The sequence below is a fragment of the Pristis pectinata genome, chromosome 22, assembly GCF_009764475.1.
Source record: "Pristis pectinata isolate sPriPec2 chromosome 22, sPriPec2.1.pri, whole genome shotgun sequence".
Lineage (NCBI taxonomy): Eukaryota > Metazoa > Chordata > Chondrichthyes > Rhinopristiformes > Pristidae > Pristis > Pristis pectinata.
This window is the reverse complement of record NC_067426.1, coordinates 20,861,840-20,976,883: the sequence shown is the minus strand read 5'-3', so window position 1 is coordinate 20,976,883 and position 115,044 is coordinate 20,861,840. Positions and strand designations below refer to the sequence as shown.

At 37.9% G+C, this 115,044-nt stretch overlaps 1 protein-coding gene across 3 annotated transcripts; it reads right to left on the bottom strand.

The window, feature by feature from the left end:
- Positions 1 to 11,038: 11,038 nt before the first annotated feature.
- Positions 11,039 to 109,692, bottom strand: LOC127581650 (protein argonaute-3). Of its 3 annotated transcripts, none has more exons than XM_052036220.1 (20): positions 109,258 to 109,692; positions 65,899 to 66,070; positions 60,881 to 61,001; positions 58,453 to 58,667; positions 50,711 to 50,847; positions 37,834 to 37,968; positions 33,585 to 33,672; positions 29,074 to 29,221; positions 27,409 to 27,528; positions 26,499 to 26,621; positions 24,551 to 24,580; positions 23,593 to 23,726; positions 23,257 to 23,441; positions 21,248 to 21,407; positions 19,610 to 19,700; positions 18,737 to 18,931; positions 17,998 to 18,132; positions 17,734 to 17,835; positions 14,979 to 15,178; positions 11,039 to 14,113 (listed from the first exon to the last, which is right to left on the bottom strand). In XM_052036220.1, the coding sequence occupies exons 1-20, from the start codon at positions 109,274 to 109,276 to the stop codon at positions 14,005 to 14,007; spliced, it is 2,619 nt and encodes an 872-aa protein (XP_051892180.1). In that variant the 5' UTR covers positions 109,277 to 109,692; the 3' UTR covers positions 11,039 to 14,004. The 3 variants fall into 3 exon arrangements, with proteins under 3 accessions (XP_051892180.1, XP_051892179.1, XP_051892181.1); XM_052036219.1 differs by having other exon boundaries at positions 33,585 to 33,688; positions 37,835 to 37,968; positions 109,258 to 109,672; XM_052036221.1 differs by lacking the exon at positions 109,258 to 109,692 and having other exon boundaries at positions 33,585 to 33,688; positions 37,835 to 37,968; positions 65,940 to 66,036.
- Positions 109,693 to 115,044: the final 5,352 nt, after the last annotated feature.

Genomic DNA, 115,044 nt, shown 5'->3' with positions numbered 1-115,044 from the left:
TACAATTTCTTCAGGTCCCCGAGTGTTTTTATGACTGGATTTTTCAGTACAAAATGAGTAAATTCTACTACTAAATCACAGGTAAAATATTGTGGGTGAGGCAGCCTCAATGCACCCTAGTCAGGCATTTCTTTACTTGTTGTTATTCCTGTGCTTGTTTCAATGGGCAACACAAAATTACAGCAAACAATTAGGAAGACAAATTAGGAAGCGCTTTGTTTTTTTAAATTGCTGTGGGGTGGTGTACAAAAAATCTTGACTGTACTGTCTTTAGTGAAATCCAATTGTAAAATTGTGCAAAGTTTTGGTTTCTTTACCTTGACTTAACTAGATTGATTCTGGGGATGAGGTTGTCACTTAAGAGATTAATAGGCCCACATTCAATGGACTTTGAAAGAACAGGAGAGGATTTCATTGAAGTATGAATGATTCTGAAAGTGGCTGATAAAATAGACCAAGAGGCGGTTTTCTCCAGCTGAAGATCTGGAACCAACAAAGCCTCAGGACAAGGCACGAGCCAGATGATGATGAGGGAGATGCCGAGAGGGATGTGCATTTTCAATCGTGGTATATATTCAAGGGTCAGATTGAATTTTCTTCGTATTCAATGGTGCATCAAAGGATATGGACAGGAAAGTGGTCTCAAGGCACAAAATCAGTATGGATCTTATTGAATGTCACAGGAGGTACAGTGGGTCATAAAACCTACTCCTTTTTGTTTTTAGAATCTGAACAATTTCATTGGAATTGGCAATCATATGTGAAGGTGAATTGGGCATTTCTGCCACAAATATCAAGTCCAGAATATATTTGCTGGAAATGTAATCTCCATGCATGCCTAGAAGGATAAATCAGTCAAGGTTTATGCACTGCAGTTGAGATAATGAGAATGGTCATTCCAGTTGTCTTTTTCAAAAATGTAACTGAAATAAAAATAAAACATTTTGCACAAAAGCATACCCTTTTTCTCCCAAGGAATTTGACAAAAAGAACACTGTAATCTGTTATAAAGTTACGATTAAAGTCAATGTTGGTCTATAAGTATAGCTGCTATTTATTTTTGAGTTTTGAATTTCAAGCACCCATTGCAGAGGTTAGCTAAAAGCTCCAGATACTTCGCCACAAGAGATCAGGTAGGTAAGTGAATCCACTTAAAATAGTAACTATTAGGGGGTCTAACCCGCAACAATCTACCCTAACATCCTAACTCCTGCACACTGAGCCAGTGATAAATCATCCAATGATTCATCTTCAAGCCTAATATTAAATGTTTGATGGTACAATTCCCTGAGTTACTGATAAGCAGGGTTAGAGCAAATAATGATCATTCTTCGGGAGGGCTGTCATCCTCTTCCTAACATGGCAGAAGAGTGTTGGCATTTTCAGAATTGGAATGAAGAGTGGGTACATAACAGGCATGTTGCATGTAGGGTTTCTGAACCACTATCCCCCTCTGCCCCACCAAACCTCTGAGTTGAGGAGAGTGGTGACGGGGGAGGGGGGGCACAGGTGGGGTGGAAGTATCCTGTATCAGCTGTCAGATATCATTAAAGCCATTGAAGAGGTTAACATTCTTATTGGCACAGCTTATGAATAGTATGGGTAATGTGGCAAGTGCGTGAGTCAATGATTTAATATTGCCAGTGACACTGTTTCCAGTTCCTGAGCATAGACCTACTGTACCATGCAGTGTGCATTCCACCTCATGCCCATTTTCAGATAATTGAAACTCATTCACTATGTTTTCTCAAACTGCACATCTTAAGGCCAAATCTCTTGCAGCTCCACTTCAAGTGAGTCCACTTCATAATTCCATGTCCTGGTTTCCTACATAATCATATACTGCTCATTAAAACGCTAGGGTTGCTTCTCTGAAATTTATCACTCTGGTTCTTCTACTTTACAGCCCTTCTCTTTTCTCATGGTGTTCTATTGTTTACATCTGCCTCACCATTCCTCACTCCAAGCTTTTACTTCCATTTTCTCTTTGCAAGTCTTCCTTACGTTTATTTTTGTACCCAAGGGATAAACTGAATATCTTTGACAAAATTCTTCTGTAATTTTAAACAGGGAAGAAAGTAGGCTGGGATTCCATATCTAGTGATCTTCTTGAACAGGTTTTTGGAGAAGAATTAGACTACAATATACTGTATTATCAGCATGTTATTTAACATGACAATACTGGTTGTAGTCAAACACCTACTGGAAGGCTACTGAAGTCTGTATGACATGTCAATAGGTCAGCTTTCTCAGGAGCTTACTGGAAAAAGAACAGGCAAGAGTTTGGCTCTGAATATTAACAATTTTTTAAAAAAAACAACAGCCACGTGCACTTTAGTTGCTTGTATTTTTTTTCTTCTTCCGAGTGGTACCCAGCTGGTCTTTCCACTTCCATTACAGCAAATATTTGTTGCATCTCTCTCTTCTGTGGCATGGTGTAACTGATGATTCAACCACTGCAGACCTACAGCACTCTCATCTCATTTCTGTACAATGTCTTGTTCATTTAGCATTTTTGTCTTTGCAGAGCCCCATTAGTTTCCTTTTTCTTGATTTATTGATTTCAGATGGAGACGCAAGAGACTGCAGATACTGGAATCTGGAGCAAAAAACAAACTGCTGGAATAACTCAGTAGGTCAAGCAGCATCTGTGGAGGGAAAGTGATGGTCAACATTTTGGTTCAGGACCCTGCAATCAGGACAGTCTCCACCCAAATGTCAACCATCTCTTGGCTTCCACGGATGCTGCTTGACCCACTGAGTTCCCATAGCAGTTTGGGTTTTGCTATTGATTTCAAATTCCTTATTCTAATCCACAAAACTCTCCATACAGTACTGCTGGATCACAACCAACCACATGCTTCCAGTAATGGTTGATTACATTTACTCTAAAACTGGTGGCAGAATCTTAAATCATCTTCAATCAATCTTCAAACATAAAAATTTTATGTTTGGCACTTAAAAACTAAATATCTTTTAGCCCAGCAGTCTCATCTGGATTCATCTCAGGGATTGGAAACAGATGTCACTCTCTAACCTACTGCATCAGCTCAGAGCTGTTAGTATTCAATGAAAATCCACAATGAAATTTGTATGTACAAATTTAAAGAGTAGAATTAAACAGGTACAACTACAAGAAAAATTAGACTCGCCTGAAACTTAATGTAATTGAAATAAATTTTTATTGAGAGGACAGTAACACTGAACAAAAAGTTACAAAAAATTACAATAGATTTAGTCAAGGAACCTATAGGATTTTGGTATCGAATCTTTTTTTTTGCTATACGGTTGATTTGATTTTCAATACATAATTAAGACTGGGAAACATCCCACTGGGTGGCAGTGTGGGACAAATCACAAGATGTTGTCAGGATGACAATGTCTAACTGCTTGTTGAGAAATCCTTATGGATTCCCTATTACTGGCTTGTAAGCGCAAGCTCTCAGGGGAAAGATGCACTGAAAAGCAAATGTTTCTAGTAACAATGGAGCATTCTTGCAGCAAAAATAACTATAACAATCACAAGTTCTCTTTTGGGGACATTCCAAAAATATTTTGAGCATAGAAATGTACAATGGTAATGTCTTTTATCAAATTTTTAAAAGAAGAAAATTTTTCTTCTTAAATACATGGACAAAGCAAAGCACAGATGATTCCTTGTGTGCAGTTTGAAAAATTTACTGTCCTGTATAATTTTGGGATCATTGATTTTTTCAGTTGAGAAAAAAAGGAACAAATAAAATTCCTTTCCATTTCATGAGACAGGGCCAAAATGGTTCAAAATATTTTCAGAAATTTCACCTGGCAGTCATTCAGAAATGCCTAGTACAGGAAAACATCTGTACATAATCACATGAACAATTTCCTTTGCATATGTATTAATGGGAATTTTAATTGAATATTTAATGTGGCAGGAAAATTCAATTTACCTGAATGTAAATGGTGGGAAATACCTTGAAAGCCAAAATTATTTCAGCGCTGAAAATGATAGCCATCATTTTTTTTTAAGGGCAATCAAAATGTCTGCCCAGGTACACAAAACTTTGGATCAGACTGTCCACAGACAACAAAATCCAACAAGTCAAATGGCAAATACATGTACATTATAACAAAGAATCAAGTTCATTTTTTTTGTTACAAGAATGGACTGAGAGTAAGATATTCTTACAAATCGTGAACACATTTACAAAAATAACTTAATAAACATTAACCCTCTTGAGAACTGCAATAATAATTCTGCATCATTATCAAAATACAATCCATCTTATTCAAAGAATACTTGGAATATGTGTTCTGTGGCTCTATGCATTTCTCAGTCATAATGTGCATCACATTGGCAGATGTCAAAAGTTGGTTTGAAGGCATTAAATATTGATGTATATTTGGAAGACTAAAGTATATTCAGTTATATTTGGGTTAATTTATTTTAAAACCAAAATGGTAAGTTTAAATTACTCAATAACCCTACTGGAGTGTGAAAAGCTATTGAAGTTCAACAATCACAAAAATGTAACTGCTACAACTTCAACAAGTATGTACTTTGATTCACCAACATCACAATGGAGTTCCAGGGATGATGGTTGCCCAACAAAGATCATGGATAACAAAACTGCATACAAAAATAAAAGTCCATTTATTACTCAAGAAGGTTAATGCAGAAGTTATTTCCAGGAAAGTCAGCTTTGAAGAGTCAAATATATTCCCCAGTCTAATACAAAAACTGATTACAAAGTATACACAGCAGGAAACTGAAGGAATGCAGTTTATCCCACAAATAAATATCCAGTAATTCTGCAGTTTCATACGTATTAATGGGCTGATCTCCTCACCCTTCCTCAGAGAACTGTTTCAGGTGACATTAGCAGCCAGATTATAACATGCATGTTGAGTGAGTGGCGAATCATGTAATTGATGGAAATCTATCACAAAATCTTTTTATTCCATAGGCAGAAAATAAACTATTACATTTATAAAATGATGTTTTTCATGATGTGCAAACCTGCATCAATACAGTTAAGATGCATTGTAATTCACTGACATCATATAAGTGCACTGATACTGCACACTGTTCTCAGAGGGGCATGACAGGAATGACTTGCCACTCCGACATGGTGAATTTTCAAGCTTGGCCAGTCAGTCAGGGAAACACTCACTCAATGTCAGGCACTTCTCCAGGGAAAAATTGGCTGCCAAGTCACCAACCACACCTGGTTTTGAAACATCCAAACCAAGGGTAACCAGACACCCAGAAATAGGTCCACTTGTCTTTTTTTTTTGGCTAAAAGACGTGTGGGGCAAGGAACCATAGAAATGGAAATTTCATTTCACACAAAAACTGTTACATTGTCAGAGACGCGATCATGATCCAATGGCAGTAAAATAAATTATCCAATTGATTAAATTAACATTTGTGTTTGATTAAAAAAAACATTGTTATTTGATTCTCTCCCATAAACCTCAGCATGGCTTTCTCAGTTCCCAGAGTACAACATTCGACTCATCACTGACCAACCACAATGCTGTCAATATCAGGTAAAGGGGAAAAAACCTCAGTCTTAGTTACGTGCACCAAAGTTGAATTTTTACAAATGTAAAAGGTCAAATTTCACTATAGTTAGTTATAAAAATTAGAAAAATTGCAATGCGGCATGAAGCACATCTGAGGTCACTTTGGAGATTTATGGATTGGAATTTGGCCACTTGACCAGGAGAGTGTAAGGAATAAACAGCATAATGGATTAAGATGAAAAATATCTGTTGCCTTCATTATGTGACTTGCACTGGGTTCTAGGACTGCTTGTATAGATTGTATTACAGTTAAAACTAGATTTGGTGGCTGGAAAATACTAAAGACATTTTTATGACACAATCATACTTATTGGAATTCATTAACAAATGTATGTGTAGTTAAATATTGAAGCTCTAAAGAACTAAAGCTTTTTTTCTATTCTTAAGATTTTATCTTTCATAAGATCTGTTCATGAGATCTTATAACCCTTTACTGAAGGCCAGTGATTCAACGTCAATGACCTCAACAGCACTAATAAAAATACAACATCCAAAAATAACGCAGATAACACACGATTTCAAATCCTCACTCATCTGCTCTGAAGAAAGGCATCAAGCAATAGCAAAGAATCTCTCTCTAAACATAGTTGCAATACTAATGCATGTTACCTTGCAGTATGCTAATAATAAGTTAATTCTTAGAAATAACCACAAAATAAAGGCTCATCTTTTCCATTATAAACCCAATTTTGATAACTGCTATTAAGACAATTTTTGAACATTTTTAAAGTGTATTGTCAAGCATGTGCAGCAAATATAATGTAACCAAAGCAGTATTTTCCTTTTGCAGCATACGAAGGTTACTGAGGTGCAGTGTTTTTATTTTAATTCCAAGCTTCCTTATAACAGAACGCTCACCATACACAACTAACAAATCTACTTGTTTTCATCTTTTAAACAGCCTTCTCAGTTAGGAAGGAAACTGTGCAAGAATTCTCCTTGAGGTTGACACAAATGCTGCTTAGTGCTGGGCTAACAGGAGGCACACTTCTTTGAGATGACAAACAGATCATTACTTTTTCTCCTCCTCAGGATATGACACTCCTTTAACAAAAATTAAATGCAAGTAAAGCTGGTGGAAAGTTTCATTTAGCACTAGAACTCAACACCCCCAACCACTGGGTTGTTATCACAAAATGATTAAAATACAAATCAAATAAATTCTTCTTTGTTAAATCTCAATTAAAATCATTTTACTCAATTTAATACAAGCAACATACAATGGACAAATTCTTATGGCTGGCTCTATTTTGATTCACTTTTCTACATTTCGTTAACCCATCTCCATAACTTACATTTCCACAAATTCAACATCACCACCTCCACTAGTACTTAGATAGGAAGCTGGCCAAACACAAGCTACTTACAATTCTGATGGGAAATGTTACAATAATTGATTAACTGCTCTGTCCAAAAATTTCTTTAATAATGAACAGTTTAGGAATAATGTCAAGGCATTGGAGAATACCCAGACTAGGGTTAGCAGAGTGCTATCAGGGATAGGATGTCTGCAATGTGATGAGATCAGAAAAAAAATGCAATTACTCCTTAACAGTAGGGAAAGATAAGGACAGATTTAGTGGAGTTTTCAAAACTGAGCATTTTTGATAGAGCAAATTGGGAAAGGTGGTTTTGTCTGTTGTCATTTGATAACCAGAGGCTATAAATTTACAATAATTTACAAGAAAACAGGAAAAGAAATTAAAAGAATTACACCTTGCCCTCTTCCCTTACACATACAGGGGAATAAAGGGGTAGTGGAAGCAAATTACATTAACTATCAAAAGGCCACCAGATGGGTAATCAAAGAAGGGTACAAAGTATGGAGCATAGGTCGAAACTAGATTGGTTTTTCTAAGAGATAGCACGGACATGGGACAAATATTTCCCTTCTGTGTTTTATGATTTTTCATTTCAATGTAGTGTATTGTAACTTGGTAATGTTGATTCTTTGCTTTTGTTGATTCCTACACTTAACACCATTTTTTTAAAAAAAGGATTAATCCATCAAATTGTTGGAAATCTAAAAGTACCCATATCTGTTAATAGAAAATATATTTAAAAAAAAACTTCAAATGTAATTTCAACTACACACCAAAACATTGTGGGATAAAGGCAGCCAGACAGAGCAAGAAATTGGTTTATAACATTGTGTTTTCAACTTTAATTTGATAAGTCACATCACATTATGTTAATTTAATAGGGAGCAGGGAAATTAAGTTATTACTTCAGTTTCCTTGGAATAAAATAAAAACTGCCATATCTTTTATGAGGAATGATTAACAAACAATCCAATTAGAACAAACTGTAATAAATTAAAATATGTACTGCAAATAAACACCATTTTATTTTACCCTTTCTTTGTAAGAGTACTGAACTTATTGTATCTTGGTCAAATGACCTTTATTCATGTGAGGTCCTAGAGCAAGGAAGTGATCGAAAGCCAGAAGCAGTAACCCCTACCCAATTTTCTCCTCTTCTACTGACCTACATAGAAGCCAATTGTAGAACTCCTTTAATGATTCAATTGAGATCACCTGATGGACAGATAATCAAAAGGATTTTGCTTTTCTGGATGGCTCAGCTGCTCAGTGTGCTTTTGGAGGAATTAAGATATTGATTCAATAAAACACCATCAGATAATAGCATCTGATACAGTATCAGGTGATACTAATATATCAGACTCAGAAACAGATACGGTCAACTTGTTTAATGAATAGTAAATTCCAAAACATTCTAGTTTTGTATGTACTATGTCCAAACAGGTTACTTTTCTAGTTCATTGGCTTACTAAGATCTGTTCATTTGAATTAGAATCAGTGTGCCAAAATAACATGTAAACTTCAGTAAATTCCTTTCCTGAATATCTGGCTCCACTGGTGAGCACATTTAAGAATGTATTAAAAGGGTTCTTTTGTGTTATTATACAAAATTATAAATGGTTCCTTTGTTTTAAAATAATAGATTTTATCAATCCACCTCCACAAATATAACATTCATAAAATGTCAGGGGAACCATGTCTCTACATTTACATGTAAGTACGTGTTCACTACTTCACAAACTGTAATTGTGTCCCCCAGGAGTTCCATCCGATTATTGAAATTAACATGATCTCTAACTTGGAAATATGATAGAGGCCTAATACCAGGAGCAACACAATGTAGTTGGCCATCTAGAAAACAAAACTTTTACTAAAGCAACAGGTGAATTACAAAAATAACATACCGCATTCTACAAACCAATTAAACTTCATAACATTGATTAGGCCTGTATCACTCATTCATCTTTCAGACCTGAAATTTGGGGTAGGGAGTCAGAGGGAAATATGGTATAAATCAACTTTTTCCATTTAAATCTTTACAAACAGGAACCATTCTCAACCTTGGAGACAATTTTGAAACAATGTGATCAATTTACAATAATCATAGCTCCTATTCTGTGTCTTTTTCTGATTAGGTTGCGTATTGAGAGTGTTCTTCAAAGCTTTTCAAATTATAGTCCCCATCTTGGTCCTGACTGAGAAGAAACTGCCATTAAACGCATCAGCTACAGGATACTGTCAATAGTCTTGGCATTATATAAAACTTTCAGCCACAATGAACAAAAAAAAAGATTCTACAGCACCAGCTTCTGTAAAGGCACTTTCTAAGGACTGTCCTTCAAAATATTAATTAAAATGGATCAGCGCAAATGCTGAAACCACCTCTTTCCTATAGCAAAAGACCAGCACAAATATCAAATTTGTACCATTAGAGTTGGTGCTTGTACCAAAAGATTAATGGTACAAGTACTGGACTCATAGCACAGGTGTTCAGTACAATCAGTTCCAGCATTTACTACAGATGTAGTGGTACAGATATTGCATCTAGTGGTACCAGACCAGTACTGAGATATTCCAGTACACTAAAACAATAAAATACTACGCTAGCAAAAGCCCCCATATTACTACAATTATTATCAGTGAGAGGTACCTAGATGCAGCATGCATTATTAACTGGCCAGAACCTACACAAGATTGACATGATTCTAACGTGGTGGTACTGATTTACATTTGAAACAATGCTACTTTTTTTGTTGCATCATCCAATACAAGTTGCTGTACATCAGTACTAAAACTGAATCAGTAGTTAGGGTTCAGAAAGTAACAAAAAGGGTTTGGAAAGAGCTGGCCTGATTCAATTTTTATACTGGTCAATTACTACATTCTTCCCTTCACTCTTGTAAATAGGAATCGTGAGCATAACTTCAATTCCTAGTGCAGTTATTGTCTGACACTGATTAACAAATAGCAGCTATCGGTCTCACTGCCCTCCCAACGCTGGTACATTATGAAGTACGTCTGCAAATGCAGTCGGCACTTTATGCAGGCATTTACAAACTGAGCTGATGGGTATGGTACAGGGACACTCGCCCCTCCTCACAGAAAATCTCTATTTTTCGGATTAATATTTCAGAAATACCTGACTAATAAATATGCAGTACAAGGAAGCATTCAGTTTAAATGCTATGTTGTAAATTTGCAAGAGCAGCATTACATGTACATTATTATTGTACATTGTCCAAAGTAAACAGTGGTGTTTTGAAATGTAATCCAGACTTGGCATTGGCTCAATTAAATTAGGTTAACTATTGAGATCAATTGGAACGTAACAAAGGCACCAAGTACCATACTGGTCTTGGTTTGGCATGACTGCAGAACTCTCCTCCCTCTCAAATATAATTCATGGGAAGCTGGCAAGTTAATTTGAAAAGTGTTGTACAACTGTAAGATTAATCCTATTTGAGTGAATTGGGAGAGTAATGCTAAAGGGAGCATTATAGGCAAAACATTAAATTATCTGGAGTTAAAATTGAGCATCTTAAATCCATTACAGTGGGCAAAAAGAGGCATTAGAATACCAGTCTGCAAGATTGTGAGTTGTCTCAAACTTAGTCTATTCACTCTTCCATGATAGTTAATAGTTGAAAGTGGAATTGATCATCCATTGAAGGAACCAAAAGTCCTCTGTGGTCTGATGCTAAAAGCTTGAAAACTTTAAACTATAATTTTGTCTACCACCAACTTGAATAGTAAATGGAAGGGAGGTGAAGAGTTGTAATCACCAGCTACATTATAAGAAGAGGATAATATGGTGATTTCATTTTTTGTGAATTTCTTCAGTAGAGTTTGGTAAATTACCTGTTGATGCACATCTATTTCCAATGGAACCTCCAGATTATAGAGTAAGATTTGCAGGTTTTTGTGTTTGCTCTCTATTTTAGCTGAGAAATGGCATTCATTCTGTTGGAACAAGTACTCACAAATTTACGATGTATTTTTCATTTTAAACTCAGCTCCCCTTGTGGAGAATTACTTATCAATAAAACAAGAAACGATTATCTCCATGTAAAAAGATCCATTCTAGAGTTTACATAACTAACCTGCATTTGGTGAATATTTCTTCCCCCCCTCCCCCCCATGTTCCAGCACATGCCTATTTTGTCCATCAAAGCACTTTTTGATGAAGAATGCATTGAAAGATTTAATTTAGCCAAGTTGCATCTGGAGACATGTCCATGCAATGGTTTTTACAGCAGAGTAAAATAATAGCTGGAACTGTCCCCTAAAATCACTGCTTCATGAAGATAGATTCATTAATATTTTGTAAGAATATTAGTAATATCAGCCAAGGAATTCCGAAGAAAAAAAGAGTCCTGAAAAACAGCCCACCAAAGGATTCTGATTTAAAAAGAACTAAGTGGAGATTCTCTGAATTACTTCTGATTGACTAAAATTATTTGACGCTTGAAATTATTCTCAATAATGCTGTAGTAGTTTTAGTTTACTCATTCTCAAAGCAAAATTTCTTGAGCAACATAAACTAACCAGTCACTTGTGGAGTTCACTGTCAAAAATCAATAACATCCAATTATAAAACTAACAATAAAAGTGTCAGAGGTATTTTGATATTTTTAAGATGTTCTAACAATCATGTACAACTAGAGCTGCAACCGATCTCCACAAAACAGACACAATTTAAAGAAACTGATTTCTTTCAATTAGCAGCATTTAAAAACTAGATTTAAAAACTATTGGAATGAATCTATTTAAAGCTCATTAACTTCCTCTCAAGCAAAGCACTTTTGTTTCATTGGAAACAGTCAATCCTTTTTTGGTATTGTAAACTAAGAACTGAAGAGTAACAGATATCAAAAGTACCAATCTATCACAAAAGGCAACAATAAATTTGTAGGAATGGTATAATTTGCACTATTTTCTTAAAATCAACTAAGTGAAATGGGATCACAGCAAGGATGTGTTTCTTACGCAGATGCATCATAAATCAGTAAATGACCAAGGTTCAGAGTAACTCTATTTTACTGCTGTGTTCTTGAACACAAGGAACTCAGTGGAAAATTATGATTAACTGCAACTGGAAAATACATGCACACTAAAAATATACATGTTTCTAAAAGGCACAAAATGAACGGGTAATGAACAACTCTTTCATACAAAGAATAGCTAAATAAATGCATACTATTCAGACTTTAATGTCCAGAATGAAAGATTGATTTTTAAGTGATGTTAATTGTTATTTGCCTTTATAAATTAACAAATCCATCTGAAGTCTTTTAATTGAACTCAGATTGATTTAATCAGATTGGTGTGCTACACCATGGACGGAAAGAAATCGTTATAAAGTTGGTAGACTTTAAGCTTTCAATACTGTGAACATGCCTGAAGAATCAATTTGGACTCCTACATTTCATTGTAAAGCAGGAATATCCTTTGAAAACTAGTATATCATACAAAGAGTATTACCCCCTCCCACATTTAAGAGATGAAGTGGAATAAATTGAAAAAAAAATTAGTTTGCTTTATGATCAACACATTGAACAAGGGCCCAGCTTTTGTGAAAGGGAAGGAAAATTCTGCAGTGTCTTTTGTTTCCATAAAGTTCTAGTCTTTTTTTCTAAAAATAGGTATTTTCATGTGGAGGAGAGGCGATTTTGTAGGGCTGGGACAGAGGCAATGCCCATCCATCAAGAAGGCTGCAGCATTTTGTATATTGCAGATCGAGCCAGTGCAATGACAACCGTTAGATAAAATATGCAGTTCATGAGATTTTACAAAGTGCAAACAACGTCATGAGATTTGTATCAATGACACATCGAGCTGTTTTATGAAAAATTTCCAAATAAAAAAAAACTGGTATACCTTAAAATGGAATGACTGAAATAAAACAGAAATATTTGAAAAAAATTCACATTTCAGTGATTAGATGTGTAAATTAAATAAATCAATGTCCCAATAAAGTAATATTAAAACATCCCAGCCCTACTATTTTTTTTTGCATTCAACTTTTTCTTATTAAAACTGATAAGGTTCTGAAGTGCGGAGGTGTCCACTCTCCCACGATTATAGTGGTACAACTGCTGCTCCAGAACAGCGTAGGACACGGGCTTTCTTACCAACCGCTTATTGCACTAACGGTAGCAATGTTCTGTCAGTATACAACACGGTTACATTCCAGAACTAAATAGAATTGATGCTACTATATTTTAATGTAAATCCATATTAAATTAAGCATTATTTTTTCTAATAAATATAGAATGCTAAAACAAAAAAAAACATCACATTTAGTTGTGAGCTAGCAAGTAAACAGTAACAAAAAAGCAGAAATTTCTACATTAAACAGAGGCCCCAATTCTTGGAATTTTCAAAAGATCCTCTCACACCATCTATAATAAGGATTATCCAAGCACTGGATATTATCTTCTATTACGTATATAAAATTCCACTGCTCTGTTTATGGAGCTTACCATAACTAATAGCTAGGTTCAACAGTCAGTTGACTTAATTGACAATTTAACCAGTAAGCAGAATTTGAACAGTGGCATGGTGGAGGTGGACTTCTTCGATCTTATGAAGCATTGGTAGTTATTCCCTAGAATATATTTTCAAGCACGTCTTCACCTCCCTCTCCAACCTCCCCACCCTCCTAAGTTGAAGACTCCAAGCAAATGACTGGACTTCTGAACTAATTAGTGACTTGCTTTGAGATCCAAGGTTTGTCGAACTGTTTTTTCTTTGTCCCATTTTCATGTTGCTTGATAAAGATGAGTTTTGTGCTGCCAAACACTGAGGTAAAGGCAAAAAGGAAATTATATTGAAAAAAAAAGGAAAGACACAGACATGAGGTCTGACGGAGCACACGCACGCGCGTGCACACGCCACACACACGCGCATACACACACACGGAGCAGTTGGCTGGTTTCATATTGCATAATAGTGCTATGATCTTCGTAGGTAAACAATCTCTTTTCGTCAGTTTATGAAACTATTGTCCCCGCACAGTGAAAGTTACAGTATGGCTGGAGACATGCCCGTAAACTGACCCCACTGGAATTGCAGGCTGTGATCTTCGGTTCCTTCTGGAGAGAATTTCCCAAACTTAAGCGAAGTACATAGTGCGCAAGGTGTCCTGGTGAATCTGCACAGCCTTGGCAAGAGCCTGAGGGTCACGTCCATTACTCTGACCAGAAATGTGACTGCCTTCAGCACTGTTAACAGTTGGAGAAAGATAATCAGAACTGAACAAACCCCAATACAAGCTGTGACTTTATATCTAACAAAGTAATAATACATTATTACACACATGAAAAAAGCCTCAAAACCCATTTTTTTTGTGAATATACGTCACATTGTGAAGAGGAAAACCTAGGTGTTGTTGACACAGTATCCATTACCACTGCAGCAAATATCCAAGGTGAAAGATTCAACTTCCCCATAAAATTGTGTTTGATTTATCCAGATAGAGAAATGTACCAACCCTACTTCATTTGATTCAAGTTTTAGTATCTTTACTTTTGAACTCTGTACAAATACTGAAAAATCTTCAGATAAATCCATTCCTTGTGCAGTTTAAAATAGGTTCAGGATTTTGACGGTATGGACGGCACAGTAGCGTAGCGGTTAGCGCGACGCTATTACAGCGCCAGCGATCGGGGTTCGATTCCCGTCGCTGTCTGTAAGGAGTTTGTACGTTCTCCCTTGTCTGCGTGGGTTTCCTCCGGGTGCTCCGGTTTCCTCCCACATTCTAAAAAAAGACGTACGGGTAGGTTAATATGGGTTTAAAATGGGCAGCACGGACTCATTGGGCCGGAAGGGCCTGTTATCACGCTGTAAATAAAATTTAAAATTTAAAAATTGGCAATTTCTCCCCCACCCTCCCCAAGATGTTGCTTGACCTGCTGCACATCTCCAACAGATTGCTTGTTGCTCATAATTGTGATACCTGCCAAAGCACTTTTAGTAATATCTATTGTTTTTTTTAAAATCAATCCTATTGAAGAAAATCTCCAATCACATACAACAGTGTTTATCAGCAGAGTACACATCAAACAATCAGAATAAGTTGTGCCTTACCTGTCATGCTCTTTGTCCACCAAGTGGTACCTTGCTCTAAATGCCACCAAATGTGCATAATAGGCTGGTGCTGGGATAGATACAGAGCGCGTGCAGCGCACATAAGTGTGACATAGCTGATAGGTAAGGAGCTGAAGCTCATCTGCAGAGAAGCAGTTGTCATCCCACAGAACATGATAGTGAGAAGGGCGACTCGTACCCTGAAAGAGAAATAACATTGGCAGAACGTTTTAATTAGATCCTCTGCAAAAATTATTCTTATTTGACAGGCTTCTTTAACGTGACCTATATATTGTACCGATAAACTTTAGAAGGGGTTACACAAACACTGAAAGGCAAACTCTTGTATAGAGTTGGGTGCACGTGTTTTCAAATGGGGAAGTTAATAAAACTGAAAAAAAAAATTGATGGGCTCCTCTCTTTTTATAATATACAAATCTATGCAAATAAATGAATCATGTAATTGTTAATGCACACTAGATAACCATATGGTCCACCAAAACCATACTGGTTTCCTTTTCCCCCCAATTCAGTTAGACCCATTCTCTAGTTCTTTTGCCACAACTCTGAAATATCTTGTCCTTCATGTTCTTATCCAATTCCTTTTTGAAAGCAGCAATCAAATCTACTTCCCACCATCCATTTTCCGGCAGTGAATGCCAACTTACAACAATTTATTCTGCGATAAAGAATTTTCTTAAGTTGTCTTTGGTTCTTTTGCCAATCAAGCCAAGTTTCTTGTGTCTCTTGACCTTCTACCAATGGAAACAATTTCTTCAACTCATTGTCCAGATGACTTTAACACTATCAAATACTTCTCAACCTCTTCTGCTCTAAGGAAAACAATCCCAGTCCATTGACCTAACCAAACCCCTTCACACCAGGGCCATTCTAGTAAATCTTTTCTGATCCCCAAAGACTTCAAATCCTTCCAAATGTGCAGTGCACAGAATTAGACACAATACTCGAGATGCCACTAAACTGGTGTTCTATCAGTTCAACAAATTGATTAGGTTATAATTAAAATAACTTCCAGTTTTGAATGCCCAAATGTATGAAGTCAGTCAAGTATATATAAAAATTGTTACAAGAGGAAAGTTTTAGTTTTGAGGTGAGAGTGGAGAAATTAGAGGACTCTTCACTAGAACAGAAAACAATAAAAGATTTGAAAGGTGCATTAAATGTGTAAAATTAAGAATTCCTATCAGTGACGTAGGGAAAAATTGTGTGTCTGATCAATAACTAGGAGGTAACTTTAAAATGTCAAACAAGATGTTAGGACAAGATACAGTGAAAGGAGAATCTGTGATACCTGCTAAAAATATGACATTTGAGAATTTTATTTTTTTTAAAGAAGCGTATGGAAAAAGGATTAGGGGCAACATTAAATAGATATCTTTTATGGAAATCAAATGGCTCCTTGCAAAGTTTTACCCTGATGTTTTCAAACTTTGCAGCAGAGATTAGGACATTGACATTCCTTTCTTATAATACCTTGAAGTCAGTCAGACAAGGCACTGCACAGAGTTATGGAATGAAAACATCTCAAACAAACAATGAATTATTCTTGAAATGCGCAGGCTTTTTTTTCCTTTTGTTTTTTTTTAAAAACACACAAGATCCTACAAACAGCAATGAAAGGAACCACTAATTATGTCACCAAAGACTCTTACAAATTTCTATTGATGTATGGTGCAGAGCATTCTGACTGGTTGCATCACAGCCTGGGCTGGAGACTCCAATGTGCAGGATCACAACAGGCTGCAGAGTTTGTAGATTCAGCCAGCTCTATCATGGGCACAACCCTCTCCACAATTGATGACATCTTCAAGAGGTGGTGCCTCAAGGTGGCAGTATCCATCACTAAGGACCCTCACCATCCAGGACAGGCCTTCTTTTCATTACTACCATCGGGGGGAACAGGAGCCTGAAGATCCACACTCAATGATTCAAAAACAGCTTCTTTCCCTCTATCATCAGATTTCTGAACGATCTACGAACACTACCTTGTTATTCCTTTTTTTTGCACTATTGATTTACTTTTGTAATTTATAGTAACTTTATGACTTTGCACTGTACTGCTGCCACAAAACAACTAATTTCATGTCATGCAAGTCAGTGATAATAAAGTTAGGATTCAAACCCCTTTCAGAAGCCCTAACTTAAAATCTAGACTAATTATTCAGTGCTTCATGAGAAGGTGCCTCTTTCAGATGCTAGCAAAATGCACCATGCCCCTTCTGGAGAGTAGAACCATTCTCAAGCCCTGGCAAGTATTTATCACTAACAGATTACGGGGTTAACATCCAATTGCTTTCACACAACTATATTTCAATTTGTTGTTGATAACCCAAACATGGTGAAAAGTATGAAGCCTATTTCTGAACTCCAATGACATCCAAATCAAATTCTACGAGTTAAATCTTATGATGTCGTTAGACATCGATCATTTGTCCTTGAATGCTTTGCAAATTGCCCCAGAAGGCTTTTTGTTTTGAAGACCTTGTATGCAAAATGAAAGCCATGGGTGCTTACTCAAAAGAAAAAGGTTTATCTTGCAGCAACTATCATTTGTGACACATAGCAGAATGTGTCCCATCACCCACTCAGTTCTCCAGTTTTCTATCCTTCCCTCTTAATTGAATGCAATTAGTAAATATTGGAACCAAGAAAAGCACATCTACATACTTGCTTCAGGAAGTATCCTCAAGATCCCCAAGAATAAAAGATTTGAGTTCAAGCTTGTATTCCATACCTGTATCCCAGCATGGCTGCAGAGATAAAAATCAAACTCGTATGGGTGGGTGATATCTGTATCTACAGTAGTTCCTGCTGGAATATTTCCACTTCTCCCAACCTTTGAAACAGATAAACACATCTCAGTACTCAAACTCACATAGACCGTACAAGTTCATTTAAGGCTCTCCTTATGGAAAACCTGTTGGATTTAGTGTTCATTTAACATCTTCAGTTCACATCACAATATTTCCCAAACCAAGCAGATATGACAAGTTCTTACCCTTTCATTCTTATCAGCGCAGAATAATCGTGTATGATGGCGCTTCTGTACCACGATATATGTAATACCAGGTTGATAGTCCTTCTCCAGGCTGATGCACGCTTCTCGAATCGCCAAAAGCTCACAATACAATACCTACAGCAATGGAATACAGAAAAGGCAATGGAAATACAATTCGCAAGAAACACCCTACTAAATCTAGTTTCTACAACAAGATCAAGAATGTTGCTACTTTCAAGTTGAATACCATGAGTAAAAAAGAATTGCACAATTAGCCCTGAAATAAAAATAATGGAGATACTCAAGAGCATTTGTGGAAACAGAAACAGTGAATATTTCAAGTCAGACTTTTCATAAGAATTGAGGGAAGTAAGAAATCAAACAACTTTCAAGTTGCAGAGAGGTACAGGGAGATAGATAGAATAATGGGAATCACCACGATAGGGTGCAGACCAAAAGAAAATAAATGACACAAGAGGTAGTGGTGAAGGTTTGTTAATCACAAGTGACCTGCCTGGAGATGCAAGTAGGAGACAAATGAAAAAAGGTTAAACGAGAAAAAATATGGTTTTATTTCACATTTTTTTTATGCCTTTTGATTTGTCCTGAATTGGTTCTAATTAAGTTTGAAAACAAAGTATTTTCACCATACTGACTAATGTAATTTCAAGTTTTCATTCACTCAGTTTTAAATACAGGATGCAACTGATTAAATTAGTTGTCTTAAAACAATACTGACCTGACGAAACTGCCCTTCAGAAACCCCGTCTCGATAAAATATAATTCGTGTGGGCTTAAAACGTGTTGATTTGTAAAACTGGATGAGAAGTTCTCGAACCATTGATGCCAAATCTTGAATGATCTCCTGTCGAGGTCTCTGAACACGCACAGTGGCACAGTAACGACTAGGATGGGCATCCATACTGCCTACAACCTAGAAAGAGGTCACACAATTAAACATGAATTGATTAAGACAATGACATTTATGAACAGCAACTGAAAAATGAGAGTTCCATTAATTGTACTTCATATGACAGTAATGGAGACACTGGTGCTAAACAGGTCAGAAACTTGTGCTTTTACACCAAACAAAACTTTTGTTAAGAACTGATTTGAACACTTCATCAAGATTATAGCTGTAATACAATTCCATATAAGCAGCACCAAAGAGAAATGAGGACAACTGTTCCCTTGGATACCCGGACATATATTTTAGATCTAGGTACAGTCAATGCTTCTGCCTGGTTTTGAGTATTTAAAAAGCCTAGTGCTGGATGTGATTCTTCATCCACACGTGTGACCACACATATAGATCTCCATTTGGTAGATGAATTGAGTGGTCCTGCTGAACGATGTAAATGCATAATAACGTGCTTATAACTGACCCATTCTTCTGGAATACCTCCCCTCCACAAGATCTGAGCCAAGTTATCTTAATGTTCACACGTTCCTTTGGAAAATTGATGTGGCAAGTGAGAAAATGCAAGGATGCCCCATCCAGCAAGCACAAATTTCAAGAGTACATAAAATACAAAGCAAGCAACTATATACTGAACTACTTTTCCCCACATGAACAATATTCTTGCCAAAATGTGTTTGTATGAATACGTACAGCAGCAATTGAGGGCTTCTTGCCATCTCCAGCAGGTGGGTGTGTGACATCAGCTCCCAGGAAAATCACAGGTTGCTGGAACACGGATGGTCTATAAATGTGAAATGAAGAGTGAACACAATTGTGATTGTATTTTGTTTCTGAAAAATTTACGTACATCAACAAAACAGTATGATCAGAATATAAATAAGTACTTGCAAATTAAAGCATTTTTAACTAACATGATTATACTAAATCAACCATTCATGTTTACCACAAACTTATTTCCATCTCTGTAATAATGCTCGATTCACCCAGCCTTTTAACTGTATTGAGGGATTGAATTTCTGGCTTTTATTTTTGGTTCATTTCAGGAGTGCTTATCCTCAATTTTTATTAACATTCAGCAGAACCAGTTAATTATGATTGGTAAAAATTTCAGTTTTGGTTTCACATTACTCACCACGATTGCAATGTGTAGCAAATCATCTTCAAAAACCACTTGCAAAACTGTTGCAAGTATAGCAAAATTCTCATTGCAGGGGGCTCTTTTGTGAAAGAGGTTACTGAAGGTTTATCTGCTTGATTCAACGTGTTCCCCAATTACATCATTGCCCAAACAAATTCCTGAGTAATGTTCACTTCCTTGTGGCTTGTTTCAATTTCAATTAGTTCCTACCAATGACATCTAGAGGTGGAGACTGCAATTTTCATAATATTATCTTGGATGTATTGTATTTGTACTCTGAATTCTGGCAGGTAGTTTTGCTGGTAACCACAGAAATATAACTGAAGTATTTGTGATAGTTCATGATTTCCCAATGATTATGATAGTTCAACATTTCCCTTAATTCTTTGCCAAGATTTCACTTTCCCTCAAGTAATCATGCACACCTTTTGTTTTGTGCCCAATTTTCACCTTTTTTTTTGAACTCTTGTTTTACTGGCTATGTTCAGACAACTGACCAGCAAGTCCCACACACATATTGTAGATTATACGTTCATTCGGAAAGTCACATACAGCATTCTGAAGGCCAAAGGAAAATTCTGCATGGTTTATTTATTTCCAGCATATAATTCAATTGATGAATGCGCCCCCCTCCCACAAACACCCCAATTAATGCTTTAAGGCTTTTGGGATATTTTGTGTTCTTTCTTGGTCATTTAAAACTGAAAAGTTCAAATTCCAACTATATTTCATGCAAGGAGTCAAAATAATCTGCATTTGAAACACATTCATAGTTGAAAGGATCATGACTGAGCCCAAATCCATTCTCGCCAGTTTTCATCAGAGACCACAGCACAGAGTCCAAGAGTAGAACACCAGGTATTTGTTTTGCACCTCAGTTCAAACTGCTAAGACCGATGGTTACTCCATTAACTCCAGCAAAATAAGTTTTCCAACACATCCATGAGATGACAAAACGTAATTTCTATGGTGCAGGGAACTTGAATGGCATGCAACGTTAAGACTCAAACCATAAATATTTGCTCATTAAGTCAATGCCCTCATCTTGACTGCCAGCAAATAAGCTAACTTCACAAAAGGCGAGAAATAATTGACAAATATATTCTTCTGCCAGCAAACCAAGATTAGCAAAGCATTATAAATTTAATCAATGTAAGGCTTACTTTAACATAATAAAGAAACATCCTTACCGTTGATGTGGTACCAGAATGTTGTTGATTCCACCTAATTTCACATTTATCTTCAGGCAAAGGTTTGATAATGTCTGTGGAGATGTTTTAACAACATTCTTCACCTGAACACACTGAGTGGCCATTCCTAGGAGAGTATCCCCCACACGCTTCACTTCAGCTGAAAGAAAGGCCAATACATCAGAAACTTTGTCTTGGTTTTTATTCTTTAACTTTTTTCAGGTCTTAGCAAGTCATTGTTCATCCTCCAAATGTGTGCACTCAGATTTTCAATTAACCACAAAGCTTAGTGCCTACTCCTAACTGGTCTTCTGGAGGATTAGAACCAGTAACGTGACAGGAAGGTCATGAGCTTCACCTGTAGCTCATCAAGATCCTGAATATGGCAGTATTAGCGCTCTATTATTGAGCAATGCCCCTTCATAAACAACTTTGTAATCATTCACTTAGATAAGCACACATTCTGGTACATCATACATTTTTAAATTTTTTTTTTAAAGACAGTATGCAAGCAGCACCCATTAGTAATTTGTTTTAGCAAAATTAAAATAAATAGCCAAGAAACAATGCGTTTTCAAAATGAAACACAAATGTAATAATACCAATATTTCATTTTTGCCTGGTGCATTCTTCCAATCGCACTGAGTTCTCATGGGCGTGTTCAGTTTCATTCAAATGCATTAGTAATACTGAGTTTCAACCCAGCTGAACATGTGCCCCAGAAGGCATCACTTAAACTAATATACAAAATAAAGCTGATGAAAGTTCGTTCCCATTTTATCATCTTTAAATAAAGCCAAGGAAATGAGGTCTCAAATATTTAAATTTAGATAAATTGATTACAGAAATCACCAAAAGTATATCATCAACCAAATACCAGATTTATACAAAACTATGCTGTATTATATATACACTGAATTACCATATAGGAATCCTACATAGTTTTGCAACTATTAAATCGTATTTTTATCACAGTTCATGAATAGAAAGTAAAGCTGCTCATTATAACACACTGATGTACCATAATCTAAAATACCAATAAAAAAAAGCTCAGTGCAACATACACTCCAAAAAAAAAGCTTGATTATCTTATCAGATGGAGTAAGTTGCTATTTAAATATATGTTTCAACACACAAAGGAGCTGGAGGAACTCAACGGGTCAGGCTGAAACATCAACTGTCCTTTTCCCTCCATAGATGTTGTCTGACCCACTGAGTTCCTCCAGCAACTTTGTGTTGCTCCAGATTTCCAACATCTGCAGTCTCGTGTCTCCATTTAAATAGGTTTTCCTTAATACTGTAGATTTATTACTGGTTGTCAAAAGAGCTGCTTAAATCAATGTATCTGTATATTTAATAGACATGCCTTTAGCAATTAAGAAAATTCATACTTAAAGGGGAAAGAGGATATAGGGGTAAACCACACTGTTAAGTACTTTCGCCAATTTCTTCATTAGTGTCAAAAAAAATTCTGATTGTGGACACCCACCCTCTCTGGTTTCCAATAACAAGTCAGTGATTGGTTTTCTTTTTGCAGCCCTTAAATCACATTAGACCAGAAAATGCAGTGATTGGAACAGATCTATGAGAATTTTAATAAAATTGGTAGAAAGAGGGGGTTTTAAGAGCACAGATATCTGAAGTGGACCTCCATAAAGGTGGTTTTTTCTTAAATATAATTAATTTAAATTACTTACTTGTATCTTTAAAAATCTACGGCATCCATATGTAACATTGACAATGAGGCAATGATAACATACTGCAGTTGGTTACAGAATTCGTGGGATAGAGGGAGCTAAAATAGCCCATGGTCACAGTGCCTGATAACTATACATTGTCCTCTACAGAAAATGTACATGCAGAATTTGAGTGAGAATACTAAAATACTCAGTTAGGTTCAAAATACTACAGGGGAATTGGTGTCCACAGAACAGAGTACCAGGAAACAATCAAAATGTTCAAATTGGAATAGTTAGATGTACTGCCAAATCTCAAAAATATTTTATTACCATAGACAGGAGTTTTCCCAGGTAAAATGACAATAACAAGCTGGAGTCCTGAATATGTATTCTTCAGGTGCCTGAACATTGGCTCCACACTATCAGCTCCTTGTGCATATTTACAAAAACATGGCTGGCCCTGAATTGGCATTCCTGCATCTTTAGATATCTTCCTCAGCTGGTCAGTGAAACTCCTTAAAAAAAAGACAAATTAATTAATATGACATTTTAGTTTCAATAAAGCATAACTAAGACTGGAATTCTATAAATTAAAAAGCTTTGAGCAGTGCTTGGGAGTATGAAGCTGGAATTAAAAATGCAAAATTGCAGAATGATGGATCTTACTTAAGTACTTCTTCTCTACATTGTCTCTGTGCTGCAAAACATGCTATTGCCCACATTTTGATTTCAACCCCTGTATGGAACTGTTTCCCCCGCATGTCCCAAACACCATGACTTGGAGTAGCAACTGTTCGATTCTGTAGAGTGGAGAGAAATGAAATAAAAGACAAAGATAAGAATTAAAACTTTGTCATTAAATGAGCAAATATTGTTGATTTATATAACACTCACAAATAATTACACGCAGTATAAGAAAGTGAAGTTTAGCTAACTAATTGTAAAGATATCCAGTGCTTGATTACAGGGAGACTTGAGATGTACTCCTGGTTGGATTCACTGATGTCAAACTACTGACTGCATGTGCATTTGAAAAATTTCCTTTCAACTTAAGTGCAGAACAAAGCAGCAGTTTTCAAAGCATATGTATGAAATGGGAGGAATAACTTCTTATTGGCTTTAGTTTCAAAAAAAAACATTTTGCACTTCTTCACACAGTGCAGTAGCTTGCCATCCATTAATTTCACTTCTGATATCAATTTTCTTTTTAGTACATTTAATGTAACAAATGACAAGTGCACTCTCTACATGAACAATTCTCTATAAATATCATTAATTGGCAGTTTTGAATTAATCAGCCCAAAACCACATTAAAGTCTCTTACACTGGACTTGAACTGCAAACAATTTCTTTTACATTTCTAAAGCTTATTACCATAAGAACACGAGTTTCCTTTTTTGCAAGGCAATGGCACAAAAAGGCAAAATCAATTCTGCTTCATTAGATGTGTGTTATTAGCATAATTCTGATTGGTGTCTGTTGTTATGAGCTGTCGTGATTAAAATCCATACCAGCAAACATGCTGATAACATAACTTATTCCTAGAGAAAATAGCACTGCATTTTTCATTAAAGATGCACTCCAACTACATCGATTACTCATTTAATCTTATTTTGTTACTTACAGTTTGTAATCTGAAATGACTTGGTTCCACCTGTAAAACATGATACACAAGTGTGCATCAGGAAATGCCATGAAACATAATGAGTTGTTTGAAACAAACAAAATCAAACAAACACTCACAATGCCACTAAACCTTTGACTACTGCATATTTTCTAAAACACACATACACAAACTCAAGAAATAGGTACACACAAGGAAAAGAATTTATATTTAGCAGATAGGAAATTGCTAAAATCTTGACTAATTTTTCAATAAAATTTGGTGACTACAATTAGAACTACCCTGGAAACTGAACATTTTTCCCCAACTTTTTTGTTTTAAAATCGTCAAGTCGTCATGAAGCAGGTTTGGAAGGGGTTAATGATCAGCACTTTTTCATGCGTACTGCAGAAAGGTATTTTGAATGCTATGGTTTCCAGGATTTAGTATTCAAATTGAACCCTGCATATTACAGTACAAGGGCAAGAAAAATCACACCTATGGGTTGTTTATATTGTTTAATTGCACATTAATTCTCAGCATTAATCATGGAAAGGGTTCCCATTGTCAGAAATTTTATCCAGGTAATCAGAAAGCAGGGAAATAAAGAGTCAGCATTTAGTAAGGTTTCATTAACTCCTACAAGTGCAAAATACTGGAAATCTCAAATAACAAACCTGAATTATTTCAGACTTCCAGTACTTACAGTATTTCCTTTTACAATTTCAGATAAAAGTGGATTCTCCCACTGAAAGCTCCTCTAGACTAGTCTTTTGTACCTTGCTTACTTCCACCCTCTCTCACTTTCCACCATCTTTTTCTTTAATCTCTCATGTAATCTACCTTATCAGAGACCTTGCTTTAGGTTCATCCCTCCCTTTCTGCCTTTACTTACATTTTAGAACTTATTTCTAGCTTTTTCAAGGTCTGATGAAGATCACTGACCAGAAACCTGAACTCTATTTCTCTCTCCACAATTATTTCTGAACTTGCTGAGCATTTCCAGCACTTTATTATTTGCAAACAATAACCAAATGTAATCCAATTAAAAGAACAGTGCTTCAAAGATCTAATTTTTTGATCCAGAAATCCCCGAAAATATTCTCAATTTCAAAGACAGCAATGGGGAAAGGGAGAGTTTGGATAACCAGATGGAGCTATAATTGCTCTTGGCTGTTTCCAAGGTGTTAAAAAGTGAAGCGCTAGCAACTCAATTGCCGTCTTAGTCAAGGAATGCATTGTGTGGAATCTTAAATATAAAACATGCAACTGTAATTAAAAAAATTCAAACATGTTTGAACATTTTTTTCCCCCAAACCTCAGAGCTCTAAAGCAAACTTGCACTGTATTTGAATTTTCATATCAAATTATTGTGCAAGTGTTGAAGAAATAATGGTTTAATAATCAATTCTTCATGGTTCCAAGCACCAATCACATTTCAATGATTTAACTAGATTCACACCACTGCCTCACTACTGTATGCAAGGAGTGTCTGGGCCAATTTATCCACTGGTATTTTGCCCCGTCCATTTGTCCCTTAACATTCTGATAATTAACCACTGAGGTGGCTCAGGGAACGTCCCCACTTATTACTTCGTCAAAAATTCCATCTAATTAGTCAAAACTGAAGATAACAGTTACATTACCAACCCACTGCTCGGAAGGGAAGAAAAATTTCTAAATTCAGATCATCCCCTACCCCTCCATAAATCATGGAGGCATAGCCCCAAAGTTCTGATCAATAGTTTATAGATAATCGAGGAAGTCCAGGAGAAAACTATCAAAATATATGCAAAAAATTAAACAAATAATAGCTTAGTTTACAATATTACCTAAAGATGCACATAAAATATTGCAATGCTATTTGCTTTGCACATCAGAAATGCTCAACTTCTGCTAATTTGGGGCAAGTAAAATCATCAACCTCTCATTTTTCAGCCAAATTTTAATAGGATTTAACATGACTTACCCTCCCTCCATACTGCAGCATGGGAGCTGGAAGTACTCGCCCTGTCACATGAGCCATTTCATCTCGGACTTTAAACTGAAACTCCTGGACGAAAGGGTCCGCGTCATAGTTTGCGCTTTTTACCTAAAACAAAAAGAAATATTTTAATTCCAGTACTTAATATTTATTTCAAGAACACAAGCAAAAGAGCATTGATTAATCTGCACATGAGGGTTTGCTTGTTTAAGAAAATGTCTACATTTATGAATAACTGTTGCATATTCTAATCAACTTCAGTTTCCTTTACTGAGACTTTTTTTTAAAATGGTGAAACTTTTTTTTTACTGTTTTATATATATTTATGAGGACAAAAGTGAAACAGTTAATGATACAATTGAGGAAGATTAGTGCATTTAGGGACACTGCTGGAGAAAAGTCTCAGTTGAAGACTGAAATCATAAGTTAAGGAGTCATATGCAGAACTTAAATCAGGTTAGCCAGGGAATTTTGCTGAAGGAATTGCAGGTGTGATGGAGATATATATAAAAGAGAGCATGAAATCTTTGATTGTGAAGGTGGTGTAAAGTACTTAGTCAGGCTGGACTTCTTAAGACAAGTACCAGCTGAAAGGAAAAGTGCTGCAGTGAGTACCCATACGTGGACTGAAAAGTTAAAAGTGATTTCTTATTTGAATATAGACTATGCTAAATTAAAAAAAAATAGAAAATCCAGAATTGTCACACATAAGCAAGATATGGAGGTTACAGATCATTTTAAAATGAACTTAAACTACATGCCATGGGTGAAAACAGATTAAAATTTAATACTAGTATGGTTGTATCTCCAATAAAGCTTTGACCATTTTCTTACAGGCACTCTGGTACCAACTTACTTTCATCTCTGTTACATAAAGAAACTATCCAAAACATACCAGTTTACTTATCTCCTCTTGTCTATCAGGTGCGGAGCGTGCTGTTGCTTTGATCATCGTTGATGTTTGATTGTCTGTCAGTTTCTTGATACAGCGCTGCCCCGCAACAATGTTACAGACCTAATTCAAAAAAGGAACTTCAGTGGAACCACATACAAAGCAATTTTTCCACCTCACGTTGAGGGAAAACGTCTTGCAGATTTGTTTACACTGTTCAACTAAACCAAACAAAATAACAGCTATGACAAAATCATTTTATCCAATGTGTAAAAGGTATGTAAAAAGACATGCAAGTGTTAAATGAAGTCAAAGTAGCTGATGGAGCTAATAAAGTTGAAAAACAATTTTTTAAAAGTAATTTTCATGGTTGGAAAATACTGAATATAATGATGCATAGTAATTAACCATTGTCTTTGTGTTCCAAATGTAACAGAGAAACCAAGAGCATAATTTCAGGATTATAATTTTAGGCATTTTAACCCAGAAATACAATTACTATTTCTATAATTACTTCACAATAACAATTCCTCAAGAAACATGAAATAAAACCTCTAAGCCACCTCTATATGCATTGCAATCTTTAGGAATGCTGCAATGTCAGCAGTGTTGCCTTTCAGATGAAATGTTACTCCGAGGTCCTGTATACTTACTAGATGGACACAAAATATTTCATGATACTGTTCCATGATTAGGGAATTGCTTCTGGTTTTGGGGCCAATATTTACCTCTCAAAAGTCATCAATAGTGTACAAATTGGCAGCATCACAAAAATGATTACATATTATTTGCTGCAAAATACTTTGGAATGTCCTGAAGTTGTGAAAATGCCCCATGAAGCTCTTATTCATCAAGTCTGTTTAATTATTTTGCATCGCTCTTTTTTTTGTATAAAGTTGGCCAATTTCAGTTTTAATTTCTTGCAAGCTATAAACATTAAGTATAGCTGGACACAAAAAAAGGTACTCAACCACAAGCAAAAAAGACGGCTGACCAATTACAAGCACTCTATGAAGCTGTTATACAAACAGTGCTTACACACATAAAAATCATAAATAAATATTTATTTGACTTTGGTCCTTTATATATAAGAGGAAAAACTGGTGTATAAATACTGGACTGCAGATGCTGGAATCTGGAGAAACACACAAAAAGCTGGAGGAACTCAGCGGGTTAGGCAGCATCCATGCAGGGAAATGAACAGTCGACATTTTGGGTTGAGACCCTTCATCTGGACTGAGTTTCTCCAGCTTTTTGTCTGTTGGCATATAAAGACTAACCACCTAACAAACATACAAATCTTCACATGAATCCTCTGATCTATTTGGGGGAGAAAAAAACATTTTTCTGTTTTAGTAAGCCATAAAAACCCAAGGGTCACCAGCTTGATTAATGTATTTAGACAATCTCAGCTGGGTCATTACTTGACTACCATAATTGATCTTGGCACTATTAGGCAAATAAAGGTGCCACCTGTTTAAGGGCTCTCGCAGGAAAGTGAGAACATTAAATTAATGGTTATGTGCAAGATCAAGCTCAAATCTGGTTCTTGCAAATAGCCGAAATAAAGAGCATTAAAATATATCACGACTTTACAATGAATCCATAGTTTGATATATTATCTAAATATCATCAATACAGAGTGAAATCCTTCCATTTGTCTCTCACCTCAAGTGGTAGATAGGTGTGTTTCTGTTCCTGTCCCACCTGCAGACAGGGCAGATGTGGATACTTTAACTGAAGGTTGTATTTCTGTTTGAAATACTGAGCCACTGTGCATTCCACAGTCTGTCCACTTTCTAGCTGTAAGGGAAACCTGGGAAACAATAGAAATATGCTCAACACATGCAAGCTGAAATTCTCTAGCCAAGGAATACAATTGGAAGAAATCAGTGTAGCACAAAACAGATGACTTTCACAAAGATTTTGACCATCATAGAGAGTCATAGGGCAATACAGCATGGATACAGGCCCTTCGGCCCAACAAGTCCATGCCAACCACGATGCCCACCCAGTTAGTCCCAATTTCATGCATTTGGACCATATCCCTCTAAGCCCTGTCCCTCCATGCAACTATACAAGTGCTTCTTAGATTATACTATAGTAACTGCCTCAACAACTTCCTCTGGCAGCTCATTGCATATACTCACCACCCTCTGCATGAAAAAGTTGCCCCTCAGGTCCCTTTTAAATCTTTCCCCTCTCACCCTAAATCTATGCCCCCTAGTTTTGGACACCCCTACCTGAGGGAAAAGACCGTTACCGTCCACCTTATCTATGCCTTTCATAATTTTAAACATTTCTCTATGGTTGCCCCTCATTCTCCTATGTTCCAAGGACGGAACCTAGCCTAGCTGACGGAATTGAGGACTTTGTGGCCAAGTTTGCAGATGATACAAAGATAGGTGGAGGGGAAGGTAGTGTTGAGGAAGCAGGGAGTCTGCAGAAGGACTTGGACAGGATGGGAGAATGGGCAAAGAAGTGGCAGATGGAATACAGCATATGGAAGTGTATGGTCATGCACTTTGGTAGAAGGAATAAAGGTGTAGACTATTGTCTAAACAGGGAGTGAATTCAGAAATCAGAGGTGCAAAGGGACTTGGGAGCCCTAGTGCAGGATTCCCTGAAGGTTAACTTGCAGGTTGAGTTAGTAGTCAGGAAGGCAAATGCAACGTTAGCATTCATTTCAAGAGGACTAGAATATAAAAGCAAGGATGTAATGCTGATGCTTTATAAGGCATTGGTCAGACCACATTTGGAGTATTGTGAGCAGTTTTGCACCCCATGTCCAAGGAAGGATGTGCTGGCATTAGAGAGGGTCCAGAGGAGGTTTACAAGAATGATCCCAGGTATGAAAGGGTTAACGTATGAGGAGTGCCTGATGGTTCTGGGCCTGTACTCACTTGAGTTTAGAAGGATGAGGGGGAGATTTCATTGAAACTTACTGAATATTTGAAGGTCTGGGTACAGTGGACGTGGAGAAGATGTTTCTAGTAGTGGGAGAGTCTAGGACCAGAGGACACAGCCTCAGAATAGAAGGACGTCCCTTTAGAACAGAGATGAGGAGGAATTTCTTTAGCCAGAGGGTGGTGAATCTGTGGAATTCACTGCCACAGATGACTGTGGAGGCCAAGTCATTGGGTATATTTAAAGTGGAGGTTGATAGGTCCTTGATTAGTAAGGGCATCATATATTATGGGGAGAAGGCAGGAGAATGGGATTGAGGGGGAAAAAATGAGCCATGATCGAACGGCATAGCAAACTCAAAGGGCCAAATGGCCTAATTCTGCTCCTATGTCTTACTGCCAACCTCTCCCTGTAACTCAGGCCCTCCAGTCCTGGCAGCATCCTTGTAAATCTTTTCTGCACTCTTTCCAGTTTAACCACGTCTTTCCTATAACAGGGTGACCAAAATTGTACTCCAAGTGTGGCCTCACTAATGATTTATACAACTGCAACATAATGTTCGAACTCTATAGGAGTTCTGATGAAGGCCAGCATGCTAAATGCCTTTTTCACTACCCTGTTTGCCTGTGAAGCCACTTTCATCAAACTCTGCACTTAAACTCTTAAGTCCCTCTGTTCTATTACACTCTCTGGTGCCCCACCATTCATGGTACAAGTCCTACGCTGGTTTGATTTTTCAAACTGTATCACCTTACATTTATCTGTACTGAAATCCATTTGCCACTCCTTGGACCACTTCCCTAACTGATCAAGATCTCCCTGTAATCTACAATAACCTTCTTCACTATCAAAAACACCACCTAATTTCATGTCATCTGCAAAGTTACTGATCAAGCCTTGTGTATTCACACCCAAATCATATATATAAATAACGAATAACAAGGGTCCCAACACTGACCCCCTGCGGCACGCTACTAGTCACTGGCCTCCATTCTGAGCAACAACCTTCAACTACCACTCTCTGCTTCCTAACTCTGAGCCAATTTTGAATCCCCGTAACTAGTTCTCTCTGGATTCCATGGGACCTAACCTTCTAGACCAGCCTACCATCAGAACAATGGTGAAATCTGAAATGAAATCAGAATGATTTCACTACATATGGAATCATAATTTGGTTTTCTTAGCCTTGACCAAAGGGCCTATAGATCAGATCAGATGATTGATTGAACTTTTTGAGGACATGACAAAGATGATGAGCATTGAGCAGTGGATGTTGCATGGATTTTAGTTACACTTTCAACAGGGTCCCTCATGGTGGGTTGATTCAGAAGATTAAGGCACATTGGATCCACAGAGACTTGGTCAATTGGATTCAAATATGGTTTTGTCATAGAAGAGAGAGGTAGTGATAGTGGGGTGTTATTCTGACCGGAGATCTGCAGCCAGATGGGATTAGTTTAAGTTGGCATCGTGGTTGGTGCAGACATTGTGGGTCAATGAATCTGTTACTGTGCTTTACTGTGAACAGTACTACATTCTATGAACAAACTCAAATACACTGAGTAAAAATTGCTATTCAGAATTACAGTTGTTTTATCACTTTGCATCATTTTTCTATACAGTATTTAGAAATGCCAAAGTTATGCTAAAGTGGTGCCTTGTGACATTTCCTATCCTTTCATTTTATACAATTTTAGGAAACTACACATTTCAATTTCTTAGTTTCTAATTGCAAAAAGGTGACAAATCAGAAAAGGAACATTAATAAAGCCCGGAGTTATCTCAATTAATATACATTAACACTTAAAAAAAGACTTATTTAATTTTAAAAGCTGTGATTTTGCTTTTATACTTATATTTTCTCTAATTAACGAGACCTTCCTTATTTTCCTGTTTAAGTCATGGTATTCATTTTGTCTCGCATTTTCACTTTGAATACTCTTTATCATCTTCTCAAACTCATGCAATTTAGTTTTTATTTCTTTTCCACCATTTGTGCTCATCAAGATGAAGACTATCAATACTGGTAGACATTGTGTCAATAATAAGTACTCCTAGATTAGGTAATGCACAGAGATAGAGTTAAACTACTTTAATCTATAATCCTATCTTCACAACAGGAAGCTGAACCATCCTAAGAAGCTTTTCTTTGACTGTCTCATAATTGCTGCACATGTAGTTCCAGAATGAAATGTCAGTCGATTAGGATATTTTCTATAGCAAATATCCACCCAGAAATGAATTGACATTTTAGTTAGATGCTGCTGGCAGAGTTTCTTGATCCTATCACTTCCTACAAAATGTGTGCTGGTAAAGGAGTCTTCATGAATCTAATCTTTGCTGCAATTTCACACAAATTTCTCTCTCATTTCCAGTGGTAACTCTCATCAACACAACATTCAAGTTAGACTAACAAGAACAGCTGCCCATACCAATCTTTCTCATACTTCAATTCTGAGTTCCACTATTAACCTAATAGGAGGATGCTCTACAAATATAAATGAAATACAAAAAACTGTGCCCCTTATAACAGTTATGTTAAAAAAAAGTGTACATTATCTTGCATATGCTAATGACAATAATTGCTTTGAGAGGTTGACAAGGATTACATATTCCATGGAAAAGTAGATGTAATCCTTTGAGATTTGCAGTAGTATTTTAACAGCACCCAAATTAATATTAAAAGAAACAAAAGCCTGTGAATTAGAGGTACCTAATAATGCAACCTGTTAAGTACAACATGCAAGGATCTATACCTGCCCCAATGCCATGATTTCATACAATAGTAATGTCTTGAGACCCAGAAAGGAAGAGCTAATAGCAGCAATTACCAAGTACAAGTTTCTTATTAGCAAACCTATCTCCAGTGACATCAATATCAGAAGGGGTCCACAGTAAAAAGAGAAGTGCAGTTTCAAACTAGCTTGTGTATTACTTGATCTTAACAGTGATACCATGGTAAATCTATAATGTGATTTCCTCCATGTTGGTGGCTTGGGCCAGCAAGCAAACGTGTTCAAATCAATACCCCTCAACCATGGGAATACACAAATCCAAGTGGTAATCCAAGCTGGTGATTTCACTACAGTGGTCAGTGACAGAGATTCAACTCAAAGATCGGAAATTAGGAAATATGTTTTTGATGCATGTTTTAGGAAAAAAAGATAAGTTCTATCATTACAAATGATAACATTCAAGATAACTTTCAAGAAAACTGCATCTACTAGACTTTTGTATCTTCCTTAAGGATTTGTTATTAGACCTCAACTTACGTTTGATGACTGGCTGGTCGCCTGGTAACGTTGCACACACGGTACTTTCTCCTCATAGGTCCACAGTGAGTTACTTCAACTTTCAATCCTGTGAGAAGTTTGTCAGGAGAAGGCAAAATAGAAACTGTTACAAACCAATTTAACTGTAATCTCAATACTGGGAAGTAAACAATTTTTAATATCTAATAATTCAAATAGCTTTCAAAAGATATAGATTTATTTTTCTTGTTTCATTAAAAGTCAATTTGACAACCGCATATAGGGCAAGACTTGAGCCACACCCTTTTCACAATGGACTAAGAACTCCTCAAATGACCAAGAGGTAAAAATGTGTTGTGTTCAACGTCATGGCGTTTAGATTATTGTAAAACCCTCAGGGAAGGACTTTTACGACCTATCATCCCAATATTCTTTACTGCTTGTCTAGATACTTAAATGCCATCAGTGACTTTGTTTCCACCACTTTCTCAGCAGTGTATTCCTGGTATTCACCACTCTCTGAGTGACAATGATCCTTGTAGATCTCCTCTAAATCTCTTACCCCATGTCCTCTAGTTTTACCTCCCTCTGATACTGCAGTCTATCTTATCTATCCCCCTCAATTTTTCAGGAAATCTCACTCTAAAATAATCTTTCCATACTTAGTGCTCTGCACCTTTCAAAGTCAATACCCCTCCTACTTTTTATGTATCAGAACATGTTTTCATTTCAGCAATGTGCATAATGAGCTTCCATTGCAGCTGTTCTGGGAATGCTGATTACATTTGTGTAGGCTCTGAGGCAAGAAGGTTGAATGGATGATTCACTCAATGTAGGCTGGCATTTCAGATTAAAGGGCTGAACTGTTTCTTTGTGTTGAAAATTCCTCATCACTAAATTGACTGATGAAGAAGGCAGTGATCTGAAATAATGGGCAGCAAGAGGTCAAAAATACACTAAAAAAATAAGACATCAATAAAAGCAATGCCTTGCGTAGTTTTTAAAGACATGAGAGCAATTTGCATAGGAGCCACATGTACATGAAACAATTAAAATACAAGAACAAACCCATTTGGACCACATGGCAGTGACCAATCATCTGATCAGGAAATGTCAAAGGCTCAATTGTCCTTGCAAAGCCCCCTTAATAACACCATGGTACTGGTGCTGAAATTGAGGGAACAGTAGAACGGCCAAAGATCACATAATAAAAATACACTATGGCACAGAATTTATGGATTTAGCTCATCACACGAGAGACATGGTGCCTCTATTAAAGAATTAACATTTCCCCTGAAATTTGTAACCAGTTGATGGCGCTATTGATCAACACAAAGGTATATGATATTGCAGTCACTGAGTTGTTGAAAAAAGACAGAACTGGTAACTCAGCATTCAAGGGTATAGAAATTTAAGGAATGGTGGGGGAACGTAAAAGAGAAGGGGGCATTGCATTATGGATCAAGGTGATCATCACCACTGTGAAGGGGGTGACCACTTTGCTGGGTTTAAACTCCAGGCCTCCTAACAGTTGCAGATAGAGGAGCAAATCTGTAGGTTTAAAAGGAATAGGATAATAGTAGTTGGGGATTTCAACTCCCTTGGTATTAACTTAGATCAGCTTAGTGTGAGAGGGTTAGACATAATAGAATTTTTAAGGTGCACTCAGGAGAGTCTTTTGGATCAGTACGTAGATATTCCTTCTGGGGATGAGGCAATGCTAGACTTAATCCAAGGGAATGAAGACTAGCAAGTCAATGAAGTGCCAGCTGGTGAGCATTTTGTGAATAGTGACCATAACTTCGTAAATTTCAAAGTAGCTGTGGAAAGGGATAAGAGAAATTAAGTGAATTGGAGAGCAAGGTTGATTTTAGTATCGTTAGACAGGACCTAGCAAATGTAAATTGGGAGAAGCAAGTTGCAATTCAATCTACATTCAGGAAGTAAGAGTCTTCTAAAAATGAAATTAAGAGAGCTCAGGACCATCATGTTCCCATAAGAATGGAGAATATGGACGGCAAGTCCAGTGATTCTTAGATGTCAAGGGATATAAAGACAAAAAAAATAGGAAGCATATGATAGATATTAACTAGTAACAGGGCAGACCTATCAGGTATACAGAGTGTAGAGGGGTGCTTAAAAAAGAAATTAGGATGGCAAAGACAGGTCAAGAAACATCACTGGCAGATGAGGAAAATCCCAAGGTATTTTAAGATATATTAAGATACAAAGTATAATAAGAGCAAGAAGGTGACCAGGGAAAGAATAGGGCCCATTAGGGACCAAAGGGGCAATTGGTGCATGGAACTAGAGGACATGGGCAAGTCTTAAATGAATACTTTTCATCTGTATTCATGAAGGAGAAAGACAACGTAGTTAGAGATTTTATTTGGAACCGTGAAATTCAAGAGCACATTCCAACTAAAAAGAATGTATTAGATATCTTAGCTGGCATAAGGTTGGATAAATCTCCAGGGCCTAATGAGATGTATTACAGGCTACTATGAGAGACAAGAGAGGAGATTTCTGGAGCCCTGACAGAGACATTTAAATCTTAACTGGCCACAGATGAGGTGTCAGATAACTGGAGAGCAGCAAATGTGGTACCTTAATTCAAGAAAGGCAGCAGGACTAAGACAAGTCTTATAGGACAACTCCTCTAATGTCAGGTTGGGGGGGGGGGGGGGACATTATTGGGGAAAAAAGGGAAAGGTTTAATCTAAACAAAGAAAGGCAGGAATTGCTCAGGGATAGTCAGCACAAATCTAATCAGTGGGATATCCTATCTGTCAAACATTACCGAGTTTTTTTTTGAAGAGGTCACGAAATATATAAATGAGGGCAATGTGGTTGATGTGGACGCCACTGAGGCCTTTGACAAGATCCCACATGGAAGGCTGGTCCAAAAGGTTAGAGCACATGAGATCCAAGGCAAGTTAGCAAATTGGATCCAAAATTGGCTTAGTAATAGGAGACGGAGGTGACGGTGAAAGGTTGCTTTAGTAATTGGAAGCTGGTGACCAGTGGCGTACCACAGAGATCAGTGCTGGGATCTTGTTTTTTGTTAGATACATTATTAACTTATACTATATATATATATATATTAACTCAGATGTGAATGTAGAGGACATGAAAATTGGTGGTGTTATTAATATTAAGCAGGGTAAGTCTTGGGCTACAGAATGATATTGATCAGCTGGTAAATTGGACAAACCAGTGGCAGATGGAATTTAATCCTGGTGAGTGAGAGATGATGCATTTTGGGTTAGCCAGAAAGGGTAGAATGTTTGTTACAAATGGTAGGGATCTGTGGAGCGTTGAGGAACAAAGGGACCATGGTGTGCACCTTCAAGGTGGCAGTGATTCGGTGATGAAGGCAGCACAAGGATGCTTGCCTTTATTAGCAGGGTCATAGAAAGTCTCTGTTAATAAAAGGCAAGCATCCTGCATGTTGCCTTTATTAAATGCAGGGAGGTCTTGGGAGAACTTTATAAATTGTCAGTTAGACCACAGCTGGAATATTGTGTGCAATTCTGATTGGCATACTAGAGTAAGGACATGATTGCACTGGAGAAGGCGCAGAGGTGATTCACAAGGATGTTGCTTGGGATGGAACATTTCAGTTATGAGGACAGACTGGACAGCCTAGGTTTGTTTTTCTTGGAGATGAGGGGGACCTGATAAAGGTGTATAAGGTTATGAGGGGCATAGTTAGGCAGATAGTAAGAAGCATTCCCCACCCCCATAGTGGATGTGTCTAAAACCAGACAGCACAAGTTTAAGCTAAAGAAGCTTAGAGGGGATCAGAGGAAGAATTTTTTGGCCAGAGGGTAGCTGAAGTCTGGACTGCAGTGCCCAAGGTGGTGGTGGAGGCAGGTACCCTTGCAACATTTAAGCAGCATCTGGATGAGCACTTGAATCACCAAGGCATAGTAATTAAATGGGATGTATGGATAGTATTTTGATGGTTGGCATAGACATGATGGGCTGAAGGGCCTGCTTCTGTGCTGTATGAAATTTTAAAATCATAGAACATGCATCATAAAGTCATAATTGTCAGTGCTTTTGCTGGGTTACAGCTGATCTTACTAATGATTCATTCCTGAGAGTTAGAATTTATTCTTGTACTACATCTACTATATTCTATTAAAATATATTTTACTCTGACGACTTCACATGTAAAGAAACCCAGGGATGACAAACATTAGAGATTTCTCAATCAACCACAGCCTCTCGTGAAATTGTTGGAAACAAAATGTTTGTAACTTACCTTTTATCTCTTTGGTGAATTTGACACGATGGGAATCAGTCAAAGGTCGTGGTTGTTCATCAATATTATGTATGTCTAAAACTTCACACATGAACTGAATTACAGGCTGTGCTTTATAGAAAGCAGTGGCAGAAACTAAAAAGATAAAAAAAAATCAAATTAAGATGCTGCAGTAACAGTAGACGATACAAAGAAATTACTAAGATTTTTTGTGATATTAGGAAATAATATAAAGAAACAATTCCAGAATTTAACTAAGATTTATCAGCTTTAAATTACTCTCCATCCTAACCAAACCTTTCACACATTTTTATCTGATTAGTAAATAATTTTTTTGGTTTTACGAGGTCTTGATATTGTCCAGCTGCATCTTTAACTTATGTAAACACAGCTCCACGAAGAGTACTAAGAAATTAAAGGAAATGGCTCTTGAAATACATACAAAAGGCTTATAAACCGAAGTTACTGCCTGGCAAAAAGGGAGCACAAATTTGGGAATAACTTTAGAACTTTGCCTTGCCCAGAAGCTTTGAGGTATTGCATCTGAATCAATTTCACTCAACATTGAAATTATAGTTCTGCTAGTGATCTGCTGGCTGAAGACAAAGCACAAAGTTAGAAGGCATACTGGTTACACTTCATTCACTAACAATGCTGATTTAGCCAATTTGACCAAAACAGAAAATACTGGAAATGCTCAGGTCAGGCAGCATCTGCATAGTGTTTATGATTGATGACCTTTGATCAGAATGAGGAAATTTTAAGAATTAAGTATGTTTGCAGAAAAGGGATAGACAAAACAAAGAGTGCCTGTGATGGAGTGGAGATCAAAAAAGACTGAATGACATAAATTGCACTGGTGCTGGCTGGGAGAGGGTGGTTAATGGCAACTGATTTGTCTGAAGGAAAAATCAACAGAAGATGAATAGCAAAAATGGAAATAGAGTGAGTAAAAAAAATGCTGGGAATGTAAGGCACAAAACTCTGCAGATGTTGGAATTCTGAATTAAAAGGAATGCTGAAAATGCTCAGGTCAGGCAGCATCTGTGGAGAGAAAAAAATGAATTAATGTTACAGGTTGATAGTCTTTCATCACAACTGTTCAGATCTGACACAATCAGGAAAGGCTGGTTATCTTACATTGTTGAATTCATTATTGAGTTCTGAGGGCCGTAATGTGCCTAGACTGAAGACGAGATGTGGTTCTTTCAGCTCATGTTGAGCTTTGCTGGTAAAGTTAAGAAATAGAATTGGACAACATTCTGGAAGCACTGGTGCAGGTGTCATCATCAGAACAAACACAATGGAGCAGAGAAACTGGGAGAATGGAACAAAGTCCTTACAGGAAGCAAGGTGGGAAGTGTACTCCTTATAGCTATGGGAACTTATGGGCATATACGGATGTTGGTCTCTAACACATTTCTTATGATGGAGATAGAGAAGTCAAGAAAGGCAAAAGTCACAAATGGATGATGTGAAAGTAAGAGCGGGGTGCAAATTGGCAACAAGTGATTTAAAAAAATTAAGTACAGTAAGCAACACAAATGCAGTCATCAATTCACTGGGAAAAGAGGTGATATTGGGGTCCTGAGTAGGACTGAAACAGGGACTGTTCCACATATCCCAGTGAAACAGTCAAGGCCTTGAGGGTTCCCATAGTGCTAATATAGAAGAAGTGAATTGAGTTCAAGGAAAAGTTGTTCAATGTGAAAATGCACTCAGCCTGGCAAAGGAGCTTAGTGGATCCAAGTACTGATGAAGTACAATAACCAAAAGATACCCAAGTTCCAGAGAACTAAAAACTAGCAACTAAAGAGAAATCTCTCAGTGCTGACTAGTATTCTTCATTTCATTTTCCAGAATTAAAACCAATATATCATTTCACTGAGGCCATATCAAATCTAGCTCACTATCTCTTTCCAATATGCTGCATGATGAATAATTTATTCTAACATAAAACAGAATGAACAAACTGTAAACTCACCATGCTCTAATTATACTACAGTACCTACAATAGCAGTGGAATGAATGGTGGGTGGGGAAAAGGTCATGATAATCTAAGCTTGCCACATTGCAATTTTCCATTAGAAATATTAGCATAGGAGCTTATAATGCATGATCATAGGCAAACGTTGTTGTTATAAACATGGACATTTGAACAACTTCTGCTTTTATTTTGATATTATGCTAATAGTGCTAATTTGGGGAATAAAAAATGCTACACTTTGTGTCGAATTAACAAATTGCACTTACACATTTAAGGGATATTATATTTTCATAATGTGACAAAATGAATTTTTAGACAGTTTGTTGTGTAATAATTATAGAAAAGGAAAAAAAGGAAAAAAGCAAAAGATGCAGGAGAAAAAATCTGTACGTTCCAATGGAGGTTTTAGAATAGAAAGAGACTAGGATGAAGATGTATCATTTGTATATGAGCATGATTTAAAAAAGAATACAAAACTAAATTAAAATAACACCAAATCTTTCACGGACTCAATTCCACAGACAGTCAAAAATCTTCCAATTTCAAGACTAAAGCATCTGACAACTGCATTCATTGAAAACCTTTCAGAGGAGATGTTAATCTGAGGTTTCATCTGCCATCATAGGTGGCAAATGTTGGCGCCGGAAGAGTGGCGACACTTGCATGCTGCCCCCAGCACATTCTCAGTCACGCAAAAAGATGCATTTCACTGTGTGTTTCGATGTACAAGTGACTAATAGATAAATATCTAAATATCTATAAATGAAGATCCCACAACACTACTTGTAGCAGAGCAGAGAAATTCTCCCAGACTTCTGGTCAACATTTATCCCTTTAAGATTGATAGTCATTAACTTTATAAATTGTGGGATATTGCTATATGCAAATGAATTGCCACATCTCTAGATATTACCAGTGATCACTCTTCAAAAGACCTTATATGCCTATGAGGCATTTTAGAATGGACTTTTTGTTTGATCAGTCCAATTTGGTGCTGCCATACACTAGATTGGGGAAATCCATTTTATTTGATGAAAGATTTCTTTACTTTCAATTTCTGAATCATTCAACAGAATTGAGTCACATTTCCAGGCAGCAACCAACACTGGAAAAAAGGTCAGAGCATAAATTAGCTAATTTTACAATAACAGTAATTATTCTCAGTAGTCACAGATACTCTAATACTGTTGCATAGATACAAGACTTCACCTCTGCTTATCTTAAGTGTAAGGACTTGGGTACTGCTATCTAAATCATTCTGATAGAAATACATTTTGTAGGACTACAAATGGTTCGAACAGTTGGCTGGTAAATGCCGAGCAATGCTTACTTTCCGACACACAGATTTTCCACAAATTAGGGATTATTTGACCATGAATCACTTCAAAACAAGAAAACTTTACAAGACTATCAATTACAAGAGAATCAACTTCATTTAAACAAGGGCTATTCTGTTACAAGACCATAACTTATAAATGTTTGATAAAAACTGTTCGGTAACTATTACTGTTGGTCTTTACCTAGGAAAATTATTGACCCTTTTGACAAAAGCATTCAATATAAATTTAAGAACTGTATTTTTCAGTTAAGTAACTTCTGTTGCTATATATCCAGTGAATAATAAAAGTTATTGGATTTTTTTAAAATGGGGAATAAATTAGTTTGATTCAACTGGTATCATCTTTCTCTTTGAACCAGTCAATTGCAGGTTTAAACATTACTCCTGGACATTAGTGCATCGTTTTGGCTCAGTGCTCCAGAGACATGCATCTGTTCCAGAAGGATAATAAAAAATCTATGACACTGCTCAAAAATTTGACCTAATCAACACTCCAACTTCAACCAATACTAAAGCTAAACACAATGAATCATTAATTTGCTGCTTTGGCATAATCTTGTTATGTACATAATAGCTGCAAGATTTAGGTGTATACCAATAAAGAGACTACAAAATAAATTATACAATATCAAGAATTTAAAGTGAGATGCAATACAGAGTATAGATGGAAGTTTTATTTTATGATAATAGCTTACAGAAAGCCAAATTAGTTGAAGTCAGAAGCACAAACGTGCACATGGCCCGAATCAAGAATTGTAATATTAGCCCTGTGAATACATTTGATCTGGCCATTGATGTGTTCTTTCCAATACATTTCTAAAACTCTTGTATTTTTACAGTGAAGCCACTAATCTTTTCACATTAACTCCCAGGGTAAATGGGAGGTCATGTGATGATATCTTACAGAAAATCCTAACAAAAGCAGATCTATATTCGGGGGTTGTAATGGATCTTTTGAATGAAATTGTCAGAATGGCACAGCAGGTATCTAGCATAACAGATATACACCACGAGGTGATCATTCTGAGCACACCTAAGCAATGTGCATTATCACAGAAACAAAAAAGGGCTTATTTTCTCCAGCTAACAAATTGGAAAATGGTATTCCATCATATCTTTTGAATACTAACCGATAATGCAGACAATACATTTGCATGGGGGAAACCTTTCTCAAGAACATAAGAAATAGGAGCTGGAGTAGGCCATCTGGCCGGTTGAGCTTATTCCACCATTCAATAAGATCACAGCTGATCATGGAGAAAATTTTCATTGCTCAAAATTTATGCAATGTTTACAGAAGCTCAAACAGCCATCATGACTGTCTGTTAACCCAGTATTGCAGAGGAAATGAACAATGCCCTATACATGCCCATCAAATTGTACAACTCTTCTATACTGTCAGTAACCATTATAATCATTTTCACAAAACATCTGCTCCTGCTACAAGTGCTTCTGGTTGTAACTGATTACTTCATCTGACAATACCTCCATCCATGATTAAGTTATAATCTGTATGTGTTAATTCAACTCCCTCACCTGTCAATTTATTTGATGCACTTGGATTATAAAGTTGCACTTTCTGCAAGGAAAGTAGGATAAAGTCAGTCTTAAGGATAAAGAAGGAAACCATTATCTTAGCAGATGACAATGGTTTAACTCAAACTATTACAGAACCAATTAATCAATTACTTCCAAACAAGGAATGCATTTCCAACTACCTTTGTTTTTTATCTCACTAATTTCGGATGTATATTTTCTTACAGAAGACCTACAGAAGAATTGTATGGAACGTGGACATACATAGCACTTAAAATCTTTACTTAGGCTAACTAAAGTACCCACAGATAGTGCATTCCAAATCATTTAGTTAGTCTATAACACGTGCAGAGATGTACAACTAGAAAGCAACTGCCAGAAAACACAGCTGACCCTGGAAGCATCTACAGAAAGTATCACTTGGCTAGTCTCAAATTTCGCAGGCCATAAGGTGGCCCCTTTGCCACACTGAGGCTGACGTCAAAATAAAAAAATCTAAGCACTTAGACTACTACATGCATATTACAGCTTACACCCACTGAAAATGGTAACAAGCTGTTAAACATCAAATGTGTCTTAAACATTCAAATTGATCAAATAGTGATGTAATGATATGCCAGAAAATAACATTGCTTTCTGCACTGTGTCTATGTGCTCAAAACACCCACATGTTCTTTCATATATTTTCACAAGTTTGATGAAGTTAAATTAAAAACTAACACAACGTTAAAAATCAAGAATGAAAGGTTAAATGAGCGAACCTAGTTCAAAGAACCAAAACCACATATATCTGTCATCACTGCAGAAACATTCCATTTGAATGAATCATACTTTCAATGTTTCCCTTCAAAACCATCAATTCCACGTCCTCACCCACATCAGCTGATTAATATAATATTAAGACAGATCCACACAGCAAACAATAACCAGAGTACACCAGTTTTGATGGGAGGAAATAACCTCATGTCCACTAGAAACATAGGCAGCTACTTGCCAAAGAGGTGGCAATGACTAACTGGGTGCGGCAGCTTAGAAATAAATAAAACCATTTATATGGTATTTCCTTTGTATTAGTCAAATGAAGACCAGTGTGGTATATCAAATTATATGTGCATCACTGCTCAGCAAAATTGTCCTACTAGATTTCAGGAACTTGTCAACTGCCATCCACCAGGGAACCAGAGATAATTAATGCAGAAAAATTATTACAAAATTGCTCAGTATAAAGGGCAACAGCTCTTGAGGTCTAACAACAGCTCAAAATTCAGTTTTAAACTTTACACAAGTTATTATCTTGCTACACTGCAGAATTGTATTCATCATTTATATCTTTTTTGTTGGTAACATTAATCATGTAAAATTAAGTGCTGCCTCAACACAGGCAGATTGCGGCTTAAATATCAGTGTTATGTTCTGAAGTCTGATATACAAGCTATTAGGACTCAAAAAAATGATAAAGACATCCTGTTTTTCTAAAGTCATATTAAAAAAACTGTTGGTGAGAAAACACAATTACAGGTTGTAAGTAAAGAACCTTTTCTAGTTTCAAGATTGAAATCTAGTTTCCTTTTCAGAGAACACAATACGTTCTTGTTAAAAACACAATTGGGTAAGTGAGATTTGTTTACATCGTGTCCTGACTTGATTTAATTTTTGCTACTGGTGGTTTCAGTGAGTCATTCAAATAACTGAAAAATTCCTCAATAAAACATGCAACGTTTCATATACACCAGCCATCCCCCACCATCTGACAGAAGATTTGTAATGCCTACATATCAACTATTTTAACATTTTCCTTCTAGGTAACCAATTCCTTCAAAAGAAATGAAGGGCTACTGAAATAAACTCGCTCTAACATACAGCAAATTCATAAGACAAATCTGTTCCTCAATTTATATATTGGGAGGATTGCCCAAGCATCTGCTCAAGACTTGTTTTTGGACACAGTTTAAGAGAGTAAATCCCCATCAACAATCAAAACAGAAATGAAATCCAAAATTCCCAATATCTGAACAATTTTTTCATAGAAGTTAACCTAGTGGCACTTTAATCTCTGTAAATACTGACAACAGTCTTAAATGTTAACAAGACCATGGTTCACTTTCTCAGGAAAAGCTTAACTTTGTTTCAGAAGTCATAAGAAACGAGCTGTGCAGAGGCTGGTTAGGCCTCACCAGGATTACTGACAGCAGTTTTGGCCACCAAAACCTGGTAAGAGTATTTGACCTTGAATGGAGAACAGCAGCGACTTTCCAGAACGATTTTTCTGGATTTTGAGGGTTGAATTAAGAGGAAAGATTACAAACATAAAATTCTTTTCCTTGGAATTAGAAGAATAAGAGGTGACTTTATTGAAATATTCATGCTATTGAGTGGAATTGCTATAAACTTTTTCCATGGGTTGAGATGACCAAGAATAGGCCAAGGCTAAAAGTTGGAGCCAGGCTGTTCAAGAGTAAAGCTTAGAAACATTTTTACATTCAGAGGGCGGTAATAACTTATAAGGAAATTGTTTCTGGGTCAATCATTCATCTCACATTTGAGAATGGCACATCTTTAATAGCCAAAGATATGCAAGAATATAAGTAAAGGCCATATCATTGATATTCAAATAACTATTTGTTAGAAGGTATGCAATTAGGTCATAGAACATCTGTTCCTATGAAATCTGAAGCTGTTGACCATAGGGTAATATGAACAAAGAATGCCCATCTGCTTTACAATCTCCACCCCCCACCCCCCTTCTTTTAATTAGTCACCAGGAATGGAAATGAGAAATGTTTCTCTTAAGATGCTAATGTTTTGAGGTCAATATGGACAAATAATTAAGTCAGTTTGGGGGTGGGTTCATGGGTTTCCACTCATAAAGCATCTTTCAAAGATATTGCAAGTGCTTCATCATGTGAATTAGTTTGAGAGGAAATCAATAATGTGATAAAAGTAAATGCCGTGAACAATTTACACAGCATAATCCTGATTGTTTATTCTTGAATGGTTTGGAAGTCGTCAGTAGAGGAAACACCAGGAGATCATATGATACTTACTTGAATAGATCCACCAAGTCGTCATGATCTATGGTATGGAGGCTCTAATGTGCAGGATCACAAGAGGCTGCAGAGGGTTGTAGACTCAGCCAACTCCATCACAGGCACAACCCTTCCCACCATCGAGGACATCTTCAAGAGGCGGTGCCTCAAGAAGGCAGCATCCATCATTAATGACCCTCACCATCCGGGACATGCCCTATTCTTGTTAGGAGGTACAGGAGCCTGAAGACCCACACTCAGTGTTTTAGGAACAGCTTCTTCCCCTCCGCCATCAGATTTCTGAACGGTCCGTGAACACTACCTTGTTATTCCTCTTTTGCACTATTTCTTTATTTTTGTAACTTATAGTAATTTACGTCTTGCACTGTACTGCCGCTGCAAAACAACAAATTTCATGACATACGACAGTGATAATAAACCTGATTCTGATTCTAGAACTAGGTTGAATGCCTGGTGCTTGAAATAGGTAAAAGGTTCATGAGACTGGGTGTATATGAAGACAGTTCTTTTCACCTCCAGTTAGAAAATTTGCAGTTATATTAATGCATTTAACTAACTTGAAGCAAACAGTACAAAACAATTGACATCAGAATTATTTTAATTTGTATTGTGCAATACAATGCAACACTTTAAGCGCTTGTTATTTCTATTTGAATGCCATATCTTTTTTAGTTTGCAGATCGAGAGAAAATGAGTGTTAAAATTTCCATTATTAGCAGGCTCCGCACACCTTATCTCTTCCATGCTATTTATGTTATAAGATGTAAGATGCATACCTGAAAATATTAAGCAATGCAACTAAGTAGCTGCCTGTCAATGAGAACTTTGTAATTGAGCAAAGGGAATAAAGTTTTCCTCCACTGACATTAGATAAAGTGTTAAATTCCTTGTGCCAGTACTCAGTAGTAATATTTATACAAAGTCCAATTAGACAATAAGATCATAAGACATAGGAACAGATTTGGGCCATTCGGCCCATTGAGTCTGTTCTGCCATTTAATCATGGCTGATTTATTTTTCCCTCTCAACCCCATTCTCCTGCCTTCTCCCCATAACCTTCGATGCCCTTACTGCTCAAGAACCTATCAACCTCCACTTTAACTATGCCCAATGACTTGGACTCCACAGCTATCTGTGGCAATGAATTCCACAGATTCACCACCCTCTGGCTAAAGAAACTCCTCCTCATCTCTGTACTGAAGGGATGTCCTTCTATTCCGAGGCTGTGCCCCCTGGTCCTAGACTTTCCCACTAATGGAAACATCCTCTCCACATCCACTGTATCCATGCCTTTCAATATTCGGTAGTTTTCAATGAGATCCTCCCCTCATCCTTCTAAACTCCAGCGAGTACAGGCCCAGAACCATCAAATACTCCTTACGTGTTAACCCTTTCATACCTGGGATCATTCTCGTCAACCACCTCTGGACCCTCCCCAACACCAGCACATCCTTCTTTAGATATGGGGCCCAAGACTGCTCACAATATTCTAAATGTGGTCTGACCAATGCCTTAAAGTCTCTGATTTACATCCTCGTTTTTATATTCTAGTCCTCTTGAAATGAATGCTAACATTGCATTTGCCTTCCTTACTACCAACTCAACCTGCAACTTAACCATTAGGGAATCCTGCACTCGGACTCCCAAGTTCTTTGCTCCTCCATTTTTATTCTATCCAATTTCAAAACTACCCATTCCAAAAAAATGCTTGAAATAGTGAGGAGAGAACATGGGTGTGCAAATTACTTGGGTGGAGTTGTATATAAATTCTGCTTTTTTATTTTAAAAGAGTCCATAAAATTTATGATAGTTCTAAAAATGTCTTATCATAATTAAATACCTCAAATTATCATAATATTTTTTGGAGTAGAACTAAATTGGAGTAGAACTAAATGGCCCCAAACATTAATTATTAGAAATATCAGAAATTCAATTTTGCACCTTTAATACTACAAGAATATAAAGAAAGACAACTTCCCTTTCTACAATAAAGGAATAAACAGTTTTAAAAATCAAAACCTGTTGAGCTTCCAGATGCTATGCATCCAAAAGCCCATTCAAAACACCTGCATTTGTTAGAAGGTTACATTTTGAAGCAGTATTGCTTCCACATAACGACACCTATTTAACTTATGACCATCAAGAAGTCAACAGCAAACACTTGTGTTGTTCTTAATTATTTGTTTTTTTTTTAATTGTTATAATCTTTGTTTTTGGTGGAACTAAACTCAGTGTATAGTTAACAACCAATTTCAATTAAAAAAAACATCCTAACGTAATCCCCTAAACTCACCTTACTCAGTTACTGTTTATTCATTATTATATTTTCTCTTCCAACAGATCTTTAGGTTTTCTTGGTCTGGATACCAAGAACCTATTCCCCACTATTTCATTTGTAAGCACAAAGATGACCTGTTATAGTCTTAACCCTTTTAATTAAACCATAGTTCCTTCAGTGCCCCATGAAGGGGTGATTCAGTTCAGAACCAAATTTGTGACAGCTATCCTCATCACAAACACATATATTATAATCAGCATCAGCTACAACCATTTCACATAAGTGATTTTTAATTCTGAGAGGCAAAACAGAATAAAATGTCTTCTTTATAGAACTCATCATTCAGCAAGACTACAATAATGAAATCCAGAACTGAAGTGTGAATGCACATCCTTAATTCTCAACCCTGAGAATTTCCCAGTTATTGAGGGAGTTATGGAGTTAAAAACCCAGTATTTACTTAACAGAAAATCATATTAAGAATTTTTTTTCTACTATCTGTCCCTAAGAAGAACTCTGCCAACTTAACATCATTCAATTAAAGCTGGTATACGTTGATAAAGTTGACAGCTGAAAATGCTTTAAGTACTGATTGCTTCATAGTCAACAGACTGAGGATTGAATCGATTTAAAATCTCTGTAACAGCACAAAACATGACAGTTTACAATAGCAACAGGTCCTGGGAAACACCAACAGTTCTGCACTGAAAAGCCAGCATTTAACTCCCAAGAGTTCAGCTTCTCCCTATTCAGGTGGAGTTCCCAAATTTCTTTAAACTCCATAAAGAGTCCAGCAGTGGAACACAAAATATGGAATTTCCCATTAAATTTTTTTTGGGGAAAGTGCCCATTTTAGCTGTATAAGTGGTGCAAAATAATTCAGTGAGTTTGTATTAAAGCTGTATTAAAAGTGTCTTAAGGAATTTAAAAGATAATTTAAAAGTTTTAAATTTTTAAATTCTTTTTGAAATTTGTTTTTGAATGTTTCCATTGTCAGGGACATTCAAAAGCATTCAAGGTTCATGACAGCTTTGCAGCTGGCATTCTTTTTAACCATTTCATGGCACTGTATTACATAAACAATTAAGATCAAGCTGTCACTTACCAGAGATCTGTAAAAGACAAGTCTCAACTTTATCCCCATGTCTGTGACAATTGCACTTGACTTGCTAATGCCACCAAGTTCCAGCTCATTTTCTTGCATACAAGCTGCCTAAAGATATTTTGTAACTTCTACTTGAAAGGTGTTGCCTGTGTACCAAAATGCCTGCATAGTCTATAATACTCTATGATTTCTTTGAAAATAACAGACTGTAAAATAAAAATTGGCAAAAAAAAGTTTTTTTTTTAAACTTTATTTGAATATCTCACTCAAGAAAGTGAATCTTATCTGGACTTCAGTTCACAGATTCAGGTAAACTAGTGTCTGGTGGGCAATGATGCACAACAGAAAGCATTTTCTAATTCTCAGAAAGGCATTTTTGGACAGTGAGAATTACATCTGTATTTTATTCCATGAATAGTTCCCTCGGTTCTATAGGTAAACACAGTTGTTACTTATCCATTTTCATTATCTAATTAAGAGTTTGGATTACACTGGCTTTTAAGAGGAACAGTGCTGGATCCCATCATTCCAGATATCATAACACTTGCTTGTTCTCAAGAGGTTGCTTTAACTGTCCTCACTTCTGAAAAAAGATCATTTCATGGAGATCATGAGATGGAGATGCATGTTAATTAACATCCCTCGATTACTAACCTTGAGCCATAGTCCACAATTATGTTTTACTAAAATACTTGACAACACAGATGTGGCCCTGTTCCTAAAGGTGCACAAGTCAAAGAATAATACAGCTGAGACTCCAACTGCAAAGTTTCATAAACAATGTGCACTTAATGTGGGAAAACATCGCACAGCATTTCACATAGAATGACCAAATTTTATTAAGAAGTTTTTAAATAGGAGAGACTAAAAATGTCTAAGGAGCAGCAACTTAAATGGCGAAGAGGTGATCGTGGAGTCATTTGCATAGGGAGTTCCAGAACCTTTAAGTCCAACAAGGTTGGAAGTGGCATCACAAATGAAGCAACAAAGGGATCTTAAGATGCACAAGCAACATAACTTGGACAAGCCAGAGTTCTTGGATGGGTGTGGTGATGGATGTTACATGTCAATCTAACTAACAAAGTGAATGCAAACATGAAAATCTTAAAAGTTGTGCCAAGTATGGTCATTGGATAATGACGATGGGTGACCAAGACATGATGCACAAGATTCGAGCAATAGAATACTGGAGATTGAACAGGAAAATGTTGAATGTGTAAATTTGGAAGTATGAAAGTCACTGGTTAAGGTTTTGGCATCAAATAACTTTTGTTCAAAGCTCCAAAGTCAACTATGCAGAGGACAGAATCTATTTAATAATTAATGCAACAATGAAACAAGTTTGCTACCAACAGCATTTTATTTTTTTGTCTTCAAGATCCTTTATCTAAAAATAATCAATTTCTCATCCCCCAGATGAGAGAGGACCTTCTACTCAATGATCTTTCAGTTCAGTCTGTCAGAACTATAAAGCAGTATCTTTCAACAACTTTGACTGTTAAATGAAACTCAAATACCACTGGACAAATCAGGAGATTAATGTGGAGCTTGGGAATTGAAACATAATAAATAAATCACAACTCACCATCTATGTTTAGCATCATTTTCCACATGGCAGGTCTGACAGACTGATGGAAACCAAACCAGACTTCTCTACCACCACCCAATGGATGGTCATACCCTTCAGGAGCAGAAAAGAAAGAGCGGCCAACAGGGGTATACCTGTAACAATACAAGTTAAAGTCAGCTGTCTGGGATCTTGCGCACCATTTCTAACTGGTACTGCTTAAACACTGATGAAAGCAAGTACAAGACCTTGCATGAGTAGGTGAGAGACATCAACTCAAAGGATAACTTTTTTTAAAAAAAGAAAAAGTTATATAAAACTAGTGGAAAATTTGAAAAACGAAAATATAATAAAAATAAGCTACCATAAATATCAAAACGTTTTGCCAAGAGGATAGATTCAGAATTGCAAATACATTCTTGGAAAAACAGTGCGAAAAGGAATGCAAATCATTAAAGGAACATGCACACAATAAGGAATTGACAAACTTGTTAAATGGTTACTTTGTATCCTTTTTATTCCCCTCCTCTTTCCTCCCCCCTCCCCCCCACCCCACAGTGGAGGCTGTGGGTAAAATACCAACTTATTTGAGAAAACCATAAAATTTCAAGGGGAGGAATGTAGTAGATTCGAATGTAAATAATGGGGCAGGATTTCAACAAATCTCCAGAATTTAATTACTTCCTAAAATAATAGCAATATATGGAGAAACTGCAGATACATCACCCATTTTACATTTAGGAACTGCACTCTTGGAATAGAAAACTGCAAATTTCACATCATTAAATGAAGCTACTAATCGAAGTCTGTACTCCAGTATGGTGAATTGGAATCTGAATCAGTTGGTTTGATTAACTGACATACTGAATTATCTGCAAGCCAAGCATTTTCTGTTTTTATTTCAGATTTTCAAGATCCATAATGTTTTGATTTTGAGCCAATATTAAGTAATTTGTGTGCATGGAGAATTATTAAATGAAATGGGAGGAGAAACTAACAAGCTACTCATGTGCTTGTTAGCTTCCACATCAATTATATGGAAGTCATTTGAAATTATTAACGGAAAAGGTAATTTGTGTGGGCAAAACAGTGGCAGATGGATTTCAATGAGGGGAAGCTGAATTTGATAAAGACAAATCACATTACTTTGTTAATGCTCAAACTCATTTTCTCCTTGTGTGTCCATGTATATGAATTACTTAAACTGGCTCAAAATCAAAACATTGTGAATGTTGAAATTCTGAAATTAAAACAGAATACACCAGAATGCTTAGCAGGTAGAACTGTGGAGAAAGAACAGGTAGAGGATCTTTCAGCAGAATTGGGCAAGATTTGGCATAACACAACTTTTAAGATGCAGAGAGTTCAGGTGGAAGAAGGGGAAAATTTAAAGGAAGGTATTTTATAGGGTAGAGAAAGAATGAATGAAAACAGAATATCTGTCTGAAGAAAAATGTAAATGGGAAAGGCACAATAATTATTTGAAATGACAAGAAAAACCTGAATAGTAGAAATGTCAGTACTGATTATCCAAAATTATTTTATTGTTGAGTCTGAAAGGCTATCATATGGCAGGTCGGGACCCAAGCACAAAATCAAAGCTGCCGCTCTTGGGTAACATTATGAAAGCTCTACATTTTGTGAGGGCACCCTTTTGATTAGCTTGTTTGTGGAATATAAAAGATCACAGGGAATTATTCTGAAGAGGACTGAGAATTTTCACAATGTTCTAACATTCCCAGCTCAATCCCCAAAGGAGGAATAACTAACCATCCCCTCGATGCTTGTGAAATGTGGTTTGCTAATGTAAATGGCATTTCAAAGCAATTTACTTGATATCCTGAGATTGTGACAAAAATGTCCATCTAGGCTAGACTATTGACCAGTTCCTTTATTGTTAATCACAATACAAGATCAAATTTATAATCAGCTATTGCTTGTGGTTTTCTGAAAGCTGATACAAATAATAGCTAAACTATGATAGAAATTTTATCTTTGAGCAAGGTATATATTTGCATAGTTTTGGAACACGGTAGTGTGACTGTACCCGATATACCTGGTCAGCGGCGTGGCTTGCAGGTAATTCAATGTGTTTATTACAAATCAGTGAATCAAACCAACTGATCCAATTCTAGGAGCTCATCATACTGGAGTACAAGATTTTGATTAGTAGCTTGGCTTAGGGTTGACAGACATGTTGACATGGATGGCTTTATATACCCAATAACTTCATGGAATCTAATATGATGGACGATAAGGACATAAAGGTACTGACCGTGCCTTCACTCAGTTACACATTGAATGAATCAGACAATCAGCAAGGAGTTGAAGTTAGTATTGTGACAATGTCACACTGGGCTGTACCTTGCTGATTATCATTGATGAATTGGAAGTTTTGTCTTTCATTCATTTTTGGAATGAGGGAATCGCTGGCAAGGCCATCATTTACTATCCCTAATTGTGGGCCAAAGGGCCTGTTCCTGTGCTGTACTGTTCTATGAAATTGTCCTGGAGAAGCTGCAGTGAGACATCTTCAAGCTCTGGTGAAGGTGCTCTCATACTGCTGTTGAGTAGGAAGTTCTAGGATATTTAGACCCAGTGAAAACAAGTGAACTACAATACTTTTCCAAGTTAGTATGGAGTGCAACTTGGAGGGGAACGTGCTGCATCATTACGTCAACCCTTGCTGTTTTTAGTTGGTTACCCTTGCCACAGCACTCTGTCGACCAAACTATGTTAGTCGGTTAAAGCAATGTCGCAGGGATGTGATGTGATATAATCCCCTTTGGGATAGGGAATCTACTGACTACATGAACGAAGACCAACAGCAAGTAGTTGACTCTCAACTGTCTTTATAAACTGTCTAGCAAGATATTCTATTAAGGCCTGGAGTGGTTCAGGAAGGTGGCTCAACACCACCTTCTCAAGGGCAATCAGGAACAGGGAATAATGATGGCCTTGCCAATGAAAAATGAATTTAAACAAAATTCAGAGAGCCAAAACTGTCAGTTCACTTATCTAACTTTATGCTAGGGGACTGCCGCAACTCTGGCAGATAATGCAAGACTCTCAGTTCAATGGAAAATTAAGAGATCATTTTAATACTTAATTGTTTCTGGTTACAAACAATTATATATTTTTAAGGGGGTAGGAGAAACAAAGCCTCTAAGATCTTGCCCATTCTTTAACCACACCGCAAGTGTATGATTATTTCAATGATCATCTTTTTCTTCAAAGATAACAGTTAAAGCAAAGTTAAAAGGTTTTGACATTAAAGGAAATAGTAAATATACTTCATGCACTGAATGGTGTATTTTTACACATTAAATACTAACCAATTTGTCTGTGAATTTGCAGCCTGAACCATAATACAATTTAGATCATACATCCAATCTATTTAGTCAAGATGACGGACCCATGTATTCAAGTGTGATACTTACCAGTAAGCCAGAATACAGTTCCAAGATCACCTTGCTTAATTCATGGGTCCTATTACATTGAGATTGGGTGGTGTAGGTGCATTCTGGACCATAGGTATTTGAGGTTATGTTATAGTAGTGGACAATGACATTGAGTCACACTGTATACCTAATGAGGTAAATACTTAGGTGTAGTTTTCATGCTACCTATCACTGTAGCCCGAATTTGCCAATCAGTGCCAAATCACAGCTAGTTTTCCATCCATAATTAAAGGATTATAAGCAAGGAGATTCAGTGGAAGTTGAATTTGATCCAAGTTAAACAACACAAGCACAACAGAATTATATTGAGAAAAGATATGCTGATACTTCAACTACAGATCCAATATCAGAACTAACGTTGGAAATTAAGCAGAACAAGATGGGGAGAATAATTTAATATCATTCCAAAATTGTAAACAGAGAATGGTTAATCGAGAGAATACTACACTAAGAAGTTGCCCTTTTACACATTTAATGGGGTGAAAACTAATAGAATTGACATTTCACCTAAATTCAGAGTTTGTACATTAAACCACAGTACTATTCAAATTCCATCTGGATGGAATTTAAATGGAAACTACCATTAATCAAGTCAGATTTGGATGTCTGCTCAAGTTCTGACCTGCCTAATATTTAAAACATAAGCATTTGGAAAATTGGCATGTGTGACTTGCAAGTATATTAGTGAACTGAAATTAGATTTTAGAAAAACTACAAAAAGTCAAATTAAGATAGTAAATTTAATTATTAGATTAAAGAGTAATTACCACAGCACATACATCCCTGAGCAATGAATAAGGGCATTATTATATGACAGCCCTTCCTGAAAATTAAGTATTTGCAGGAAAATATTAATAATATTTGCATTTTAAAAGAAAATCATAAATTTGTTATTTTAATTAAATATCAGGCTTTGCATTTTAAACCTCAAAATACTCTTAAGATTTACTTGTTGAATGTCTAACAATAGTAAATGAAAAATTGTTCTTTGTCAAGGTTTTAAAACCATAATTATTGTGTCATGCTATGTGGAGTACCAAACACATCCCCACTGGGTAACTACAAATTACCAATTTTATTTTATGGCTAGCTAACAATAGTAAAACTGTTCAGTTTGCACTGTACAAAGTTACACAAAAACCTTTGCTCAAGACTCCAATTAAAGAAACCACTCTGATAGGCCATTAAATGCAATTAATGCTAATCATCACCTTACACCGAAATATATCAAACATAAAAAGATTGCAATTATCAGATGACAAGATCTTGTAAACCAAGAAAATCCTTTAATTATCAGAAGGTATGAGCTATGAACAAAAAGTCATCTAATTAAACAAAAACAACCTGCACCATGGAAAGAACAGTATGAGATAAAAAGCCAAAATGGCCTGAGAATACAAGCAAAATCTTCTGGTTCCATTACATTTTCACAAATGAGTGGCATCACATCAAACCCACATTAAATATAATCTTTTGAAAATGAATTTTCCATGTGAGAGTGACAAAATTATCTTAGGAAACAGGCGCATGGTTTGTTATTACAGAGGATCGGAAGAGCCAGAAATGTGGACCATGAGGTTATTTGGTCCAGCGCACAAAACTCTTACTGCTTCATGGCTATACTGGATTAACTTCAGATGTTTGAAGTATCCAACTTTAGATGAGCGGAGGACCATTTACTTCAATATTGTGTTTTACCCACTTGGGAATTAGCTTTTACTGGCCTCCAAGCTGGGAATTTTATAAAGAGTTTGTGTGTTTACACTTAGGCTTCAATGGGAGTGGCAAAAGCATTTACTAATACTCTAATCCATGGCATTCTAATTCCAGCTGTGACAGTCACAGCTGGAATTAGAATGGGGTCAGATCTTCTGTGTCTCAGCATTTACTGACTTTCCACTTGAAGCTAAGCCAGAATGCCAATTTTCTGATTTATTTGATACCTTACCCCAACTGCCTGCTCTCCATTGGTCTCATTATGCCACTGCAAACTTGCCACCTTTGTGCACTTACATGTCACCTACTAGCACCAATCCTGTGATGCACATCTGGAGGCTAAGAGTAGGTGGCCAGCAAGTGCAAAAGTGCTCTACAGTTACAAGCCCTTACTTATTTTTTTGCATTAAGCATCATGCTGTCATTCCTTGCAAGTCAATGGAAGCTCAGTTTCAACTGGAGTAGACAAACCATCCGGCCACAAATTACCCGAGAGTAATAACAGAAATAAATTTGTTTTTGGATCAGCTTAGATGCAATTTAAATCATGTAGACACTTAGCTGCTTTGATCTATAAGCACACCCCAAGTTCTTACCTTAAATAAGTGAAATGGCTTTTATGAAGATGAACCATAAGATGCAACTATGATGACATGAATCAAACTGTTGACAACAGGCTTGTTGTTGTCTGAATTGGGTGCCATATGCTTGAAAATTATATATCTGATTCATTAATAGTAATTTAAACTCAATGCCCTAGCTAATAGGTTATTCAGGGCAGAGCTGGTGATCATGGTCAGAAAGGCTTTGTACCAATCAACTGGAAATTGGCCAACTATCGGAAGACTGAGACTAGGACCAAACTGATGGGTTATAAGCTAATTAATGGTGAACTTCCCAGTTATACTTGAAGCACAATAACTAGCTTCTCCTTTCTCTGGCTTGACTTACTGCCATCGCTATTGCAAAGCTCTGCAGCCTTTCAAAGAACCCAGTACCAATCCAAACTAATAGCCATTCTTTTACCATTGGGTCATCCTCTTCCATTACAAATATTATAAGCCATTCACTACATTCTGTAACCCCATCCACTCCATCTGCCATCTAATCACCTCCTTAGTTAATATAACTGTTAACTACATCTCATATTTACATGGAGTATTTACTGTAAGGCTTCATTCTATGCTCCAACTTAGACTTTGTGTCACCAATACGCTCAAGTCAATGTATTCCTTTTAACCTGAGAGGACTATGTGGAAGTTGGAAGGTTCTTGTACATGGTTAAGTTTTAGTGCATGGAAACCATTTTCTATGGGAATCTCACCAGTTATGGTTGTGCACACATCTGGGCAGAAGGATCTAAACACCATTTATGAGTTGCATTTCTTGAGTACAGACGTTGGCATTCCTGAATCATCATTCAGCCAACTCCGTGGTTTTAGTATGTATATTTAGCGTATAGCTCTAAAAGATTCTACCTCTGGTGAGACTTCAATCTGGTAGAAAATAATGAAACGGAAGCTTTCTCGTTTTGGTTTAAAAGACTTAAATTTGCTGAACACAGGCAGATGCTGACAAATTTCTTACAGCATATGTACAATTAAGAAAAGTGCAACAGCCAAGTACAACAGAAAATGACTTCTGGCTTTTACTTTGAGGGATACAAACACTGACTAAACAAGTAATTAATTAATTGCCTCATGTCACAGGAAAAATGCATTGCAAAATGAAAGAACTAACCTCATTTCACAACTTCTTAATCTCTAGGCTGAATTCATCCTCATTTCCTTTTGAGTTTCCTCTATTTCTCAAATGTACTTACTTCTGCAGTATCAGTTACCCTTCACTCGGTTAGCGTCTTTCCATATTGTTCATAAACCCGTAGGCAGAACAGGAAAATAAAACCTCATGTCTTATTTTCTTAAGCAATTGACCATGGAGTTCAACAGTAATAATAGTTGGGTCCTGGAGGTTCAGAAGAAGTCCTGATTTTTCTAGTTTTACTAATCTTGAGGAAGTTTTAGTAGGGTATGGGCCAAATGCAGGCAAATGAGACTAGCTCAGGAAGACACCTTGGTTGGTATGGACAAGTTGGGCCAAAGGGCCTGTTTCCGTGCTGTACAATTCTGACTAATCTCCATACAAAATTAGGATGCGAAACAGGGAGGGTGGGGGTATAACCCCCATAGATTTTCAGTTGGAATGACAACAATACAAGCTCAAATTTACAAGAGGAATATGAATATTTAAAAATTATTTTAGCTTTATTAGCATGTAACACACAAAGCAAACGGAGGAGATGCGTGTTCAAAAGAGTTAATTTTAGACTCATGCTATCCAATATATGTTTCAAGGAATATCTGCAGTAGAATAATTGTGACCAATTCCAGAGCAATACTGGCAGAAACTGAGGAGCAAGAAAGACACGTCTACTTTTTTTTAAAAAGATGCAAGTATGGCATAGAGATTTACAGTGGTAGATGGGGGGGAAAAAAAAGGTTAGTGGTTTGATCTGTGCTTGGTGGATTAAAAGGAAGAAAATCAATATCAAAAGAGTGAAAAGTAACTTTGAGGGGTACTCACTTCATGGAGGGAAGGTGTCGAAGGACAACATCAACAGCATGGACAGGATTTGTGCTGAGTGGCTTGTCCAGATCCAATCCAGGCAGCAACTCTGGCATGCTACGACCTGTTAGGACTTCATGTAGCAAGTGCCAGCTCACCCTTGAAACAAATTTTATTGACACCCTGAAAATTCGGTCCTTCCCTTCTCCTGGCAACGTCACCTCCAAATCCACCTTTTAAAAAAAATCAAAGACATAAGCTATCTGCGATATTTCTTTGTGTACAGGATAGTTCTTGATAAAATAGTTTTAGTTCTGTTGTAGAAAGCAAAATGAAAAATAGATGCAAAATATCAAGTATTGGATGGTTTTAATGGACCATTATAACACCCCACTCCCTAACCCCATCTCTCAAAAAACAGGCTCAAGCACAATGCAAACTATTGGCAATGAAGGCACAACAATTTATTTGTTGACTGCAAGTCCTGCTACATGAAATTGTATTTGGGGAGTCAAAAGTTAAACTCTTGCTAAAATTTATTATCATCAACTCTGGAGAAATATCACAAGGATGTAGTAGGGTTGCTCTGCTTAGTTGGGGCCAATATGGTGCAGCAAAAAGTTAGGAAGTCATATGGAATATTGGCTTTATTGCAAGGTGGTTGGAGTTTAGAAATAGGGAAGTATTGTTACAATTGTATGGACACAGATTGAGTATAGCGCATGATCTTGGTCCCCTTATTTAAGGAAGGATATAGTGGAGACAGTCCAAACGAGATTCATCAGGCTAATCCCTGGAATGAGAGGGTTGCCCCATCATAAGCAACTAAAGAAATTAGATCTACATTCTTTGAAAGTTAAAAGAATGAGGGGTGACCTTCCTGAAATATAAAAGATACTTAAGGGGCATGAAAGGGTACATGTCAAGATGTTTTCACTAGTGGGAGAATCTCCAGTGAGGGGACAAAATTTTAAATGATTATCCCTAATCTTGTAACTAAGGTGCATAGAAACTTCTCATAGAGAATGATGAATCTCTGGATTCTCTACCCAAGGGGAATGTGGAGGTAAGATCATTGAGGGTATTTAAAGGAGGAAACAAACATATTTGAACGATCAGGGAATTGAGTGCCGAGGAATTGACATAAAAGATTAAATGAAACTGGGGTCAGATCAGCCATCATCATAATGAATGGTGGTACAAGCCTGATGGGCTGAGTTGCCTACCCTGCTCCTATTTTCTTATTTCTTTTACAAGCCCTGATTCTGAAAGTCCAACAGTAGGTCATTAAGAGCACTGAACAATAAACCAAATATGTGGAAAGACAGCAAAGAGATTTATGGCTGCATTGGGAAGGAAATAGCACTGGAAAACAGCATCAAAACTGGGCAGGTTTTCACATTACGAGGAGTGTTTGTTCTCCAGTGGGTGGACAAGATAGAATTGGGCAGCAGAGTACTGTATATGAAAAATAAAACACCATACTTCTTGTCATCCCTTGTATGGCCATCAAGAACAACTGAATATGAGGTAGGACCAGAATATCTAAAGGGAGGAGGCCACATTTGTTGAAGGCCTCAGAAAAATAATCTTGAGTTGATCATTGCAAATTGCTGGTGGAGAGGAGGACAGGACTAGCAGCTGAACATTCCAGAATTCAGATTTTCAGACACGATACAGAGGGATATAAAAGTGGTGGGGGAGTATATAAAGTTATAAGAAGCGTAGACAGAGCAGATAGTCAGTCTTTGTCCCAGGGTGGAAATGTCAAATACTGGAGTGTACAGATTTAAGGTGAGAAGAAAGGTACACCGAACAAGTAGGTGCAAAGAAGCAGATATAATAGCAACAGTTAAGAGGCATTTTGACAGACACGTGAACAGGCAGAGAATAGAGAGATACAGACCACATGCTGGTAGATGGGATTAGATAGATTAGCATCATGGTCAATGCCGACAAAGTGGCCTGAAGGGCCTGTTCCTGCACTGTACTCCATGTAAATCTCAATATGGAATGATTTCTTAGAATTAATTAGTGAAGAGAGCACAGTTTAGTAATTATATTGATGTTGTAATAAGATTACTATAATACCAAAGATATTTAAATGAATCTTTTTTGGATGAACAGATTAAATGAAACTGAACCTAATTATAAATGAAGGTTGATGCACTTGACATTATTAAGTGCTCATAAAGAGATGCCCCAAACCAACACAAATTTAGAAACAATATTCTCAATGTTTACCATGACAGTCCTCATGCACATAATTAAAATCATCAGTAAAATAAGTAAAAATCTGCAAATGCAGGAAATTAAAAAGGCACCAACTCAGAGGTACCAATTAACAATGCAAATGAACCGAATCTAGGCTCAATCACTGATATTAACAAATCCATTGTATAAATTTCTGAACAACTTTTAAAAAATAAACAAGAGCAGCCCTTACCCCAGTACTGCTGACCGGAATGGGATCAGCAGTATAGAGACTCCTTTTCCCATCATAGACAGGTCTTCTTTCTCCAAAAATCTGAACTTTAAAATGCTGAACCATAGAGTCAACCACTTCCCTATAAGTAACACAGAGTGACTAGTAAGGAGGAGAATCCAAGAATCAAAATTCAACTTATTGACTATGCAAAACAATTATTGAACAATTTTGAGTTTTTTCCTCGTCTTCCTTTACATCTTGTAACCTGAAAGAAGTTACACTCATATGGGCTTTCATGGCCAGTCATGCTCTGGCATTATATTTAAAGTGATTGTAATCATGGACAAAGACCATCAGTAATGCTACAGAAGCACAAGTTTCAAAATCAAAATTAATTAGGTTTATTTTTAATGCATCTGGCAACCACAATAACGTCTCTAAGAGAAGGTAGTTGATAATTCTAATAACACTTGTTACAATTTGGGATTTTTCCCAGTCTGTGTGGTTTATTCTTCTGGACTAAGATGCATTATTGTTATTAACATGAAGTGTTTGGTGAGAACCAAAACGCTGAATTTCCCAGTAAATAAATAAAATTGACTCCATCATTCAAAAAATTGATCAGACATGATCACCAGATAGGGAAGTACTTGTGAGGGGCCAAATGGCTTACTTTTGCTTCAATTTATGTTCTAATGTATTGTAAGGTATTTGGAGTTTACATTCAATCTGGGGTATAAAGAATTAGAGTCGTAACAATAACGTTAATGTTTTTTGAAAAGATATGCTTGTATCATCTCTCTTCCCTTCTCACAAATCGAGATGTGTGGTTCTCTTTTTTTTAACTACTCAATGTTGCAATTCGAAATACCCTGATGTTGTACCAATGCTCGATGCTACTTTATAGTGGACGTGCAAGAGCTGGTGTACATATTATACCATTGTACATGCTCAGAACAGAAATTAGATTTAATCAGAACATGAATACAATGGTTCTAAGACATGTTGACAATGCCAGGACTGGAGAACAAGAAGCAGAACCCTGTAGTACTGACAATCAGACCTTCAATTAAAATAATATTTAACATTTAAGATATTGATGGCTTTCATAAACTAAAATCTCAATGAGTATCAATATCTACAAAATGAAATTATAAAGTTCTGTAATAAAAACAGAAAATGCTGAAAATACTGTGTCAGACAGCATCTGTGGAAAGAGGAAAGTTTTAACAATTTAAGTCAATGCCATGTGGGTACAAATTTGATTAAACCAAACTCAAAGACTGAACATATTTAACTTTAAGCAAGCGATAGATTAATTTGCTAAATATGATGTAAAAGTGGTGTTGCCTAACTTCCAAGAGATGGAGCTAGGACTCATTAATATCTACATCAACCCATTATCTGACAAGCCATGAAGAAACTTATTTTATTATACAGAAGAGAAATGCATGATGCAGGATCTCCAGCCTTATCTGGTCTTCACTATTGATTTTAAAAATTTCTCTAGCTATCCTTCACCAATCCTCAGTTGTATTCAAAAAGAAAATAGCGAACATCAATGAATTTTTCCTCATGAAATTAGATGACCAATTGCAGATGAAGTTCAAACTTCATTTAAAATTGGGCCAGAACCAATGGGCAGATTAAGAAACAAGGACTGTTCCCTTTAAGGTATTTACATTCTTGAACTGTGTTTGATTTTCCCATACTGTGGATTATAAAAAAAAAGTTTCATGAAATTTCTTCCTGAATATGCTAAGCAGAAGTATGGTAAGCAATATATGCAAACCAGAATCCAAAATTTTAAAGCTAGTTCATGCTACATTTGGTAATAGAATTAAATCAAAGAATATGTTCAATGCAATACAGTACCATTTCCAAAGAACAGAATTTTAATATAGGTAATGTAGAATTCTTCCAGATCCACACTTCACATGCAATTCTAGCAAAATGATTCAAAAACTGCAGGTGGGATGACTTTGTGTGTTAACTTACATAAATTCTACTGTGAAGGATTCACCGTCAGAAGAGGTGAGAGCACTGTTGCCGCTCCATGAAGTATCCACAAGAAAAACAACTTTATGACCACCACCTTGCTGGTGTACATTAGCAAACAGAGTGATAAATTGAATGTTTACAATCTTCATTTTGTTATGGACTATATTATGCCATAGCACACTTTTAGTGAACAAAATTCTCCTGTTTAGTTTACAAACCATCAGAGCAGAAATGCTTCAAAATACCAAAACATTCTGCTTGATTCTTTGTAACCATTCTGTTAATAAAAGTACGCAGGTTACCTTATTACATTATACTTCCCCTAGCAGATTCTGTTATTCACAAATCTAACATGGCCAATTGATGCTCAGGATAGAAAGCCCAATGCAACCTTTTCCAAGTTAGCAGAAACTGAGAGTTGCTATGCATTCTTCAGTTCTAATCTCCCAAATGTCTTTTTCATACTGAGAATCAAAACATGCTCAGCATTTCTTGTTCTAGGAAACGAACAAGTGAAGCCAACTAGCCCAACTTGTTCCAATCTCATCATTTTTCTAGCCCTCAGTCATCAAAATCTCTGCACACCTCAAGTCATTGTGCTCAATTTGTCAGATTTGAAAGTCACCAGATAGGCCTCAAAATTGCTTGTTAAATATCAAAATTTAAAGAAAAGCATTTAATGGGGATAAAGTCAGTAAATAAAAACTGCCCGGCTCACCTCTTCTTACATGATCTTATTCACATGAAGTAAAATGGGGCAGATGTTATTATTGGGGTTTGTTTTAATTTGTCTATTAGAGTTTAATATAGGATTGCAACTTGATTTTCCAATTGTTTAATATAATGTTCAACTTGATAGTATCCAGTTTGTCGTTTCAGTTTGCCACGTCATCAATCCTGGCCTCAGCAACTTTCAAACAAAAGTTAGATGTTGTGGGTGCCCAAATTGATGAGAGAGATTAGACAGGCAGTGGGGAGTGTCAACGACGATGAAGGAATGTTGGGCTTGTAAACTAGGACTCTGGTGACTTTACATATGTGATAGGTATATCAATAGATTTGTCACTAGATGCCTTTGAGGAAAAAATGCCTCTGAATCATGATGTAAAGCCAGGATTTGATAACAAATTTGATATGCTGGCAACAATGCCTCCAATTTTGGTCTCTTACACATACCAGATTTTCTTTGTTCCTCAATTGGCAGCCATGCTTACAGCTGCGTAAATGCCAAAGTATAATTTCCAAATACCTTCAGTCCTTAATAGAACTTTATAAACTACTCTTTGATCAAACAGGTGGTCACATTTCCCAGCAACTGCTTCATAATCACTATTACAAAGGGGATTGAACTATTTTAGCAGGGAAAAGGTGATATTTTAAAGTTTTTGCTTTTTTTAAAAAAATTAATTCATATGTGATGTTACCATGAGGCCCAATGCCTTCATAACATAACTTTCTGTTCGTTACTTTTGCTCCTTCATAGTCCAGTCAATGAGATTGGACCTTACACATACACAGAATATCCCCCAAGACATTACATTCCCCCAACAAGCTTAGGGAGCAGAAAGTAGAAACCTTAGTTTCTTCAAAGACTTCACCACCACCTGTATTCATCCTTACTTCTAACCTAATGCATAGGTCCTCAGCCTGCCACAGAGACTCCACACTCAGTATGACCTGACAAATACTGATAGGAGGCAAAGGCATTACCATTGCTGAATTCCTCATCATCATCTTCTTAGAGTTACCTTGACCAGAGATTCAACTAGACCAACCGCATAAATATTACAGGTTTAAGTCAAAGGCTGCATATTCTGTGCAGATTGACACACCTCTTGTTACTCCAAAGCCTTTCACCATCTACAAAACAGCAGTTAAGAGCATGATGGAATACCCTCCAGTTGCCAGTATGGATGCAGCTCCAACAACACTCAAAGCTCAGCACCATCCAGGACAAAGCAATCTGTTTGATTGGTACTCCATCCACCATCCTAAACATTCATTTCCTCCGTCAGTGGAGCACATCCAGCCAGTCAACACTCCTCAGGATCTTATGTTTCAAATAAAGTCTCCACTTACTCTTCTAAACTCTAGCAGGCACATGCCTAGCCGATTCAACCCTTTCCCCATAAGATATTCTAATTATTCCAGTAAATCTTTGAACTGGCAAACATGAAGGTCTAACCAGATCCATAAATGTTTGCAGCAAAGAAGACAGCCATGAAGTCTGCAAAACCTTTTAATCTTAAATTAAATACAATTCCTTCACCAATAATGGGACACCTGATGACATTTTCTCATAACTCAAAATGAGGGAACACCATGTATAAGTTTTTGTATACCTTAGGATCAAAAGAATGATTTATAAAAATAATGACTGCTGAAACAACTTCTTGAGTAAGATGAACACTTTAGAATAGCCATAGGAAGCAGCAGGAAGACTACGTTAATACCAGTGGTAATTCAGAATATCTAGATAATCTAGTGTGACGTACTGTTTCATAGGACACATTTACGAATTTGATCCCCTCTATTGTAATTTTTGATGTTAGAAAGGGGGAAGTGGCAAGAAGAGGGACAGGAAATCAAACTGTGGCATATTAGCAGCTGAACCTGTCACACAATTTGCAGTTTTAGAACTGGGAATATATTGCCTTTCCACTAAGCTGACTAATAATTGATTAAAACGGAGTGGAAAGAGAAGATGGAACAGAATAATAGCTTTTATAATGGTTTTAGACACAACAAACAGCCATCTTAAGGTGGTGTGAAATAGGTTGATGAGAAAGCATATCCCAAGTCTAACGATTCCCATCATTTATTAACAGTGATTTCCCTTTTCAGTCTGTGTTCTTCAAATACAACCAAATGACCAAAAGTATGCAATTGTGCACTTCCCACAACATACTCCTAAATGACACAAGTTGTTAACTTGATATGCCAAGTAAAACGAAAATAAATGTGGTTTACAATTTACACTACACCCAAATGCACCTTATTCTTCTCTCAAGCGTTATCCCCTTCTCTATACGCACCTGTTAACCCTGCGAGGACATTTATCTGGTTTAATATCTACCTCATAGAGGTAGACGTCAATCTTTGGGATATCTACTTGGAAGCAGTTGGCCAGCAGTTTAATCGGTTTTCCCATGGTGCCACATCCTGGACGCCTTGGCACCGTGAAGAGGGGCTGAGCCCCAACAGCTCCTGCAACAAAAAACACAACTCAGTAAAATGAGTCAAAGCAGCCTTTCACAAACTCAAGATAAACAAACATCTTTTTATTTCCTAACTGTGTAGGATCTTTGACAACACAACCAGCTCGCTCATTTTCACCTGTTGCCACTCTCTACTCAGGAGCCGAAGGGAATTCTTTGGCCAATAATCAACTTCTTCTCATTAATCTTGATTAGGTTAGTAACTTGGGGGGGGGGGGGGGGGGGGGGGGGGTCAATTAGCTTGGCTCGCACCTGATATGTTACATGCTGTCTTGCAATGCTACGTGTACAATCTTAACCTGGTATGGACTTGCATGGACCCTAATTTCCTCATCACAGGGGTTGGAAAGTTACTTCTTTGATTCGTATAGAGGGGAAATAAAGCTGGTTGTTGATGCAATTCAAATAAATTTTGTTCATATACAAGAATGAAGTGACCACTAGCAATTGCAAAGATATATAAACAAACAAGGTAAAAACCAGAATGTCAGAATACAATAAATCTCTCATTACATATTAGTAGGGTTCAAAATTAAACATTTTATCTAATATAATTTTCAAATAACTTACAGGAAAGATGTCATGATATTTAGTCCAACTAAATATTTAGTAGATACACATTTCCTGACTAAATCCTTGATCATTTCTTAAAAACACCAACTATCCTGAATTACTGAAATTAGAAATTCAGGCAAATTGATAGACTCCTAGGATTAATTAAATCCATAATGCTCCATTCACTCATTTTCCTACTCAACTATACTGAGATTAGATCTTAAGGTTCTCAATTTCAAGCAATCACCACAGCACAATCATACAGTAAATGTCCTACCACTGCATCAACAAAATCTTGTTTGAGTAACTATGACTATACAAGGGCATAAAAGGAAGATCAATACCATATTCCATTTATTTATTACTTATTACTCTTTTGCAAAAGAGTATCTTGAAGATTTAGTTCAGGCTTCAACTTTGTTTCAGTATGGGCAATGAAAGACAACACCTTAGCAGGTATCTTCCTCTAGCAATTGGTATCACTACAGTACCAAATAAAGTATGACAAGTAGATGCAAGTACAAAATTGCCAGGAAAAAAAAGCACCAGATGTTTGTGGTAGAAACAAATAATTTGATGACAGAAAATGGTTTCAGCTCAGAGTAATGAACATCAGAATCTGAAAAATGTCCTCGAAGTTTACAGCAACATACTTATTGATTTATTATTGTCACATGTATGGAGATAGAGTGAAAAGCTTTTTGTTTGTGTGCCATCTAGACAGATCAGGCCATACATAAGCACATCGAGGTAATGAAAAGAGAAACAAAACGCTGAATATAGCGTTGCTTAATTGATGATCTACCTACTTGATCAGTTAATACTGAACACCAGGCTATTGAAGATGGTGTCTCAGAGGTAATATTGCCACTGAATGCAAGAGGATTTGGTTAGATTCTCTCTTGTTGGTGATGGTCAACATTTGGTCAACATCTGGCTTGTGTGGTCTGAATGTTGCTTGCCCTATTGAGGGGCACAAATTCTACATCACTTTAGTCCATGCATGAGAGATGGCCAGCTACGCGCGAGACATCGAGTCCCTCAGGTTATTCCCATTTACTTTCTAGAACTCTATGAAGGTATTTAGGGATAATGGGGCAAGCCAGGTATATAGAGCTAGATTACAAACTAGTCATGATCTAACAGATGTTGTGCTAAATGGCTTACCTGCTCCTTTCTTTCCTCCACTCATGGGATGTAGACATTACTAGCGTTACTTTATGGTATTTGAATTTCTGGGATTATACCCTCATTACCCTGGAAGGTGGCAGTGAGCTATCTGGCTTGACCATTACTGTCCTAGTGATGAAGCTAATGTGACGCTTATACCAGTGCTAGGATATTGACTAAACGACAATGAAGGAATAGCAATATTCTTCCAGGACAGGATGATGTGAGGGTTGGAGGGAGTTCTTCAGGCAGTGATGTAGTCAAGTATTCCTTTTTTTTTCAGGTTGTGGAAAAGAGGAGATCCTACATCTATCTGAGGTGTTGTGGGAATACAGTATAGGAGTGGATGGAATGTGAAATCAACAAGTTCCCAACACCAGATAATTAAGTAGTGATTTCAATGCTGATGATTCAGTACAACAAGCTGTCAAACTATGATCTAACCTTCCATGAATACTTGAATCCATAACAAAGCACTAATCTTCTACAAAGGCAATGGATGAATAGGAGATGGTACAAGTTCGAAAAAGATAGATTAAAAGGGCCTTAGGTACATAGAGAGAAAATACTATTTACTTTTGTTGTAAAGGTAAGTCAGAGAATTTTAAAATCTTCTAAATTTAAGGACTTAATTACAAGTGAATGCAGCTAAAAATGAAACATTTGTACTTAAAAGTTGCAATAAGCTCTGTTACCAACTTGAGCACAATCTTGGCCCACACAGAAGTGCAGTATTGAGGGGATGTTGTCTTTCAGATGAAGCATTAACCCACAGAATTGATGCCATGGAACTAAATAAATTTGAAAATTTTAGCAATGCTCAGTAAAGGAATTGCCTGGTCATTCATGAACCTAGTGGTTATGAGACCTTGACATGTGCTACTGGGTACTGCATTTATCTATTTAAAAGTAAATGGCTTTCAGAGTAATTCATTGGTTTTAAACAAAGTGCTTTAATGCACTCTGGTGATGTAACAAGACACTGTGTAAATGCAATTTCTTTTTTTAAGTAGATTCTGTCATACTTTACTTCATGTTACTCTGCCCACACAACTTTTGCAGCCTGATTCAATCTCGAAGAATAGATCCACTGTTTCTTTCCCCACACATCTTCCAATGAATACTTTTGCTTAAATGATTTTATCCTTCCTCCTAAAAACATAGAGCAGTAGTGCAGGACAAGCCCCCAGGCTCACCATGTCTGCAGCAACCGTGAGGCCAAATTGAACTAATCCTATCTGCCTGCACATGGTCTGTATCCCTCTATTCCCTGCCTGTTCATGTATCTGTCTAAATGCCTCTTAAACGTTGCTTTTATATCTGCTTCTACCACTTCCCATGGCACTGTGTTCCAGGCAGCTACTATTCTCTGTGTAAAGAAACTCGCTTGCACATCTTAAAACATTCTTCCTCTCACCTTAAACCATGCCTTCTAGTATTTGACATTTACACTCTGGGGAAAAAGACTAACTAGCTACTCTACCCAAGTCTCTTAGAATTTGATATAATTCTATCAGGTTGCCCCTCAGCCTTTGACATTCTAGAGGAAACAATCCAAGTTTGACTAATCTCTCCTTATAGCTAATATTCTCCAATCCAGGCAATATCCTGGTGAACCTCTTCTGCATCCTTTCCAAAACCTCTACATCTTGCCTCTAATGTGGCAACCAGAACTGCACTCAATACTCCAAATGTGGCCTAACCAAAGTTTTTACATAGCTGTGACGTGACTTGCCAACTTTTATACTCAGTGCCCTGACTGATGGAAGGCAAGCATGTTGATCATCTTCATTATTGCCTTATGAACTTGTGTTGCTACTTTCAGAGAGCTATGGACTTGCACCCCAAGATGCTTCTGTACATAAATGCTCTTAAAGGTCCTGTCATTTACTGTATACTTTCTTCTTGCATCTCACCTGTCCGGATTAATCGGCATCTGCCATTTCACCACCCAAATTTCCAACTGACCTATATCCTGCTGCAAGCTTTGACAACCTTCATCGCTATCCACAACTCCAGCATTTTTCCTGTTGTCTGCAAACTTACTAATCAGACCACCTAGATTTTCATCCAAATCATTTATTTATACATATTAGAAACAGAGGTCCCAGCACTGATTCTGGAGGAACACCACTGGTCACAGTCGTCCAGTCAGAAAAACACCTCTCTATCACCACCCCATCTTCTATGGCAAAGCCAATGTTATATCCAACTTACCAGCTCACCATGGATCCCATGTGACTTAATCTTCTGGACAAGCCTACCGTGAGGGACCTCGTCAAATGCTTTACTAAGATCCATGTAGGCAACATCCACCTACTTGCCCTCATCAATCTTCTTCATCACTTCCTCAATAAACTCCATCAAAAATTGAGAGACAGGACCTTGCTGACTATCTGTAACAAGTCCATGTTTATCCAAATGTTAGTAAATCCTATCCCTAAAATTCTTCTCCAATAATTTCCCAACCACTGATGTAAAGCTCACTGGCCTATAAATTTCCTAGATTATCCCTACTGCCTTCTTAATTAAAGGAACAACACTGGTTATTCTCCAGTCTTCAAGGACTTGCCTATAGCTAGAGAGGATACAAAGATCTCGGCTCATGTGCCAGCAATCTTACCCCCAAACAGCCACTCCCAACTTGCCCTCCACAGTTCCTGCCTAATACTGTTGTAATTAGCCTCCCCCAATTTAGCACTTTCACGCAAGGATCAGTTTTATCCTTACCCACAACTATCTTAAAAATTACAATCACTGTTTACAACCACTGAATTTTGATCACTGTTCCCAAAATGCTCATGAGCCTGGCTAGGCTCATTCCCCAGTACAAGATACACTGTGATTCTCATGCAACTACTATTACTTTAGGTATATTCCAGAAACTGAAAAGATTCAGAAATATGTCAACAGCTTGTACATGTTGAACAGATCTTGCAAATTAGACAGTCTCTCCCTACTTACATCTGGCTTAAATATAAAGCACGTCAAAGGTGGTAACTGGATGCCTTTCAACAGTCCTTCCAGATAACACTAAATGTAACTGTTGAGGACTCAGCTGGTGTACAAATTCATCAGTGAGGCATGTTGCTTCAGGCTTGAGTATATTTCTCAGTTGCATACATCCATCAATTGACCAATCTTTAATGTATTCTGGTAATGTCCTTAACACTTACTAAATGTCAAATGATTTTAAACAAATTCAGAGGTCAGGAGGTGCAAGAGTTGTTACTGCAAGTCTACAGTGTGTAGTGGTTTATCAAAGCTACAAGGAATAATGTTAGCTTATTAAATGTGGTAAATGCAAAATAAAAGTTAAGACATATTTACCCTAAAAATGTGGGAAATATTTAGGAAACTGGTTGTCATACAACCATCCTGACCAAGTGCCCAAGTATAAACAATAGACCAACAGCAGGCAACTGATTAAGAAGGATGCCCCAGAGTTGCTACTGGTTTCATAATAGTTTGCATCAATGTCCCTGAATAATTTGGATTTTGAAACTCAAGTTAAATTAATAAAAATTGGATCAAACAGAAATATCAGGGAGAAATTCAGAAAACTTGCTCAGAAATAATGAAGTTAGATAAAATGTTTTGTGAAGAAATGGCAGTTGAAATTTAATGTAGACATGTGTCAACAAGCACAAACTGAGTGTTGGCCTAGGTGACAAAAATTCAAATGATGGTGCTAGTGCAAAGTGCCAAAAGCTGATCTGTAGCATTCAGTCAAACTTCAGGATAAATCTGGATAAACATGTTTTATTTTGTCACTGGAAGAATGTATGTTATATCAACCACTTGCATTCAATATGCATCTTTAACAAAGAATGTTACCAGACAAGTTCTGACACTAAGCCACTTAAGGGAATGCAAGGACAAAGGACTGAAAACTTGGTCAGAAACATGGGTAATAATGATTGCTGCAAAAGAAAAAGAGCGCTAGAGGGGAGAACAGCAGCAAAAGCACCAGTCAGGAGACGGGAACCACTTCTTTTAGCACAGTGAGTTATGTGCTGAAATGTATAGCTTTAATGGGTGGCAAAAACAGATTTAATATTGACTTGAAAGATTTGGATATTTGCGGGGCTATGGCAAAAGAACAGTGAATAGGACAAGCCAGACAGCACAAGTTCAACAAGTTAAATTACATCCTCCTGTATGAGTTTTTGATTCTGGATGCAAGAACAAAAACATACTAAGCAATACTCTGTTCCTACAATTATTGTGTTATGTTGATGCCAGTAATCTGTAGTTACCTTGGTAGGAACAGAAGGAGTTGGCAACTTGCCCCGTGCCTGCTTTGCCATTCAATAAGATCATGGCTGATCTGTTACCTCTGCACCACTTCAAGTTACCTCTGCAGGCACGGTAGTGTAGTGGTTAGTGTAATGCTTTACAGCACCAGTGACCCAGGTTCAAATCCGGCCACTGTCTATAAGGAGTTTGTTCATTCTTCCCGTGTCTGCATGGGTTTCCTCCCACATTCCAAAGATGTACAGGTTAGGAAGTTTTGGGCATGCTATGTTGGTGCCAGAAGCGCGGCAACACTTACGGGCTGCCTCCAGAACACTATGCAAAAAATGTATTTCACTGTGTGTTTCGATGTACATGTGACTAATAAAGATATCTTATCTTTCCTTGTACTTGCCCTGTATTCCTTGATTTCCTTTATATTCAAAAATCTATCCATCTGTGTCTTGAAAACAGTCGATGCCTGACCTGCCACAGTCCTCCTGGGTGGCAAATTACAAAGATTCATTGCACTCTGGATGAAGTAACTTCATCTTACCTTGTCATGAATGGTCAACCCTTTAAATTGAGTCTGCAAGCCCAGGCTCTAGACACCCCAGCCAGGAGAAGCATCATGCCTGCATCTACCTTGTCAACACCCATAAGTATTTTATACAATTAAATGAGATTTCCTCATTCTTCTAAACTCTAGCAAATATAGGGTCAATCTGCTTACTCTCTCCCGGAAAGACAATCTTCCCACTCCAGGAATCATTTTTTCTGCATCTGCTTACCAATGCAAAATTATGCTCTCAGTCCTTCTATTGCAAATATAATCTTGCACAGGTAGTCAGACCAAACCTGTTTGTAATACTCCTAATGCAGCTTCACCAGGGCCCTATATGATTGCAGTAAGACATCTTTTGCTCTTGGACTCAAATCCTCTTGCAATAAAGACCAGCATACCACTTGCCTTCTTTAAACCCTGTTGCACCTGCATGTTAACTTCTAGTGATGTGTTATATAGTTTCTTCTATCAGTTTACTCCTCATACCAATTCCCTCTTGAATGAGCACTCATTCAGTTTCTAAATCACCATCTTCTACAAATCCCTACTGGATGCAAACTGGGTGAATGCATCACCAAGCACCTTCGCTCCATCCGCCATGGCTGTCTAGATTTCCTGGTTGCCAGCCATTTTAATTCTCCTTCCCATTCCCACACCCCTGTCCTCAGCACCTCCCATTCTGCCTGGGTAGTCTACAACCCGGTGGCATGAACAATGAATTCTCCAACTTCCAGTAACTGCTCCCCCTCTCTCCCCCAATCTACCTGGACCCCATCACCTTCTCTTTCCCTCTCCTCCCCTCCATCTGCCCATCACCCACACACTCCTCCCACAGGTTCCCATCCCCTCTGCCCTCCTCACCTCCCTCCTTTATTCCATGCTCCACTTTCTTCTATCAAATTCCATCTGAAGCCCTTTGTCACTTGCACCTATCATCTCCTAGCTTCTGATGCCATTCTCACTCTCCCCTCTCTATCACCCCCCTCATCTGTCAGCTTTTTCTCCTCCCCTTTTTATACTGGCTACCCCCCCCCCCTTTATCTTTGAATTCAGAAGAAGGGTCTCGATCTGAAATGCCGACTGTCCATTTCCCTCCAAAGATGCTGCCTGACCAGTCACATTTTTGCAGCTACAGAGGATTGTTGATTATCTAAAAAAGAAACATAGAAAATTGGAGGAGTAGGCTACTTGGCACTCAAATCCTGGTCCATAATTCAACATGATCATGGCTGATCATCCATTTCAACACTGCTCCTGCAATCCCCAATATACCTCGATGCCATTAGCATTAAGAAATATATCCATCTTCTTCTTGAAGATATCTAATGACTTGGCCTTTGCTGCCTTTTGTGGTAGAGAATTTCACAGGTTCCCCACTCTATGGCTAAAGAAATTCCTCTGATCTTGATTCTAAAATGGCACATCCCATATCCCAAGGCCTTGTTTCTGGACTTTCCAGCCATCAGAAACATAATCCAGTGTGCCTGGTCCTGTTAGAATCTCATAGATTTCCATGAGATCTCATTCTTCTGTACTCCAGTGAATGTAAGCCTAACCGACCCAATCTCTCCTCATACATCAGTCTGCCAGTATTCAGTCCAGTAAATCTTTATTGTGCTCCCTTCAGAAGAATATCCTTTCTCAGACAAGGAGACCAAATTGCACATAAAATTCCCGATGGGCCCTCACTGAGACCCTATACAGCTGCAGCAAGACATCTTTGCGCCTGTACTCATATCCTCTTGCAATGAAGTCCCATATTCCATTTGCCTTCCCAACTACTCGCTGCACATGAACACTTACTTTCAATGATTTGTGGACAAGAATGCCAAGGTTCCTTTGTACCTTCCCTTCTCCCTCCCCCACTCAAATGTGTCTCACCTATGTCTGCCCTGCCTACCAGATAGTTTTTTTTCCTATATTTGACTGTGCCCCTGCTTCCCCCACCCCACCAGCTATACATTTACTGTGAACTTTTTCCCCTGTCAAATTAGTTTAAGCCACCCTGAACAGCACTGGCAAACCTCTTCCACCTGTCTGAGTACTGAACCCATTCTGGTTCTAGTACAACCTGTCCAGTTCATGTTGGTTCCATTTTTCCCAGTAATCCAGAAACCTAAATCTCTCCCTCCTACACTCTCTCTTTAACCACACATTTGTCTGATCTGTTCTCCAATTCCTAAAGTCTCCAGCACATGGATTACAGCTACAGAGGTCCTGCCTTTTAATCTGCTTCCTAGTTCCTTAAACTATTGTTGATGGACCTTTTACCTTATGTCATCAGTAAAAACCTCTGGCTGTTCACCCTTCCCTTTAGAAGGTCTTACAACCACTCCATGACACCCTTGAGCTTTGCACCAGGCAACACACCATCTTGGATTCCCTTTTATTCCTCACTTTTAAGTGACATTCCACAATTGTCCCTGGACTCTTGCTCCTTCCCTTGTGCATCTAAGCTACTCATAGTTCCGTGATTTTGGTTTTGGATGGATTCCCTAGGGATACATTCACCAACGTGGAAAGAACGGTTTTGGAGTTAGATACATAGAACAGTACAGCACAGGAAGAGGCTCTTCAGCCCATGAAGTCTGTGCTGAACACGAAGCGGAATTAAACTAAATCTCTTCTGTCTGCACATGATCCATATCCCTCCATTCCCTGTGTATTCAAGCGTCTACCTAAAAGCCTCTTAAATGCCACTATCATATCTGCTTCCATCAGTACCTCCGGCTGCCCATTCCAGGCACCTACCACTCTGTGTAAAAAAAAACTTGCCCCGCACATCTCCTTTAAATTTTCCCCCTCTCACCTTAAATGCATCTCCTCTAGTATTTGACATTTCTACCCTGGGAAAAAAAGATTCTGACTGCCTACCCTATTAATACCTCTCAATTTTATTTTTATATATAAACTTCTATTGGGTCTCCCCTCAGTCTCCAGAGAAAGCAACCCAAGTTTGTCCAACCTCTCCTCATAGCTAACACCCTTTATTGCAGGCAGCATCCTGGTAAACCTCTTCTGCACCCTCTCCAAATCCCCACATCCTTCCTGTAATTGGATGACCAGAATTGCATACAAAATGGCAGAACAAGAGAGGAGGTGACACAGTGGTAAATCTACACTAATCCCACATGAATCCCATTTTATTCTCCCCATGTTCCCATCACTCTGATGGGAATACACTGAGGTTTCCCTGACTATCTGCCGGTCTCCTTTTCTCTGCTTGGTCTTTTCATTCTCTAACCATTCTTCTAAGCTGCAGGATGGCCACCTCTTAAAGAAACAAGATCAAGTCACACAGTAGCACTGCTCATAATGCAAAGGTTCATCCCTAGCATTAACTGTTTTTCTCTTCTCCAGTGTAGGGATCATGGGAATGCAGCCAACAAAGTTGTTAAAGCTGGCTGATAAGGGTATGTTGCAATCTCAAGACATTTCCACAATGACTCTGTACTATAAACTGTCGTAATGTCATTGCAGACCATGGCCAAGGTTCATCTCCGTAGTTTTTGTTTGAAACAGGTCAACATTGAATGGCTCTGCTTACCAGAAAAGAGTAATTTATGGAAGTACAATTACTGTACTACAACAACCAAAAGCAAAATACTACTAAAGTTTGACAGTTGCACTAAAATTAATTAGTATTGTCAATGATACTTTTAAATTTCTTTACAGGATTCAATAAATAATGAAATAGCACAATTTTTGTAAGACTAAAAATTTACCCAAACTAAATGCAGAAATATCTATTCTCAAAGCAAGTAATGTTTGAATTTTCAATTCACATCTTATATTTTACTGCAGCTTGGTATACTCAGGAATTTAATTCCAAATTAACTTGAGTGGATAGTTGTTGAATTGCTGGAAAGGGAATACTACTAATATGTACAGATATCCAAACAACAGTATTAAAAATTGTGTCAAGGATCAAAATGCAATCAAATATTTATTTTCTGAGATGTTGTATTTCCTACTAGCTTTCAAAACAGTCCCATTAAATATCATAAACTTGAAGGAAAATAGTTTTTCCTCCCATTACTGCCAGATTATTTTGGAGTTCTGCAAAAAGTTTACAAACACAGTGCCTACAATATCAAATCCATAAATAAGAAAAGCAAATTCTCTGCTTTGAAGGCAATCATTGTTGAGGTACGTTTATAATAAAAACACAGAATAGGGGTTATTGGTGATATTCTAACTGGTAAAATGCACAAAATGAAAAAGCATTGGTGTTGGGACCAGTATCATCTGTATTAACAAATTATTTGTATTTGGAAAAACTATATTCACATATACCAAAACAGAAACTACAGATAATCAAGGTTGAATGTATCATAATACAGGAAGAGAGTAAGAATAGAATCTAATAGGCAAATGATTTCAACATAGCAATAATACATTTTGGTAGGAAAAATAAGGAGGTTACAGGCCAATCAGAGGTTAGACTATGAATGGAGTGAAGGAGCAGAGAATTTTGATGATAAAAGTATATAAGTCACTGAAAATAGAAAGGTTAATAAGGCCATTCAAAAGATAAACAAAGTACTAGAATCTTAAAAAAAAACTGCAGAGCTGGAAATCTAGAAACAAAAACAGAAAATGCTGGAAACACTCAGGTAGCATCAATAGAAAGTAAACAGTTTGTGTTCCAGGTCAAAGACCCTTTGTCAGAATGTGGAAAGGGTGAAAAACAAGGACAGGACAGGGGAGAAAATGTGGAGTCAAAAGGAAGAAACAAGTCTAGTGGAAAGAGAACAGGCTGAAACAATGGGTCTGCCCAGGCAGCCCCGGGTGTGCATCTTGGGGAGGAGGTAGAAGCAGGTTAAAGAGGCTACAGAAGGATGATTGCCTGAGAAAATGAGGTGACTGCCTGGGAGACAATAACATTATATTCAGTAGTAGGGTGGGGTCGTGGTTCAGACAGTGGTACGAAGAGGTGGCCGAGAACTAACATTTATCCTCTGTGTGACAGAGGTTAGGTAGCCAAACCACAAAAGCACTACCCTTGTCGATAAGTTTGACAATGACATTGGGGTTTCTCCTGACTGAACAAAATGCTGCAAGTTCAGAAAAGATAGGTTACAATGAGTAATGAGAGTGGAAATATTGAGACTCTCAATGTTGCATCATCACTTTGCAATGAGACATAAGCACTGGGTCTGGTGGCATTTATGGAGAGAGAAACAGTCAATATTTCTAATACTGTGACATTTCAGTTCTGAATGTCTGAACCCTAAATGCTGACTGTTTTTCTCACCACATATGCTGCCTCACTTGACTACTTCCAGCATTCTCTGCTTGTGTTTTGGGTTTCCAGTATTGCTTTCAAAATAAGCCAAAAGAAACAATTACATCAATTACTAATTTAACTAATTTCACAATCAACACATTTCTCAATTTTAACAATGCAAAGACACCAAAAAAAACCACAAGATAAAAGATGAATTCTAATAAATACCATTTGAATAAACCCCACTCCACTTTTCATATGATCAACTTTTGTTTGTTTCTTCAGTTGCTGCTGAGCTGCACTCTTGTATGATCTTATAACTCCTGCACTTACAGGAATTTTTAGATGAAAACATTTGACGCATCAGATTTTGGAATGGTTGTGCCAAGGGTGTGGAGGAATAGATAGAACAAGGGGAATATCTGTGATGGGTTGAGGCCAAAGTTTTGGGGGATAATTTGTAAATTGGACTGTTAGAGGGTGAAAAAGAAGTGTGACGATCCATTGAATACAAAGATGGGGTAGAAAGCAAGAACCAGGAAAATTCTCCTACTGGAGAGGGCAAGAGAAGAGGTGCTGGAAAGAGATGACATGCAGTCAGGAGGACTGTCGACTAAGACCAGGGGGAAAGCCAGGGTTCAGGAAGGAGGAAGACATTTCAGGAGGCATCCATGCAAAAAGCCTCATCATTTGAGAAAATACAAGGGAGAGATGGAAGGACAGGGAGAATGGAATAGAGTCCTCAAGGAGGCAGGGTGGGAGGAAATATAGTCAAGATAACTGCGGAGTCTGTAAGCTTGTAATGCATGTCTAAGACGGAAAGATCCAGAAAGGGAAGTGTCAGAGATGGACCATGTAAAAATAAGAGCAGGGTGGAAATTGGCAGTAAAAGAAATTAAATTTACCTAACACCAGCCTCTGCATTCAGATTACCCTTCACAATTTCCGTCAGCTTCAAAATTTTGAAGATGTATTCTCCTTCTCTCTCAGCATTTCTAAGGGACCATTCCACTAGTGACTCCCAGATCCATTCTTCCATCCCTACCAATTGCTCCAAGTTTCATGGCACATTCCCATGCACCTGCAACAGTTGCAACACTTGTCCTTTTGCCTCTTCCCTTCCTGTTGCTCAAGGACCCAAATGATCTTTCTAGGTAAAGCAGCAAGCACTTCTTCCAATGTGATCTCTTCTATATTGAAGGAACCACTGGGTTATTGCTTTACATACCCCGAGCTTACTGTTGCCTGCCACTTTAATTCTTCATCCCCACTTTGACTGTGGTCTTTTGCACTGTTCTAACTGTGGCCAAGACTTGAGGAACAACATCTCATCTTCCTTCTGCAGACAGCCCTCCAGTCACTGCATCAAATGCTCTACCATCACCGACTCTCCCAATTTCCTCCTCAAAGAATTCACTTGATATTGAGACCTACTCACTGCTCAGACTGCTCTACTTCTTAGAATTGCCAGGGCACAGATGCCTGAAGATAATGGTTAGTGAGGTTGTGGGGACAATGCAACGGGTGGACTTGAGGCACTGGCAGGTCTAGCACATTCTGGCCCAACAAATTCCCTTGGACAATAATAGGTTACTGATACATGGTTGTGGAGGGAGTGGGTGGCTGCTGTCATAGTTAGTAAAGTTGTTAACTGATTGACAGCATTTCACAAATTATGCCAAAACTGCTTAAAAATGCTGTTACGGAAAGATTGATGCTCAGAGTTTCAAATTACTCTGGAGCTGCAACCATTGAAGTAGATGTTGCGGAACATATCAATGACAATATACCAGTCAAATAAAAGTCATGCTCAAACTAGTTAATGAGCTGGTAAACCTACACCCACAGTGATACATTCTGTATTCTATTCTAGTTGTTGAGATACAAGCTAAAGAAAGTAAAGCGACAAGACTGATCTTCAGCAGTGTTCAGTAATAATAAAACACTGGAGACAAGTTTTTTCTAGCCTCAAAGGTAATTGTCTCTGAGGCAGACAAGGTAAAGGGAGTGTTCTGTATCAGGCAGCAAAATGCAAGGTTGTAGCAATGCTATCTGAAGAACTTGCATCTAGGTGGGACCTGTGCTGGAAGTGCCCCTCCATTTATTCCAATGGAGAACATCTGCAAGGGATTTAGGCTGGTGTTACTATTTTTAGATTTCAATTATTCTGACTTTATACAAAGTGTCTTTTAGGACATAAAAACATAAGAAATAACAGGAATACGCCATCCAGACTGCTCATTGAGCACCATCCAGACTGCTCATTGAGCCTGCTTTGCCATTCATTAAGATCAGCACCATTTTCCAGCAACATCCTTGTATCCTTCTCCATGCCCAGAAATCTATAATCTCCGTTTTGAATAAACACATTGACTGAGCCTCTGTAATCCTCTAAGATAGTGAATTCCAAAGGTGGACCACCCTGAGTAAAGAAATTTCTGCTCATCTCATTACTGAGCAGCCCATTCCCAATTCCAAAACTGTGCCCTTTAGTCCTAGACTCCTCAGCAAGGGGAAACATCTCCCCTATATCTAGCCTGTCAAGGCCTTTAAGAATTTTCTATGTTTCAGCAAGATCTCTTAACTTTAAAGAATTTAGCTCCATTCTATTCACTCTCTCCTTACTGAGCAAACCCATCTCTCTGGAACCAGTCTCAAATCTTTACTTAGGTCTCTCTATGGCAAGTGCATCCTGTTTTTTTTTTGATAAGGACATCAAAATTTCCAGGTTTTTAATGGATTTTTTTAAAGATAAGATATCTTTATTAGTCACATGTACTGTACATCAAACACAGTGAAATGCATCTTTTTGCGTAGAGTGTTCTGGGGGGAGCCCACAAGTGTCACCACGTTTCCAGCGCCAACATAGCATGCCCACAACTTCCTAACCTGTCCGTCTTTGGAACATGGGAGGAAACTGGAGCACCCAGAGGAAACCCACGCAGATACGGGGAGAACGTACAAACTCCTTACAGACAGTGGCCGGATTTGAACCCTGGTCGCTGGCGCTGTAAAGCGTTACACTAACCGCTATATTACCATGCCTGCCTAACCAGTTTAGTTAATGTCCAGTACCTTTGGAATATCTGTGATTGCTTCCAAATATCAGAAATAATCAGTCATTTGACAGTTGGCTAAGCCAGGGAATGTAGCTTACTTGAGCTTCAGTTTTTCTCCCCCCAGTATTTTCTGGGCAGCGCTTTTTTTCCCCTCCCCACCCACACTCAACAAGATGAACTTAAAAACTTACTGCTGAAGCAAACATTGTACAATAAGTTGGCCTCTGGAGATCCATACAAGGTCAAATGTGATTTTTTCTCCCTGCGTATCTGCTTAAGCAGGGCAAGTCACTGTTAACTACATATTATGGGCCACTAATGCCACAGAGTGATTGCTCCCTCAATTGAGAGCAGGTGAATGAATTTAAGATCTAGACCTATAAGATCTACCTTCTTGCTCCTCTGTACAGATACATGGCTCATTCTGTTAGTATGGTTTGCATTAATAGTCTCTGAAATGCTTTAAACGTTTCCATCATTTTTTAATCCACTTATTTGCCATAGTATCCTATTTTCCTGTACAACTTCATCATAAATGTAATACTTTCAACATTTAATTTAACAATTTCACCAAAGGTTTTCCTACTGCAGTTTAATGTCTTCATTTTGCCAGTTCTTCGGGATTCATTTGTCACTCGACAATGTTAACAAGGGAATATAGAATTAAGTTTTGGTTTGTTACCATTAAAGAAATGTTTTTTAAAGATATAACTTTTGACAGTAACCTGCTATTTCCTAATACTGTAAATCTGAGAGCAAAGCAAGTGACCACCACAGAAAATAACCTTCCTAAATAATGCCTTTTCAGAAAAATAGAGAACCTAACTATAATACCCTTAATAATAAAAATCTGGACAATGATCAGACCATTTTAAAGCTATTACAGAATTTCTAATTATGTTTGTGTTGAAAAAACAATTAGCACAAACATGCAGAGTATTCATTTCAATCGATAATATATTCAAAACCTGATACAAAATAATTCACTTGATAATTTAATCTCCAATTCTACTAGTCTCAATTTTAGCCACAGTTGCCTTGTCCTGAGGTCCTTCACATCTTTAAATGCTTCACATCTAGGGAAGTATTGTTCTTTCTGAAGCATCTCTGCTAGGGTATGTAGAAATGACAGGGTAACTTAGATTGTACAAGTCCAAGAAAAGCAATGAGATATGACGAAGTTCACCATGTATCAGCGGGAGATAGAATAAGTTTAAAAAATGAGAAATTCAAGGTGGCTGTGTGGAAATATAAGCACAAGCCAGCTGGATCCCCATGTAAAACACCTAGCAACTATGTAAAACTCTCCATTATTTTATGAAAGTTTGCAACAAATTGAGATCAGCCATATATGTTTTGGGTTTTATCCTCTAAGAATCTGAGCACGTTAGTTCTTTGGAAAATGATTCCTAGAACTCTACAACAGCTATACAATAGCATAACCTACAACATCAGGACTTGTCTGTGATCCAGCGTGGTCATCTTTTCCCCCCCCCAACTGACTTAGTTTAATTCTTCTACATGTAGCAAAAACTTGAGAAAATTATTGTAAGGTCATTTTGTTTTGCAATAAAGTGAACATACAGAATCTTCTTAACCAGATTCAATTAATACAAGTTACCTCTATACAATAGTGCAACATTTTTGAAGTATCACCCTACTCTATTAGGTCATCTCAATAGGCAAATTTGATATTTAATTAATCTTCAGTTCAGTAAGAGGCACGTGTGTCCTTGTAAATAAAGTAAATAGGACAGTGGGGAAAGATTTAAGCTAGTCACTGGGGTGGGAAGAGAAAAGATGAAGTAAACAAGAATATGAAGGCAGCTAGAATGGATGTACATAGAATAAAATTATGAACAGTATACAAAGGGTCAATCTGGTACACAAACCAAAAGTAATCAGAATAGAATGAGGTCATGAACATGGAAAAACAAATGTAAGCAAAGGTTAGGCTGCCTAACAGCTCCAGTAACCAGGTTCAATCCTGACCTCTGGTGACATGAGGAGTTTGCACATTCTTCTTGTGACTGTTTTTCCTCCAGGTGATCTGGTTTCCTCCCATGTGTTGGCAAGTGGTAGAATCAGAGGAGAGCTGGTGAGAATGCGGGGAAGAACTGAAGAATGGGAATTGGTGTAGGATTGGCATAAATGGTGCTTGGTTGTAGATGTGGATTTGGTGGGCCAAAAGGCCTGTTTCTGTGCTCCATGACTCAATGCACGGCAAATAAAGATCAAACAAAGCACAAGGAGGTGAAAACCTCCTTTTGTTCCTATTCACTTTATATCAACTTGCCATGTCCTTTAAAATAACAACCAAACTTCTTTTGTAGCCACTGATATACATAGAATGGTTTGTATTTAGTCATAGGATAATAAAGCATGGAAGCAGGCCCTTCGACCCAACTTGTCGATGCCCACCAAAGTGCCCACCCAAGCTAGTCCCATTTGCCTGTATTTGGCCCATATCCCTCTAAACCTTTTCTATCCATGCACTTATCCAAACGTCTTTTAAATGTTGTTATTGTACCAGCCTCAACTACTTTCTCTGGCAGCTCGTTCCATAATTTCATCTTTGTATTTTGCATTTCCGAAAACCTCTGTGTACATCAATCTGTATTACCACCTTGGCTTGCCTACAGTCCCCAAGAAACCTAAGACATGCACTGGGCTTCCATTGAGGGTGTGATGCATGCCAAACTTCCAGTTTTCAGGATCTAACAGAAGTAATCAGAATAGAATAATAAACCCCTTTAAAAGATGCAAAAAAAACCCCCAGTATGATTGAAAAAGAGCTCCACCAGTACCTGGCCAATATTAGTATTCATCCACTTCACTTAAAAAAGAAAATGAACTGCACATTTACATTGATATCACACTTAGCAACACCCTGCGCACTGATTTATTATAGTGTACTGCTCAGCGTGGAATGAAGCATTGAGGCAATGTGCAGAGGCCACTTGTGAGGGCTAACACAAGGTGAGTGGGCCATTACTGGGGACTCTCAGTGGTTGTTCCCAGTGATGACAGACCTCTCAGGTTAAACTGTTGCCATGTTCTTTTTTTTGACTGCACAGGTCTCAATAGCCTGGAGAATACGATAACAAGCTCTGTGTAGAGGGAATTTGGAGTTTGTGTTTCTGTGGAGATGAACTCTTATCATCAGTGCTCCCTCACCTGCTTAATATTTCCAGATTCTGTTTTTAATGTCAATTTCCAGCATCTTTTCTTTAGTTTGCTTTGGTTTTGTGCTGTACTACCCAGACATCAACCTGGGCACAACTTCAGTGACCCATGTTCAATCCTGACCTTGTGTGCTATCTGGCTGGAGTTTGCACATTCTCCCTGTGACCATGTGGATTTCCCTTGGGTGCCCTGGTTTCCTCCCACATCCCAAGACCATACTAGCAGGTGGGTTAACTGGATACTGTAAATTACCCCTAGCGTAGGTGGGTGGCAGCAGAATTTGAGTCAGTTGATGGGGCTGTGAGAAACAATAGATTGCAGGGAAATAAGTAGGAAAACAGGGCTGATGGGAATGTTCTGAGAGCTGGCATGCACTCAACTGGCTGAATGGCTATTTCTTAAGTTGTAGGAAAATATTAATATTACTCAATCTACTAACCAATAAACATACATAAATTATTTATAAAGTATTGTTTAAACATAGTAAGCACCAGAAGTAGTTTACCAATTTAACCAAAACTGATTCTGCTCTGTGTGCATATCATCATTTAACCAAGTAGATGGTATGCATTAGAGCTGACTCACCTTGACCCAAAGCTAATAGATCTTTTAAAGGGGCCAAAATAATTTGCATTAAGAAGTTGCTTACATGATGTCCAAATACACATCAATGGGGCAATCATTCTTTTGGGGTTGTTAGAGGGTGGATAGGTAATGCTAGGGTTAGAAGAAAGGAGAAGTTATTATGAATAATAAAAACTATTACACAATTGGAAAGTAAAATGCACCTTTTTTGCAGGGTGTAAAAAAGAATTTCTTGAAATGCTGAATAGGTTTCCAGTAACAGGAAGTGTTATAAACTGGTCAAACACACAACGAACTCTGCATCAATACTGTATGTGTTGGCTTCAGATATTACTTGTATACAAACTTACAATTTGATCAACACTACCTTTAGAATAGCATCAACATTTAAATCAAACATGAGGTAAGCTTCCAGCAGGTTGCTGGTACAGAAAGAACAACACTGCTCTTTCAGATTGAAAGAGACAGTAAATGGCACTGCTCTCATGCCACCATAATATTCTCTTTGAAGCATTCAGCTATTTTACAGCAAAGGCTGATTTTAAAGTATGGACTACACGAAAATGACCACTACAGATCTGCCTAAATGAAAAAACACCTTCAATTATGCCAGATGTGTCTTTCCTTTTCACCAATTATGAATACCTCTTACTAAATGATCATATTGGTACAGTCACACTGATTTTGAGTAACTGAAGATTGGTCAATATTCCATGTTCTTTATGCCCATTTCAATTTGAGTATTTAGAGACATTCTCAGCTAAATGCCACTTGAGTGACTAAATTACTGCACTGACTGCCGATTATAGAAAGCTGTTTTTCTTTTAATTTTATTCTCAAAGGGAATTTTTTATTCTTAATATTCCCCAAAGAATAGCAAAGATATGAGATCTCTTTCTTGCATTTTGCTTCAAGAAAGCTGTATTCTTGAATTGAACTGTTTTACATTCTACAATTTTTGATGGAAAGATTTGCCTTTATAGAGAACGAGAGAAACTGAAAGAACAGAAGGCCATTTGGGCCATCACAGTCATACCTGGGGTTAAATCAATTGCAAAAGTACTACAGTCAACAAAAAAAATAGTTTGAAGGCTCTAATTTTCCACCTTTGTGGAAAAATTGACAAATTGTTTATTATTGATGAGACAAATGCAGTTGCAACATAGAAGATGCAGGCAAACAAGGGTTTTGTTATAAAGTCAAATGGGACTATAGAATGCTTTGGATTTCATTGTACTTTTCTGATAACACATAGTGGGCGATTTGTTCGATAAGAGCATCCATTATTCAACAGAGTTTAAAGGAAGCTTTTCAGCACAGCAAGAAAAAAGTGACACTAAAATTATGCAGAGAGGAGGATCGTGAACCCATGAACAAACAAAATAGTGATTTCAAGACAATTACATTAATTTGTGTTTTGTGTGTTGTCTGAATCTACATGCCTGTAGCTCACCGTGCTTGTGCACATGACAATAAACTTGAGTTGACTTGAATACTTCTTTTCAGATTTACCACCTTTTAAAAAGGTATCAGTTTTACAAGTCCTGAAGAAATAACAGTAGTAACTGAAGTACTGAGGTATCCAATTTTAATTATTTCAGCTTAGACTTTGCATAACTTATCTCCCTGGGAAACAGCTCTGGGGATACTCTTTCAGCCTGAATCAAGTCATTGATCCTGGTGTGATTTTCAAGATGGATGGGAAGGTTGCTTTTGTTCAAGGTAATCAAGTGGAAAAGCAATGTCCTGCTAACTTGGCTGGGGTGGGTGGAAAACGCAGAATAGCATATTGTTTTTAAAAGTTTCTTCTTCTTTCCCACTCCCAACTGTTAACCCAAATTACTTATACCAAGCATTTTAAGTCACCAACAGTAATACAATTGTCCTATCTTACTTTTCTTCCAGTACATGATTGGATGTGAAGCACTTTGGCAGGACCCAAGGCTGTGAAAAGCACAAAATGTGGACATGAGAAACATTAACAAGTACAATCAAGGATGTTTTACCAATAGAAGAAGTGAAAGTGGATAACAAACAAGAGTAGTTTCCATTAGAAACCAAAATCATGGCCCAAGTACGAAGGTGGAAGATGTGTAAATTTCTGAATGAATACCTTGCATCACTCTTCACAGAAGAGAGAGACATTTAGAGCTAGGGGAAAAACTGATATTGTAAATAGGGGACAGTGAGCGGGTGAGTGACTCATCTCCAGACACCCCAGTGTCTTTCCAGCATCTACAAGACAGAGTGTGACAGAAAAGTCTCAACTTACCAGAAGAATGCAACTCCAACAATATTCAAGAAACTTAACATCATTCAAAGTAAAGCAGCCCACTTGATTGTTACGGCATCAATCACAGGGGCACAGTGGCTGTATGAGTAGAATCCACAAGATGCACACAGCCTAGACTACACATTCTAAACCACAGCCTCGACTAACAAGATGATCAAGGGCTTCAGGCACATGGAATTACCACCATCTGCATGTTGGCTTCCAAGTCACACACCATCCTGGACTGGAAATGTATCCCTGTTCCTTAATCATCACTGGGTGCAAATCCTGGAACTCCCTACTCAACACGACAATGGGAATACTTTCACCATTGGATTGCATTGGTTCAACACTTTGCAATTAAGGATGGATAATAAATGCTGGCCTTGATGCCCAGATTCAAAGAAACAAAAAAGAAAACCCTCACCCATGAGAGAAACCATCTAGAGTTTAGAAGAATGAGAAGGGATATTTAATTGAAATAAACAAAATTCTTAGAATTTGATAGGATTTTAGCATGACATTTCCTCTGGTTGGAGCGTCTTCACAAAAATATCAGTCTCAAAACAAGGGATTAGTCATTCAGGACAGACAAGAAGACATTTCTTCAACCAAAGTAGTAAACTTTTGAAATTCTTTACCCAAAACACTGTGGAGGCTCTGTAGCTGGAAGATTTAAGGTCAAGATTGACAGATTATTAGATATTAAGATATCTGGGATTCACACTGGAGGCAGGCACAATAAATGAGCCACTATCTTATTGAATGGTGAAGCAGGCTAGAAGTGTCAATTGGCCTACTCCTGCTTCAGTTTCTTATGTCCCCACTTCTGGAATCAGTTTAATACCCCCACAATATGACCTTCACATTCTTTCTGAAATTAGGTGAATGCAATAATACAAAAATTGTAGCCTGAACATTTTCTTGACATGGAGAAACAGAGCAATTAAGCACAGATACAGGCCCTTTGGCCCAACAAGTCCATGCTGACCACTGTACCCACCCAGTTAGTCCCAATTTCCTGCGTTTGGCCTATATCCCTCCAAGACCCACCCCTCCATGTACCTATCCAAGTGCTCAAATTATATGATCATATCTGCCTCAACCACATCCTCTGGCAGCTCGTTCCATATACTTACCACCCCCTGCATGAAAAAGTTGCCCCTCAAGTCCTTTTTAAATCTTTCTCCTCACCCGAATGCCTCCTAGTTTTGGATTCCTCTACCCTAGGGAAAAGACTGTTACCTTATCTATGCCTCTCATAATTTTAAACATTTCTATAAGGTCGCCCCTCATTCTCCTATATTCCAAGGAATAAAGACCTAGCTGGGCTAACCTCTCCCTATAACTCAGGCTCTAGTCCTGGCAACATCCTTGTAAATCTTTTCTGCACTCTTTCCAGTTTAACCACCTCTTTCCTATAACAGGGTGACCAAAGCTGTACACAGAACTCCAACTTCAGCCTCACCAATGACTTATTCAACTGCAACATAATATCCCAACTCCTATACTCAATGCCCTGACTGAAGGCCAGCGTGTCTTTTTCACCACCATGTCTACCTGTGATGCTGCTTTCAATGAACTATGCACTTGTATTCCTAGATCTCTCTGTTCCATTACACTCCCTAGTACCCTACTATTCATAGTACAAGTCCTACTCTGGTTTGACTTTCCAAAATGCATTACCTCACAATTATCTGTATTGAAATCCATTTGCCACTCCTCAGCCCACTTTCCTAACTTAACAAGATCCCCCTGTAATCTACAATAACATTCTTCACCATCAACAGTACCTCCTAATTTCATGTCATCTGCAAACTTACTGATCAAGCCTTGTGCATTCGCATCCAAATCATTAATATAAATAAAAAACAAGGGTCCCAACACCAACCCCTGTGGCATACCACTTGTCACCAGCATCCATTCCAAGAAACAACCTTCAACCACCACTCTCTGCTTCCTACCTCCGAGCTAAATTTGAATGCACCTCACTCGCTCTCCCTGGATTCCATGGGACCTAACTTTCCAGACCAGCCTACCATGCGGGACCTTGTCGAAGCCCTTGCTAAAGTGGAAATAGACAACATCTACTACCCTACCCTCATCTACCTTTTTGGTTACTTCAAACAAAAAAAAGGTTCCTCAAGCATGACTTTCCACGCAGAAAGCCATGTTGACTTCCCCTGATCAGACTCTGTCTATCTAAATGCTGGGAGATCCTGTCCCTCAGAATTCCCTCCAGTATCTTCCCCATTACTGATGTCAGTATGAGCAGCCTTTAATTCCTTGGCTTCCACTTGCTAACCTTCTTAAACAATGGATCAACATTAGTCACCTTCCAGTCTTCAGGAACTTCATCAGTGGCTAACGATGAAGCAAATATTTCCACAAGGGCCCCCGCAATTTCTTCTCTAGCCTCCCACAAAGTCCGAAGATGCACTTGGTTAGGTCCTGGGGACTTATCCACCTTAATGTGCTGCAAGGCTGCAAATACCTCCTCCCTGGTAATGAATTTCCTCCAAAACATCTCCACTAGTTTCCCTCATCTCTTGAGCAACCATGATTTTCTCCTCAGTAAACAGAGGAGAAATCAAAAAAACTCCCACCCATCTCCTACAGCTCAAGACATAGGCAGCCCTGCTGATCTGTAAGGGGACCTACTCTCTCCCTAGCCACCCTCTTACTCTTTATTTAGCTATAGACTGCACAGTAGCATAGTGGTTAGCACAATGCTTTATAGCGCCAGCGACCCGGGTTCAAATCCGGCCACTGTCTCTAAGAAGTTTGTACGTTCTCCCTGTGTCTGTGTGGGTTTCCTCCCACATTCCAAAGATGTACGGATTAGGAAGTTATGGGCATGCTATGTTGGCGCCAGAAGTGCGGCGACGTTTGCTGGCTGCCCCCCAAAATTACTACGCAGAAGATGGATTTCACTGTGTGTGTTTCAATGTACGTGTGACTAATAAAGATCTTATCTTATCTTGGGATTTTCCTTAACCTTACCTGCCAGATCCATCTCATACCCTCTCTTTACCCTCCTGATTTCCCTCTTAAGAATATTCTTAACCTTTTTATAGTCATCAAAGGATTCACTCATCTCCGACCTCCTAAACTCAATGGATGCTTCCTTCTTTTTCTTGACCACAGCCTCAATATCCCTTATCAGCCAAGGTTCCCTAAACTTGCCAGGTTTACCCTTCACTCTAACAGGAACATGCTGCTCCTGGACTTCTGATATCACACTCTTAAAAGCCTCCCACTTGCTATTTGCTCTTTTCCCTTCAAACAGGCTTACCCAATTGACTTCTGCTAGATCCTGCCAAATTCTACCCAAAATTAGCCCTGCTATTTAGGACCCTAACTTGTGGACCTGTCCTATCCTTTTCCATCACCATCTTAAAATTAATAGAATTATGGTCATAAAAGCCAAAGTGCTCCCTGACTGCCACTTCTATTACTTGTCCTATCTCATTCCCCAAGAGGTGGCCCAGTATTGCACCCTCCTGAGTAGGGCCCTCTATATATTGGCTCAGGAAACTTTCCTGGACACATTTCACAAATTCCACCCCATCCAGGCACTTAACATTCTGGGTAGCCCAGGGAAATTAAAATCTTCCACTAATACATCCCTATTATTCTTACAACTATTACAGCAATTTCTCTACACATCAGCTCCTCAAATTCCCGCTGACTACTGAGAGGTCTGTAATACAGCCCCACTAGAGTGACCCTCCCTTTCTTGTTTCCAAGTTCTACCCATATGGCCTCACTGGCTGATCCCCCAAGAATGTCATCTCTAAGTACTGCTGTTATGTCCTCCTTTATCAAAAAGGCAATAACACCTCCTCACTTACCTGTATCTGTAACACCTATAGCATCTGTATCCTGGAATATTGAGCTGCCAGTCCTGCCCTTCTCTCAGCCATAACATCCTAGTCCTCAGAGCCAATCTACACTCTCGTCCACCTTACCTGTTAAACCTCGTGCATTGAAATAAATGCAGTTTAACTGCGTATTCCTTTCCCTGTCTTTACTGTGCCTCTGGCTATCCTGATTACCAAACTAAAATGACATGCTTTACCGCATTCAGGGATTTATGCTCACATGCACCTAAGTCCCCCTGTTCCAACACTAGCTTTTAGAACAATGTCAAGTACTGCATTCGTCTTTCATTCCTTCTGTAGCAAACTTTTATCTGCCCCTTTTCTCTCCGTTCTGCCATCTTATGTCTTGCAGTTTTTTAAAAAAAACTTTCCTCAACAGTAAGAAAACAATTGATTCAAATCCAAACTGAGAACTCTGGGCTCAATTCTATTGGACTGAATGTCACAAATCACTGAATTGCCTGAGCCACTATGCTTTGAGCATTGGCAAAAATCCACTAGTCATAGTTCATGAAGGAATGAGCAGCCCTCACTTGGCAAATGAGCTGCTTCTGACAGATGGACAGTTCATTGACTGATTCTTTGACATGAGACTTAAGTATGAAAGTCATACATGGAGTACACTGTCAGTGGAAGAGAGGCTACATAAATGTATAGAAAATCAGTCCATCCAGTACACAAAGCAGTTCAGAAGTAGTGATTACACAAGAGACATGACGTTCCAAGCATTTTGTTGGTCAAACGATGAAGAAAAAGTTTAAGCTCGACCAGAGGAGTCTCAGGAACTTTGAGTGCGTGAGTGAGAGCCAAATAGCAAGAAAATAATGGTTTTTGTAACCTTTGTACTTTTATAATAAAAAAAGTACATTGTTTAATTAATATTTAATTTGTAAAGCAGACTATTTTAAAATCATTGATGAAATACTGCTTGGATCAAAAACCTAGACAGCTGTCCAGTCCTCAATAGTGATAAGGCTGTAAAATCATTTCAAGTAAATGATGCTGTTAAGCACCATCATCCCCCGCATCTTAAAAAAGAAAATCATTTTAGGTTAATTTTTATTTAGTCACAATCTGAACAGAAATCAAGAGTGTGAATAAACTAGCATTTGTGACTTCATTTCTGTGACTTAGGGAAACCTGCTCATAAGTGGTTCTTGGAAGTGGCCTTCAGAAATAACTTGGTTAACTATCTGATCTTCCTGCCAAAAGCTGTGCATCACTGCCTTGTACAGTTCATCTGGGAAAACAAACTTTTTTTTCTCCAAATCTTCCATTATCAATCCATCATTAAAAATATAAACCTTTGACCTCCATTTTCTCCCCCCCCCCCAAATACTGACATTGATTTGCTCTCCAAAGTACATTAATGTGTTGTTACATGTCAAATCTGTGCCCATTCTTCTTAGAGCACTGTAGTTTAATTTCTGCCATCTAAATTGTGTATCTTCCATAGTAACAAAGTCTCTTATATCAAAATCAGAAACTGCTTTTGATACAGTGATAAAGGCACACTAAAGCTACCCTCCTCAGCCTTTGAGAGAGTTGACCACACTCTGCTTGTCCAACACCCCTCCAGGCTTAAATGCAAAGTGTCATCAGGGAGCACTGCATTGTTTGATCATGCTTTGACAGCCTGTCTATTCAGGCAGACATAAAAGATCCAGGTGTTACTCTGATGAGCAGCAAACTTATGCCCAATCTTCTTCAAAATATTATTCCCTTACTTAACATTACCAAAAGGTTGCATCACTATTGGTAACACCTTGTGTACAAAATGGCTGCTGTTTTTTTTTGTGTACAGTATCCACACTTTGACAGCATTACATTGACTTTGAACTGTATTAAGATGTTCTAAGAAGGAACATGAAAGAGACTAAACAAATGTATGTCTTATTTTTCTTCCATATTTTCCACCAATGTCCAGCTGAGTGGGGATGTACTCAGTGATTCAGATGGTGGCAGAAAAATCACCTGAAATGGTTTCTATTTCCATTCCTGGACTTTTACCTAGGAACCCCACCCCGCACCCCCCCCCCCCCCCCCACAATTGATAAATATTGAAAATGTAGCACAGCTGATAACAATCAGCTCTTTTTCATTACCACAAAGTTCACAAGTATAATGGTCCCTAAATTCTCAGAGTACTTGTCTGACATCCTGTGCTGAATATTGGGAAGATCCAAGTCAAAGTTTTGTTTCCCAAAACTTGCCAAAATATTCCCTAGTCATCAGCTTCTTCATTCTCCTTGGCAATCATCTGAACCAAACCAGTCTAATTCACCACCTTGGTGTCACATCTGAACCTAGAACGAGCTTATGACCAAACATGTCTCATCAATGCCATTGGCCACCTCTGTAACACTGCCCAACTTGATCCCTGCTTCAGCCAATCTTCAACTAAAGTCTCATCCATATCTGGGCACAACTATTCTAATACATCACTGGTTGGCTTCCTTCCCTCTTTGTCCAAAACTACATCCAAAACTTTGCTGCCCATCCCTTTCACCTTCACCCCCATCCTTACTGATCCATGTTGGCTCCTTTTATGTTGAAATTCCCTTTCTCCCTTTTAAATCTTTCCACCCTTGATCCCCTAACCCTTTTGTCCCAGTCATCTTCTCCAGCTTTACATCCATTTGAAGTACATGCATTCCTCTATTCTGGCCTACTGAATTTCAGTTGTTGGACTAATGGTGGACATTCCTTCCTAAGGCTCTTCTATTCTGCTCACTTCTTTATCATATGCTCCTCTTGTGGCTTGGTTGTAAGTTTTGCTTGCTAACACATCCATGAATTATCCAGGGACATTTCTCTATGCTAAAAGTGCCACACAACTGGATGTTGTTGTTGATACTTGAAGGTAAAGTCACTCTGGGACACTCGAGCATCTTGCAGCATCTGATTAGAGAAACACTGTAAGCACAACACCTGCTCACAAGAGTTTTTTTAAAATCTCATTCTTGCACCCTACCCCTTTTAAAATTTTTCTCTCCAAGATGCTGCTTTCCTGAATGTTTCAAGCACTTTGTTTTTATCTCAGATTTCTAGCATCTGCAATTTTCAAGAATTTATCTGTAATCCACCCAATACACAACTGAAGCTTGAAAGCATTCAACGACAGTCTGCATTACAGATAACTCTAATTCGATCCTCAGTTGATCTTCACAAGGGTGGATTTCTAGACAAGATCACTGGAAAGGGCGCTAAAGATTTTCTTCTTTGCACCCAATTGCAGAATGCTACTCTCTCAGGACAGAATGGAATCAGACTGGAAAGCTCTCGGACTAGATGGTTGAAAAACTTTAAAATTTTATAATTTCTCTCCTTCCTCCAATCAGGTTTTCCTGTACAAAATGTAATTCTGCCCTCAAGACAGGTCAAGAGTAACATATTTTTCTCCCTCCTTCATTGGGACCTCTGCAAATTCTACCCTATATACTAGATGCCTTACATGCACAATAGAAGAACATAATTCTCAGAATAACCAAGAATAAAGTTCCGAGAGATATGTTACTAACCCAGTGCCAGTTAAAAGATCATGACAAAATTGTTGAAAAAACTTAGAGGGTGGAAAGAATCCTTTTGCGCTGGATCAACAAAAACAGACAAAAACCCAGAAAGAAATCCTGCTGCAGGATCCTGGACCAAATGTGTAATGATCTCGATCTACCCAAGTCACATGCTAAAGGTGGTCCATGGCTAAGGAAGAAATATCTAGACAAATCCAAGCATAGCAAGCATAAAACAAGAATAAGTAACTTTAACTGCTCTAAGTGGCAAATGTAGTAGAAAAAAAAGAGGAAAATAAAATCAAGTTTCAATTAACTCAAGTAAGACAGTTAATGTTTCTGGTCATGGATCCTTTGTTAAATCTTTGATGTTAACTTTGATCCCCTTTCCACAGATGCTGCTTGACCTGCTCTGTTTCCAGCATTCTCTGTTTTATTTCAGATTCCCAGCATCTGCAGATCTCTTCCTCCCTCCCCCACCATCCCCCCCCCCCCCCCAAGACCCTTCACAAGTGCGCAAACTGAAAAATATTACCGCAGGAATAAAAGAGAAAATAATTGATAAACTAACAAACCAAAACAAAAATCATCCTCCCTCAAATCCAGTTGATATGCATTCAAGTTCAAAGAATCATGTGTATGTGAATAATGCCAGATTTATATCCAAAAATGAAGATTAAATTAAATATGGAAACTGTAGGCTGGTTGGTTCAATATAGTAAAAGTAACAGTGATGGATGCAACACTAAACTGATAATAAACCATCCAGAACCTGAACATACAAAAAAAATCTCCCAAAGCTTTACTACTGTCCTACATAGCTCTACTATGGTTAATTAACCTGTTAGAATTATCTGAAGTTGCAATGGAAAAAATAATACTCGCATCATAGACTCAGATTTTCAAGTACCACAAACAAGGCTCATAACAAAAGTAAGGCGCATAAATTTTGGGGACAAATGGTGCCAAGTGAATATTTAGTGGATTGGCTAAAAAGTCGAGAGCTTTCATTCTGAGCTGGAATTTGTTACAAGCACGATTATCAACTGAAGGCCATTCTATTCAAGCATTAATGGTCTTGCAGCTTTGAAGGCAAGGATAAGGACAGGGATGTCAAAGAAACTCATATTCTGAAAGTTAATATTTCAACCCCCTTTAGGTAGTTGGAAAACAATTATTAAAATTAAAGTATAAAAATTATATAAAAGAATGAACTGTAACGTATATCAAGTGGTGACATCAAAGTAGATGAATTTCAAATACAGGCCGCCCCCAGGTTAAGAATGCTCAGTTTATGGACACCCTTACATAGGAACAAGCTCCCAAAATATTATTAAATTCAAAAGTCTGACATACACACATACGTTTGTTCCTAAGAACAGCAGAACTAGATTCCTATCTCCCTACTTTTAGTAATTATTCTTTCATATCAGCCAATCAGATATCAATTTCTGTGTTGCATGTCAAAATCAACCCTACAAAACATTATTATGGGAAATGAAACTTGCATTATAATTTTAACCATTTCATGATCGACTGATAACTCAGAATAAAAGAATGATGGTTGACATAAAGTAGGGACAAAAATAAACACATTCCACAAGTCCAAGTTTGAATCCCACATGCTAAGTTTACAAAATAATGTTTGCATGTTGGCCTATAATAACTTCAAGGCACCAGTAAGCCCAGAGTTTCACTGTTTTATGTCACGATGAAACTGTTAGATATATTTTGTGCATTTTAAGGACACATTTATAAAACCAATTAGTTGTGGTGGGGAGAGGGGTGTGAGATTGAAAGTGGAAATCCACAGAACAAAGAAAAGCTGTTAACATTTTTAGGTCAATCCAAGGCATGAATCATTCAGTGATGATGGAATGCCATGAGGGTTTATTGCTCAGTATTAGTAATACTGTTTAGTTGTAGTTTTCATATAGCAGCAGTGCTCATTCAATTCCCATTACATTCTTCCTCCATTCAATTGTGTCATGTTTTTAATTATTCCAATTTATTTCCATAATGTTCACGCTTTACCCCAATCAAATATTTCCATTTTTCATGTAACAGAGCATAGAAAGGTTGAAATTCCAATGAAAGTTCTATTTCCCTTCTGAAGTAATAAACAGTAATGCTTGAGTATTTATTCTGCAGTCAAACATTGGCAACGCAATGACTGAAGCTGATCTTCCAATCACACACAATTTTGTTCAAACCAATTTGGTTTTGTTTGTACTTTATGGTCCCAGAAGTTTGCATAATTATCTCATAAGTGGAAAATTTCCAAGTAATTGTTCACATAAAAATTTGCAAGTACAGTAAATGGGAACATTTAAACCTTGGGACTCCAACAATGCTTCAACCTGTCTACAAAGGACAAAAAAAAATTCAAGCCAGCCCAAAATAATTCCTCTGGATACGTAGACGACAGAGATGTTTAATGCATGAAATTATAAAATAATTTTTTTTAAAGCAGACAGAAAATTCTCTCCTTCTGTATATTAATGCCATAGACAGCAGAAGGTCAGTGAAATCAAATAGTGTAATTCTGAGACAGGCTGCAGGAAGACTTAAGAACATGGTATAGCTTTGAGCTTCTGAAAAACTGTGCAAGAGAGGCACAATGAAGAGGGGCATAATAGTGTACTGTCTAAAGCAATCTAAAACCCTGGATTGATTGATTGTTCAAATCCCACCATGGCAATCAAAATAAAAAAAATCTGAATAAATAGTGATCACAAAGCTACTGGCAGTTATTTGCAAAATATGTACCAATGCCCTTTAGTAAATGAAATTGGTCTTCCTTGCCCAACGAGGCCTTTGTGACTCCACACACAATGCAAAGGGGTTGATTTTTAACTGCCCCATCATGGCCTAAGAAGGTCAATTAGCAATGGGTTTTGTGCACCAACCATGCCTGTAATATCTCCTTCCTATGAATAATTGAAGTCCACAATTTATCAGTGTCTTTGCAAAAAAAAATTCAGTAAGCTTGAGGTTTAAAAGAACCTACTTCGAATTTAATATCAGCATAGTTTTCTTTTTCTCTCAATCCAGTATCAAAATATTGATTTGCCCTTTTATAATCCCATAGCACTTTCCTTTGGAAGCTATTGACCCACATCTTCAACTATTGATTACTTTATGTTCAGCTGCAGGCAATGAATTATGGCTAAGCATTTATTTCCTTAGGACCCAAGCTATGGAATGGAACCCAAGTTTCTTGCTCCTTTAAAATTTTCCTTAAAATCTGCCTTTCCTTGCCCTACTATCTTTTAAAAAAATATAAAAGAGTATAAAAATTAATTGATAATTCTCCCTTAATGTGTCTTAGGGTGTTAACTTTGCTTACACGTGTTAAAGGCAAGTTGTTACCAAGAATTGAAACAACTGCCTTTTTAAGTAGGTGACCTTCACATTACATGTTAAGGGCTTTTAATTACTATTTTTGCTACTCGTATTACCTAATTTTAGGATAACTAAAACTACTGAAATGTTGATTTCAGATTCTTGTTTCTACTGTACCACCTAAGAAATAGGAGAAGTAGTAAGCCACAAGACTCCTTCACCTTACACCACAGATGAAGAAGATTATGGCTGATCGGATCTTTGGCCCAACTCCATTTTCCTGTCCTTGAATATCCTATAGCCCAAAAATATATAGTGGCCTTAGATATTTTCATGACAATACCCAAAGGTCTCTGGAGTGACAAATTCCAAAGATTCACAGCTTTTGTAAGAAACTCCACCAGATCAAGTCTGAAGCAGCTGACCCCTTTTCCAGAGACTATGTCCCTGCTTCTAGATTTCAACATCAGGGGAAACATCCTCACAGCATTTATGTTGTCAGCCCCCTGGTATGTTGCAGCTGCCTCATAGCTCCAGCAACCAGGTTTAATGCTTGCCTCCAGGACTATTTGCATGTTCTTTCTGAGACTGCATGGGATTCCTCCAGATGCTTTGGTTTCCTACTACTTCCCACACATGCACAGGTTGGTTGGTTCAATGGCCACTCCAAGTTGCCCCATGTGTAGTAGAATTTAGGGGGAGATGAGAGTAATCTGGGGAGAATAAAATGGGATTGTTGTAGGATTAGTGTAATCAATTGCTTAATGATTAGCATGAACTCAGTGGACCAAGAAGCCTGGTTCTGAGCTGTATAATTCTAAAATCTTGTGTTTCAGTGAGATCATCTCACAATATAGATCCATTCTGTTCAATTGTTTCCTTTTGAACATCCTCTTCAATGAAAAGAATCAATCTAAAAGAATTCTAATCTCCTGTCTCAAAAGCAAGAGTATACTTCCTTAAATAAGATCAGAACTGTATAAGCAATACCACAGGAGAGGCGTCACTAAAGTTCTGCATAATGGAGCAAGACTTCATTACAAAGGCCAACACACCAACTACCACTGTCATTACTTTCTGTACTTTCATGTTAATTTCCTGTGTTTTTTCCAAAGCACCCACTCAAATCTCTTTGAGTACCCACTGTTTAATAATCTCACTTCATTTAAATAACACTGTGCTTTCCTTTTATTCTGACCAAAGTGAATAATACTCCCTTTCCCTTTGTTATAAATGAACAGTCATCTTTTTGCCCATTCACTTACAAACATGAATTAGCCTCCTCTAATATTTAATAAAATAGTGGCTGATCCAATCGTAACCTCAGCTCTGCATTCCCATGTACACATTTTAATCTTTCATCCTCTTGCTTATTACATATCTATCTACCTCTGCCTTTACAATATTCAAAGTTTCGGCTTTCACTCCCCTTGACACACAGAAAAAAATCATATCATCTCTCTCACAAGGGCTGCCCTTATTTTTAAAATAGTGATTTCTGGTTTTGTAGTCAATTCCTTAGCAATAAGTAATAACCTTGATGGCTTTCCTAATTACTTGTTGTACCTGCATATTAGCCTTCTGAAAATTATGCACTAGGATATCCAGATCCTTCTGCAGCTCAGCTCTTAACTTGTCCATATTTCTACAATTTTCTTATTCTCTATTAACAACTTGCCATTCTTTACTTTATTAAACGAAACACAACTAACTTGATAAGCTGCCTATTATCAAAGAAAATCTTCATCTTTCTGAAAAAATTAAAATGCCCTAATTGCAGCTGGTAGACTTCAACAATGATAGCTTCAAATTTACTGGAGGCTGCTTGGAGAAGGATTGTACAACTAAATCAATGAACAGAATATTTTGGAAATCAAAAGCTCTAGTGTTCCTTAGAGCTTGAATGCTAAAGGTACCTGGTCAAGCATCTTTCTATTCTGGTAAAATCTATCACCATGATCCAATAACTTCAACAATGAGCAAAATAAATGAGAACCACTGTCATTGAAGAACTCCAAGATGGTAAAGGGAACCAAATTTCCTCATGTTAATTGCTCTTCAAAGAAAAGTGTAAATATGTAATATCACCACCAATCAAAAATAAATACTTGAATTTTGTAAGTTTATTAATATGTAACTACGAATGTTTTTTGCCCCCCCCCCCTTAGCAGTACTGCAAGGGGTAAAAATAATGAGAAACCAGATCGCATCAATAAACTATACAGATTTCTCCTGCTAAATGTGGATAGAATGCAGTAAAATAATAAATGGAATTAGGGTACAATATATTACAACATAAGTACCATGCACCTGGCTACAAAGTCGTAGAATTAGTCAATGTAACTGTACTTTATAATAAAACTACCCCAAATTGTAAACAACTGATGCACCAGCTGTCAATCTTCACCTAAATGAACACAATAGATCTTGTAAATCTTGTAAACATGGCTGATTAAAGGTAGCATAATTTGGTGGACTCTGCAATAAGAAATGCTAGATCTTCTCACTTCTCATGAGAACTAAAAGAGGTCTAGTTAACATTTGCATAAACAGAATGACCAATTATACAAAATAAAAGCAATGGATAATCAAAATAATTTAGCATGCTCATGATGTTAAATTCATAAGTGCTCACAGAGGGAAAAAAACTAATAAAAATTGCTATATATGATTTACAGAGGCAGTATGATATTTGGGTAAATAGGTTCATTTTCTGCACAGTTGTTTGACCTGAGCTCCAGCTCTTCGCCTCACCAATCCCATTGTTTGTTCAGCCACTCTCCTTGGGCTGCATCAGATAATACCAATTGCCCTGTCCTATATGACCATAAGCTAACTTTGAATGGCATATTTTCTACCTACACAGTTCCTTTTGCCCATCTGCAACTAAAACGCTCATGTAACTTAGTCACTTTTGGACATGACAAATCTACTGTTATTCTGGTCAGATTCCCATCCTCTACCCACAGTAATAGCATTCTTCAAAAATATCTGCAACTCCTTAATCTCCCCTGCCCTTGCCAACCTAGTTTTTTTTTCTCGTCTGTCATAACTCAAACTCCAAAAACAGTTTTATTTAAGTGCTTGAATGATTCCACTCCTTCCTATTTCAGTGACCTGCAATGCTACAAACTCTCACACCCAAAACCTCCACTCCAGAAGGGATTGGCTGTTTCTTCCTGTTCCTTTACTTCCCAACGTATTATTTAGTAGAAATGCTTCCTTAGCTTTTCCACCTCTCTCCCATTCAAGGTATTCTTTAAATCCTTAGCTCGAGTGTCTAGATCCTCTCCTTCGAGGTCTTGGAATCATCACAGATCATTCTTCAGCATTTAAAGGTGTCGTACAATGTTGCAACAATGTACCCATCTTAAAGGAACAATATATATGCTAACTATTGTTATTCTCACACTACATCATGGAATACATTTACATAAATCCACCATGAGCACCAAGATTAAATTCACATCTAAACAAATGAGAGCATCTCAAAACATACAATGCAAGCTGTATACATCTCAGTCTATGAAAATAAAAAAAACTGTAGAAGCTAGAAATCAGAAATAGAACAGAAAATGCTGGGGGCACTCAAGTCAGGCAGTGCCTGTGGGAATAGAAACAGTTAACACTTCAATTCAAAAACCATGTTTTCATCTCAGTCATATGTTTACTAAGAAAATTAAATGCACTGCATCCCATTTATCACAGACAAATATAACCCTAAAGTAGTGTTACATCAAGTGTGGATCATTTACCTCAAATTAACAAGATTTGGCCAACTATTAAGGCTATTCTTTTACCATTCTGTGCAATCATAATTTTGGCTGAATACAAAACCCGAATGGGACAAATAAATATCCTCTGGTGCCTGTTCAGGGACCAAGTCTGCTTTTCTGCATTGCCTTTGCTCTTTCAAGTGCCAGAATATGCAAAATTCTTCAAACTGTTAGATTTTCTCTTCTCTTGGAACACCTTTATTCCCTTCTCTCTTAAAAATGTTACTGCAAGCCATTTATGAAGGAAGACTTACTAGGCCATTTGCATAAAGTCCGAACAACAGCAAGGAAATACATCAAGTATTTCAGTGGTGTGGTAGGAATACTGAATTTTCTTCCTTAGTATATTATACATCCACCTGCACAAGTTCAACAATTCCACCAACCAAACAGCTCTCTCTTAGGTCTACAATCTTGGAAGATTACTGGAATAAGGAAGCATAGATTGATAAAGTAGTTATGCTACTGGACTAGCGATAAAGGGGCCTGATTTAATGATCCACACTTCAAATTCCACCACCGCTGGAGGGAAATTTAAATTCAGTCAATTATTTCGGTAGATCTGGAACAGAAAGCAAATTCAGAAACTAAACTGTATTAAATCTACAACAACACTAGCCAGACACAACAACACTAGTCTTTCCCACAGGCATTTGGTGCCAACATTAGGAAAACTGACCTGCAGACCAGCCAAGCGAAAGATTGGTGCATTCACACTCATAAACTAATGTCTCAGATTCCTTTAGTCCAGCACCCTATGGATACACACAGTCCCACAAGCAGTTCAAAACTAACAGGTGAACTGGCACAGAGGGAACAAATGCAAGAAAACATCCTGCTGATTAGCTTCTACCACACTCCCACAGCTGATGAAAAACATCCCTCCATATTGTACATTAGTTGGATACACAGAATTAACAAGGGTATAGAACATACTCCAGATGGGGCACTTCAACGTCCATCACTGGGAATGACTCAGCAGCAACAAACTGACCAAATCAAGGATAGAGCTTCCAGAAAGAGCAGTGGCAGCCAACATTAGGGTATTACAGAATCTCAGAAAATTCTGGCACAGAAGGAGACTATTCAGCCCATTGTATCCACGTCAACTAAAAACTGACTACTTGGCAGATTCCACTTCTAAGCTCTTGGCCCACAGCTTTGGAAGTTACGGCTCTTCAAGATATTATCCACATACTTCTACTATCCTTTCAGCTCACCTCAGAATGGAACCAACTTTTCCTCAATTCAACCCTAATCCTTCTACCAATTAAGATAGATCTAGGTCCATGTACTGTTCCTTTTGCTAAGTGAAACAGGTTCACTCTTTACCGTGGATAGGCCTCCTGTAATTTTATACACATCAATGAAACCTTCCTTCTGTTTTCAAAGCCTCTCTGTTTCAAAGGAAACAAACCTAACCTAGATAGCCTCTCCTCATTACTATAATCTTCCAGCTCTGGTAACATCCTCATAGATCTTCTCTTCACCTTCTCCAGCATGATCACATTTTCCTTTTAGTGTGGTGATCGGAGTCAACCAGTGACCTTCCTGCTTATATTCAATGCTAATAAAGAAAGTATCCTATCTGTCATTTTAACCACCTTATATACCTGTTTTGCTACCTTCAGGAATTTGCAGACATGTATTCCATGGTCCCCATGCTTTTCTACCTTTCTTAATGACTTAGCATTTATCCCCCTCCCCAATCCTGATGCACAGTTTTGACCGAAACATCACCAATTCCTTTCCTCTCACAGATGCTGCTCGACCTGCCGAGTTCCTTACCTTGTTTGCTCTCCTCAAAATGCAATAATTCACTCTCCTCTGGATTGAATTCAATTTGCCACTTTTCTACCCACAAAACAAACCCATCAATATTTTCTTGAGAACTTTGTTCCTTACTATCAACCACAGTGGTAATTTTGGTGTCCTTAACAAACTAAAGTGTGGCCTCTAAATTTAAGTACAAATTACTTATCATACCACAAAAAGCAAGGGGCTGAGTGGCAAGTCCTGTCAAACTCCAATGCATACAAGCCCCTGGTCACCAATTCCCATTTACTATTACCCCTTTGTTCTGTCACCAAGCCAACTTTTAATCATAATATCAAATGCTCAACCCTCATCAACACTAATTGTCACCTCAAAAAAAATTCAGTTAAGTAGTTAGACACAATCTTCCTAAATAAAGCCATGTTGACTGTCTTTGATTAACCTGTGCCTCTTCAAATACTGACTTATGGCGTGCTCAGAATTTTTTTCCAACAGATTTCCCCCAGCCAGTATCAGAATGACTGGCCTGTCTGCCCCTTTCTCTCCTTTTGAACAATGGTACAACAGCAGCAATCTTCTAGTCCTCCTGCCCCATATCTGTAACCAATAAGCATTGGTATGTGGATAATATCTTGAAGCATTGGAAAATTATAGTCAGAGCCTGTGATATTTCCTCTTCTACTTCTTTTAAGAGCTTGGGAAATGTTTTAAGTGACACTGATGATTTATCCACATAACAATCCTACATGCTTTAATAAGTACTCATCCTCATTATTTGTAATACTTCATGTTCTTCCTTCTTAACATCAATGCTCATATCATCCTGGACCACTGATGCCAAGTATTCATTCAGAACACCTCTCAACTCTTCTGCCTGCAGAGTCAGGCTGTTATTTTGGTCTTTAATAGGATCCACTGTTTCCTTTCCAATCCTCCTGCCTCCAACATTTAGAGAACATCTTAAGTTTATTTTAGATTTTAGCTGTTAAGATTTTCTCAAGCAACCGCTTTACCTTTCTAATTTCCTTTTTACTCAACTTAGCACCTTTTGTACTCCAAGCTTTCTGGTGTACTGAGTTTTCAGCTTCCTTTCACGCTTTATCCAATATGCTCCCAAAATCCCCTTCCCTTTTAATGGTACATGTGTGTTCTAACCCTCCACTCATTGAATACTTCCCACTGCTCTAACACTGATCTACCTTCAAATACCCACTTCCAGTCCACTCTGCTTAATCCCAACTCTGTCTAGTAAAGGAAGCTTTTACTCCTAATGTTTCCTTTTTCCATAACTATGCTAAATTGAACTGATTTACAATCACTGCTCCCAGTAATCATTTCCACTGCCAGCTATTATGCTTGGCCAGATTCATTCCATAAGATTAAATCTGGTACCGCTCCCTTTCTTATTAGGTTTTAAATGTACCGATTACAGAAATTCTCCTCAGGGTATGTCAAGAATTCTGCTCCCGCTAAATCGGTTACTCTGATACTATTCAATTAAAGTTAAGGTAGCTGAAAGCCAGAATTATTCTGAGATTGTCCTAATAATCTGTTCTTCTAGCTCATCAACTGTTTGAAGGCCTTTAGTATACTCCCCACAAATAAGTGTCCTTTTTTTTTAAAAAAGATTCTCATTTCAACCCATAAGGCCTCATTGTTGATTTTGCTAGTATATCATTCCTCCTTACATTTATATTTATTGTTGACCACTCTTTAAGCCATATATTATGACGACTATGACATATTCTAAGATGTCTTCCTATTCCTTTGGAGAACTGCTTCTATTCCCTAGACTCTTTGCTGTGAAGTATACACAATTATTTCCTGGACTTTGTTTCCTCTGCCTTCCAGGCTCATTTACTGAACCTTTACATTACACATCCAAATTTCCCTTTTTTCCTTCTGATAGTACTGTAAAGTTCCCTTCCTGCAAATTAGTTTAAACCCTCCCCAAAGGCAATAGCAAACCTCCCCACAAGGAAACCAGTCTTCACCCATTTGAGATGAAACTCACCTGGCTTGTGCAGATATGGTACCAATATGGACAACAACTTCTAAGTATTTGCACTCTCCCCCATCCCCCTCAGAATGTTCTGCAACTGCTCTGACATTCTTCATCCTAGGATATGGGAGGATCCTAGTGTCATGTTTGTTGCCTCAAAAACACTCATCTCTCCCCCAAATCCCTCATCAATGTAACTCTCTATCTCCAATCCATAGAGCTGAGTTAACCATGGTGCTGTGAACTTGGCTCTTGTTGTATTCTTGAGGAACTATCACCCCCTCCATGTTCAGTATTCACAGGTTAGAGAGCATGATGCACCCAGGAGATTCCCGCACTAGCTGACTGGTCCTCCCAATCTCAATAACTGCCACTCATTCTGCCCTACCTACAAACACTTAAGCTGTGAGGTTACCACCTCTTGCAAATTGTTACCTATACAACACTCAAGCTTATTGGCCAAGGTCCAAAATTTGGATCTTGATCTCTTCCAGTTGATGACATTTTCAGTACCTGGTTAATAAGGATGCAAGAAACATCATGGATTTCCTACATATTACTAGATATGCATTCTATGGGACTGAGGATACTATTTCTCCACCTTTTTTTAAAAAAAAGAAACACTCCAACTAACGTGCCACTTCATTATATTAATTGGATAAAAAAAAGCTGCTTGACTTTGCCCAATTAATCTGTCACAAATAGATCAATTCATCATAGTAGCGGCAGGAGCAACTACAACATAGTCCATGCGGAGATAAAGACCCTTCTTCGGACTGAAGACATGCTCCCACTTGTAACACCACCATTACACTAAATGGAATAGATTCTACACTGCTCAAGACTGGGCATCCATGAGCATCTGCAAAATTACACTCAACTACAATCTCTAACCCAGCATATTTCTTCCTCTAAAATCACCAACAGATAACTCTGCATCAGTAAGTGTAAAAGAGCATGCATGGAACAGTTCCAACCATTCCTAAACATGAGGTGCCAACTTAATGAGGCTACAGCACGGATTATGTGAATGCTAAGCAGCAAAAGCCACATGATATAAACAGAGCTTCCTGATCCCCCTGAAACAATAGATTAAATCAAAGTTCTGCAGTCCTAGCATACTCAGTTGTAAATGGTACTGGCAGTTAAAAAGTAACAGTCAGTAATAGCTCCATGACACCACACAGTCAACGATGGAGCCCAGCTTCAGAGTACGAAAGATATGGCTGGGACATGTAAGTTCTGCAGTCCTAGCATACCCAGTTGTAAATGGTACTGGCAGTTAAAAAGTAACAGTCAGTAATAGCTCCATGACACCACACAGTCAACGATGGAGCCCAGCTTCAGAGTACGAAAGATATGGCTGGGACATGTGCAATTGTGAAGTCCCCACCTTCAGTTTATTTGATTCCCTTCATGATAAAAAGAACTAGTTTAGCATACTGGACACAGGAAAGGCAATGGTCTCTGATAACATCCACAGAGTTGTATTCTACGTTCGAACCAATGGATTCCAGTAAAGCAACAACTCTAGCATCTTTCTGAAAAACCAATTGCATCAAAACATCCTCAAAAAGCACACCAAATCTGATCTGGCCAATTACGATTTGGTGATTTTAGCAAAAGAAAGTGTCAGCAATTGCGATATCAACTTGCTTATCAATCACCTCCTCAGTTTCTCATCCATCAGGACCAATCAGCTCTAAATTGTATCACAGCCTTTGAATAAACAGAGACAAAAGAGCAAAGCTCAGAACAACTTCCCATGACCTGAAGGAGCCCCAGCAAAATTGAACTCAATATACATCAGGGTGTAAACTTTTGTCTGACTACATTTATATCAAGAACAAGAGATGGTTGCTCATCTCAGCCCCAGGACATTAGTAGAGGCAGCATCCAAGTCCAAACTTTGAACTTTCCTCAATCAGAAATAGAGATATTCAAAGATTGTTGTTCAAAAATCCTAATGGTCCAGCATCTGGGGCACTAGCTAGCCTGGAACAAGCTGGGAGTCCAGAGCGCAGTTGAAGTGTGTGCAGAAGGGGGAGGGTTCGTAGTGCACCGAGCTGACGGAATTACTATCAAAATGTAAAGGCTGACTGTACTTACTAGCTCAGCTGAAAAGTAACCCAAAACCTGCAATAATGAATATCATAGCTCCTTAATTCAATGTAAATAATTTATTGGAATTATAAACAGAACACTATCCCAAGTAAGGCACGTTCCTTAAGGTGACATTAGTAGCTGAACTGCTAAACACTTTGATTCCTTACAATTAATTTGAACTATTTGTTGCGAGTAGTGCTCCGACTACCTTCACAAATCTTCCATTTTCAACTAAAGCAGACCAAATGGATAATAGGCATTTCAGAGCAAACTTTATCATCACAACTTTTAATAGTTGTCCTGAATGAGTAAGGACTAGGCTTTCTTCCAATATTCTGTAAGAGTGTATTTAAATGAACTGGACAGAAATACATCACCCTTCAGTGAAAACAAGCTACCAAAAGGCTAACGGATTAACTGATTTTGCCAAGTTAGCACTGCTACAACCAAGCAAAATAATTCAGCACCTCTGGACTTGGCGCATCATTACAATTGGTCAAGTTAAAATTGTTTAGTAAATTAAACTGAAATTTGTCAAAAGAAAAGTGCATCCACTGAATATCTGAATACATTCAACTCAGAATTCATCAATGTTTAGAACCTAAAGTGATGCTTAGATTCTCGGTACTATATCCATAAATTGCCTCACTCAGATCTTACAATTATAAAGCTATGGGATACAAGGAAGGATTATTTTGTTTTAAAATACACTCTCAATTCAGCAAAGAACTGAATGTTACTTTGGAGCCAGGACACACAGAGTAAAAGGTAACTGTTGCAAAGTACCATGAAGGGATATAGAAGTTATCCAACCAACTTTCACCTTACTCAGACCGTGTCCTCTTGGCAACACAAACTATAAGCAATAAACAGATTTGAATGTTCATTTTGGAAAAGCATCAACCACCAGTTTCAGTCAAATATCTTAATAAATCTGTTTGTTAAATCTCATGCTGCCAATTTAGCCATTAGTCAATCACTGTGAATGCCTCCAAACATTTCAGAGAATTAATCATACATCATTAGTCAGTATTACAACGCTATTGCATCAGTTTTCAAAACCAATATATTTTAAGCTAATTTTTAAACAATGTTAATCTTTCACTATCGTAACTTCATTAATTTGAATGACCACGAAAAATATTAACTGAAAGGCATCAGGATTAATTTTTGTATTGGTTAGATCAATCAATTCCTTTAGTAGCAGGCGGCACAGATATTAACCTGCACTAATTTCCTCAGATTTCTAATCTTCAGTAGAACTAGTGTTTTTACATCTTTAGTTTACAGTCATGCTGGAAAGAAGCTAAAATTGGCACATCAGAAGTTACTTTGTAATTAAACCAGATTTTGAATGAGAATCCTATTAGTACATCTGGTTAAATTACTTCATCACAAGTATTCAAAGGAAATTATTTTTCCGTGGTACTGCACGGTGCCATCGTTTACTGCACTACTTGTTGTTTATAAATACAGACAAACTGAAAACCCCTGCGTTTAAATCGCATTAATGAATTAGTTTCGATCTCAGTTACAATGCGAATTGTAGACTTAATAAAATGAACGATGACAGGCTGGACCAATACATTTCAAAGGCCGGTCTCAGACACCATGCCCCGCTAACCGGGGTTACTAGGTTCCCTTCCTTCCCCCGATAATCCTAATCCGTCCCAACAACCCTGCTCCCCGCAGCCAATTTACAGAAAATGCAATCTCTGGGTTGACAAACTAGACTTTTGATGTATTGATCGCCGTCTAATTAACTTTGACTTTCTCTTTCCGGTAGGCCGTTTATAAACACCCCGACCACGTCGCTGCCCTATGACCTGGAGCGATTTGGATCTCGCTGGCTCCCGCTCGCCCATCTCAGGGACACATTCCAGCCCCTTCCCCCTGCGGCGCGGCGGCCCTTCCTACCTGGGGTTCCGATTTCCATTCATGGAGCCCCTTCCTACACACGCTCCTTCGCTGGGTTTGCAGCGGCCGCTTGACGGATGGGAACCTGCCGGCGGTGGGCTGTGGGACCCGGCGACAGGCGAAGCCCCGCTCGGTGGGCTGTGGGACCCGGCGACAGGCGAAGCCCCGCTCGGTGGGCTGTGGGACCCGGCGGGCGGGCGGGCGGGAGGACGGGCCGGCTCCCAGCGGGCGCACCTCCTGAGCGGCGCTGACGGTTTGGAAACACTGAGGGAAGCCTGTGGTTTGTGGGCGGGGAGGACCGTGCGGCGCTGGCTGCCTCCCTCACCGGCCGACCCTCCGGTCCCGCTCACTTCACACTTTCTCTCCGCCGCTTTCGTCTTTTTTTATCACCACCAACGGCGTCTCGCCAACCGGAATAGCCGTCACCTAACCGCCGGAAATGACGCGTATCCACCCCTGATTCATAAACTTTCCGGACGAAGGATTCACGTCACACCGCCTGTTTACTATTCATAAACCGGGCTTTGCGTCTGACGTCACCGCGTTCACTCGCTCCGCCCCTCCCCCCTTGTGTTTCCACAGACTGGAGGCAATTGTTTGTTGAAGTTTTTTTAAAATGAAAAATGTTCAATTTTTTTTTATTTTTCACTTTTCCGGTTTTCTTTGTCGCTGACACTGCGGAGAATGGGGATTTGTTGGGCACGGGTTTCCTTATTAAATTCCACATAGTATCAGACATACAGCTGAAATTACTTGTTTGCAACACCACCTTAGGTTTAGTAATGATTTTTACTTCAATGTTATCCATGCACTTTCCATCTTCATCGGGCCTCATTTATACTTGAAATAACAGTGGTGTGAGGTGTATGTAAAATTTCTATGATGATCAAAATATCGCAAAACCAGAAGCAGTTTAATTCTGCCAAGTTTCTACTCATTATTCATGTATACATCCTCAGCAAATGAAGTCGAATAGATTTAGTGAATTACAAAGAGGAGTTTGGAAAATGGCTTGTGATTTTAAGTACATGTCTGTTTTCAGCATGGTAAGAAAATACATTGTTCATATCTTTCTGAAGCTCTTGTAAAAATATAGAAGCAATAATCTGTTAATTGTGTTTTTAAAGCTAGCAATGGTAAATATATTTAGTTTTGCACCGCCTACATGTTTAAGAAAACAGGCATCAGGTGGGGTGGAGTAATAAAAACAGAAACTGCTGAAAACACTCAGCAGGTTAGGTAGCATCTGTGGAAAGAGAAAATGAATTAACGTTTCAGGTCAAAGATCTTTCATAAAAAGTGGGAAGGGTAGAAAACATGTTAGTGTCAAGCAGAAGTGTGTGTTTGGGGGAGCTGGGCACTCTCCCCGCCCCTTCATGTTATAGTTTTCTCTCCTTCCCAGTTCGATAAAGGATCTCCGAGCCAACATGTTAACTCTGTTTCTCTTTCAACAGATGCTATCCAACCTGCAGGGTCTTTCCAGCATTTTCTGTTTTTATTTCAGATTTGCAGTATCTCTAGTTATTTTGATAATCATTTAGGGATGGAGGAATACTTTGGTTTGACATGAACACCTGTTTACCTGGAGTTCTGCTTGGTACTTCACTCTCAGCAAAATTAGAAACATAAGAGTGTCAGTGTTGTGACCGTGAGCCCACTCAAACTAGTTCTTGACCAAGGACTTTAATATACTCCTGATATTCTGCTGGTGATATTTTAATTTATCATTTGGTTATAACAGAGGTACAACTTTAAATGTGTGTAATTCAATCCCTCGTTGAAGCATTTGAATGTAGTAGATTGACCATCAGAAATAGGGGTAGGAGTGGGTCCTAATGCTCTGACATTCACCAGGATTACAGCTGATCTCCCACCTCTGCCATTTTTGTGCACTATCCACTTATCCTTTGTTTCTCTTTAATACCTCAATTTATTGATCTGTTTTGAAAGAACGACTAAGCTTCCATCGCTGTATGGGGCAGAGAGTTCTAAATGTTCACCACTTTTAGTGAAGAAATTTCTCCTCATCTCAGTGTTAAATAGCCTACCCTTTATTCTCAAATTATGACACCACCCACCCCACCCTCCACCCCCGGCCCTAGACTCTTCAGTCAGGGGAGACATACTTCCTGCATCTTGCCTGTAAAGTCTTTAAAGCAGTTTAAGTTTTAATGAGATCTCCTCTCACCCCTCTACATTCCAAGGACTACAGTCCCAATCTATCTCTTCACACTGCAAACCCACCAGTCCCAAAAACAACCCAGTCAATCTTTGCTACACTCACTCTATGGCAAGTAACCTTTCTTAGGGAAGGAAACCAAACCAGACACACTACTCAAGGTGTGATCTCACAACTACAAATAAGCCTTCCTTACTCCTGCAATCAAACCCTCTTGTAATGAAGGCTAACATATCATTTGCCCTCTCAGTCACTTACATTGCACATTGGCTTTCAGCAACTAGTGTACAGGCACATCTAAGTCCTTTTGAATGTCAACACTATCCAATCTCTCACCATTTGACCAAATGTGCACCAAAGTGGATGACTTCACATTGTGTTCCATCTGCCACATTCCCACTCACTCAGCTTGTCCACATCCCCTCAAATCCTCTTTACATCCTCCTGTATACTCAATCTCACCTAGTTTAGTATGGTCAACAAACTTGGAAAGTGATATTTGTATTCTCAGCCAAATCACTGATATAGATCTGAAGGAATATTCAGTCCTTGAACACAATACAGTTTCTCCCCAGTGTAGGAATACCTGACTTATGTACAGCCTGTGCATGCAAATGTGTGTCTGGGAGACCGGCGCTATGGATTTGCTGGCGACTGTGGGGCTGCAGACATCTTCTGTTGTGTGGTAACTTGGTCCATGGCCATATTTCCGACTTGTGAATTGTTTGGGTTATGAACAGTTCCCAGGAACAGAACCCCGTCATAAGGAGGACCCATCCTGCTGTCACCCAATATCCATTCATGCGCACTTTCCAGCAAGTTAGATGTAGAAATCATGGCAGACTTTTCACTTGTGTTGCCAAATTTCACTGAAGTCACAAGTAGTACTTGACCAAGGTACAGGCTGCAATGAATCTTAGCCAGAATTATATAAAATCTCGATGTCACTTAAATCAGCCAGATGAAAGATTGGGCGGATTACCAATTCTTATAGGCATTCAAAAGCCTTTCCAGTTTGTGTCGATGAGTGGGACTATTCTTTCTTCTGTCAGTGAAAATCAAAACACTGCAGACACTGGAAATCTGAAATAAAAGCAAAGTCCTGGGAAGCATTCAGCACCCTCTGAAACTTAAAAAGCTATATTTTTTCTCTTTTCCCAGTTCTGACAGAGACTTTGACCTGAAATGTAAACTCTTTTTCCATAGATGCTGCCTGAACTGCTGAATGTATCTGGATTTTTTTTTAAAAATTCACTTCAGAACTGAGCTGAATAGAATTTGGGATCTTCATCTTTGCCCCTGTTCCATGTAGAGGAACTGTTTGTTTTACAAAATCTCAATCTTAAAAAGGGGAATTTATAAATTATATATTACTTTTAATAGAAATTCAACAATGGATTCTCAGATTCATCAAATACTAATTGTCCCCTGCAATCTGACATATTAAAAGTAATTACTGAGTTACTCCTCATATTCTACTGGGTATGCATGTTATAAAAATGATTATTTTCCCATGTATTTACTGCTTCGCCTAGTTTAAAAAAAATCAGTTTTAAATATCTCACAATAAACATTGATATCTAAACGTGCACCTGCTCTTTGAGAATTGCTGTTCTCTTTCAGTAATGTTTATGAAAATTCTGCAGAAACCATTATAATGATTTAGATGAGCTGAACCTTGTTGAACCTGTTCAGCTGTTAGGAAACAACATAACATCCCAATCCTGACCTCGCCCAATATTCACTAATACACTATCTCCAGCATATCAGCAGAAATCAAAAAATCAAACTTTTCTATTCCATAATATACTTCGCCTTTGTCAGATTTAGTGTACAGATTTATTTACAATTGCTCAGATAACAAAGCAGTCTGGCATCTGGACAATATCTAGGCATGTGCTAATGTAATTAGTCATTGCCTGACAATTAAGTGTTACCACTTAATTATCACCGATAGCCATCTCCAACAAAAAGTCTAACCATAGCCCCTTGACATTTGATGGAACTAGTACTGCAAAGTCTGTTAATATTTATACCTGGACCAGCCACACACACATTGTTAACTCTACAACAGGTCAGAGGATGAATGATATAACAAAGTGGTTCCCCTTTGATACCCAAAGCCAGTTTCTACAGAGCACATCAAGTATGTGATACAACACTGTTTGCTTGCCTAAATTGATAAAACTGCAGCAAAAAAAACCAAATCTGCCTCTTTTCTTGATTAGTGAATGAACTCTCTTTTCACCCAAGTATTGTGCCGGCAGTATATATTTCCAGCAATTCATGAAAATGCTTTCAGAGCAGTTCATTTTAAGGGGAGTTTCACTGATTACATTATGGAGAAAAAAATTCAAAGATTCATATAGCACATGAAAGTTAGCATGAATATCTTACAACATGTGCTATAAATATTGCAGAATTTGGGTATTTTAAAAATGCATCACATTGAGATGTAAACATCACTGGTAAGACGATCATTTAGTGCCCCTTTTTAGTCTTGAATTGGTGGCCATTAAGCTCTCCTCATGAATGTCTCAAGTCTGTGTTGTGAAGTGCTTTCACAATATTGGAGCATATGAGATTTGGATATATGGGGAAGTCAGCGTAGCATTTTGTACACTTGGTGTCTTGTTCCTTTAACAAAACTGACACCTTTTGGATTTATTAGTGGCTGTCTTTTACTTTTGGCCCCTAAGTCTCATGGAAGTCTCATCTTTGCCTACATTATTAAATACTTTGATAATCTTAAAGATCTGTATCAAGTAATCTCTCAAATTTCTCTTTGGAGGAAGCAGTTTGTTCAATCTTTCATCAAATGCATGGCATCAGTTCTGGTATCATTCTTAAGTACTCACTCCAGGGCCTTTATTTTTAACGATATGAACACCAAAATCTTTCATTGTTACATTACCTGTCAAGTACTAAGGTGAAATGCATTAAATGTAAAATGACCTCAGAGCTGTTTTTATTCACTGGGCCAATTAAACTGTGATGCTTTCAGTCAGGTGCACCTGTACTCCTCGAATAAAGGTAGTTCCCTGAGCTAAGTTTCCACATTCTGTGATGGCATAGGTATCCTGCAGGTGCTCCAGCTTCCTCCCATACCCCAATGATATGCTGGTTGGGTTTTTGGCAACTGAGTTATCCCCTAGTGTGGTTACTGGTAAAAAGAATCAAGAAGGGGGCAACAATCTGCAGGGTTACAAGAAAATGAGAAAAGTGATAAATAGGCATATTTTCTAATGCCTATTTATTTTATCACTACTTCATCTGTATTAATAAATTTTCCCAATTTGCTGTTCTACACAAATTTTGAAGGTGTACATTAGAGTTCAAATCGTTCTTGTGAACAATGGTTCCAACAACTCTTATTGAATACCGCTTCCTCCCTTTGCCAGTCTGCAACTACAACCTGTTAACTGTGGTGCGGATTTAAAAAGACAAGGTATAAAATGCAACCTGTGGTTGGCGTAAAGAGTCAACCATGAGCTGTTATTATGCAGGTATTAGTCTTAGACTGCTGACCGCTTAAGTCCTAGGAGCAAGTAATATCTAACTATACAACTACCTACACATCTCTATTTACCCAAGAGAAAGGAGAGTCC

Bases quoted from the DNA above. Each gene is read 5' to 3' on its own strand.
- LOC127581650 (XM_052036219.1), bottom strand. The intron at 33,689-37,834 runs GGTAAGTTACAA...TTGCCTTCTCCT, and splicing joins AATTCACCAAAGAGATAAAA to GACAAACTTCTCACAGGATT. The intron at 23,727-24,550 runs GTAAGTAACAAA...TCCACTCTACAG, and splicing joins GTCATTTCAGATTACAAACT to AATCGAACAGTTGCTACTCC.